We start from the raw sequence: 144,179 nt of genomic DNA, 5'->3' as shown, positions 1-144,179 counted from the left end.
CAGAAATTGGCTGTGGAGAGAATTGGCTAAAAACAGAAATTGGCTGTGGAGAGAATTGGCTAAAAACAGAAATTGGCTGTGGAGAGAATTGGCTAAAAACAGAAATTGGCTGTGGAGAGAATTGGCTAAAAACAGAAATTGGCTGTGGAGAGAATTGGCTATAAACAGAAATTGGCTGTGGAGAGAAATTGGCTGTGGAGAGAATTGGCTAAAAACAGAAATTGGCTGTGGAGAGAATTGGCTAAAAACAGAAATTGGCTGTGGAGAGAAATTGGCAAAAAACAGAAATTGGCTGTGGAGAGAATTGGCTATAAACAGAAATTGGCTGTGGAGAGAATTGGTTAAAAACAGAAATTGGCTGTGGAGAGAATTGGCTAAAAACAGAAATTGGCTGTGGAGAGAAATTGGCTAAAAACAGAAATTGGCTGTGGAGAGAATTGGCTAAAAACAGAAATTGACTGTGGAGAGAATTGGCTATAAACAGAAATTGGCTGTGGAGAGAAATTGGCTGTGGAGAGAATTGGCTAAAAACAGAAATTGGCTGTGGAGAGAATTGGCGATAAACAGAAATTGGCTGTGGAGAGAAATTGGCTAAAAACAGAAATTGGCTGTGGAGAGAATTGGCTATAAACAGAAATTGGCTGTGGAGAGAATTGGCTAAAAACAGAAATTGGCTGTAGAGAGAATTGGCTAAAAACAGAAATTGGCTGTGGAGAGAATTGGCTAAAAACAGAAATTGGCTGTGGAGAGAATTGGCTAAAAACAGAAATTGGCTGTGGAGAGAATTGGCTAAAAACAGAAATTGGCTGTGGAGAGAAATTGGCTATAAACAGAAATTGGCTGTGGAGAGAAATTGGCTGTGGAGAGAATTGGCTATAAACAGAAATTGGCTGTGGAGAGAATTGGCTAAAAACAGAAATTGGCTGTGGAGAGAATTGGCTAAAAACAGAAATTGGCTGTGGAGAGAAATTGGCAAAAAACAGAAATTGGCTGTGGAGAGAATTGGCTATAAACAGAAATTGGCTGTGGAGAGAATTGGTTAAAAACAGAAATTGGCTGTGGAGAGAATTGGCTAAAAACAGAAATTGGCTGTGGAGAGAAATTGGCTAAAAACAGAAATTGGCTGTGGAGAGAATTGGCTAAAAACAGAAATTGGCTGTGGAGAGAAATTGGCTAAAAACAGAAATTGGCTGTGGAGAGAATTGGCTAAAAACAGAAATTGGCTGTGGAGAGAAATTGGCTAAAAACAGAAATTGGCTGTGGAGAGAATTGGCTAAAAACAGAAATTGGCTGTGGAGAGAAATTGGCGAAAAACAGAAATTGGCTGTGGAGAGAAATTGGCTGTGGAGAGAATTGGCTAAAAACAGAAATTGGCTGTGGAGAGAATTGGCTATAAACAGAAATTGGCTGTGGACAGAAATTGGCTATAAACAGAAATTGGCTGTGGAGAGAAATTGGCTGTGGAGAGAATTGGCTAAAAACAGAAATTGGCTGTGGAGAGAATTGGCTATAAACAGAAATTGGCTGTGGAGAGAATTGGCTATAAACAGAAATTGGCTGTGGAGAGAATTGGCTATAAACAGAAATTGGCTGTGGAGAGAATTGGCTATAAACAGAAATTGGCTGTGGAGAGAATTGGCTATAAACAGAAATTGGCTGTGGAGAGAATTGGCTATAAACAGAAATTGGCTGTGGAGAGAATTGGCTAAAAACAGAAATTGGCTGTGGAGAGAATTGGCTAAAAACAGAAATTGGCTGTGGAGAGAATTGGCTAAAAACAGAAATTGGCTGTGGAGAGAAATTGGCTAAAAACAGAAATTGGCTGTGGAGAGAATTGGCTATAAACAGAAATTGGCTATAAACAGAAATTGGCTATAAACAGAAATTGGCTGTGGACAGAAATTGGCTAAAAACAGAAATTGGCTGTGGAGAGAAATTGGCTGTGGAGAGAATTGGCTAAAAACAGAAATTGGCTATAAACAGAAATTGGCTATAAACAGAAATTGGCTATAAACAGAAATTGGCTATAAACAGAAATTGGCTGTGGAGAGAATTGGCTAAAAACAGAAATTGGCTGTGGAGAGAATTGGCTAAAAACAGAAATTGGCTGTGGAGAGAATTGGCTAAAAACAGAAATTGGCTGTGGAGAGAAATTGGCTATAAACAGAAATTGGCTGTGGAGAGAAATTGGCTGTGGAGAGAATTGGCTAAAAACAGAAATTGGCTGTGGAGAGAATTGGCTATAAACATAAATTGGCTGTGGACAGAAATTGGCTATAAACAGAAATTGGCTGTGGAGAGAAATTGGCTGTGGAGAGAATTGGCTAAAAACAGAAATTGGCTGTGGAGAGAATTGGCTATAAACAGAAATTGGCTGTGTAGAGAATTGGCTATAAACAGAAATTGGCTGTGGAGAGAATTGGCTATAAACAGAAATTGACTGTGGAGAGAATTGGCTATAAACAGAAATTGGCTATAAACAGAAATTGGCTGTGGAGAGAATTGGCTATAAACAGAAATTGGCTGTGGAGAGAATTGGCTATAAACAAAAATTGGCTGTGGAGAGAATTGGCTATAAACAGAAATTGGCTGTGGACAGAAATTGGCTATAAACAGAAATTGGCTGTGGAGAGAAATTGGCTGTGGAGAGAATTGGCTAAAAACAGAAATTGGCTGTGGAGAGAATTGGCTATAAACAGAAATTGGCTGTGGAGAGAATTGGCTATAAACAGAAATTGGCTGTGGAGAGAATTGGCTATAAACAGAAATTGGCTATAAACAGAAATTGGCTGTGGAGAGAATTGGCTATAAACAGAAATTGGCTGTGGAGAGAATTGGCTATAAACAGAAATTGGCTGTGGAGAGAATTGGCTAAAAACAGAAATTGGCTGTGGAGAGAATTGGCTAAAAACAGAAATTGGCTGTGGAGAGAATTGGCTAAAAACAGAAATTGGCTGTGGAGAGAAATTGGCTAAAAACAGAAATTGGCTGTGGAGAGAATTGGCTATAAACAGAAATTGGCTGTGGACAGAAATTGGCTATAAACAGAAATTGGCTGTGGACAGAAATTGGCTATAAACAGAAATTGGCTGTGGAGAGAATTGGCTATAAACAGAAATTGGCTGTGGACAGAAATTGGCTATAAACAGAAATTGGCTGTGGAGAGAAATTGGCTAAAAACAGAAATTGGCTGTGGAGAGAATTGGCTATAAACAGAAATTGGCTGTGGAGGGAATTGGCTATAAACAGAAATTGGCTATAAACAGAAATTGGCTATAAACAGAAATTGGCTGTGTACAGAAATTGGCTAAAAACAGAAATTGGCTGTGGAGAGAAATTGGCTGTGGAGAGAATTGGCTAAAACCAGAAATTGGCTATAAACAGAAATTGGCTATAAACAGAAATTGGCTGTGGAGAGAATTGGCTAAAAACAGAAATTGGCTATAAACAGAAATTGGCTATAAACAGAAATTGGCTGTGGAGAGAATTGGCTAAAAACAGAAATTGGCTGTGGAGAGAATTGGCTAAAAACAGAAATTGGCTATAAACAGAAATTGGCTGTGGAGAGAATTGGCTATAAACAGAAATTGGCTGTGGAGAGAATTGGCTATAAACAGAAATTGGCTGTGGAGAGAATTGGCTATAAACAGAAATTGGCTGTGGAGAGAATTGGCTATAAACAGAAATTGGCTGTGGAGAGAATTGGCTATAAACAGAAATTGGCTGTGGAGAGAATTGGCTATAAACAGAAATTGGCTGTGGAGAGAATTGGCTATAAACAGAAATTGGCTGTGGAGAGAATTGGCTAAAAACAGAAATTGGCTATAAACAGAAATTGGCTATAAACAGAAATTGGCTGTGGAGAGAATTGGCTAAAAACAGAAATTGTCTGTGGAGAGAATTGGCTAAAAACAGAAATTGGCTATAAACAGAAATTGGCTGTGGAGAGAAATTGGCTATAAACAGAAATTGGCTGTGGAGAGAATTGGCTATAAACAGAAATTGGCTGTGGAGAGAATTGGCTATAAACAGAAATTGGTTGTGGAGAGAATTGGCTATAAACAGAAATTGGCTGTGGAGAGAATTGGCTAAAAACAGAAATTGGCTGTGGAGAGAATTGGCTAAAAACAGAAATTGGCTGTGGCGAGAATTGGCTATAAACAGAAATTGGCTGTGGAGAGAATTGGCTATAAACAGAAATTGGCTGTGGAGAGAAATTGGCTAAAAACAGAAATTGGCTGTGGAGAGAATTGGCTAAAAACAGAAATTGGCTGTGGCGAGAATTGGCTATAAACAGAAATTGGCTGTGGAGAGAATTGGCTATAAACAGAAATTGGCTGTGGACAGAAATTGGTTGTGGAGAGAATTGGCTATAAACAGAAATTGGCTGTGGAGAGAATTGGCTATAAACAGAAATTGGCTGTGGAGAGAATTGGCTATAAACAGAAATTGGTTGTGGAGAGAATTGGCTAAAAACAGAAATTGGCTGTGGAGAGAAATTGGCTAAAAACAGAAATTGGCTGTGGAGAGAATTGGCTATAAACAGAAATTGGCTGTGGAGAGAATTGGCTATAAACAGAAATTGGTTGTGGAGAGAATTGGCTAAAAACAGAAATTGGCTGTGGAGAGAATTGGCTATAAACAGAAATTGGCTGTGGAGAGAATTGGCTATAAACAGAAATTGGCTGTGGAGAGAATTGGCTAAAAACAGAAATTGGCTGTGGAGAGAAATTGGCTAAAAACAGAAATTGGCTGTGGAGAGAATTGGCTAAAAACAGAAATTGGCTGTGGAGAGAATTGGCTAAAAACAGAAATTGGCTGTGGAGAGAATTGGCTATAAACAGAAATTGGCTGTGGAGAGAATTGGCTAAAAACAGAAATTGGCTGTGGAGAGAATTGGCTATAAACAGAAATTGGTTGTGGAGAGAATTGGCTAAAAACAGAAATTGGTTGTGGAGAGAATTGGCTATAAACAGAAATTGGTTGTGGAGAGAATTGGCTATAAACAGAAATTGGTTGTGGAGAGAATTGGCTATAAACAGAAATTGGTTGTGGAGAGAATTGGCTAAAAACAGAAATTGGCTGTGGAGAGAATTGGCTAAAAACAGAAATTGGCTGTGGAGAGAATTGGCTATAAACAGAAATTGGTTGTGGAGAGAATTGGCTAAAAACAGAAATTGGCTGTGGAGAGAATTGGTTATAAACAGAAATTGGCTATAAACAGAAATTGGCTGCGGAGAGAATTGGCTATAAACAGAAATTGGCTGTGGAGAGAATTGGTTATAAACAGAAATTGGCTATAAACAGAAATTGGCTGCGGAGAGAATTGGCTATAAACAGAAATTGGCTGTGGAGAGAATTGGCTAAAAACAGAAATTGGCTGTGGAGAGAATTGGCTATAAACAGAAATTGGCTGTGGAGAGAATTGGCTAAAAACAGAAATTGGCTATAAACAGAAATTGGCTGTGGAGAGAATTGGCTATAAACAGAAATTGGCTGTGGAGAGAATTGGCTAAAAACAGAAATTGGCTGTGGAGAGAATTGGCTATAAACAGAAATTGGCTGTGGAGAGAATTGGCTATAAACAGAAATTGGCTGTGGAGAGAAATTGGCTATAAACAGAAATTGGCTGTGGAGAGAATTGGCTAAAAACAGAAATTGGCTAAAGACAGAAATTGGCTGTGGAGAGAATTGGCTAAAAACAGAAATTGGCTAAAGACAGAAATTGGCGATGGAACAATGAATGCTCAATGGTGCTTTGGACAGACAAGTCAAAGTTTCAGTTATTTGGATCTAATCGAGGACAATATGTGAAACGACGAAAAGGTATATTGTGTATAAATTTGGTCATTGGAATAAGTTTTTGTGTTTTTAGAAACATGTACATGCATTGAACACAAAGTTTTAGTTACCTACACCACCAAAGGTAGATGGAGGTTATGTTTTCGCCTCTGTTTGTTTGTCTGTGAACAGGATATGTAGAAAGTTGTGGACGGATTCAGACGAAATTTGGTGGACAGGTTGAGTATGTGACAACTACGAAATGATTAAATTTTGGTGAAGATCCACATCCGGTTAAAATAATTTGATTTACCTGATTCTTCACCATTGAGAGATCGGGCAAAAAAAACGACATATTGCACGGTCTCAAAATATTGTTGTGGACGTGGACAAAATATTGTGGACGGATGTGGACGAATTTTGGTGGATGAGTTGGTTTGGTGACGAGAACAAGCCGATTCGATTTTGGTTCAGCTCCGAATCTAGATCTGGTCTATCAGTGGGATACAAAACAAACTGTTCAGCCTGGCGGTGGGATGTGCTTTACCTGCCGTTCTAGGTAACCTAACCCACACAAAGGAAAAGGTGAGGTTCAGCAATTGGTTCATGTCCATCCGTCTTATCAGTTTATGACCGAAGACCAACTTATTTGAATTGAATGTTATATTTTTACTCTGTCTGAAAGTTACATGTAAGTAACATTTAAAATCGCTCCAAACAGGAGACTTACTGTTTTTAAGGACGTTATAAAGGACACAAACAACAGGGACGAAGAACTAATGTAGCATGTTAGACAAGGTGGTACCGGTATAATCGACACTGGGTAAAATGGCGGTAAAACCCGGAATTATTTTTATATGACTTTTACAATCTTTTGAATAAATTAAATTGTTTCCTTGAACATTGTAGAACACAAATTGCTTTTTTATTACTTCCAAGAACCTCCAGTTTTGCAGTACTTGGATAAGTAATATAGGGTGGTGTATAAGTGTGGTGTATAAGATTGCTTCAGTAGCGTTAAACTTCCGGAATTTTTAACGATCTATAAAATTATTATTTTATTTAATTTGAAGAATATATACTTGAACACTGTGTGGAGTATCGTGTTCTATGAACTTTCTAGTTTCCTTATGCATCAGAGTACAAAAATTCAAAATGTCTAATGAGACATTTGCACAACAGTATATATTACGTATATACAACACAATAACATTGAATAATTTGCTTGCTTTCTTGTCCTCGTTGAATGCGCGACAACTTAATAAATTCCAAACTAGGACGTGTCGATCAGATAATAGTTGAATTTAGTTTCCTTACAGATTGTCCGAGAATAGCATCTAGAGCTAGACATTAAAATAAACTGAATTCAAACTTAGCAAGTGCACTGTCACCAAGTTATTGTAAATGCTGCCACCAACTACTCCACCATGGTTGCCAATAGGGACCAGGTAAAGAGCACTTGTAAATTGTAATGGAAGACGGTCTGTAAGTAAGACTGTAATACAGTAACAGTAAGACGACAAAAAAACAGTAAAAAGCAAGGTATTTGCACTTACCATAAAACGCATGTTAGAACCTTTTGGTTCCATGGTGGTTTGTATGCAGCCTGTTGTTGCATCATTTTCTGGGGGCACGGCTGTACTGCTGATGCCAGCCAGCAGGTACTCATTTTGCTAACCTCAGAAGGATGCCAGGCGGAGTCAACCCACCTGGTGTTAATTCAACGGCATAGCAGGGGCTAAAACTCAGGACCCGAAGATCTCAAGCCTGCCCTCTTAACCTAAGGCAACACCAGGCTTATTGTGGTGACCTATGACGTATGAATATGACCTCTGACTATGATTACTACAACCCGTATTTCATTAAAGGTCGGAGGACTGCACAGAGATCGAACATCCGCCAACAGTACAGTGAAGAAAGAATAGAGAAAAATTGAATAATAGTTAAAACATTTAAGTTGTAAAAGTATGGAATTGTGTCAAATAAGTAGCTGAAATATTCGTATCAACATGGAATATTGATAATGAGTTTATGCAAGAAATGCAGCACTTTTGAAATGACGTAATATGCCCCAAATTGTTTGGTGTGGATGCGCAGAAACCCCAAGAAGCTGAAGAGTTGGGGGCAAAATAAAATGTATTCTGTGTCCGGTGTAAGGATTGTTACTTGGAATGGCTCACCAAACTTCTGAGAGAAGCCGAAAATACTTTGAAAAGTACCTCATAGAAAGGATGGTGCCTCTGCACAATAAAAGACCTGGAGAACTTTCTCAGTTCGCTGAACGGGCACCTGCTCGTACTGCAATCTCTCGACCAGGTGGGTTGGTGGAAGGCCCCAGTGGAGGGACGTTTGTTCCACAATCCCCCGATGGACAAGTGAATGGACTGTGTATCTGGATTAGTTTCTTCTGAACATATCTATCTATGGGAAGAACATTTCTAGTATTTGTATGGGGTAAGTGTAGAATTTTTATATTTACTATTAATCATGTTGGGATTGGGGTGGGCAGGAGGGGAGGTCGGTGGAGCTACGGGAGCTGTGATACATATATTGTTTCTTTAGTTAGTTTGGGCCACAAGATAAATTACACGAGATTTTTGCATCTATTGCTAAAAGTTGAAGTGTGTGTGTGTGTGTGTGTGTGTGTGTGTGTGTGTGTGTGTGTGTGTGTGTGTGTGTGTGTGTGTGTGTGTGTGTGTGTGTGTTATCCCACGGCAGACACTGGAATGTACTAACAGGAAATGGTACGAACCCGACACCTCTCAATGAAAGATATTTCTCTTATTCCTTTACCTTCGTGAGTCCGATTTGCATTCAGGAACAGAAGAATTACGGTTAGCCATTCTGAAATTGCTCCGCTTTCGTCTCAATGCTGAAAATTATTTTTAAAAGACGATTTGAATTAGAGATATCACGCGATTAACGGCAGGTTAAAAGCACCCGGCTGGCAGACCCTGATCAGTGGTAACACACACAGAGCGCATGAGCAAAAGGCCTCGTTCGCATTCATACATCAATCCGAAAGTGTTGGCAATTGAATGTTTCTCATTTAAAAGAAATACGGTATATACCGCGGTATACGTGCATTAAAGACAAAAGAGGTGTATCAGGGATGAGAACACGAGAGAAAGGGATTCCTATTCCACACCCGACAGGCCACAGGTTGGCTTTGTTTAACACTTGCTAAGTGGGATGTGATTTATACCTTGACATGTCTCTGGAACTTTCTTTTTCTTTGTTTTCACAGCACCATCATCACATTGTGTTTGTTTACTCAATTTATGGGATTTATCCATTTGTGAGTACAATATCCTCAGGATGATGTGAGGAAGGTTTCGATGGAGAAAAAAATGTGCAATTCAATATCCAAACTTGACTTGAAATCATAAGTGCAATATCGGGTTGTCCACCAGAGGGCGCTGTTCGCTGCAATTCAATTTGTCACTGGAGAGCATTCGTCTTAACTTTTACTGACAATGGCTCCCCGCCCTGAGAACGACCCTTGTGTCCCACTTCCATGAACAAACTTCCACACCTGCAGGCAATATTGACTTAAAGTTTACTTGCAGTACATGATAAAGTATACGTCCGTAAAGTAAACTTGTGGAAGTGTTTTTCAGCAGAATATACAGTGAGTGATAGGACCAGGGGCCATTGCCTGAAGGGAAGAAGTAGAACCTTTCCCCCTCTCCCCCACTCCCAAAGGAAAATCCTGGTTTCACGCCAGGATATGATGTTATTGGCAGGACTTGTAAGTAGCTTGAGTATGGATGTGTGATTGTGTACATCTGTGCTGTGTGATGTCTGTGAGTGGGTCTCGTCAACGGATAGTGTGTGGTTGGTGTTGTATATTCTTCACCCGAAACCACTTTTTTTTTTTCTTTTTTTTTTTACAAAAGATCGAGGCTCATGAGAGAGCTAATATTAATCACAAAAAAAAAACGGACACATAAACCATATAATAATAGGAGCGGTTAGACAAGATGGGGAGAGAGGGGGAAGCACACAAGCACAACATTTAAGAGCAGGGACAATGGGAGATCTGTGGGAGGGAGAGGGCTTGGGGGGAGGAGGCATGGGGAGGGGAGGTGGGAGAAGTATAAATCACATGGATACTGCTAGGACTTCCAGGAAAGAAGTTGGTATTTCAAAAAAGTGGATCTGGGGTGAATTAACAGGGGTAGAAAAGATCAAGGTTTTGGATGGGGGAAGATAAGAGATGGTGGTGAACAGCTGTTTTAAAGACCTGGAGGGTGGAGTGGGATTGAAGAGAGTGTGGGAGTTTGTTCCAGAGGCGGGAGTAAAGAGTAATAAAAGAGTGAAGGTGAGCAGAGAGTCTTTATTTTGGCAATTTCACCATAAAAGGGATGCTGGCAGATCTTGTGCGACCTGTAGGAATATTTGGGGGAGAGAGCACAGAGAGAGAGCTGGAGGAGCAAGGCCGGAGAGGAGTCGGTAGAAGACAGAAAGACCACCAACCTGCCTGCGGTGAGTGAGTGAAAGGCCCTCACAATCAGCTTCATCGCGGGACATTCCAATTTTGCTCCCCTTGGTGTTCGCTCAGGATGCTTGCAAAGTTTCAGGCCGCTGCGTTTCATGGTTTTGCAGTTATGGAGGAGACACACACACTAACTAACTGACCCACACAAATTGCCTTTTATTATTATAAATATGATTAATTATTACTAATATGGGACTTGTTTGCTTGCATGAAGGTTGGGGATGATTTGTCAATAATGAAAGAGTGAAGAGTTGGATGAGTAGATGGATTAAAGGTGAGAGCATAAACTGATCACGGGGTTGAATGGATGGATTGAAAGTGAAGGAGGGGTTGATGAATTCAGGTTAGGTGAATGGAGGGTTGGTGAAGCGGCCGAAGGTGGACTAACAAAAAGATTACTGGAATGTACCGATTGTGGATTGAAAGAAAGATTACTGGAATGGACCGATTGTGGATTGAAAGAAAGATTATTGGAATGGACCAATTGTGGATTGAAAGAAAGATTACTGGAATGGACCGATTGTGGATTGAAAGAAAGATTACTGGAATGGACCGATTGTGGATTGAAAGAAAGATTACTGGAATGGACCGATTGTGGATTGAAAGAACGATTACTGGAATGGACCGATTGTGGATTGAAAGAAAGATTATTGGAATGGACCGATTATGGATTGAAAGAAAGATTACTGGAATGGACCGATTGTGGATTGAAAGAAAGATTACTGGAATGGACCGATTGTGGATTGAAAGAAAGATTACTGGAATGGACCGATTGTGGATTGAAAGAAAGATTACTGGAATGGACCGATTGTGGATTGAAAGAACGATTACTGGAATGGACCGATTGTGGATTGAAAGAAAGATTATTGGAATGGACCGATTATGGATTGAAAGAAAGATTACTGGAATGGACCGATTGTGGATTGAAAGAAAGATTACTGGAATGGACCGATTGTGGATTGAAAGAAAGATTATTGGAATGGACCGATTGTGGATTGAAAGAAAGATTATTGGAATGGACCGATTATGGATTGAAAGAAAGATTACTGGAATGGACCGATTGTGGATTGAAAGAAAGATTACTGGAGTGGACCGATTGTGGATTGAAAGAAAGATTACTGGAATGGACCGATTGTGGATTGAAAGAAAGATTACTGGAATGGACCGATTATGGATTGAAAGAAAGATGATTGGAATGGACCAATTGTGGATTGAAAGAAAGATAACTGGAATGGACCGATTGTGGATTGAAAGAAAGATTACTGGACTGGACCGATTATGGATTGAAAGAAAGATTACTGGAATGGACCGATTGTGGATTGAAAGAAAGATTACTGGAATGGACCAATTGTGGATTGAAAGAAAGATTACTGGAATGGACCGATTGTGGATTGAAAGAAAGATTACTGGAATGGACCGATTGTGGATTGAAAGAAAGATTATTGGAATAGACCAATTGTGGATTGAAAGAAAGATTACTGGAATGGACCGCTTGTGGATTGAAAGAAAGATGATTGGAATGGACCAATTGTGGATTGAAAGAAAGATTACTGAAATGGACCAATTGTGGATTGAAAGAAAGATGATTGGAATGGACCGATTGTGGATTGAAAGAAAGATTACTGGAATGGACCGATTGTGGATTGAAAGAAAGATGATTGGAATGGACCGATTGTGGATTGAAAGAAAGATTAATGGAATGGACCGATTGTGGATTGAAAGAAAGATTATTGGAATGGACCGATTGTGGATTGAAAGAAAGATTAATGGAATGGACCGATTGTGGATTGAAACAAAGATTATTGGAATGGACCGATTGTGGATTGAAAGAAAGATTAATGGAATGGACCGATTGTGGATTGAAAGAAAGATTACTGGAATGGACCGATTGTGGATTGAAAGAAAGATATTGGAATGGACCAATTGTGGATTGAAAGAAAGATTATTGGAATGGACCAATTGTGGATTGAAAGAAAGATTATTGGAATGGACCAATTGTGGATTGAAAGAAAGATTACTGGAGTGGACCGATTGTGGATTGAAAGAAAGATTACTGGAATGGACCGATTATGGATTGAAAGAAAGATTACTGGAATGGACCAATTGTGGATTGAAAGAAAGATTACTGGAATGGACCGATTGTGGATTGAAAGAAAGATTACTGGAATGGACCAATTGTGGATTGAAAGAAAGATGACTGGAATGGACCGATTGTGGATTGAAAGAAAGATTACTGGAATGGACCGATTGTGGATTGAAAGAAAGATTACTGGAATGGACCAATTGTGGATTGAAAGAAAGATTATTGGAATGGACCGATTGTGGATTGAAAGAAAGATTACTGGAATGGACCGATTGTGGATTGAAAGAAAGATTATTGGAATGGACCAATTGTGGATTGAAAGAAAGATTACTGGAATGGACCGCTTGTGGATTGAAAGAAAGATGATTGGAATGGACCGATTGTGGATTGAAAGAAAGATTACTGAAATGGACCAATTGTGGATTGAAAGAAAGATGATTGGAATGGACCGATTGTGGATTGAAAGAAAGATTACTGGAATGGACCGATTGTGGATTGAAAGAAAGATGATTGGAATGGACCGATTGTGGATTGAAAGAAAGATGACTGGAATGGACCGATTGTGGATTGAAAGAAAGATGATTGGAATGGACCGATTGTGGATTGAAAGAAAGATGATTGGAATGGACCGATTGTGGATTGAAAGAAAGATTACTGGAATGGACCGATTGTGGATTGAAAGAAAGATTACTGGAATGGACCGATTGTGGATTGAAAGAAAGATTACTGGAATGGACCGATTATGGATTGAAAGAAATATTACTGGAATGGACCGATTGTGGATTGAAAGAAAGATTACTGGAATGGACCGATTGTGGATTGAAAGAAAGATTAATGGAATGGACCGATTATGGATTGAAAGAAATATTACTGGAATGGACCGATTGTGGATTGAAAGAAAGATTACTGGAATGGACCGATTGTGGATTGAAAGAAAGATTACTGGAATGGACCGATTATGGATTGAAAGAAAGATTACTGGAATGGACCGATTGTGGATTGAAAGAAAGATTACTGGAATGGACCGATTGTGGATTGAAAGAAAGATTACTGGAATGGACCGATTATGGATTGAAAGAAATATTACTGGAATGGACCGATTATGGATTGAAAGAAAGATTACTGAAATGGACCAATTGTGGATTGAAAGAAAGATGATTGGAATGGACCGATTGTGGATTGAAAGAAAGATTAATGGAATGGACCGATTGTGGATTGAAAGAAAGATTATTGGAATGGACCGATTGTGGATTGAAAGAAAGATTAATGGAATGGACCGATTGTGGATTGAAACAAAGATTATTGGAATGGACCGATTGTGGATTGAAAGAAAGATTAATGGAATGGACCGATTGTGGATTGAAAGAAAGATTACTGGAATGGACCGATTGTGGATTGAAAGAAAGATATTGGAATGGACCAATTGTGGATTGAAAGAAAGATTATTGGAATGGACCAATTGTGGATTGAAAGAAAGATTATTGGAATGGACCAATTGTGGATTGAAAGAAAGATTACTGGAGTGGACCGATTGTGGATTGAAAGAAAGATTACTGGAATGGACCGATTATGGATTGAAAGAAAGATTACTGGAATGGACCAATTGTGGATTGAAAGAAAGATTACTGGAATGGACCGATTGTGGATTGAAAGAAAGATTACTGGAATGGACCAATTGTGGATTGAAAGAAAGATGACTGGAATGGACCGATTGTGGATTGAAAGAAAGATTACTGGAATGGACCGATTGTGGATTGAAAGAAAGATTACTGGAATGGACCAATTGTGGATTGAAAGAAAGATTATTGGAATGGACCGATTGTGGATTGAAAGAAAGATTACTGGAATGGACCGATTGTGGATTGAAAGAAAGATTATTGGAATGGACCAATTGTGGATTGAAAGAAAGATTACTGGAATGGACCGCTTGTGGATTGAAAGAAAGATGATTGGAATGGACCGATTGTGGATTGAAAGAAAGATTACTGAAATGGACCAATTGTGGATTGAAAGAAAGATGATTGGAATGGACCGATTGTGGATTGAAAGAAAGATTACTGGAATGGACCGATTGTGGATTGAAAGAAAGATGATTGGAATGGACCGATTGTGGATTGAAAGAAAGATGACTGGAATGGACCGATTGTGGATTGAAAGAAAGATGATTGGAATGGACCGATTGTGGATTGAAAGAAAGATGATTGGAATGGACCGATTGTGGATTGAAAGAAAGATTACTGGAATGGACCGATTGTGGATTGAAAGAAAGATTACTGGAATGGACCGATTGTGGATTGAAAGAAAGATTACTGGAATGGACCGATTATGGATTGAAAGAAATATTACTGGAATGGACCGATTGTGGATTGAAAGAAAGATTACTGGAATGGACCGATTGTGGATTGAAAGAAAGATTAATGGAATGGACCGATTATGGATTGAAAGAAATATTACTGGAATGGACCGATTGTGGATTGAAAGAAAGATTACTGGAATGGACCGATTGTGGATTGAAAGAAAGATTACTGGAATGGACCGATTATGGATTGAAAGAAAGATTACTGGAATGGACCGATTGTGGATTGAAAGAAAGATTACTGGAATGGACCGATTGTGGATTGAAAGAAAGATTACTGGAATGGACCGATTATGGATTGAAAGAAATATTACTGGAATGGACCGATTATGGATTGAAAGAAAGATTACTGAAATGGACCAATTGTGGATTGAAAGAAAGATGATTGGAATGGACCGATTATGGATTGAAAGAAATATTACTGGAATGGACCGATTGTGGATTGAAAGAAAGATTACTGAAATGGACCAATTGTGGATTGAAAGAAAGATGATTGGAATGGACCGATTATGGATTGAAAGAAATATTACTGGAATGGACCGATTGTGGATTGAAAGAAAGATTACTGAAATGGACCAATTGTGGATTGAAAGAAAGATGATTGGAATGGACCGATTGTGGATTGAAAGAAAGATTACTGGAATGGACCGATTATGGATTGAAAGAAATATTACTGGAATGGACCGATTGTGGATTGAAAGAAAGATTACTGAAATGGACCAATTGTGGATTGAAAGAAAGATGATTGGAATGGACCGATTGTGGATTGAAAGAAAGATTACTGGAATGGACCGATTGTGGATTGAAAGAAAGATGATTGGAATGGACCGATTGTGGATTGAAAGAAAGATTACTGGAATGGACCGATTGTGGATTGAAAGAAAGATGATTGGAATGGACCGATTGTGGATTGAAAGAAAGATGATTGGAATGGACCGATTGTGGATTGAAAGAAAGATTACTGGAATGGACCGATTGTGGATTGAAAGAAAGATTACTGGAATGGACCGATTGTGGATTGAAAGAAAGATGATTGGAATGGACCGATTGTGGATTGAAAGAAAGATTATTGGAATGGAACAATTGTGGATTGAAAGAAAGATGACTGGAATGGACCGATTGTGGATTGAAAGAAAGATTACTGGAATGGACCAATTGTGGATTGAAAGAAAGACTATTGGAATGGACCGATTGTGGATTGAAAGAAAGATTACTGGAATGGACCGATTGTGGATTGAAAGAAAGATTACTGGAATGGACCGATTATGGATTGAAAGAAAGATTATTGGAATGGACCGATTGTGGATTGAAAGAAAGATTATTGGAATGGACCGATTGTGGATTGAAAGAAAGATTACTGGAATGGACCGATTGTGGATTGAAAGAAAGATTACTGGAATGGACCGATTATGGATTGAAAGAAATATTACTGGAATGGACCGATTGTGGATTGAAAGAAAGATTACTGGAATGGACCGATTGTGGATTGAAAGAAAGATTACTGGAATGGACCGATTATGGATTGAAAGAAATATTACTGGAATGGACCGATTGTGGATTGAAAGAAAGATTACTGGAATGGACCGATTGTGGATTGAAAGAAAGATTACTGGAATGGACCGATTATGGATTGAAAGAAAGATTACTGGAATGGACCGATTGTGGATTGAAAGAAAGATTACTGGAATGGACCGATTGTGGATTGAAAGAAAGATTACTGGAATGGACCGATTATGGATTGAAAGAAATATTACTGGAATGGACCGATTGTGGATTGAAAGAAAGATTACTGGAATGGACCGATTGTGGATTGAAAGAAAGATTACTGGAATGGACCGATTGTGGATTGAAAGAAAGATTACTGGAATGGACCGATTATGGATTGAAAGAAAGATTATTGGAATGGACCGATTGTGGATTGAAAGAAAGATTACTGGAATGGACCGATTGTGGATTGAAAGAAAGATTACTGGAATGGACCGATTGTGGATTGAAAGAAAGATTACTGGAATGGACCGATTATGGATTGAAAGAAATATTACTGGAATGGACCGATTGTGGATTGAAAGAAAGATTACTGGAATGGACCGATTGTGGATTGAAAGAAAGATTACTGGAATGGACCGATTATGGATTGAAAGAAAGATTACTGGAATGGACCGATTGTGGATTGAAAGAAAGATTACTGGAATGGACCGATTGTGGATTGAAAGAAAGATTACTGGAATGGACCGATTATGGATTGAAAGAAATATTACTGGAATGGACCGATTATGGATTGAAAGAAAGATTACTGAAATGGACCAATTGTGGATTGAAAGAAAGATGATTGGAATGGACCGATTATGGATTGAAAGAAATATTACTGGAATGGACCGATTGTGGATTGAAAGAAAGATTACTGAAATGGACCAATTGTGGATTGAAAGAAAGATGATTGGAATGGACCGATTTATGGATTGAAAGAAATATTACTGGAATGGACCGATTGTGGATTGAAAGAAAGATTACTGAAATGGACCAATTGTGGATTGAAAGAAAGATGGTTGGAATGGACCGATTGTGGATTGAAAGAAAGATTACTGGAATGGACCGATTATGGATTGAAAGAAATATTACTGGAATGGACCGATTGTGGATTGAAAGAAAGATTACTGAAATGGACCAATTGTGGATTGAAAGAAAGATGATTGGAATGGACCGATTGTGGATTGAAAGAAAGATTACTGGAATGGACCGATTGTGGATTGAAAGAAAGATGATTGGAATGGACCGATTGTGGATTGAAAGAAAGATTACTGGAATGGACCGATTGTGGATTGAAAGAAAGATGATTGGAATGGACCGATTGTGGATTGAAAGAAAGATGATTGGAATGGACCGATTGTGGATTGAAAGAAAGATTACTGGAATGGACCGATTGTGGATTGAAAGAAAGATTACTGGAATGGACCGATTGTGGATTGAAAGAAAGATGATTGGAATCGACCGATTGTGGATTGAAAGAAAGATTATTGGAATGGAATAATTGTGGATTGAAAGAAAGATGACTGGAATGGACCGATTGTGGATTGAAAGAAAGATTACTGGAATGGACCAATTGTGGATTGAAAGAAAGACTATTGGAATGGACCAATTGTGGATTGAAAGAAAGATTACTGGAATGGACCGATTGTGGATTGAAAGAAAGATTACTGGAATGGACCGATTATGGATTGAAAGAAAGATTATTGGAATGGACCGATTGTGGATTGAAAGAAAGATTACTGGAATGGACCGATTGTGGATTGAAAGAAAGATTACTGGAATGGACCGATTGTGGATTGAAAGAAAGATTACTGGAATGGACCGATTGTGGATTGAAAGAAAGATTACTGGAATGGACCGATTGTGGATTGAAAGAAAGATGATTGGAATGGACCGATTGTGGATTGAAAGAAAGATTATTGGAATGGAACAATTGTGGATTGAAAGAAAGATGACTGGAATGGACCGATTGTGGATTGAAAGAAAGATTACTGGAATGGACCAATTGTGGATTGAAAGAAAGACTATTGGAATGGACCGATTGTGGATTGAAAGAAAGATTACTGGAATGGACCGATTGTGGATTGAAAGAAAGATTACTGGAATGGACCGATTATGGATTGAAAGAAAGATTATTGGAATGGACCGATTGTGGATTGAAAGAAAGATTATTGGAATGGACCGATTGTGGATTGAAAGAAAGATTACTGGAATGGACCGATTGTGGATTGAAAGAAAGATTACTGGAATGGACCGATTATGGATTGAAAGAAATATTACTGGAATGGACCGATTGTGGATTGAAAGAAAGATTACTGGAATGGACCGATTGTGGATTGAAAGAAAGATTACTGGAATGGACCGATTATGGATTGAAAGAAATATTACTGGAATGGACCGATTGTGGATTGAAAGAAAGATTACTGGAATGGACCGATTGTGGATTGAAAGAAAGATTACTGGAATGGACCGATTATGGATTGAAAGAAAGATTACTGGAATGGACCGATTGTGGATTGAAAGAAAGATTACTGGAATGGACCGATTGTGGATTGAAAGAAAGATTACTGGAATGGACCGATTGTGGATTGAAAGAAAGATTACTGGAATGGACCGATTATGGATTGAAAGAAATATTACTGGAATGGACCGATTGTGGATTGAAAGAAAGATTACTGGAATGGACCGATTGTGGATTGAAAGAAAGATTACTGGAATGGACCGATTATGGATTGAAAGAAATATTACTGGAATGGACCGATTGTGGATTGAAAGAAAGATTACTGGAATGGACCGATTGTGGATTGAAAGAAAGATTACTGGAATGGACCGATTATGGATTGAAAGAAAGATTACTGGAATGGACCGATTGTGGATTGAAAGAAAGATTACTGGAATGGACCGATTGTGGATTGAAAGAAAGATTACTGGAATGGACCGATTATGGATTGAAAGAAATATTACTGGAATGGACCGATTATGGATTGAAAGAAAGATTACTGAAATGGACCAATTGTGGATTGAAAGAAAGATGATTGGAATGGACCGATTATGGATTGAAAGAAATATTACTGGAATGGACCGATTGTGGATTGAAAGAAAGATTACTGAAATGGACCAATTGTGGATTGAAAGAAAGATGATTGGAATGGACCGATTATGGATTGAAAGAAATATTACTGGAATGGACCGATTGTGGATTGAAAGAAAGATTACTGGAATGGACCGATTGTGGATTGAAAGAAAGATTATTGGAATAGACCAATTGTGGATTGAAAGAAAGATTACTGGAATGGACCGCTTGTGGATTGAAAGAAAGATGATTGGAATGGACCAATTGTGGATTGAAAGAAAGATTACTGAAATGGACCAATTGTGGATTGAAAGAAAGATGATTGGAATGGACCGATTGTGGATTGAAAGAAAGATTACTGGAATGGACCGATTGTGGATTGAAAGAAAGATGATTGGAATGGACCGATTGTGGATTGAAAGAAAGATTAATGGAATGGACCGATTGTGGATTGAAAGAAAGATTATTGGAATGGACCGATTGTGGATTGAAAGAAAGATTAATGGAATGGACCGATTGTGGATTGAAACAAAGATTATTGGAATGGACCGATTGTGGATTGAAAGAAAGATTAATGGAATGGACCGATTGTGGATTGAAAGAAAGATTACTGGAATGGACCGATTGTGGATTGAAAGAAAGATATTGGAATGGACCAATTGTGGATTTAAAGAAAGATTATTGGAATGGACCAATTGTGGATTGAAAGAAAGATTATTGGAATGGACCAATTGTGGATTGAAAGAAAGATTACTGGAGTGGACCGATTGTGGATTGAAAGAAAGATTACTGGAATGGACCGATTATGGATTGAAAGAAAGATTACTGGAATGGACCAATTGTGGATTGAAAGAAAGATTACTGGAATGGACCGATTGTGGATTGAAAGAAAGATTACTGGAATGGACCAATTGTGGATTGAAAGAAAGATGACTGGAATGGACCGATTGTGGATTGAAAGAAAGATTACTGGAATGGACCGATTGTGGATTGAAAGAAAGATTACTGGAATGGACCAATTGTGGATTGAAAGAAAGATTATTGGAATGGACCGATTGTGGATTGAAAGAAAGATTACTGGAATGGACCGATTGTGGATTGAAAGAAAGATTATTGGAATGGACCAATTGTGGATTGAAAGAAAGATTACTGGAATGGACCGCTTGTGGATTGAAAGAAAGATGATTGGAATGGACCGATTGTGGATTGAAAGAAAGATTACTGAAATGGACCAATTGTGGATTGAAAGAAAGATGATTGGAATGGACCGATTGTGGATTGAAAGAAAGATTACTGGAATGGACCGATTGTGGATTGAAAGAAAGATGATTGGAATGGACCGATTGTGGATTGAAAGAAAGATGACTGGAATGGACCGATTGTGGATTGAAAGAAAGATGATTGGAATGGACCGATTGTGGATTGAAAGAAAGATGATTGGAATGGACCGATTGTGGATTGAAAGAAAGATTACTGGAATGGACCGATTGTGGATTGAAAGAAAGATTACTGGAATGGACCGATTGTGGATTGAAAGAAAGATGATTGGAATGGACCGATTGTGGATTGAAAGAAAGATTATTGGAATGGAACAATTGTGGATTGAAAGAAAGATGACTGGAATGGACCGATTGTGGATTGAAAGAAAGATTACTGGAATGGACCAATTGTGGATTGAAAGAAAGACTATTGGAATGGACCGATTGTGGATTGAAAGAAAGATTACTGGAATGGACCGATTGTGGATTGAAAGAAAGATTACTGGAATGGACCGATTATGGATTGAAAGAAAGATTATTGGAATGGACCGATTGTGGATTGAAAGAAAGATTACTGGAATGGACCGATTGTGGATTGAAAGAAAGATTACTGGAATGGACCGATTGTGGATTGAAAGAAAGATTACTGGAATGGACCGATTATGGATTGAAAGAAATATTACTGGAATGGACCGATTGTGGATTGAAAGAAAGATTACTGGAATGGACCGATTGTGGATTGAAAGAAAGATTAATGGAATGGACCGATTATGGATTGAAAGAAATATTACTGGAATGGACCGATTGTGGATTGAAAGAAAGATTACTGGAATGGACCGATTGTGGATTGAAAGAAAGATTACTGGAATGGACCGATTATGGATTGAAAGAAAGATTACTGGAATGGACCGATTGTGGATTGAAAGAAAGATTACTGGAATGGACCGATTGTGGATTGAAAGAAAGATTACTGGAATGGACCGATTATGGATTGAAAGAAATATTACTGGAATGGACCGATTATGGATTGAAAGAAAGATTACTGAAATGGACCAATTGTGGATTGAAAGAAAGATGATTGGAATGGACCGATTATGGATTGAAAGAAATATTACTGGAATGGACCGATTGTGGATTGAAAGAAAGATTACTGAAATGGACCAATTGTGGATTGAAAGAAAGATGATTGGAATGGACCGATTATGGATTGAAAGAAATATTACTGGAATGGACCGATTGTGGATTGAAAGAAAGATTACTGAAATGGACCAATTGTGGATTGAAAGAAAGATGATTGGAATGGACCGATTGTGGATTGAAAGAAAGATTACTGGAATGGACCGATTATGGATTGAAAGAAATATTACTGGAATGGACCGATTGTGGATTGAAAGAAAGATTACTGAAATGGACCAATTGTGGATTGAAAGAAAGATGATTGGAATGGACCGATTGTGGATTGAAAGAAAGATTACTGGAATGGACCGATTGTGGATTGAAAGAAAGATGATTGGAATGGACCGATTGTGGATTGAAAGAAAGATTACTGGAATGGACCGATTGTGGATTGAAAGAAAGATGATTGGAATGGACCGATTGTGGATTGAAAGAAAGATGATTGGAATGGACCGATTGTGGATTGAAAGAAAGATTACTGGAATGGACCGATTGTGGATTGAAAGAAAGATTACTGGAATGGACCGATTGTGGATTGAAAGAAAGATGATTGGAATGGACCGATTGTGGATTGAAAGAAAGATTATTGGAATGGAACAATTGTGGATTGAAAGAAAGATGACTGGAATGGACCGATTGTGGATTGAAAGAAAGATTACTGGAATGGACCAATTGTGGATTGAAAGAAAGACTATTGGAATGGACCGATTGTGGATTGAAAGAAAGATTACTGGAATGGACCGATTGTGGATTGAAAGAAAGATTACTGGAATGGACCGATTATGGATTGAAAGAAAGATTATTGGAATGGACCGATTGTGGATTGAAAGAAAGATTATTGGAATGGACCGATTGTGGATTGAAAGAAAGATTACTGGAATGGACCGATTGTGGATTGAAAGAAAGATTACTGGAATGGACCGATTATGGATTGAAAGAAATATTACTGGAATGGACCGATTGTGGATTGAAAGAAAGATTACTGGAATGGACCGATTGTGGATTGAAAGAAATATTACTGGAATGGACCGATTGTGGATTGAAAGAAAGATTACTGGAATGGACCGATTGTGGATTGAAAGAAAGATTACTGGAATGGACCGATTATGGATTGAAAGAAAGATTACTGGAATGGACCGATTGTGGATTGAAAGAAAGATTACTGGAATGGACCGATTGTGGATTGAAAGAAAGATTACTGGAATGGACCGATTATGGATTGAAAGAAATATTACTGGAATGGACCGATTGTGGATTGAAAGAAAGATTACTGGAATGGACCGATTGTGGATTGAAAGAAAGATTACTGGAATGGACCGATTGTGGATTGAAAGAAAGATTACTGGAATGGACCGATTATGGATTGAAAGAAAGATTATTGGAATGGACCGATTGTGGATTGAAAGAAAGATTACTGGAATGGACCGATTGTGGATTGAAAGAAAGATTACTGGAATGGACCGATTGTGGATTGAAAGAAAGATTACTGGAATGGACCGATTATGGATTGAAAGAAATATTACTGGAATGGACCGATTGTGGATTGAAAGAAAGATTACTGGAATGGACCGATTATGGATTGAAAGAAATATTACTGGAATGGACCGATTGTGGATTGAAAGAAAGATTACTGGAATGGACCGATTGTGGATTGAAAGAAAGATTACTGGAATGGACCGATTATGGATTGAAAGAAAGATTACTGGAATGGACCGATTGTGGATTGAAAGAAAGATTACTGGAATGGACCGATTGTGGATTGAAAGAAAGATTACTGGAATGGACCGATTATGGATTGAAAGAAATATTACTGGAATGGACCGATTATGGATTGAAAGAAAGATTACTGAAATGGACCAATTGTGGATTGAAAGAAAGATGATTGGAATGGACCGATTATGGATTGAAAGAAATATTACTGGAATGGACCGATTGTGGATTGAAAGAAAGATTACTGAAATGGACCAATTGTGGATTGAAAGAAAGATGATTGGAATGGACCGATTATGGATTGAAAGAAATATTACTGGAATGGACCGATTGTGGATTGAAAGAAAGATTACTGAAATGGACCAATTGTGGATTGAAAGAAAGATGATTGGAATGGAACGATTGTGGATTGAAAGAAAGATTACTGGAATGGACCGATTATGGATTGAAAGAAATATTACTGGAATGGACCGATTGTGGATTGAAAGAAAGATTACTGAAATGGACCAATTGTGGATTGAAAGAAAGATGATTGGAATGGACCGATTGTGGATTGAAAGAAAGATTACTGGAATGGACCGATTGTGGATTGAAAGAAAGATGATTGGAATGGACCAATTGTGGATTGAAAGAAAGATTACTGGAATGGACCGATTGTGGATTGAAAGAAAGATGATTGGAATGGACCGATTGTGGATTGAAAGAAAGATGATTGGAATGGACCGATTGTGGATTGAAAGAAAGATTACTGGAATGGACCGATTGTGGATTGAAAGAAAGATTACTGGAATGGACCGATTGTGGATTGAAAGAAAGATGATTGGAATCGACCGATTGTGGATTGAAAGAAAGATTATTGGAATGGAATAATTGTGGATTGAAAGAAAGATGACTGGAATGGACCGATTGTGGATTGAAAGAAAGATTACTGGAATGGACCAATTGTGGATTGAAAGAAAGACTATTGGAATGGACCGATTGTGGATTGAAAGGAAGATTACTGGAATGGACCGATTGTGGATTGAAAGAAAGATTACTGGAATGGACCGATTATGGATTGAAAGAAAGATTATTGGAATGGACCGATTGTGGATTGAAAGAAAGATTACTGGAATGGACCGATTGTGGATTGAAAGAAAGATTACTGGAATGGACCGATTGTGGATTGAAAGAAAGATTACTGGAATGGACCGATTGTGGATTGAAAGAAAGATTACTGGAATGGACCGATTGTGGATTGAAAGAAAGATGATTGGAATGGACCGATTGTGGATTGAAAGAAAGATTATTGGAATGGAACAATTGTGGATTGAAAGAAAGATGACTGGAATGGACCGATTGTGGATTGAAAGAAAGATTACTGGAATGGACCAATTGTGGATTGAAAGAAAGACTATTGGAATGGACCGATTGTGGATTGAAAGAAAGATTACTGGAATGGACCGATTGTGGATTGAAAGAAAGATTACTGGAATGGACCGATTATGGATTGAAAGAAAGATTATTGGAATGGACCGATTGTGGATTGAAAGAAAGATTATTGGAATGGACCGATTGTGGATTGAAAGAAAGATTACTGGAATGGACCGATTGTGGATTGAAAGAAAGATTACTGGAATGGACCGATTATGGATTGAAAGAAAGATTACTGGAATGGACCGATTGTGGATTGAAAGAAAGATTACTGGAATGGACCGATTGTGGATTGAAAGAAAGATTACTGGAATGGACCGATTATGGATTGAAAGAAATATTACTGGAATGGACCGATTGTGGATTGAAAGAAAGATTACTGGAATGGACCGATTGTGGATTGAAAGAAAGATTACTGGAATGGACCGATTATGGATTGAAAGAAAGATTACTGGAATGGACCGATTGTGGATTGAAAGAAAGATTACTGGAATGGACCGATTGTGGATTGAAAGAAAGATTACTGGAATGGACCGATTGTGGATTGAAAGAAAGATTACTGGAATGGACCGATTATGGATTGAAAGAAATATTACTGGAATGGACCGATTGTGGATTGAAAGAAAGATTACTGGAATGGACCGATTGTGGATTGAAAGAAAGATTACTGGAATGGACCGATTGTGGATTGAAAGAAAGATTACTGGAATGGACCGATTATGGATTGAAAGAAATATTACTGGAATGGACCGATTGTGGATTGAAAGAAAGATGACTGGAATGGACCGATTGTGGATTGAAAGAAAGATTACTGGAATGGACCGATTATGGATTGAAAGAAAGATTACTGGAATGGACCGATTGTGGATTGAAAGAAAGATTACTGGAATGGACCGATTGTGGATTGAAAGAAAGATTACTGGAATGGACCGATTATGGATTGAAAGAAATATTACTGGAATGGACCGATTATGGATTGAAAGAAAGATTACTGAAATGGACCAATTGTGGATTGAAAGAAAGATGATTGGAATGGACCGATTATGGATTGAAAGAAATATTACTGGAATGGACCGATTGTGGATTGAAAGAAAGATTACTGAAATGGACCAATTGTGGATTGAAAGAAAGATGATTGGAATGGACCGATTGTGGATTGAAAGAAAGATTACTGGAATGGACCGATTATGGATTGAAAGAAATATTACTGGAATGGACCGATTGTGGATTGAAAGAAAGATTACTGAAATGGACCAATTGTGGATTGAAAGAAAGATGATTGGAATGGACCGATTGTGGATTGAAAGAAAGATTACTGGAATGGACCGATTGTGGATTGAAAGAAAGATGATTGGAATGGACCGATTGTGGATTGAAAGAAAGATTACTGGAATGGACCGATTGTGGATTGAAAGAAAGATGATTGGAATGGACCGATTGTGGATTGAAAGAAAGATGATTGGAATGGACCGATTGTGGATTGAAAGAAAGATTACTGGAATGGACCGATTGTGGATTGAAAGAAAGATTACTGGAATGGACCGATTGTGGATTGAAAGAAAGATGATTGGAATCGACCGATTGTGGATTGAAAGAAAGATTATTGGAATGGAATAATTGTGGATTGAAAGAAAGATGACTGGAATGGACCGATTGTGGATTGAAAGAAAGATTACTGGAATGGACCAATTGTGGATTGAAAGAAAGACTATTGGAATGGACCGATTGTGGATTGAAAGAAAGATTACTGGAATGGACCGATTGTAGATTGAAAGAAAGATTATTGGAATGGACCGATTGTGGATTGAAAGAAAGATTACTGGAATGGACCGATTATGGATTGAAAGAAAGATTATTGGAATGGACCGATTGTGGATTGAAAGAAAGATTACTGGAATGGACCGATTGTGGATTGAAAGAAAGATTACTGGAATGGACCGATTGTGGATTGAAAGAAAGATTACTGGAATGGACCGATTATGGATTGAAAGAAATATTACTGGAATGGACCGATTGTGGATTGAAAGAAAGATTACTGGAATGGACCGATTGTGGATTGAAAGAAAGATTACTGGAATGGACCGATTATGGATTGAAAGAAATATTACTGGAATGGACCGATTGTGGATTGAAAGAAAGATTACTGGAATGGACCGATTGTGGATTGAAAGAAAGATTACTGGAATGGACCGATTATGGATTGAAAGAAAGATTACTGGAATGGACCGATTGTGGATTGAAAGAAAGATTACTGGAATGGACCGATTGTGGATTGAAAGAAAGATTACTGGAATGGACCAATTGTGGATTGAAAGAAATATTACTGGAATCGCTGGATATTTTTTTCCTGTCTACATAGTCGAGGCTAGTGTGAGAGATATGATTCATGCACTGAACGGATTAGGACGCAACAGAACAAAGTGAACAGTTGAGAGGGGGGAGGAGGGGGGGGGGGGGAGGACACCGAACGGAGAGTGGAAGGCCAAGATATAAGCAGACCAGGACAATGAATGGGTGTGGGGAGGAATTAGGGGCAGGAGAGGATTTGTAGGGTGGACAAGATGGATACAGAAGGAAACTCAGAAGAATGACCAGTCTCCACCGTAGTTTCCCATCCACTTCTGGGCGAGCACACACACCACCAGGGGGCGTTATTTCAGCTACATCCATACCCGCATGCATGATCGCTGCATTATAATGAGATGTTGTCCACAAAAAATTGAGTAAACACACAAGTTTCCCCTTTAGTCTTTAACTTTGCTGTGTCGAATACATGTGTTGCCTTCCAGCTGTTGCATATTGTTGGAAAAGCCAAACGAGCGACTTGAAAACCCGACCTCAACTGGCGTTGGGAGCCCCCTGTGTTCTCGAGTTCTTGTGATTTATCTTATAACTTGCATCAGTCAAGGACGAGCACCAGCGTATTCGGGTGGTGGAGGGTATATTGACTGTGCAAGCAATAAAATTAGAGCCAAATGATCAAACGGTTCCACGACTAGGTCAGCCGATTGTCAGTGGCACAGTTAATTTCACGCTCATGGACACGGAATCTTTATACCTGTCGCAGTGTCGTGTGTTCATTGTGTGTAAAAGGTAAAATTCTGCATTTGGTATCTTAAGGTTTTGTTCACATTTATTTAATTTGCAGCATGCAATCCCAGTCTCACCCAAATCTAATGCTGAGAGTGACGTCAATACCATCCAATCATCACAGAGATCTGTAACAGCCTGCTTGGCAGTACCTGTCGGAAAAACCATCAAACTGCACATATTGCTTTTGATAGCATTACACCTCCATATAAAAGTCTCTGATGTAGCTCCCTTTGCCATCCCGTCAGATGACAAAAGGAAGAAGATACCTGCTCTTAACAACGTTGGGGCAACTAGGTTGTTGAAAGCAAGTACCAGTCGCAGAACTAATGATATCAGTGGGACGTGGAAACGCCGATTCAATTGGTTCTGTGATTGGTTGGAAAGACTTATTATTACCCCACGCGGACCAGAAGAAAAAAGCAGGGTTAATCAATTGGTTCACTTTGTCCTATGTCCACAAACGTCAGTTTATGATCAAGGTACTTTGCCTCTGAATGTGTCACGATCGCACGTGTACAGACAGGTGTGAGATAACTATTTTCCTCTGTCTGTCTGTCTGTCTGTCTGGCAGTCAAACAAAATTGAAAATTATTCCAAAAATAAAACTTACTGTTTTTAGAGATGTTATAAAGAACACAAACAACAGGCACTGATATCTAATGTTATGTATTAAATAAGGTGGTGTAAAAGACACTGCATCAATGGCGGTACACTTCCAAAATGTTTTTCTACAACCTTTAAAATCTTTATTTTATTTCACTTTAATTATATACTTGAACCCTGTAGAACACAAATCGCCTTTTTGGTACTTTCAAAATCCTTCGATTTGCGTACTTTAAAGTAAGTACTTCGACAAAATGTAACGGCATTTTACGTCATAATGACCAATCAAATTCGCTGCTTGCAGAATTATTCCAGCTGACATGCACAATCTTGGTGGTAGTTAAAAAAACAATGAGTCACACTACTTCACCATATTTAGTAAAGTTATTGAAGTTCTTGCAACTCTCACTGCCTAATGCTTCCAGCAGATTGTTAGAAGCAGACCACGCTTAGGAATAGACATGGACGGCACGTGATTCAGCTTTCTTTTAGACTCAGGACAATCAAGTTCCATACACGTGGTATTGTAAACCACAATCAAGGTGTTCGCCTTCTGTGAATGAAAAAACATCACCTTATTAGTACATAGGATGATCGAGGACTTCAACAACTAGGGAAACTTCCTTGAATTGCTTCAGTGTATGCATGGGGTAGAGGGCAGGATGGGACTGAACAGACTGAGGAAGTTGGTTCCACAGGCAAGAGAAAAGAGAAACAAATGAGTGGAGGAGGGCAGTGGACATGGACTGTGGGAGTTTAACAAGAAGAGGATTACTGGCAGAGTGCATGACTCAGCCTTGCTTCTGCCATTTTTGATTGTCTGGCATGACAGCTCTGGGTGAGGAAACTACATCGCTGGAATGACAGTGTATGGAGTGGAGCCAAGCTGAGCATGTCATCTGTAAGACTAAACATATTTATCATCAAGAGAAGAATGGATGTGAATCGTTGCCATGGGATCTGGTTTGAAGAGGCCAGACAAAAGTAGGTTAGCCCCAGGTTTGTCATTGAGAGTGAGCATCCTGGACTACCTCATCAAGTGAAACAGCCCAACATAAATAGGCCCAACTCACCAGCCGAAGATGCATAACACTATACCATCTATGGACAGTAGTACAGTAACATTTTGGAATCATGGATTCTCCGAACGTAACAATTGCTTCCAAAATTGTCTGGAAAGCCAACACCAGATAATTTGGCAATAATTCAAAAAGACCTGGAAATGGAAATGCTTGACTGGGAAGCCATGTGGACAAGCAACACAGTACCAGAAGCGGACTGACCAGATGACTGAGAGAGCAGTTTGAGCTGCAGTTCTCTCCAGTTCCATGACCTACTCATCACACTTCCTATAACAACATGTTTAGCACAACGAGAAGACCGGAAACGGATCTCCGGTCAACAATGAAGAATTAATGGTTGACTGGTGTTGCCGTCATGAACATTCGTCATGATATTTACCCTAGTGTTAACTTAGATGAAATTGTAGGGATCTTCCGAAACAAGCATCCCCTAGCGTTTGGAGTTTTCCACGTTTTCCTAAGTCTGTTCTTCATCATGACTGCATCAAAGTCAGCACGGAAGTTTTGTGAAGACAACATGTGTTATTTCCTGGTATATGCCTTGCTGGAACATTTACCTTGGTTTTACCTTCAAAACCACTTGAATGCCAGAGCTTCCGGGGGCTTCTCCTCTTGGACCCCCACAAAGGTTTATACTGATACAGCAGACCGCTAAGCCCGAGGCTGTGACAGCTTGTGCTCCCCACTTCTTGGCCTGTTGGTAGAGTACTTCCCAACCCCCAACCTAAATTGAGGGTCTGAATCTATCCCTGTGTAGCCTTTGCTTCGCTGTGTGAAGGCAATGATGTTGTTTTCCCCTTTTCCTACCAAGAGATTAGTCTGACCATCTGAGGACGAATAAAGAGTTTTCATTGTGTTATATGTAGGAAATTATGGTGATGTCTGCAGCCCATTAAGTTTATTTATTTTGTACACAATGAAGGGATGTTTAAAATGTTCTTGGAACGAGATACAATCGTCCAGAAATGCCAAATAGTAAAAAAATTCAAAAGATAAGAATATGCAATTAGTAAGGGCATTTTAAACTTTTAAAATGCAATTTAATATAGCTATAATACAAGTGTAAGGCATCATGGCACGGAACTCCATTTCCAAAGCTCATAAACGTCCAGAGAATTGAAGAGAATCATATAAATCGTGGTGGGTGGTGGTTGTGAAAAGGGAATTTGAAAAGCATTTTTGAGTTTCTCCTCGGTGCCTGGAAGTTAGAACGACCTAATAAGGATTCGAACATTATCACTTTGAGCATCACTCTCAAGCAATATAGCATGCATGTTAAAGGTGAGTGCAATAATCTAACTTGTAACAGCTTCAACTTTAGTAGAAAGTCGTTCACATGACGTGTTTCCCATTTCAGCCCCTTGAATTTTCCTTGGATAAACTGCTCAACCGAAATTGTTAAAATATCTATCTGTTTCTTGTTTCTACAACCTCTAAAGATTTGCTTCATAAAGTTGTTCCAAAGTTTGCTTTATAATGTTTTTCCAAAGTGTAATTTATAAAGTTGTTCCAAAGTTTGCTTAATAATGTTTTTCCAAAGTGGAATTTATAAAGTTGTTCCAAAGTGGAATTTATAAAGTTGTTGCAACATTTGCTTTATAAAGTCTTCCAAATTGGACTTCATAAAGTTGTTCCAAAATTTGCTTTTAAAAGTTGTTGCAAAGTGGACTTTATAATGTTGTTCCAAAGTGGGCTTTATAAATTTGTTCCAAAGTGGACTTTATAAAGTTGTTCCAAAGTGGACTTTATAAAGTCTTCCAAATTGGACTTCATAAAGTTGTTCCAAAATTTGCTTTTAAAAGTTGTTCCAAAGTGGACTTTATAATGTTGTTCCAAAGTGGGCTTTATAAATTTGTTCCAAAGTGGACTTTATAAAGTTGTTCCAAAGTGGACTTTATAAATTTGTTCCAAAGTGGACTTTATAAAGTTGTTCCAAAGTGGACTTTATAAAATTGTGCAAAGTGGACTTTATAAAGTTGTTCAAAGTGGACTTTATAAAGTTGGTCCAAAATTTGCTTTCTTTATAAAATTGTCTAAAGTGGACTTTATAAAGTTGTTCCGAAGTGGACTTTATAAAGTTGTTCCAAAGTGGACTTTATAAATTTGTTCCAAAGTGGACTTTATAAAGTTGTTCCAAAGTGGACTTTATAAAATTGTGCAAAGTGGACTTTATAAAGTTGTTCAAAGTGGACTTTATAAAGTCTTCCAAATTGTACTTCATAAAGTTGTTCCAAAATTTGCTTTTAAAAGTTGTTGCAAAGTGGACTTTATAATGTTGTTCCAAAGTGGGCTTTATAAAATTGTTCCAAAGTGGACTTTATAAAGTTGTTCCAAAGTGGACTTTATAAATTTGTTCCAAAGTGGACTTTATAAAGTTGTTCCAAAGTGGACTTTATAAAATTGTGCAAAGTGGACTTTATAAAGTTGTTCAAAGTGGACTTTATAAAGTTGGTCCAAAATTTGCTTTCTTTATAAAATTGTCTAGAGTGGACTTTATAAAGTTGTTCCGAAGTGGACTTTATAAAGTTGTTCCAAAGTGGACTTTATAAAGTTGTTCCAAAGTGGACTTTTTAAAGTTGTTCCGAAGTGGACTTTATAAAGTTGTTCCAAAGTGGACTTTATAAAGTTGTTCCAAAGTGGACTTTTTAAAGTTGTTCCAAAGTGGACTTTTAAAAGTTGTTCCAAAGTGGACTTTATAAAGTTGTTCCGAAGTGGACTTTATAAATTTGTTCCAAAGTGGACTTTATAAAGTTGTTCCAAAGTGGACTTTATAAAATTGTGCAAAGTGGACTTTATGAAATTGTTCAAAGTGGACTTTATAAAGTTGGTCCAAAATTTGCTTTCTTTATAAAATTGTCTAAAGTGGACTTTATAAAGTTGTTCCGAAGTGGACTTTATAAAGTTGTTCCAAAGTGGACTTTATAAAGTTGTTCCAAAGTGGACTTTTTAAAGTTGTTCCAAAGTGGACTTCATGAAGTTGTTCCAAAGTGGACTTTATCAAGTTGTTCCAAAATTTGCTTCCTTTGTGAAGTTGTCCCAAAGTGAACTTTATAAAATTGTTCCAAAGTGGACTTTTTTAGATTTTCTCGTGAGATTCGACGATGGAATTTCATGAGATTGTGAATTAAATGTTTGTTTCTTCACTATTTAATTTTATGTTGTGTGTGTGTGTATATTGTCAAGTCCATAGCCGATGAATTTCAGCCTTGGACAGATAGCCAAACAGTTAACTCCAAGGCATATTTCGAAACTTGGCGGGATTATCTTTTCGCGCACGTGGGAGAGGCCCCAAGCCTTATCTGATCGGACGGTCACCACGGGGTTTTATTCCCCGACCCACAAAAACGAACAAGACACAAAAGTAAAATGTAATAGGGATTTTATTAAAATTTATTAAAACTAGGGCATTGCCCGTACGTGGGTGCCCGTTCCTTGCCAAAAAAAAAAAAAACGCTACCCGTACGCTCTACCCCGCCCGTACGCCCGTAAACAAAAAAAACAACGCTCTTCGCTTCCGCCCTTCGCTCTGACTGAATTGGGAGAAATAATGCGCATAAGAAATCGAATTACGTACCGTAATGGCGGTCAGCTCGTAACGCGCTCAGCTCCGCTCGTCTCACATCGGCCACGCCTACGCAACAAAGCGTTCTGTGATTGGCTGCCGGAAGTTCGCAAATCGTCGCAGTTACGATGAATCGTTTTAATTTAATCGCAGTTTGAATTCGTTTTAAAACATAGTTTAACGGCAACATAGTTTTCCAACGTGAAATAAATGAATACGCTGTCAAATGTGCCGTCCGAGGTAGAGTCTGATCGCCACGTTCGGCACACGTGATAGCTCGCTGCTCTCTGATTGGTTGAAGCGTTTTTTGGACATAGCTCGGTAAGTACTTGTCCGATTAATTTCAAACCTTGAAAAGGCACATCCTCGGGTCCCCAGCAATATACCTGGCAAGTTAAAAGTATATCGGACCCGTGGTTGTCGAGAAACAGCGGTCACAGACAAACGTACAAACGTACAGAGATTACTGGAATTATAGATAGATGAACGTGAAACAATAATAATGAAGGTGAGGTAAAAACGATTTCCTAATTTGAGACGTCTCCATTCAGACACAAAAACACAGACAAGGGGAAAGATTAAGGAAAATAAAATAATGTTATTTTTGTATCTTCCGACACTCAGCTTGCTCAACGAGATCGTTGAAAGACGTCAGCAGAAGCTGCTCACACGGGAAGTGCTCCTACAATGGCGCCGGCGCTGCACGTCGGAAATGCCTGGTGCAAAGCAAACAGCCAAGACGGCCGCCTTTGAAATTGACCCTCCTCGTCCTGGTGTCGAACAGCACGGCCTTGCGCCCTCCAAAAGCCCAGCATGGGCAGAATCACTACCAACGCAGTTCAGAGCTCCTTGGTGAGACCCACATGACCAGCTCATGAAGGACAACCTTCTTCCCCTTCTTGAAGGACCCCCTTCTTGTTCGAGCAAAAACCTAAGAGAACTCCAACTGAGAGAGACCCAAGAGGCGAACTCTTCTTCTTCTTTCCTCCAAAGCGCACAACTCCACGACACAGCCGAACCAAAAATGGCTAGCATCCTGTTCCAACACACAAGCAAGCAGCAGCTGAGAGCCACCCGAAACAAAAAGCGACCGACTGGGGCGAAAGCCCGAACGAGGGAGAGTGAGGGAGAGGGAGGAGGAACTCATCCTCCCATGCCCCTGACTGCTGTCACTCCCACACCCCATTACATCATCCCATGGCTCCTTCACCACTCATAAAGCTCGGGGCATGGTTGCTCCGTTACAGGTCATCAGGGGCGGAGTCTAATTCAGGAATGTTCAGCTGTGCGGGGTTTACTTGCTGATTGGCAAATGGTCGTTATGTCCGGGTACTGTCAGCAATGTCGGTGCGATGGCCGTTGTTGTAATAGTTGTTGTAGTGGCGGCCATTTTGATGAAATAAAACATAAGAGAAAAATCACAAGGGACATTACACACTCGGGATTATACTTAAGCCCTACCTAAGTAGAATAGCTCCGCCCCTCATATGGAGACACATACACAATCTTATCCTATACAGATTCCCTACTTAGTTATATTGAGGTTCTTCACGTCACACAATCCATGTTGATTTACACAAACCTGCCTTTCCTATGAGATTCATCTCTTACCCCCACAAACATAACAATATATATATATATATATATATCCTTCTCTTAACTTTCCGTGGCCTAACTAGGTATTGCATAGATATATGTATTGTTGTGGTTTTTAGAAGCCTCCACTTTGTAAATATCTGTAATATTCCCTTATAAATAATCCCCTGTAAGTATTCCCATTTTTGGTGTAAAGGTCAAAGGTCGCACCCTAGTTAGGCCACGAGCAACACGTAGCACACCATAGGATCTTCTTTAGTTATTTCATTCGTATGTGTTTCAGGTAAGGATCTGTTCCCAATAGTTTGACTGTACGTTGCATTAATCAAATAACCGAGGCCCCTTTTTCCAATCCTATTCATTTTGCGGCTTTACCCTCTCCAAATTGTATTACGCGCCTCTACCAGCCGCAGCCGCCTCAGCGTTCGCTGCCTTTTGGTTGTTCCTGCCCGCCACCATAAGCCACGTGGCAGAGTGGGAAAAGAAGGGAGGAGCGGCCAGGAACATAGGCGTGGCCCCATCAACGCGTCACGAGGGGAGGCACCAATGAACCCTCGCGACCAATTCGGGCCGAGGCGTGTTCACGAGTAGGCGGAGCGAAGCGGACGCGGCTTGATATGCGAGGCTTGTAATAAAAGCGCTGCCGTGGACTACTTCGGGAGCTGATCAGAGATGGGAGAGATGCACCAGGGAGAGAGAAGGAGTCAAACCTAAGAGAACTGCGTGAGGGAAGCCCTTTGATGAAGAACTGCACAGAGGATCGCTTGGAACGATCGTTTGATACGAACTCCGGTTTGGTTTTGAGAGCGTTCGGCACACTATACGTACGCAGCATTCCAGCCCCTCGCATATGTAAGGTCCGGTCGCGCGCCAACGATACGTGAAGCTGCCTGCCGTTCTTCGCCCACGGACCTTACATTCGCCTGGACGGATCCCATCGCCTGGAACCAACTGCCTGGACCTTCCTCCCCTACCAGCTACCATTCCGTGTGAGTCTGTCTGTTTGTCCTGGGGTCGTGATAAGTTAAGACTGTTTAGATAAGCTTGCCCTATGTCCTTTTATTTCCTTCTTTTGTATATTCTTGCCTTTCGTTTCCTCTTCATTATTGTATAATAAATCCTATGTTCTTTCTTTACCTGATTTCTTCTCATCCGATTGCTTTCGTCCTGTCCCCAATTGAATATCGGTGGCACGATATAGGAACCGCTATAATCGGGTTTAGACTGCCGCTAACAGCTCGAGCTTCGGATTGCTAAACCGCTCGGCAACATTCCATCTTGTCCGTGGCTCGGGCAGAAGTATCGCCCTGCTTCCGACCAGAAGGAGCGCGATATCTTCTAGGACTCGGACGGCCAGCTTAATAGATGAGGGGATTAAACCCCCCTCCGTAAGGGGAGTGCCGTAATCCGAGATCCGCAACAATATATATATATACACATGTATATATACAGTATGCATCACGAAGAAGATAATTAATTGATTATAATCTATTAACACAATTGGCAGGAGGATTTGGGGTTGGCAGTAGGCGACAAGTGGGGTTGATTTAATCACTTAACTATTCTTAACTTAACTGTAATAATGTTGAAGTTGCATTTTAAATACGCAGAATTTCTGTGGGGACATGCTTGTATAATCATCTATTTATTAAAGTAGCCAGATTCCTCCATCTGTTTCTCTCTTTCAGCCCATTGGTTGGGTTCAGTCACTTGACCTGACTCCACCCACAATTGAATCTCAAAAATAAAATAAAATCATATGTCCTCCATTTTGATTGCCACTTATAAGGCCGAGGCCCTGAGGGTTCATGCCTCTGGTGTACATTCGGAGATTGAACAATGCATCTTGTCATGTAATAAATGTGTATGTTTTGAGGAAAGAAAGATACGTTTTTTAAATTACAACTCATGCAGAGGAAATGAGGTATTGCATGTTTTATTTGGGAGCAGTCGAGGCAGCGGTCCATTATACACCACCGAAAGAAAATGTTCGTACTTATGCAAAACACCGGAAAAACTATGGACAGTTTCTTTACGTAATGTTTGTTTCCGTCCCAGTTTTAAAGGGAATAGTGTACAAATACAGGATTTATATACAAACTATTTCACATGTGAATGGACATTAGACATGTAATTCACAAATGTGAAGTAAATAAACACACGGGGCAAATTGGAGGCAACAACAAATTGGGTGGTAGGGATCGAAAGCAGGTTTTATTGTATTTACATATTTACATTTACCAAACGTGGTAAGATTATGGTGACACGATATTATTAGATATGTAATGATCGATGCAAGAATGTCCTTTCACTTTTATGAGTGGAATGAGAGAGGACAGGACAGTGGGTTGGGGTTTGTAGGGGGTAGAGGGGAAGACAGCGAGTTGGGGTTTGGAGGGGGAGAGCAAATATGGGATGGAGTTGGGAGGGAGAGTTTGAGACTTTGACATGGGAGGGACAAGGTTTGAGGACTTTCACTGTGGGGTGGGAAAGAGGTTGAGTTGTGGGGAAAGAATTGAAGCTTTCAGGTTTGGAGGGGGAGGTTGAGAACTTGGAGTTTGTGAGAGGGGGAGGGGGACTTGAAGTCCCATTTTTCATTGTGCGGATGTTCTATGGGTCCCTGTTAATATTTCTCAAAGCAACAGGCGCCGCGGAACTACTTAACTTCCGGTTAGTGCACCCTTCGCGACAACAGTCACGTGATTCGATACGTTGAAAACAAACCACAAAAGGGCACGTGTTCCAGCTTACTTCCGGTAGTCTCGCCCTCACCTATATAAAATAAATAGCCACAAGTGGGCTGATGGTCACCTCATGAGGTTGTAGTTCAGACATCTGCTGATTTGGGGGAATCTCCTGGGAGCCACCTTGATCGCCTGGGAGACCCCCGTATCCGAAATCGAAAAATCTAAGACTGAGTGATCCTGCGGACCATCAGGTAGAAGCTGGGCTGCATCAGGTTTCACAGCAATCGGTTGGTAAATAAGGGACGAGTAGGGAGGGGTCCGAGGTTTCAAGGGGTAACCACCCTGTGAGAGCCCCCATGATCTGGTATCGAATAGGCAAAGCAAGTTTCAGAACAATCAGCTGGATGATAAGGGAGGACATGATAGGGAGGACTTCTTGGGAGGACATGATAGAGATGATAAGGGAGGACATGATAGGGAGGACTTCTTGGGAGGACATGATAGAGATGATAAGGGAGGACATGATAGGGAGGACTTCTTGGGAGGACATGATAGAGATGATAAGGGAGGACATGATAGGGAGGACTTCTTGGGAGGACATGATAGAGATGATAAGGGAGGACATGATAGGGAGGACTTCTTGGGAGGATATGATAGAGATGATAAGGGAGGACATGATAGGGCGGACTTCTTGGGAGGACATGATAGAGATGATAAGGGAGGACATGATAGGGAGGACTTCTTGGGAGGACATGATAGGGCGGACTTCTTGGGAGGACATGATAGAGATGATAAGGGAGGACATGATAGGGAGGACTTCTTGGGAGGACATGATAGAGATGATAAGGGATGACATGATAGGGCGGACTTCTTGGGAGGACATGATAGAGATGATAAGGGAGGACATGATAGGGCGGACTTCTTGGGAGGACATGATAGAGATGATAAGGGAGGACATGATAGGGAGGACTTCTTGGGAGGACATGATAGAGATGATAAGGGAGGACATGATAGGGCGGACTTCTTGGGAGGACATGATAGAGATGATAAGGGAGGACATGATAGGGAGGACTTCTTGGGAGGACATGATAGAGATGATAAGGGAGGACTAGCAAAAATATCAAGAAGTAAACCCGGACAGACGACCGGACGGACACACAGACATCCGGACATCATTGACCATTTTACAAGTTCTTCTCTTCGAGAATCTAGATGAGATAACCTAAATATATAAAAGTACACAGAAGGATTAAACAAACAACAACTACAGCCACCACGGTGCCATCAGCAGCAACATAAACAACTCGGTGTATAAAATGCCCTTTTTTAACCTCCGCACACTGAAGGTGGACGGGGGTTATGTTTTCACCTCTGTCTGTTTGTGAGCAAGATATCTCGAAAAGTTGTCGACTGATTCGGACGAAACTTGGTGGACAGATTGTATGTGTGACAAGGAAAAAATGATTCAGTTTTGGTGAATATTTGAATCCGGATCCGGATACGAGAGGTTTGCTTAATTTTTATGCCTCCGCAGACAAAGTCACAGTTCAATCACTTGTACATCAAAGGTCAAAGGTCAGTCATGAGGTCAAAGGTCAGTGGTCATGTTGGGTGAAAATCCTGTTACCGAGCTAACGTGTGAACAAGTGATGGGATTTTGGACAAACCTGGTGTAGGTATATATTATTATGCAAAGATAAACTGATTAGATTTCGGCGTCAATGGTCAGAGGTCAAAGGTCAGATGTCATGTGAGGTCAAAATTCTGTTACTGCGCTAACTTGTGAACCAGTGATGGGATTTTGACCAAACTTGGTACAAGTAGATATTATGTTGCGAAGACGTACTGATTACATTTTGGTTCAGGTCCGAATCCCGATCCGGCCTATCAGTGGGATACAAAAGGTAAAGTGTTCAGCCTGGAGGAGGTGTATGCTCTCCACTGAGCTCCCTTATAGTTTCTCGTCTTTCATTATATTTTTCATCCTCATTGAGATTCACAGACAGACATGTAATATGTTAGTGAAGTACAACATTTTATTTTTTGATTAAATCCGTCAGGGAAACGACGTCTACATAGTACGTCTTTAAATACCTGTCAATGCTATCTTCACGAGTATCGCCGCCCTCATAATTTATTATTTGTTCCATCAAATGTTCTCGACTTCAAAAGGTTTCGTTTGCATTGGTGCGTAAATTGAACGACTTAAGGAATGAAAGAACGAACGAGTACAATTTGAAGGATTTGTCACCAACTCAGCAAAATCCTTTCCGATTGAATTTTCAAACTTCGTTTTCCTGCAATTCCTAAACCTGCTATGAGGTTCACCTGTATAACGATTCTTTGTCTTGTTGTAAATGATCACCTGCACAGGTAAGGCATCCTGTCCTTCGGTCAGGTACTCCACGCCGTGTTTTGCGGTGACACGTGACGACATGTGTGCCCACGTGTCTCCCAGCGCACCCTGAATTTCCGTGGAACTCCTGGGCTTGATAAACCAACCGCACCCGGTGAGCTCATTCGCACTCGGTCAGGTGTGTACTGGATGTGTGACTTCTTCCCAACTGGGCTTGCAGTTCACGTAGACAACGGTACTTTTTGAAACTCCACGGGCAAGTTGAGGTCGGTAAGTTACTTTTTCACGAATTGAGAAAAGTTTGGTGAAAACTTTGAACTTTCGCGTATGTTTGAGAAGACCCCCAACTCATCCCCCCTCCCCTGTCTCCCTCCCCAAGTTTTCCCCAGATTTGCGAGTTTGTTGGTGTGGTGTGATTTACCTGGTGTAACTTGCTTACAAACAACCCTTCCGCATTTCGCTTCGGTCAGGTGTTAATAGCTTGTTCTTATCTTGGTAAAACAAGCCCCAACGCGTTACTAGTGTTTCAGGGTTCTCGACTGACGCGTTCACTCGTGTAAACAAACTCCTTGGAAATTTCATTGGAAAATAATTGCACAGTAATTTTTACTAAAAAAGAAAAATTACTTATTTTTAATCACTTAGAATAATTGTTTATTATTTAAAAATTCCTTATGTTTAATTATACTAATAACTTATTATTGAAAAAAAATACTTATTACTAAAAAAAGTACTTGTTTTTAATTACCTGTAAGTAATTATTATTTAAAATTGTTTTTGATATTGGTAATAATAGTGGTCTTTACATTTGCCACATTCAACTGTAAACTGTAGCCCTGGTGAAGCACAGGCTGGGCGTTGAGCATGCTGCCCAATTGCTGGGATCCCAAAAAAAGTTTATTTTATTATTATTATTTTTTTGTATACAAAGTCGAGGCTCGTGGAAGAGCTAACACATAAAATACAAAAATATAAACATAAACACACATGAAACATAAAGGGAGCGAGAGACAAGAGGGGGAGAGAGAGGGAAGCACAACAACAGTGGAGAACAGACATTGGGAGATCTGTGGAAGAGAAAGGCCTGTGGTGGGGTACATGGGATAAACAAGATGGACATGACAAGGATTTATCTTTTTTTGTATACAAGGTCGAGGCTTGTGTAAGAGCTAACATTGATCACAAAAAAGACAGACTGACACATAAAACATAAAACATATGATAAAGGGAGTGGGAGAACAAGATGGAGAGCAGGGACATCGGGAGATCTGTGGGAGGGTGGGGGTTTGGGGGGGGTGGGGATGCATGTGAAGGGGGGGGGGGGGAAGGTGGGAGAGGTAAAAAAAAAACACGTGGACACTGCTAGGACTTCCAGGAAAGATGTCGGTATTTCAAAAAAGTGCATCTGGGGTGAATTCATGGGGGTAGAAAAGATCAAGGTTTTGGATGGGGGAAGTTAAGAGATGGTGGTGGACAGCCGTTTTAAAGATCTGGAGGGAGGAGTGGGATTGAAGAGTATGAGGGAGTTTGTTCCAGGATATTCAGGAAAGAGAGCGGAATTTGAAAAAGGTGGGTTTGAGGTGGATTTACGGGGGTAAAAAAAGTGGATTTTGGGTCATTAGGACAAAGGGGGGGGGGGGGGGTGATTTATCATCAAGTGGATGTATCAATTATAAAATGTGGATTTTAAACCTTTGCAACACGGATTATGGCATTTATGATTCAATAGTTCTTTAATGACCTTCATGTGGGGTCAGATGGGTGAATGTTTTTTGACCAAAGTCTTCCATGAACTGGCTGGCCTGAAAGTGGCACGAGCTTTTAATTGGTTCAGATTGCCAGCCATGACTCGCCTCCTCTTCGTGAAAGACTCGGTGAGATCAGATGCTGAGCGTCGAACGACTGCGGTGCTGGCATACGTGGCTTCTGGTGCACCACTCGTTGATGCATCGCCCTGCATGTGACACACCTGGCTGACAGTTTATAGCTGGGTCAAGATTCGAGGCTAGGTTAGACAGCTCGGAGGTGAGTGTGGGTACCTCTAGGCTATCCTGCCAGGTAATGACAGCCTTTAATATGAAAAAAAAATCACACAATCACCTTTAGCTGCAATGCAAACACTGGAAGACTGAACTGCGGCCATTGCATGATATTTGTGCAAATACCAGGGAGAGTTGATAAATGTATCAAGAAAACAGAATGACGAATGTCTTTAAAGAAGTAAAACCTGTCGATGTAACCTTGATGTATCAGGTGTGGTTTGTGCAAAAATGACTTGGCTCCTCATTTCACCTCGGGCGGTGGTGCAACGCCTTTAACCTTGAGCAAATACCCAAAGAAAAACTGCACATTCCGCTGAAGAATTACGTTTGGATTGCACGTTTGCATTTGGTTCTTCTTCTTCGTCACATTTTCGCAAAACTTTAAGCTTTTGTGCAATTAAAGTGTCGTTTGCGGTAGATGAGGTGATGAGCCGATAGTCTGACAAATGCAATTCACAGTCTTGCTTGCTTACCTAAGAAGAGCCTAAGTTTTTATTCTTCATTTGAAATTCACCAAGCTGATCAAATCCTCCATGGATTGGACTGAGGGTAAAACATCTGCCAGGTTCCTCGTGTTCTGGTCACAAAATGCATTTTGAGGAATTTGTAATTATTAATTTGTAATTAAACTAATTGAAGCTTCGTAATGTAATACCTTGAGTAGCTTTGCACACACCGCATATGAGCGTGGAAGAGACGACCCCACTCCTGAGGTCATTCTTCCTGACCCAATCTCACATTGTGTTGCTCCTCCAAGCTGCTGTGAAAATTGTGTGTGTGTGTGTGTGTGTGTTTAAAAACTGTGTGCTTTCCTTCCCCTTCGGCATAGGTGGGGCCACGGGCCACCCATTTCCATGATGTCACAACTGGATGTGTTGGACCTGTGCTTCCTCACCGAGGAAGAGAGGAGAAGGATCAAGCAGGTGTTACAGCGTGACATTGACCTGCAGAAGATCGAGAAGAAGAGGCTCCAGTAAGGGCATGACGCATGAAATGCGGGACGGAGCATTTTACCACTCTTTGAAATTGGCTTTTTTTTGTTTGTTTAACATGTCGATTCGTGGAGTGTGGAGTGTGGAGTGTGGAGTGTGGAGTGTGGAGTGTGGCTTTTTTTTTTCCCCCTTATTTTTGGTTGTATTCTACATCGAGGCACATGGTGGAGCTAGAGCAGAATGGAAGGGAACACAATGGAAAGAGAAACGCCAACAGTAGAGTATAAGTTAGAGTGAGATCAAGAGGAAGGCAGGGGGAGGACATGTTGGGGTGAAAAAACTACACACAAGCTGAAATACAGCAAGAAAATGAAGGGGAACGAGGGAATGCAAAAGAACTAGATCGGCACTTGGCAGAGAGCATACCTCCGCCAGGCTGAATAGTTTACATTTTGTATCCCACTGATTGGTCGCATCTGGATTTGGACCTGAACCAAAATCAAATCAGCATGTTATTGTCACCTAACCAACTCATCCACAACGTTTTGAAATACCCTGCTACGTATCGTTTTTGGCCCAATCACTGAAAAGTGAAGAATCACAATCGAATCAATTCGTCCTTGTCTCAGTCAAACAAACAAATAGACAGACAGACAGGGGTGAAAACACAGCCTTTGTCCACCTTCATTGGTGGAGGTAATAAAACAAACGGAACGAGGTGAGGGAGAGGGAATGAGAAATCGCAATAACCTGGAAAAAGGGAGTGCTTGGGAATTGGGTAATTTGGGGTACAAGAGATCATGAGTATGGATGGGTGTAGCGGTAAACTACCAGAGGTAGTGGTGAACAGCTGTCTTGAAGCACTGAAGGGAAGAATGGGAGGGAGCACTAAGCCTGGATTTTGAAAATTTAACAAGAGAGTTACTGGCAGACCGTGCCCCCCCCCCCCCGCCCCCCTTTGCAGAAACGTGGGGATATAACCAGGAGAGGGGAGAGGGTGCAATACCAAAAAGGAAGATGTGGAATACAGAGGCCACTAACCTGTCTGAAATGCGAAAGTAAAAGGCCTCCACACTCAAATTTGTTGTTGGAGATCCCAATGTTTTTAAGAGCTTTTCTTTCCACTGCAGTGAGAATGATAAGGTGTGGGGCAGGGGCACCAGCCCAAAGGGGTGAGCAGTACTCCATCTTGCTGCAAATGACCAAGGCCTTGTAGGTTGTCAAAAGTTCCGATTGGCCAAGGAAAGACCTTACACCGACAGATGGTCAGTCGGTATCTGGCTTTGACGACCATCTTGGAAATATTGTCTGTCCAAGAAAGATCATGGCTGATGGCGAGGCCCAAAAGTTTGAGTGACGTAACCTTTTCAAGTACTTAGTTTCAAGAAGTAGATAGGAGGGTTTGCCAGCTGGTTCTTTCGAAGAGGCAGGACGAGTGTGTGGGATTTGTCAGGGTTGAAAGACATATTCCAAGTGTTGGACCAGCTTGACAGGGAGGGTAGATGAGAGGATTCCGATAAGAGCTACACACTCCGTTAAATCTGTGGACAGGTCAGAATCCACGCGTCTCCTTGGTTTGGGTCTCCTTCCTCTCCTCCACCAACCTCCAATAATATATCTTCGTTCAACAACAGTACATTAGATTTATAAATAATTTTAACATGCATTATTGTTTCACATTCATGAAGCTTGCCATCCATGTTCATGCTTTCAGGACTTGTGGATCCCTCCGCACCAAAACACGTCCTTTTATTGGTCTATAAACCCTTCATCCGCCTCTGAAGAGCATACTGTGGAATGAGGGAGTAATCTAAACTTGGTGTCCAATTTTGTGGTTTCCTTGTGAGAATGTACTTCTGAAGTGTATCACGTGAAGCCAGTCCAGTAAAGGCAAAATGTTTAATCACCGTTCAATGCTCGAGCTGCAAGCTCGCCGCCATCGCACCCGATCTCTCGCTCGCCCCGCCCCTTCCCGGAAGCCCAACCTTGCTCCCGATCAGGGATGTCTGCCCAAATACTGTAAAGCACAATATGTTAGACTTCGGAAAAGAAAAAAATTGGCCAGGGAAGGACTTAACCGGCAGGGAATTATAGGTTTTCTCTCTGTCTGCCTGTCCGTCCATCCTACCTGTGGTTTCCGCGACATTTTTCCCAAACTGTTTAACATATTTAATTGAAACTTGGTACGTGGCTTGTTACAGAACAAGTACGAGTTTCAGGGCGTTTCGTCAATTTTTCACAGAGGTATGCCCTCTTTGGGCTTAGCAAACATCACATCAATAGGGAACATGTATTGCAAAGCAATTCACGCTCTTGTTGTATTTTATTGGGGCAAGACAATTGCATCACTTTTTGTTTCAGACGTGTGCAGAAGAAGATGCCTGATGTAAAGGTGAAGAAGAAAATGACTGGCGAATGGTTCTCGAGCATAAAAGACCAGCGCTACAGAGGGAAACCTGATGGGACAGAGCTTGTTTGGAAAAGCATGGAATGGGAGAGCGGTAAGAGTGTGGTTTTATTTATTTATTTTCACAGTGATCTTGGGCTCATCGGTGAATAAGAGCATAGCTTAAATGGACATCAGTTATATAATGGACAAATGAACTGGCATAGGGGATTTTTAACCCAATGGATGAAGTTAAAGTGCGTTTGAGAATTTTTTTTGCAGGAAATTTTTACGGCATAGCCCATCGGGCAGAGCCGTCTAGAACAGTGTTTGTCCGTCTGTATGTATGTATGTATACATACATACATACAGATGTATGTATGTATACATGTATGTATGTATGTCCCCTCAAACATATACCAATCAGAGCTGAGAATCTGGTCACATGACAGAGCGATGTGATTACGTCTGATGTCATTACGGCGGTAAGGCAGGTGACTCTCCACGCACCACCATTTTGATTTATATGCCGTTCATGCCGAACATTTCGTCGAACCTGCCATATATCACAATCGCCATGCTCTACCTTTACGCTTTTCATTCAGTGGGAAACACAAACAAACCGATTGTTAAAATGACCATCAAATATCGAAAGCATCGGCGTTACGTCTCTTGCAACAATATGGTACGTATAGGCATTAGGCGTTATGACTCACCGTCCTCTTCTCACAAATTAAACCCATGTTTCTGAATACATTGGTATCGTTTCAGTAGTATCGTTTTCGTAATACTAATAATATTATAGTAATTATAACCATAACACTTTAATCCCAATGTCGTAAATGGAAAGTTGATGGATTGAAGCGGTGTAAAAGCGGAAGTAAGGAATTCACCTCGGTTTTTAATAAATAATATAATTTTTGTAATAATAATGCAACGTTATTATTATAGTAAATCTAATCGTAACACTAATCCCTTTGTAGTGACTGCAAACATACTGGAGGTTAAATATATATCTTACATATATTAAAGTAGAGGCAGTTTTGTGTCCAGCCGTCATGCTTCGTCATTACGTATATGATGTCATTACGGCGTAAACACCCGCTCACTTTGAGAGCGGCAGGAAAGGTCATTCCTCTTTGGGGTACATAGATTACAGTCGATATATGGTCGGGTCTCAAGAACATTGGGTGTGTGTTCATTTACCAAGTTTCTTGTGGAGAGATCGCCTCGTGGTTTAAGCATTCGAGCAAGCACGCCATTCAAAACAGTTAAGGAACGGCTGGCTTGGCAAGCGCTAGCTAGCTGCTTGGTAAATGAGCACACCTCCAACCCTTGTGGGGTATATGGGGTAATACAGTAGATCTTCGCTCAGTTCTGCAAGTAAAACTTACCTCATGGATGTCGGGATTCCTCCAAATTTATTTGTTTAATGTTATAAACAGCATTAGCGACTGTTTAAAAAGCTAAACAGGTGTGTTTGTGGTTTATAATATTTTACAATCCCGACTACGCCGCTGCTAGACTTTTGGTCTTGTTTTTTAGAACATTGGGTGGTACATTGGAGCATGCAATGAGTCTTAGCAGTTATGAATTGCAGGCTTTTCCAAGATTAAGGAATATTGTTGCATGGGTCGTGAACTTTGTATAACAGAAACGTGTGCTCTTGCCATTGAAGGATACAATACTCCCTGTAAGACCTGGAAGCACAGCCTTTAGATGTCTGTCATGCCCTCAGAAGAAGCACTGCACTCGGTCGTTAGGATAACTAAAGAACAGGCTGAATACTTGGCAGATCAGGGGCTGGGTGGTGGTGGTTGTGGTTGTGGGGCATATTTTCATTAATACCTTTTAGATGTTTAAGCCATGGGATATTTAATATCCACACACAAGTATTATATACACAGTTTGTCTGAAACCACCTGATGAAAGAACACAGGTATGGATCCCTGACTAGTACACACGAACCACGAAGCAGTGTATAAAGTAGTTTGTGAAACCTTTTGCCTCAAGCCTCAATCCCAATGTCTTCCGGATCTGGTACAGGCCTGAAACCTGGACAACACAGGAAGGAGCCTCGCGTACCAAAGCAGACGGACTCTTCCCTGGAGAGACGGGTTCCGCTGCAGTCAACCATACCTGCACACCTGCCTGTAAAGAATAAACAGGTTGTTGACGAATTTGGCAGGTAGGTTCAGCTGGATGCTGTTTAGGAAGTGGCATGTACCTTTCCTGAACTCTACACTGCTTTAGATGTGGTATCCTCAGCGCATTTTCGGCTCTTCTCTCCTTTTGGGATTTTCCACTCTTTGAGGGCATTTTTATGTTAATAGATTCTCAACAAGCTTAAGATTTGTCCTAAGAGCTAATGTTCTGGTATTTTGTGGATTGAACATCAGTTGTCTGTTGATGTGGAGTTTAAAGATGTGGCTCAGGAATATATTAATAATTTGCCCATTTGGTATGTAACATTGAAATTATTACCTCTGCCACTGAAGGTGTGTATGGAGGTAGTTTTCTCGTCTTCTCTGTCTGTTTGTAAGCAGGATATCTCAATAAGTTGGGGACAGATTGGGATTAAATTTGGTGGAGAGGTTGGGTATGTAACACAGACTAAATAATTCGATTTTGGTGACGATCTGGATCCGAGAATTTTATTAATTTTTTCAATTCATTCTTCACCATTGAGTGATGGGGCCAACAACGATATATAACATGACACCTCAAAAAGTTGTGGACGAGTTTTGACAAAACCTGGGGGATGAGTTTGGTATGTGATGAGAACATGCCGATTAGATTTTGGTTCAGGTCCGAATCCAGATCAGGCCCATCAGTGGGATACAAAATGTAAACTGTTCAGCCTGGCAGAGGTATGTGCTCGACCGAGTGCCGTTCTAGTTAATTAACTTTTTATTCCCTATCATTATTGTAGGATAGTTATCTTTCCCACATTATTTGTTCCTCTTCTTGAGAATAGCCATCTCCACCGCAAACCTATTTCACCACAAGGACTGTTCCAAAATGCTCAAAATAAGGCCGAGCCCTTTTAAGAGACTTCCTTGAACAGCTGTGAAACAGTTGATATCAAATATCGAGGTTGTGAATGGGGTTGTTAACAACAGTTAATCATTGCCTGAAACTGTCTTTTTCCTTGTCTTCCTGGTTTAGATCAGTTTGCAGTGCATGCCAAATATTTATAATAGAGCAGACTTACTCTAATATCTTCCAAACCTCCTTTCGCCTCCCACCAACTGCCCAAACCGCATTTCCCCATTCTTTAAGTGTTTGCCCATCTTCCTTTCATCTAAATCCATCCTGTGGTATTTTCTCAAATGCCGAGCAAACCTACCAACCTTACCCCCCCCCCCCCCCCCCCCCCGGACATGTGTAGGTTGCCCCAAGGGAAGTTGTGAGAAGGTACAAGAAAGGGGGAATTGGGTTGAAGGAATTCTACCATACTTTGTCATATTTGATTGAACCTGAACCCACAGTTATAAAATACTTATACCACGTTGGGTTCCATGTAAATGCGTCAGTAGTTTCCTTCGCGCGTGTAAATGCTCAAATGAAATTATTACTTTTGTGTGCTCCACAATCAAGGTGGCCATCTCTCTGTATATAATCCAGACTTTTTTCCATTCCTTCATTGTCCAAATTCCCCCATTGTGCATAAAAATTCAATTTTGACTCATTCATTCAGTCCAACTCGAAAATTCATTAAATTGTGCAATTTGTCATTCAATTTGCTTTTCTTCATTGCATCTTTTGGTCATTCCATTTATCCTCTGTGGCGTACAAATGATCTGCCCCTCTGCCTGGGCCTTGCGTCATCATGTTTCTGCTCATTGTTAATGCTACCTACCATGTTGTAGGATCATTTCAATTAGTCCATCAATTAATTGATTGTCATTGTGATTTGACATCGCTATATTGTGTAGGTATTGTATAATGGTGTTAGCAACTGATTTACCCATTGGATGGTAATGGTGGTGTTGATAACTGATTCCGTATTGGATGATGGATACGTTACAAATTCTCTTTTTTTTTTCACCACAGTAGTGTAGACCAGATGGCATTTTAGCTCACGTGTTCTGCGTTTTATATCTGCTGGAGTTTAATTTCTCATCTGAAGTGGCCATTCTGGTGCATGGCAGCAGGGGGGGAGAGGGCTGCATCTTTGATCATGTCATAAAACTAGGTATCCCGTTAATGATCCAGGACTGCTTTCAACTTGAGAGCTGTGATCGGAGATCACCCATTGGTCCTGGCATAGCCAACTCATAATATCAGCTAATTGTTGGCACTTGAAATTTTGCCTTTGAATGAAAACAAATGTATTTCTTTATCCCAAAACTGGGACACCACGGACACCAAGATAATAATAATAATAATAATGCATTTATTTTATATAGCGCTTTTCAGGAAGCCCAAAGACGCTTTGACAGAGTGCAAAACATAATGCATAGCAAAACATAAAGACAATTGCAAAAAAAGAAGAATCAATAGGGAAATATTCAAAGCACAAAGGAGGGAGAAGGAGAGGAGATAGTCAGGGGTTAGATGCTGTGGGTTAAATGTTGAATGCAGTGTTGAACAGGTGGGTCTTGAGTGATGTTTTGAATGTGGTGAGTGAGGAGGAGTCTCTGATGGTGTGAGGTAGCGAGTTCCAGAGGGTGGGAGCAGCGATGGAGAAGGCCCTGTCCCCCCAGGATCTAAATTTGGTCCGGATGGGGGGGGGTCAGGAGGTTGGTACCAGCAGAGCGGAGGTTGCGGGTGGGAGTGTGTCTGGAGAGGAGGTCAGCCAGGTAGGATGGGGCCAGGTTATGGAGGGCTTTGTAGGTCAAGAGGAGGATTTTGTACTGGATTCTCTGGGAGATGGGGAGCCAGTGAAGCTTGTAAAGGACGGGGGTGATGTGGTCACGGGTCCGGGAATGGGTGAGTAGACGGGCAGCGGAGTTCTGAATGTATTGGAGTTTATTGGTGATTGTTGAGGGTGAACCATAAAGGAGGCTATTGCAGTAGTCCAGACGGGAAGTGATGAAGGCGTGGATGAGGGTTTCTGCAGCCACGGAGGAGAGGGATGGATGGAGACGGGTGATGTTTTTCAGGTGAAAGAAGGCCGTCTTTGTGATCTGTTTAGTGTATTTGTCGAAGGAGAGGGTTTGGTCAAAGATGATGCCAAGATTCCGGATGTGAGGGGAGGTGGATACTGGGAAACCGTCGATGTTGAGGGCAAAGTTATGGGTGGACTTGGTGAGCGTTTTTGGGCCAATGATGATTATTTCAGATTTATCACAGTTAAGTTTGAGGAAGTTGATTTGAAGCCAGGATTTTATTTCAGTGATGCAGTTTGTCAGGATAGAGTGGGTGGCGGTGGAGATGGACTTGGTGGAGATGAAAAGCTGGATGTCATCGGCGAAGCAGTGGAATTGGAGACCATGACGGCGGATTAAGTGACCGAGGGGGGACAGGTAAAGGATGAAGAGGAGGGGGCCAAGAACTGAACCTTGGGGGACACCTTGGGGGAGGGGAGCAGTGGGGGATTTGCAGTTATTGATGGAGATGAACTGACGTCTGTCAGAGAGGTATGATTTAATCCAAGAGAGGGCAGTGCCGGTAATGTTAAAGGTGGTTAATGTTAAAGATGAAACACTTAATGCCTCCCTCCAGGAACCATAATAAAGAAGAAATAACAATAAAGGACAGCATTGTGTTACGAACGTGTCCAAATACGTGATATGTGGCCAAATCCCCTGCTTAGTAATTCAAATGTCACAAGCAAAAGATAATCATATTGACATTAAGATGAGGTGTGTGTGTGTATGACACAGGTACATTATATATATTTTAAAAATCATACCTAGGTGCACACCCTTGCAGTTCCCTTAGTATGTATACAAAGTTTCAAGTTTCTAGCTGTCATGCAAAGTCCAGCAAACACACACAAAAAAAAAAAAACACCTTTAGAGGCCATTTTTCCCCGCAAGTGGGGGTTGGCCTTTTTCGGGCACCGTGGTTGTTGTTTTTCGGTACCCTTTTTGAAGCAATGTTTTACGGCCGGATGCCCTTCCTGCCGCCAACCCTGTTTGTCGCCTTTTTACGACACACAGGGAATTACCAGTGAACTGGTACTCAAATTAGCCGACCTCGGAAGGATGACAGGCTGAGTCAACCCCCCTGGCGTTAATTCAGCGATCGACTGGGATTCGAACCCAGGATCCTTGGATCCTAAGCTGGCACCCTAGCCGCTAAGCCAACGCCAGGCTTTAAGCTAAAGTCTAGCAAACACACACACAAACATATATACACTACCGGTCAAAAGTTTTAGAACGCCTCAATTTTTCCAGTTTTTATTGAAATTTATGCAGTTTAATGTCTCACTGTACTCTGAAATTAAGCATAGAACAAATAAACAATTGGAGATAAAAAATAAATCATGGAATGATTTTGTTTAACAAAATGTAATTTAAATTTTTGACTCAGCAAAGTAGCCACCTTTTGCAGATATAACCGCCGAACACACTCGTGGCATTCTTCCTACAATGGAAATGAAATATTTTGGGTAGGGAAGTTCTTCCCAACACTGTTGGGTCATTATCTTGCTGTAGGATGAACCCCTGACCAACTAGGCGTATACCAGAGGGTATTGCCTGGTGCTGCAAAATGCTGTGGTAGCCCTTTTGGTTCAGGGTGCCAGTCACTCCGTGCAAGTCGCTGACTCTGGATCCAGCAAAAGAGCCCCAGACCATCACGCTTCCTCCTCCATGTCTGACAATTGGTGTCACAAACTGAGGAACCATCCTTTCACCTACTCGACGGCGTACAAAAACCCTGCGTGATGAACCAAAGATTTCAAATTTTGATTCATCGGTCCATAAGACCTTCTTCCAGTCTTCAGTAGTCCACTGGCGGTGCTTCATGGCCCAGGCAAACCTCTTTTTCTTATTTTGCCGTCTTAGCAATGGCTTTCTTACTGCCACTCGACCTGTCAAACCTGCAGCTCGAAGTCTTCTCTTCACAGTTGAAACTGAGACTTGCTGACTTCGACCAGTGTTAAGCTGTGCTTGAAGCTGTTGTCCTGTGAGCCGCCTATCACGCAAGCTGTTGACTCTCAGAAACTTGTCTTCTGATTTTTGTTATGGCTTTGGGTCTGCCAGACCTCTTCCTGTCAGAGTTTCCTCCAGTTTCCAATATACTACTTCCTGCAGTGCAATATTGTCCAAATAATGTTTCAGAGGGTGTAATAACAGTCTGTCCAATACTGCTTTTATACAGACAGGGGGTTTGTAATCAAGTAATTAGCAGAGGTTGGGACACCTGTCGGAATTGTTTGCATCAACTTTCAAGGCTTAATTTACTTACATTGATGCAGAACAGCTGTAAGTTGTTAACCCATTACTTGTTCCCTGAAGAAGGCCTTTTTTTACAATATAACTGTGCAATTTACATTATTTTCCCGTTTTTGCGAACCTAAACTTTTTTTTTAACCTCGAGTAGTTTACTGCTTACCTTTGTACCATTTCAGGTTATTCAATGGACATTAAACTACGTAAATTTCAATAAAAACTGGAAAAATTGAGGTGTTCTAAAACTTTTGACCGGTAGTGTACATACATACAAACACATACATAATACAAATATATATATATATATATATATATATTACATATAACATGCATACATACATACATATATAGCAAATACATATATATTACATGCATACAAGTGTACATATATATATATTACATACATACATACATACATACATACATACATAATACAAACATATATATATATATATATATATATATATATATATTACATGCAAACATACATGTATAGTACATACATCCATATACATACATATATAGTACATACATACAAGCATTTAATATATATATATATACATACATACATACATACATACAAAGACAGACAGCCATACATACACAAGTAGAAACGCCAACGAACACACACACCTACAAGCAAATACTGTTGTGAAAATCAATCAAGTCCACAACTTTGTCCCATAGGTAGGTTTAATAACAATCAGATCTCTGGCATCATCCTGTAAAATACAATCATGCAATATATATCAGGATCTTGGCATCATATAGGAAGGATCGATAATATTAGTCAAAGCAAGCAAGCCTAGAATATGAGTGGGTACGTACCATCCGAGTCTACATGTCATAGAATAATGTCGCAGGAGTGGCCCGAAGTTGCGGACGTCCGAGGTCTTATAGACGCCTCTCAGTGGTTTAAGCGAGCATCACACCTGGGTTCAACTTTGATACATTTTCACTACATTCTCCCCGCCGTTAGAACTACACTGCCACTAGGCAGGAATCAAGCGTGCGTCAGCATTAATTGATTAGGGATGTCAATCCATGTCAGTCGGTCTATCCATAGCGGTCAGGGCGGCGAATTATCCTGCCAGCACGGGTCCGGAAACTACCAGGTACGACATCCCCAAGCCCGGAGTCCCCTGCATCGGAGTAGCTGCTGGAGGCAGGTGTCGGAGGGGGCACCTCAGTGCCTTCAGGCAGGGGTGTATCTGGCGAAGGGAGGGACGGCAGATGCTCCATAGGGGGAGCTTCGGGAGAGTCCATAGACTCGTAAATCGGTTCGTCGATATCCCTATAAGGGTCGATGACCCCACAAGGGGCGAGATGGCATACGGAGACAGTGGACTCACGTCCATCTGCCGTCATCACACGAGCATGCTCGGGATTAGCCTGGAGTACCTGCACCTTATCCACTAAGGGATCGTACTTGCTCGTGCGAACCGCACGTTTGAGATAAGCCGGCCCCGGCTCAGCGAGCCAACTGGGTAAAGATCGGATACTACCCGAGCTTCTAGGGTGGTGGAACAGTCTTTCGTGAGGAGTCTGGTTGGTGGCCGCACATAGTAGAGCCCTGATCGAGTTCAGCGCCCCAGGTAGCGACCAAGCCCATTTATCTAGGCCCGGGCCAAGGGTCTTGAGGCTTAGCATGACGGCCCTCCATATGATACCATTGAAGCGTTCGACCTGCCCATTCGCCTGCGGTCTGTACGGAGTGGTGTAACTCGAAGCGACATTATTTTGGAGCAAGAAGCACCTCACTTCCTGGGACAGGAACACCGCACCCCGATCTGTATGCACGTAGGCCGGATACCCAAACATAGAAAACAAATTCTGCAGGCACCGTATGACTGTGGCAGCCGTCATATCTGCGCATGTGTAAGCGAAAGGGAATCGCGAGTACTCATGAACGATAGTGAGCAGATAACGAGAGTTACTCGACACCGGCAGCGGGCCTTTGAAAACCATCGCCAATCTCTCCCACGGTCTAGTAGCCCTGACCAGCGTCCCCTTGGGAGGGTTGTAAAAACGCGGTTTGAGTTCCGCACATACAGCGCAGTCGCGGCAAACCTGGCGGATGTCCTCAACCAAGTACGGCAGATTACCGTGATGCACAAAATGAGCGAAACACGTCACCCCAGGATGACACATAGTGTCGTGCAAAGCGCGCAGACCCTCCAAAGTTATGAGACCCGCACACGTAGCCAGCCTCGATAAGGCGTCGGCGACCAGGTTATCCTTCCCCAGGCGATATTTGATGGTGTAGCAGAAGTCGGCGAGTTCGATACGCCAGCGAGTGATTTTCTCATTCTTTATGCGTTGAGCATGTAAGGTGTCGTACATAAACGCCACGCTTTGTTGGTCCATGATGATTTGGAAGCATCGCCCGAGCAAGTACGAACACCATCGCCAAATCGACTCGACAATCGCGTACGCTTCCTTTTCGACAGACGAATGCCTCCGCTCAGCGGAAGTGAGAGTCCGCGAAAAGAAAGCCACAGGGCGCCCCCCTTGGGAGAGAGTCGCCGCTATTGCATGATCCGAGGCATCACTTTCTAAGACGAAAGATTTGCTCTCATCGATCGTCGCCACAGCGGCACCAGCGATGTCGGACTTAAGGCAGCCAAGGCAGCTGGGGTCATGGGGAACGCGTCGCAGGCCACAAGTGGGTGGAGTTTCGCGGAGAAATTTTGCACCCACTTACAATAATGGGCGAACAGCCCGAGAGCACGCTTCAGCAAAGCTTGATCGCAGGGTGGGGCCATATCGAGCAAGGGCCGCAGACGCTCCTTATCAGGAGCAACAGAGCCGTGGGTCACGGTGTACCCCAGAAGATCTATCGTGCGCATGGAGTAACGACATTTAGCCTCATTCATGGTTAAGCGATACCTCTGCGCGACCTCGAGGAAGCGCTTCAGATTCGCATCATGATGCCCCTGGTCATGCCCGCAAACCGTAAGATTGTCCAGATATACAAAGACATCGGTCAAGTTCTCCTTAGCGATAAGGTCGTCCACAGCCCTCTGAAAACAGGAAACCCCATTCGTCACCCCAAAAGGTAGTCAGGTGAACTGGTATAACCTTTGACCTGATTCAAACGCGGTATAGATGCGGTCTGCCTCGGAGATGGGGATCTGATGATACGCACTGCGTAGATCGAGAGTGCTATAGACTGAGTACTGGGCAACCTGTCATACCAGGGCGTCCATTCCTGGGAGGGGGTAGGCGTCCACCTGTGTAAATCGATTAATCGTCTGCGAATAGTCGATTACCATTCGTTTGCGATGCGCCTCACCTTGCACCACTAAGACCTGTGCCCGCCACGGCGACCGGCTAGGTTCTATGATACCTTCCTTTAAGAGCTGGGCTGTCTCTTCCACAATGAATTGCGCCGCGATTTTACCACTACCGGTGTGCAGTCCGTGGTCATATTGGGGAACAGCGACAGAGGCTCAATTTCCATCCCTGCGAGTGCACAAACAGCCAGCATATCAGTGCCACCAAATTCCATTTCCAAACGTCCGTGTCACTTAAGAAAGTCATGTCCTAACAAGATATCAGCACATAGAGCAGGTAAGACCATGAGATGTACATCTGGAAACATTCGTCCCTTTATCACCAGCTTCAATCGACATTCCCCTTTTGTGTTGAGCCTAAGCCCTTGGGAGGCCATAAAGATCTGACGGCATGTCCCGAGGATCGGCCATCCGTGTTTTTGCACCAGTCGATGATCGATATAACTATCCGTGGACCCTGTATCGATTAGAGCCTGTGCAAAAATTCCCTCGATCATAAGTGGGATGATGGCCTGGGCCAGGCCAGGCGGTCCGGCAGAAGCCGAGCCATCAGAGCGAGACGATCGCGCCTCGCGTGTAGATCCGACGCCAGCTGCAGTTCTCCGTTTGTTTGAGCAGCCTCCGGAGGGCGCTCGTGTCATGCGCGTAGTTTGAAAGCCATCTGCAGTCTTCCGTGCCAAAACAGGTGCTTGTAGTTCGTACGAGCAGCCTGCGGATGGCGCTCGTATCACGCGAGAAGTCTCGAAGCCAACTGCAGTTTGCCGTGCCAAAACAGGGGCTTGTAGTTTGTACGAGCAGCCTTCGGATGGTGCTAGAGTAGCGCGGTGAGTCTCATAGCCATCATGAGACGTTCGGATACCAGCCAAGGACAGTCGCTCCGCGTTCGGGCGTATTTGTGCCATTTGTTTTGGCGGTCCAATGAATCTCACCAAGGTCGAGCGCGCAGCCAGGGGCCCACGAGGAGGTACACCGCTCATCAAAGGCGGGTGAGGCGCCCCGCTCTGTGCTCGGCCCTTTGGCCCGGCGATAAGCACATTCATTGTTGCGCGTGTTCGTTTGCCCCGCACAGCTTTTCGGCACCCTTTTGCAAAATGCCCTTTTGTCGAACACAGATGACATATCGCCTCCCGAGCCGGGCATGCCGACCGGGGATGTTGTCGATTCCCGCAGAAATAGCACGTAGTGTTTCGTCCGGGCTCTGGACCCGCAGCTGCAGCTGCCGCCAAGCCGGAATCAGGGTCCTCTTCGGGAGAAGCCAGGGGTTCCGGCAGGGATGCCGTGTCGGCTTCCGTGTCATCGGCGGTAGCCCTCTCTGATCGGGCTTGACGAGAAATCCCCGCAGTGACACGCATGTGATCGTAAGCGTCAGATTGTTCACGAGCTGTAGTGTAGACGTGAGCCAGCCGTAAAGCTTCCGTGAACGTCAAGTCCTCAACTTCAAGAAGCCTCTGTCTAACGGTAGAAGAGCCGATTCCTGAGACAAAAGAATCGCATACAAGGTCGTCCTGTACTTGCTCGTGTGTCCGTACCTCCTGGGCACTCTCAGCGAGCAGACGTCGCAGCTCTTGTGCGAAGTGGTCTAGCGACTCTGTGGGCTGTTGAGTCCGCTTTGCGAGCAGATGCCGGGAATAGACCACGCTTCGCTTCTTAATGTAAATCCGTTTTAGCTCCGTCACCGCAGCATTGAACGTCATACACTGCTCGATTCCCCTGTAGACAGTATGGTGTACTTTAGTCTGCAGTACCTGTAATTTTGTTTCATCAGTGACATCGGCGTCCTGGGCTTTGAACTGATTGTCCAGGGACTTTAGCCAATGCGTCAGCTCCGAGGCCGAATCTGTTGCTTGTGGGTCGACGGCAGAATTGCGGCACCTGGATCATCTTGTGTCCCGCCATGTCCGCCTCTTGTCCTCGAGTGGACGGTAGACTGATTGTTATTAAGTGTTGTGAAAATCGATCAAGTCCACAACTTTGTCCCATAGGTAGGTTTAATAACAATCAGATCTCTGGCATCATCCTGTAAAATACAATCATGCAATATATATCAGGATCTTGGCATCATATAGGAAGGATCGATAATATTAGTCAAAGCAAGCAAGCCTAGAATATGAGTGGGTACGTACCATCCGAGTCTACATGTCATAGAATAATGTCGCAGGAGTGGCCCGAAGTCGCGGACGTCCGAGGTCTTATAGACGCCTCTCAGTGGTTTCAGCGAGCATCACACCTGGGCTCAACTTTGATACATTTTCACTACAAATACACCTACAAACGCATACACACAAACTATTTTATTAGTAGAGATCAATCTTATCACACATTTGGAAACAGTACATGTAAATATTTGATAGGTTACCATGGGTGTTCAAAACTCTCTCAAAATGAGACTAGTCCAAGAAATGCCAACTTTACAGGGGCAGGGACTCCCTTCTCCTCCTCCGCCCTTCTTCACCAGTTTACTTTACTAGGGCATTGCCCGTACGTGGGTGCCCGTTCCTTGCCAAAAAAAAAAAAAACGCTACCCGTACGCTCTACCCCGCCCGTACGCCCGTAAACAAAAAAAACAACGCTCTTCGCTTCCGCCCTTCGCTCTGACTGAATTGGGAGAAATAATGCGCATATGAAATCGAGAAATTATTATTTTCTCCGGAAGAAATCGAATTACGAACCGTAACGTAATGGCGGTCAGCTCGTAACGCGCTCAGCTCCGCTCGTTCTCACATCGGCCACGCCTACGCAACAAAGCGTTCTGTGATTGGCTGCCGGACCGGAAGTTCGCAAATCGTCGCAGTTACGATGAATCGTTTTAATTTAATCGCAGTTTGAATTCGTTTTAAAACATAGTTTAACGGCAACATAGTTTTCCAACGTGAAATAAATGAATACGCTCTCAAATGTGCCGTCCGAGGTAGAGTCTGATCGCCACGTTCGGCACACGTGATAGCTCGCTGCTCTCTGATTGGTTGAAGCGTTTTTTGGACATAGCTCGGTAAGTACTTGTCCGATTAATTTAAAACCTTGAAAAGGCACATCCTCGGGTCCCCAGCAATATACCTGGCAAGTTTAAAGTATATCGGACCCGTGGTTGTCGAGAAACAGCGGTCACAGACAAACACACAGACAAACACACAGACACACAGACACACAGACACACAGACACACAGACACACAGAGATTACTGGAATTATAGATAGATGAGTAAGAATTCATACACTGTTCATAAATTGTTCCCTTTACCCAGCTATAAACTTTCACACCGGTGGTTTGCAATAGAGTGATGCATCGATGTGTGCCCCGTCCATTGAAAGGAGTTAACCCAGAGAACCTGTCTGCTAGCAACAGTTGTCGGTGGACTATAAAGATCCGTCTATCTTTCACAAAGAGTAAACGAGTTATCTCCGGGCACCATGACCAAATTACAAATTCCTCTCCAAATGCCTTCAGTCCGTCAGGCTTGGAAAGCTGGTTTGGGAATGCACAATGGGCCAAATACGTTCTCGGGCCGTCCCCACAAGAATAGGGGAATAATTGGCATAGTAGTAGTAGTAGTAGTAGTTGTTGTTGTTGTTTTTCTTTTTGTTGTTGTTGTTGTGTTTTTCTTTTGTTGTTGTTGTTGTGTTTTTCTTTTTGTTGTTGTGTTTTTTTCTTGTTGCTGTTGTTGTTGTGTTTTTTTCTTTTTGTTGTCGTTGTTGTTGTGTTTTTTTTCTTTTTGTTGTTGTGTTTTTTCCTTTTTGTTGTTGTTGTGTTTTTTTTCTTTTTGTTGTTGTTTTTTTTCTTTTTGGTAATGTCCTAGGTACAGCAATAGACAATAGTCTGAGTTATTTTGCTCTCTGAAGCAGGTTCTCCTCAAGGATTTGCCTGTATTTGGTTCCATTCATTGTTCCCTCTATCCTTACAAGTCTCCCAGTCATGAGGACCACTGAAAAGCATCCTCATAGCATGATGCTACCACTACCATGCTTCACAGTAGGGATGGTGTTAGATGGGTGATCAGCGTTATTCGGTTACCGCCAGATGTAGCACTTTGTATTCAGGCCAAATAGTTCATTTTTTGTCTCTTCAGACCACAGAATATTTTTCTTCATGTTCTCAGAGTCCTTCACGTGCATTTTTGCAAACTCCAGGCATGCTGTAATGTGTCTTTTTCTCTGGAATGGCTTCCGTCTGGCCACTCTCCCATAAAGCCTAGATTTGTGAAGTGCTGCAGAAACTGTTGACATTCTGGCAGGTTCTCCCATCCCAGACAAGGAACTCTGTAATTCTGTCAGTGGTCATTGGGTTCTTGGTCACCTCCCTGACCAAGGTCCTTCTTGTCTGGTTGCTCAGTTGGGTTGGACTGCCAGCTCTAGGAAGGGTCTGGGTAGTTCCATATTCTTTCCATTTCCTAATGATGGAGCTCACTGTGCTCTTGGGAACTTTCAACACTCTATAAATTATTTTACACCTTTCCTCAGATCTATGCCTCCTCACAATTATATCTCGGAGTTCTACGGACAGTTCCTTGGACTTCATGATGGAGTTTCTGCTCTGACATGCACTGTCAACTGTGGGACCTTATTAATATAGAAAGGTGTGTTTCTTTCTAAATGATGTCCAATGAATTGAATTGGCTGCAGGTGGACCCCGTAAAGTTGTAGAGACATCTTGAAGATGGTCAAAGGAAATTGAATGCACCTGAGCTCAATGTGAAGTGTCATAGCAAAGGGGTTGAATACTTGCTGCCTCAAGATATTTCAGCTTTTTATTTTTAAATATTTTGTAAAAATTTATTTCGAAAGAAATTCCACTTTGTCATTATGGGGTATTATTTTTAGATCAGTGTGTGTACCCCGGTTTAGAATAGATACACCGTATCCCTGCGTGTCGTAAGAAGCGACTAAAATGGTTGGCATCAGGAAGGGCATCCGGCCATAAAACATTGCCTCAAAAAGGGAACCATGACAATAACAGTTACATATGGGCAGGGTACAGCCCGAAGTACCCCGTGAGGGTCCTCACCTCTTCTCGTCAAAAATCAAGGTGGGGAACCCGATTGAAGCAAGGGTGGAAATCACCCCATTTATGACAACGAAACGTCTGATGCCCCCACGTGGAGATCGGTTTCTGAGGTTTGGGACATGGAATTTCGGGACAATGACAGGGAGATCAGGAGAAGTGGTGGAAGTATTGGTCAGAAGAAGAGTGGCCATATGTTGTGTGCAGGAGACTAGATGGAAGGGAAGTGGTGTGAGAATAGTGAAGGGTAGGCACGGACAGAAATACAAGTTTGTGTGGCAAGGGTGCCCGGAAGGCGTGCATGGTGTTGGTGTCCTGTTTTCTGAGGAGTTTATAGACAGTGTGGTGAGTGTGACTGGAGAGTGAAAGGTTGATGATGGTGAAAATGATGATTGGAAAGCTCTTGGTGAACGTCATCTCGGGATATGCTCCGCAGGCTGGTCGGAGCGACGAAGAGAAGGACAATTTCTGGTGTGCAATCGAGAAGCTGATGGAAAATGTGAAAGATTAGGAACTTCTTGTGGTAGGAGACCTAAATGGGCATGTGGGAAGGAGTATGGATGGTTTTGAGGGAGTTCATGGGGGTTACGGATATGGTGTGAGGAATGGAGAAGGTGAAAGGATTTTGGAGATTGCTGATGGAGCTGGTTTGTTGATTTGTAATACCTACTCAGTTCCAGAAAGAGGATAATAGTGGTGGGATAATGAAGTTGGAAAGAGGATTGACGAGAAGAGGAAGAAGTTCAAGGAGTGGCAGAAGGCCAAGGATACGGGGGAAGAAAAGGCAGAGCATGAAAGTTATAAGGCAGCCAAGAAGGTTGCAAAGAAAGAGGTAGCAAAGGCGCAGGAGGCATGTAGGAAAATGTTCGGAGAACGCTTGGATTCGGAAGATGGTCAGAGAGCGGTATTCAGGATTGCAAAGCGGATAGCGAAAGAGAGGTGTGATGTGATGGGGGTGAGTTGCTTGAAGGATGAAGTGGGACAAATCGTTGTGGACCCAGATGGAATTAAAGGAAAATGGAAGAGATATATGGAAATGCTGTTGAATGCAGAGAATGAATGGGATGGCAACATTAGAGAGTAACACAGTTTTAGGACCGGCAGAGAAGATAACTGAGCAGGAAGTTGAGGAAGCGATTTTAAAAAATAATGAATGAAGACAAATGAGAGGATGAGAGGAAGACAAATGATGAATTGCGAAAGATGATGGGAATAGAGCCTGTGATGGATGCTGTGAAGAGAAACAGGTTGAGATGGTTTGGTCATGTGTTGAGGATGGATGAAAGTGACTGGTTGAGAAGAGTGATGTAAATGAATGAGAAGGAAGTAGAGGACGGGGAAGACCGAGAAAGACTTGGCTAAAGGTGGTGGAAGAAGAAATGCGGGCAAGGGGGTTAAACAAGGGGAGATGCAGAAAATAGGGAAAAATGGAGAAGATTGTCATGGGGGCCGCAAGGCTAACTCTCGCTCTAGCAGGGAAAATGGCCTTAAAATGCCTGTTGTTGTTGTTGTTGTTGTTGTATGTGTCGATCAATGACAGTTTTCCTTTAGTTTAATCCATTTGTAAATTCGGGCTCTAACACAACAAAATGTGTAAAGTAAAGGGGTGTGAACACTTTGTGAAGGCACTGTAGTAACGAGCCAAAGGGGACATACAAAGACTGTACACATTCAAGCAGCGAGACAGGTAGGGCAGCATTTTACAACTTCTCGAGCAATGACATTCTCAGGCCTCTTGTGATTATTAACTCAAGACTGTATTTGAAGTCTCAGCCATTTCTTTTTGAAAATCCAACGAGACATTGTTTGTTTGTTTTTTCTGTGTTTGTTATTTTATTCTCCATCTCCTTTTAAAGGATAGGACAGCGACTGGATAGGATATTGTTTTTGAGCTGCGCTCTCCTGACAAGTGTGAAATAGGCATGCGACGGTTTGATTTTGAACCTGAATTGTTACACCACATGTTCCCATTTCCCAAGGCACAATAAAATGATATAATGTCAAAGGAAGGGAGGGGTCCTGCCACGTTGCCTTATTTGATCCTTGTTGAAGAATTTTGTGGAATGACTCTTCAAACCGGTTTTCTGACTGCCTTTGATTTAGAGCTCTAAGCTTTAAGGCTTCACCAGGTTCTGCCACGTTGTTCCTCTGTTTGATGTCTGGGTTAAGTCCTCTAAATATCTGGCACAAATGGATTCTACATTTATGGCAAGCTGGTGGCAAACTTGAAAAGTGGGAAGAGGAGGATTGTAAAGCAAAGAAGACTTGTGAACAGTTTCCCTGTCGCGATTGATTAAATCCACGATGCAAATAATTAGTTGCCTTTGCATAGATACCTGGATACTTATCATCAGCTTATTTTGAAATGGTATTACTCCTGTATGCATCCACACCCTTGTGTACACTTCATGGGTACTTAATCTGGGTTATCTTTATTAATTCTTTTCTTTTTAGACTATAAACAGGTTTTCATCCCACAGGCAAGAGATTACCCCATAATTGTTGTCACTAGCAACGGGACCCGCCCTATGGGCGGGGCTTCAATTGGGAGGCCCAAATGAAAAGGCAAAATATCAGAAATTGAAGGCTTTTTTATTTTAAACGATTCATATAAACATCCGTTGAATCATATCACACGCAAATCATCAAAATCTAAACAGTATCTTTAGAATTTCAATAAAAGCCACATCACTGTTCATATCGGTAAATATTATTCCATCGTGTTTCCAATCGTGATCGATACACTATGAATATGATCGTGATGATCGCGATCGTCAATCGTGATCGATAATCGTGTTCACAATCGCTATGTCGTATGTACTCCCGATACGTGTATCAAATTCCCGATACGTGTAACTGTACTACATCAACAGTTAAAACGATTTTGAGCCGATAGCTGTTACGGCCTTGGCAAGATCGATGGAGACAGCGATCTGTTAGCGTATTCACCGCCCAAATAGCTATGTGGAATTCTCTCATGTAGAGATTAAAGGTTACGGCTGTTACGGCCTTGGCAAGATCGATGGAGACGGCGTTTATTATACTTTTAATGAAGGACACTGTCTCAAGCCCCAGTCCCCATCACGGATGCGGCTCAGCGGTTTACCCGAGCCTGACGGCGAAGGGCAAGGTACACGCTGGCCCGTCCAGTGTAGTGCGCGTGCGGCCCCGGACATCGAAGGGCATTAAACGTTCATTAAAGGATTACGAAACGAAAAATATTACGAAATTACATTCACACAGTCACGTCAAACACTACCGTGAACACTTACATCGTCACAATGAGAACATTGTCACAATGAATGTTATGCGAACATGAATGTTATGCGGGAGTCCAAACCTGAGAATACTGGAGACCAAAGCTGAAATTGGAAAAACTAAATAGCCTATTTTACTCCTGGAGATCCCAGGATTACCCACACAAAATATCGTTTCGATCGGTTGAGCCGTTTTTGCGGTACCTTCGAACAGACGGACAGACATTTGGTGAATTATAGTAAGATTTGTCATAACCCCATGTCATTGTTGGAAGCATTGCTGTCATGCAGGCTTTAAAGTTGGAAATTAAATTATTGTGGTTGTTGTTGGGACTACTTCTCAACTATGAGGTTCCATGTGATCAGCAGAATAAGAATTGCAGTCTTGTGCCATCAGAAGTGAATAACAATGGGGAGCACGGAAACATTCGGAGTAAGCTATGCCATCAGCAAAATTGTGCCCGTCAAAGGTCACTGTCTATCGCAATAGTCTGCCCTTGCATAGCATCTTGGCCAATAATGGACAATTGATTCCCAGTCTATAAGCACCTTGGTAAACCCTCGAACATGAGATTACGTGTTTACGAGCTCCATGGATATTGTATATATCTCTCTCTCTCTCCATCTCTCCGTCTCTCTCTCTCCGTGTCTCTCTCTCCGTGTCTCTCTCTCCGTGTCTCTCTCTCCATGTCTGTCTGTCTCTCTCTCTCTCTCTCTAGAATGTTTTATGATAATTGTGACGTCATAGGTCACGTGGTATGGATCTTGGATTAAATGCAAATAACGAAAAATATATTTATCGGAAATTGCTGAATGGAAAAATTTGAAACTTGACGCATTGTCAAGTACTCCCAATGGGGAACAAAAGAATGATAATGATGACATCATTGGTGAAGTGGTATACCAGTCATACATGCTTTAATCAAATGCCTTATCTTAAAAATATGAAATTGCACGCACATGATCTATAACCCATTCGTATTAAATTATGAAATTTATGACATCATCGGTCACATGGTTTGGCAGCCATAGTGAATTTAACCTAAAACATTTTTTAAAAAACATCTTCTCCCAAACCATTGAAGCGATCAACTCAAAACTTTATGTGTGTCATTGACTAGGTATGGCAATTAAAGGTTGATCACGAAAATGTCTTCAGTCACATGATGTGGCAGCCATATTGGATTGAAGGAAAATATTAAATAATTGTATATCTTAGAAACCGCTTACCCTATCAAAGTGAAACTTTACAAATGTCATCAAACACAATTGCTGCATATATTTTGAAAATTATGATGTTGTAGATCACGTGGTTTGGCAGCCATCTTGGATATAAAAATGAACCTTATCTGATCAACACAAAACTTCACAAACGTGATCCCCTACCTATACATGTGCAGAGTGTACATTTTCGATGTCATATGCCACATGGTTTTGCAGCAATATTAGCTTGAAAGCCGATATTTAAAAAAAAACCCTTCTCCGAAACCGCTTCATCGATCGATGTGAAACCTGCCATGTCTGGTAATAATGTGATACATGAGAACAGCTGAGCGGATTTAAATCAAACTTGTTTCTTTTTAGGACAGTTAACGAGGGCATATACCTGTTGTCATGGGCAGGGCCTACGAGGAGGCATATTGTTTTTTTTATCGTTTCAGAGGTGATGTCACACCACTACATTAGTATATATGGAAACATTGTGAACAAAGCTTCAGATAATGTTGTTGGTATTTTTTCACAAAACTCTGCATCTGTCTCCATTAACCTTCTCGTACAAGTTATGGTGGTTGCCCTTCGTACCCTGAAGAAGGTCGTTCACATGAAACATGCAAACCACCTGATCAATTTGTTTATAGTGCTGAAGCAGGCACAGACAGCAACCACATTATTAAATATCAGGCAGTTTAACTTGGTGTCAAAGAACCTCAAAGAAAACTGGACCACTTGATTTGCTACCCATGATCCATGCAGGAATTTGAAATTTGCTCAGGATACTGACAATAACTCTCCCACTCTTCATGAAGGACACCGGGTGATCTTTAACATCCACTAATACAAGAAGGTGAGACATCCCACTTAACCCCCATCTGATGGACGGCATGCACGCATTGATGCTTCATCCTGCCTGCGGAGCACCGAGGGATGACAGTTTATAGCTGGGTCGGGATTCAAACCCAGGCTATACAGCTTGGAGTGTGTGTAACCCTAGGCCATCCTACCAGTCCCCTATTTGTTTTAAAAACATGGCATTGATATCAGTCATCGGTGGTGATATTCTGACATGCCCTGAGAACAGACCTGGTAAAGCTGCTTATTTTTGGCACATTCTTTGCATCATATTTTCCCTGCGGTTAAAAAAGCTTTACAGGTGTCGTGCTAATAATTTTCATTTGTACAGTTTCTGTGCCATTATTGTCACCCGTCGCACAGAGGAGCGAAAGGGGGACTATGGCTTTCCCCTCCGTCCGTGCGTGCATGCATGCAGGCGTGCGTGCGTGCGTAAGCGAAGGACCGCATTCGAATTTGGTGTGTGGGTGCAACCCACGTCCAAATCAAAGATGGCCGCCGCCATGTATGTCTGATGCCATGTATGTCTGAACCTTGTAACTTGCATATCTTGAAAAATAAGCGAAGTACCAACTTCTAATCTGGTGTGTGGGTGTATCTCGGCAGAAGGACGAACGCTATTTAAAATTGGGTCGCCACGTCAAAATCCAAGATGGCCGCCACCATATATATGTCTGAAACTTGTGAGCGAAATATCTCGAAAAATAAGTGAGGTACCAACGTCTAATCTGGTGTGTGGGTGTACCTAGGCACAAGGAAGAACGCTGTTTAAAATCGGGTCGCCACGTCAAAAGCCAAGATGGCCGCCGCCATGTATGTCTGAACCTTGTGAGATGAATATCTTGAAAAATAAGCGAAGTACCAACTTCTAATTTGGTGCGTAGGTGTATCTCGGCATAAGGAAGAAGGCTATTTAAAATTGGGTCGCCACCATATATATGTCTGAACCTTGTGAGCGAAATATCTTGGAAAATAAGCGAAGTACCAACTTGTAATCTGGTGTGTGGGTGTATCTAGGCATAGGAAGAACGCTATTGAAAATTGGGTCGCCATGTCAAAATCCAAGATGGCCGCCGCCATGTATGTCTGAACCTTGTGAGATGAATATCTTGAAAAATAAGCGAAGTACCAACTTCTAATTTGGTGTGTGGGTGTATCTCGGCATAAGGACGAACGCTATTGAAAATTGGGTCGCCACGTCAAAATCCAAGATGGCCACCACCATATATATGTCTGAACCTTGTGAGCGAAATATCTCGAAAAATAAGCGAAGTACCAACTTCTAATCTGGTGTGTGGGTGTATCTCGGCATAAGGAAGACCGCTATTGTAAATTGGGTCGCCATGTCAAAATCCAAGATGGCCGCTACCATATATATGTCTGAACCTTGTGAGCGACATATCTTGAAAAATAAGCGAAGTACCTTCTGGTGTGTGGGTGTATCTAGGCATAAGGAAGAACGCTATTGAAAATTGGGTCGCCACGTCAAAATCCAAGATGGCCGCCTCCATGTATGTCTGAACCTTGTGAGCGAAATATCATATCATAGCATGATTTCTGCGTGTTCCACGTTGTCAACTCACATCACTTCCCCGACGGGGGACCTAGGCGTAACGCTTGTTTTTTTTGTTTTTACTACACTAGAAACTTTTGAGTTTTACACTTTTTACCTCCACCACTTAAGGTGGGCAGAGGTAATGTTTTCACCCCTGTCTGTCTGTCTGCTTGTTTTGTCTGTGAACAGGACAGGTTATCTTAAAAAGTTGTGGACGGGACAAAACTTGGTCGGGAGGGTGTGTGAGAAGGACGAATCATTTGGATTTTGGTGAAGATTTGAATACAATAATTATTTAATTAAAATGTGATTATTCACCATTGAGAGATAGGGCCAAAAACGATATATAGCAGGTTATCTCAAAAGGAAGTGGACGTCTTATGACAAAACTCGATGGATTAGTTGGTTATGTGACCAGAACAAGCAGATTTGATTTTGGCTGAGGTTCGGATCCAGATCCGGCCTATCATTAGATACAAAACGCAAACCGTTCAGCCTAGTGGAGGTATGCTCTCTACCCAATGTTGTTCTAGTTTGCCAGTGCATTGTCCAATCCTGTTATTATTGATGAAGATTCTTCGATTTCACTTGATATAATTTTTTTATTTCCTTGCAGTAACTATAAGACTCGTGCATTAACTTGCACATGCATGTATCATGTGCAAAACAAGGATATTGAAAATACCAATGCTTTTACATGATGTGGTGCCCTATTCCTGAAGACTGACATCCCAAAGGAATTGGCATTTGGTTCAAATTCATTTGAAGGCAGTGGCATTAAATATTTGACTTTTAAGATTTTAATTCAGGAAGTCGATCTAGTCTCAGTAGACATACCTCGTCACAAATGCATTGTCTGTGAAGACCCAGCTGAATAATTATATATCGACCTCTTTGTGGTTGGGATAATCTACCTGTCCAAACAACCTGTTAGTCCCATCACATGTGATGTTAGTCCCATCATTTTGGTTGAGTCATATTCCCTTCCCTTGTTACAGGAGGTTGTTTTGAATGACGAGGCCCTACCCTTCCACTGTCCTATCATCTTTAAAACATTTAAAAGATTTGGACCATGGATTCACACCAAAGAGGATAGACCAACCAAAAGGACTGGTTATGACTACCTAATCCATATCTTATATATGAATACGCTTGTTCGTCCGTGTGTGTGTTTCTGTAACAATCTTTCCCACCGATTGGTTGGGCAGCTGGCCTGACTCCACCCACCCTCAATTTCATGCTGCCATTTTTCATGGTTGCCATGGCTGCCACTGAAAATTCCCATGGCTGCCATTTTGGTGCTCACTACTATGCGAATCCAAAGACACTTGGAGCTGTCATATTCACAATCGCTATCCACACCTATATACATTTCTCCTTCATTGTAAAAATACCAAAGTGACAGTTAAAAAGATTTTGAGCTGATAAGTGTCACGGACCTCATGAAGATCGACCTCATTGATGAAGACAGTGGTCTGCTAACGTATGCACCGCCCAAATAACTATTTGGCGTTCTCTTAAGCGGAGATTAAACCCATGGCATTAGAAACTTATCCAAGGACATTATTTACTATTTTAGATTTTCAATTAAAAAAGTATTCGATTTTTGCAAAATGCTATCGTAAAAAAACATTTAAACCGCATGCGCAAGTTACCTCCGGCTTTTAACAGAGGCGGAGTAAAAGAGACGCATTTATACTCCACTGCACATGTGCAGTATTCCTCCGCACCCACTTGAACAAGATCAGCAGCCATGGTGTAAAATGGTACGAACACAATTAGCATTGTATATTTCTTTATAGACCAAACTGTGAAGATTAGCTGATGAACCTCTTGTCGTGCATAATGAGTGCAAAGAGACCCATGAATGCTTCGCCAAGCACACCTCATATCAAGAAGCAGCGACAGTGTAATTTTATCGGTCCATTTAGACGTTATTGAAAGACATTTGCGTGATTAAAGAATGGAAATTGGACATATACATTGAATCACTGCATCTACTGCACATATCTCGCAGGATTGTGAGTTGGACAGGTGACCATTACCTGCTCATGGTCACTTATCCTTCCCGCATATCTCATGGGATTGTGAGTTGGACAGGTGACCATAACCTGCTCATGGTCACTTATCCTTTCCGCATATCTCATGGGATTGTGAGTTGGACAGGTGACCATAACCTGCTCATGGTCACTTATCCTTTCCGCATATCTCATGGGATTGTGATTTGGACAGGCGACTGATGGGTGGGAAGGGGGTTTGAAGGTTTGAAGGGGGAATAGAGGGTACGGGGAAGGACCTTGGCATTCTCTCAAGCAGGGCTTAAACCCATGTCTTTATAAAAGGTATTTGTCCATGCTCATTATTTACTTTAATTAATGATGTGCATTGTATATACTAGGGCATGCCCGTACTATATCTATATCTAAAATTATATCCCCCCCCCCTCTATTTACATGAAATGGTTTGGTCCAAAGCGAACGGCTTGCGAGTGGTGACAATCCCCCCCCTCTATTTACATGCAATGGTTTGGTCCAAAGCGAACGGCTTCCGGAGTTTGGTAAAGAAATCGCCATCGCGTGCACAAACGCGCAGGAAAGCGAATGAATCGCAAATTCGTTTTTATTAGTTGTAAAACATAGTTTAACGCCAACATAGTTTGCAAACGTGAAATAAATGAATACGCTCTCAAATGTGCCATCCGAGGCAGAGTGTGCCCGCCACGTTCGGCACACGCGATCGTTCGCTGCTCTCTGATTGGTTGAATCGTTTTTTGGACATAGCTCGGTAAGTAATTGTCCGATTAATATGAAACCTTGAAAAGGCACATCCTCGGGTCCCCAGCAATATACCTGGCAAGTTAAAAGTATATCGGACCCGTGGTTGTCGAGAAACAGCGGTCACAGACAAACGTACAGACAGACAGACAGACAGAGATTACTGGAATTATAGATAGACTAGGGCATGCCCGTACTATATATATGCCCGTACTATATATCTATCTAAAATTATATCCCCCCCCCTCTATTTACATGAAATGGTTTGGTCCATTCGCAACGCCAAAGCGAACGGCGAACGGCTTGCGAGTACAGTGACAATCCCCCCCCTCTATTTACATGAAATGGTTTCGTCCATTCGCAACGACCACAGAACCCCCCCCTCTATTTACATGGAATGGTTTGGTCCATTCGCAACGCCGGCACACGCGATCGTTCGCTGCTCTCTGATTGGTTGAATCGTTTTTTGGACATAGCTCGGTAAGTAATTGTCCGATTAATATGAAACCTTGAAAAGGCACATCCTCGGGTCCCCAGCAATATACCTGGCAAGTTAAAAGTATATCGGACCCGTGGTTGTCGAGAAACAGCGGTCACAGACAAACAAACAAACGTACAGACGTACAGACAGACAGACAGAGATTACTGGAATTATAGATAGATATCAGGAAGAAGATAATTGGTTTTATGGTGTTTATTGTCACATTTCTTTTCTGAATATATTGCGGGATTGTGAGTTGGACAGGTGACTGTGATAGGCCATGACCTGCTCATGGAAAATATCTTGAATAGGGGGAGTTGCAATTGTAATTATGCACATTATATAACCACAATGTATTATATATGCACATAAACAGTAGTTATGTTTTTCTTCGTATATGTAACCCAAGTTATTTTTGGAAGATCGAGGCAGGAGTCAGTTACCTATACACCGCCGGAATAAAAGGATGCATCAGAAGGATGTGTTGCATGCTCGGAACAAGATCACAACTGGGGCAGTTACTCTGCTTTTGTATTCGTAATCATAAATAATATGACCCCCTAGCCACTCCATTAGTGAGCGGTTGCTTCTAGTTTTTATCATGGTCGACATAGCCAAGTCCAAGCCATGAACCACTTCCACCTGATTGGCTCAGAGCGTGTGCATACAAACAATGGCTGCAGGTGTGTTTACCTTGCGAGCGCTGTTATGGATTTTCTTCATTAGTCTCACCCCAAAGGGGATGCAAGGCTATGTAAATGCCCGTGTGTGTGTGTGTGTGTGTGTGTGTGTGTGTGTGTGTGTGTGTGTGTGTGTGTGTGTGTGTGTGTGCGCGCGCGCGCGTGTCCGCGTTCATATATTTTCGTTTTAAAAACATTTTTCTCCGATCTCCGTTTTTTTCCAATGGAACTGCTTGTCCGATGGATGCAAGAATTGAGAATATTTGAATATATTAAGAATATTTTATTGCTAACTCTGATGTCAGTGGTCACATGGTATGGTAGCCATATTGGATTATAGGGGAAAAAAATGGACATCATTTTTTCTGCTCCGCCTTCTCAGGTGTGAAAGACAGAGTCCAGGAGCAGTTGGGTACCACTGGGAAGGATGGCTATGAGAGTGAGGGGCTGGGGATACAAGATTTGGAAGCCAACACAGAATTGAGGCATTCATCCTTCTCAGCAGTCGGCTGTGGTGCAATTTGAAAAGAGGGAAGGGGTGGAAGGGGAGACAGACTTAACTCCAGAGACAGACTTAACAAGGTGCCACCAGGTTTTAGAGTAGGTAGACAAGTTAGAAAGCTCATTTTTGAGGTTGGACAGATGTTGTTTTCTGGCTCAATTGAGAGTGGACACACTTTTTTGGGACTTTTTGGAATGCACTGAGATTGCCTTTGGTCAGATTAGCCTTCTATGAAGAGAAGGTAAGTTGTTTCAGAGCAACTGCTTCACTGTAGGATTCAGTGTACCATGGGCAGGAAGAAGAGTAGGATAATTGAAGAAGAGATGGGATGAATCTGCACATGAAAGAGAACAAGTTTGTTTGGAAGAATTCCCAGGCTGAGTTAAAACATCAGGTGAAGTACATATGGAAGACCAGTCCTGAAAAGATAGCTGCTTGCAGTTCCTACCAATCTGCTTGAATGAACTGCCCTGACTCATGATCAAACTGCCCTCCTGCCCTGCTCTCAGAAAATAGCCAAATAAATGTTGACTTTCGCAAGCACATGATCAGATGAACCAATTGGATCAGAGGAAGAGCATGAGCCATTCGCGGGATATTTAGTCATCACCAAGTCCAGAAGAGAGGATTTGCCATTGGGAGAAATCTGTGTCGGAAAGTTTACAGATGGTGCCGGTCCTATGGAGTCAAAGAAGACCTTTGCTGAATTGACATGGCTGGTGAGAGAGGTACCAGCACCCAGCCAAGTTACATGATAGCAATTTAAAGTGCCACATATGAGGAAGAGAGAGTTGGGATAAGTGGAGAATAGTTTGTCTGTTGTTTGAGAGAGACACTTCCTGCAAGGTCGTGTGTGTGCATGCGCGTATCTCCTCCTCGAGCGTTAGACTCCCCAAGCAATGGGATATTATACCTCTCCTGACCCCATTAACTTTTAACAATTACATCAATTTGTCCTTGAGCTTTTGTTTTTTTGCCCTCGCCAGAGGAGAGGGTATTGCATTTGAGTCCGTCTGTCTGTTTGTCTTTTTGTGTGCACAGAATAAATACGATTTTCTCTGCAACTGTTGGCCCGATTGACAGGAAATTTTCACCATAGCTGCGCCACCTCCTGTATAACCTGTTTATGATAATTATGATGTCATAGGTCACGTGGTATGGGCGCCATATTGGAAAAACCGAAAAACCTTACACTTCTATATCTCTGAAAGCGCTGCATTGACATGTCTCATTGTAAATAACTCTCCATGGGGAATAACATATGTTAACGATGTCATAGGTTCCTGTTATGACGTCATAATTCGACAAGTACAAAACTTCATCCGCTCAAGATCAAATTTCTTGAGCATCATCTATGGATAAATTGCTCGAGGAAAAAAATGATTTCATCGGTCACGTGATTCGACCGCCATATTTGTTTTAACACAAAAGCATTAAAAACCACTAAAAACATGTCTTAGCGAGAGTGTGAAATCTCTGATTGCTCTTTCTTGTTAAATAGTATAATTGTGTAGACATTGAGGACGTTTTTGTTCTTTATATGATTTGTTCTTTACATTTTAAATATATTTTAAATAGTCAAGTATTCTTGAGCTGGTGTTTGATGATGCAAGTAACTAAATGAAACTCTCTTCTCATGAGCAAATTACCTTGTACCACAAACTCCCTTTGCATGTGGCAGGGAAATGTATGTTTCATGGGACTTTTGAGCCTCTCGCTTCTCGTCCAAATTTACTTTTGGGTGTGTTTCCAGATGTGCTGCTTTGCTGGTATTCTCTTCTTAAGGTTCACACAACAACTTGGACTTTTCCAGTCTTCATCTTGATTTCTCTCACATATTGAATCAAAGAGAAATAACATGTTCCCAGATATGAAACTTTAGAAACCTGGCCATTCTGTTTTTTGACAGACAAAGGCGTGATGAGCCAGTTCTCTCGGTGAATGATCCCACAGCAAATTTGCAGGTACGTTGGGAATAATGACATGAAGGCCTCATTGGTGTTTAAAAAAAAAAAAATTTAATGGGAGATAATTATACAATGGTACTTCCTTTACATCGTTTAAAATAATGTTTTGTGTGCTCTGTCCTTTTGCCAAGATAAATGGCGTTGATACTCAAAGCAGATAATTTGAGGCAAAATCTTCTTGTTAATAGTCTCCAAGTGGTTGTTCAAGCAGTCATGTTGGTATTTACTGTTTTTACAAGTTTTCATTCTTGCTGATGTGCCATTCCAGTCAGAAGAACCTTCTCGGGCACGAAGGAATCCTTTTGGTGAAGCTGATCTGGCAGCAGAACTCTCGTCAGGAACAGGCCGAAGTGATGAAGAAAGCAGTGAGAAAGGTGAGCATCGACGTAGAAATGTCTGTTTATTACAAGGGCGAGGGGGTGGGGGTTAAACCCAGGCATGGTACATCAAATGTATCAAATGGTGGATGTCCTTCGAGTGTTTTATAAACCTGATGTTTCTCTTTTTGCAGAAAATGAATGGCATCATGCAGATCCCACGAAAGAAAGGGACCCTGCAGGAATGACTCGGCCATTAACTGATTCAAAGAAGCAATTGACAGCTGACCAGAGTGAGCCTTATGCACACTCTTCAAGACAGCCAGGTGAGGTAGCAACAATGAAAAATACACTTGCCCTAATGGCACAACAAACCACAGAAGATGATACCAGGCAACTTAACAGGACCTTAGGGTTAACCGACTTTCAAGTACCAGATGAAAAGATTAAGGAAGAGAATAAGACAGCAGAGCTGTCAAAACCAAAGATTTCCTCTCCAACATCTGGCTGGGGTACTGGCACGAAGTTAGGTAGTGAAGAAATACTACAGCCTAAGCAAATGGAGGTGCAGAGGTCGTCACTGTCTGTGAATTCCCAATCTGCTTCTATAGCTGTCGATCCATTTTCTGCCCCAGAAAAGCCTCGGAGGCTCAACCGGGAAACGGACAGAGGCGGAGTGACACAAGCCGGAACAGTAAATCCTATCGCTGCACCACCTGCTTCAAGGCAAGCCAAGCCTTGGGATGAAAATTTCTTTCAGGCACCAGGAATGAAAGGTTCACCGGATTCTGCCTCACCCACAGCAAATGGACTGCCATCAGTTGAATATCCAGAAGGTAATAAAGCGAACAGATATGAGGATCATAAACCTATAAGTGGCTTGAAGCCCACACTGAGCATGGATGAACCTGAATTCTGGACTACACCTCGTCCAACTGATCAAAAGACAGAACAATCTCAACAGGTTCTAAGAAAGCCGCTTGATGAAGATTTTGATTATCTAGGTTCCAGCAAAAAAGACGAACCGTTAGTGGACATTTCTACAGAAATGCGATCTAACGATGCCCCCACATGGAGTGCTATGCCCGGAATAAAAAGAGTAGATGGAACTGAACAAGTGCAGAAACAGACAAGGTCTGACCTTGAATACAAATTCTCACCTGAAAAGTCAGTGAATGTACATTCGGCAAGTGTCAACCCTCAGCCAACTGAACAACAGGATCTTAGCTTCGGAGGCTCAACCGGGAACTCCCTTTCACCATCAATGTTGATTGATTTCTCAGATGAACATAACGACAAACCAAAAGCAAACATCTTTGGTACAATGTCATTAAAGGAAGAGGAAAATGCAAGACACATGAAGACTGGATCCTTTAATGAAGACCTAGCTGGCATAGATGTGGCTTGGCCGATGCAACCAAACGGAGATGAAATTGTGGATCACACAAAAATGGATAAATGGCCTCAAAGGGAAAAAGACAGCACATCGAGCAAAGTACCCTCCATGATGAGTTCGACCGACTTTGAGCAACAGAAGAAACCATATTGGGATTCTCAGCCAAGCATTCTGAAAGACCAAGAACATCACTTGCCTTACAGTGGAATAAAAGGGCCTCAACAAACGGAGATCAGTAAGACCATCAAATGGGACAGCAAGCGTTCCCACAGTCAAGATGATATTTTAAATGTTTCCAACAAATTTGATAACCAACAAGTCAGAAAAGGCAGTCTCGATGTCCCACAGAAAATTGATACCGATCCAGTGATGAGTCAAAATACAGCACCAGCTTGGACATCAGTTAAAGACAAAGTTTCAGCAATTGAACGAATAATTGGTCATGTTGATGAAACATATGAAAGCATGGAACAATCAAACCAATTGAGTGATTTACCTCAGAGGCGATATCAAGAACCAATTCAATCTAAACCTCAAACCACACTTTCAAAGAGTAAAACCACAAGCTTTCAGCCAACTCTGGTGGTGGAAGAACTGATTTCAGCAATAAAAGTGGAAAAGAAGAAGGAGAATGATACCGAGGACATGCTGCGAAACTTGTACAAAATGGCTGCAGTAGGGAAGGTTTCACCTGATGGTCAACATTTGTTTTCAGCAATGGGACTATCATCACAGCCACAGAAAATGACTGATACAATTGGTGATCAGGTAGACCCAAAGTTGCCAAAAATACAAGAGATTCTAGAACGTATTGCAGATCAAACTCCAATTCCAGTTCCTATACCTGAGCTACCAAAATATTTGTTTTCATCCAAGTCTGAACAAAAGAATGTGATTGACAGATCTGTCAATGAAGATCAAAAAAGAGTAAACCAAGTAAACTATTCAGCAAGATTTGATGAACCCAACCTTCAGAAGGAGGTTAGGCCACAAAAATATGTTCCTCAGAGACGATGTCAAGAACCAATTCGATCTAAACCTCAAACCACAATTTCGAAGGATAAAACACCAAGCAATCAGGCAACTCCGGTGGTGGAAGAGCTCATTTCAGCAATCAAAGTGGAAAAGAAGAAGAATGACGCCGAGGACATGCTGCGAAACTTGTACAAAATGGCTGCATCAGGGAAGGTGTCACCTGCCACTCAACACTTGTTTTCGGCAATGGGGCAACCTTCACAACCAGTGAAGAAAACTGGGGGAAAGAAGTTGGTGGAAGAGCAAAAGAAGCTGCATTTTACTTCGGTGAATGTGGAAGATTGTGAGGTTGAAGAACCTATTGAGGAGAAAGAGATTAGACCAGATCCATCGGCGGGTGATTTTGATTCATTGTATCTTCGTGCAATGCAGATGGAAGAAAATAATATAGTTTCTGGAAAGGACGAGAAAGATGGATTTGAAAATCGATTTTCAAGAAAGCCCAAAGAAACTGCAGCACTGAATGATGTTCCTCAGAGACGATATCAAGAACCAATTCGATCTAAACCTCAAACCACACTTTCAAAGAGTAAAACCACAAGCTTTCAGCCAACTCTGGTGGTGGAAGAACTGATTTCAGCAATAAAAGTGGAAAAGAAGAAGGAGAATGATACCGAGGACATGCTGCGAAACTTGTACAAAATGGCTGCAGTAGGGAAGGTTTCACCTGATGGTCAACATTTGTTTTCAGCAATGGGACTATCATCACAGCCACAGAAAAGGACTGATACAATTGGTGATCAGGTAGACCCAAAGTTGCCAAAAATACAAGAGATTCTAGAACGTATTGCAGATCAAACTCCAATTCCAGTTCCTATACCTGAGCTACCAAAATATTTGTTTTCATCCAAGTCTGAACAAAAGAATGTGATTGACAGATCTGTCAATGAAGATCAAAAAAGAGTAAACCAAGTAAACCATTCAGCAAGATTTGATGAACCCAACCTTCAGAAGGAGGTTAGGCCACAAAAATATGTTCCTCAGAGACGATATCAAGAACCAATTCGATCTAAACCTCAAACCACAATTTCGAAGGATAAAACTCCAAGCAATCAGGCAACTCCGGTGGTGGAAGAGCTCATTTCAGCAATCAAAGTGGAAAAGAAGAAGAATGATGCCGAGGACATGCTGCGAAACTTGTACAAAATGGCTGCATCAGGGAATGTGTCACCTGCCGCTCAACACTTGTTTTCGGCAATGGGGCAACCTTCACAACCAGTGAAGAAAACTGGGGGAAAAAAGTTGGTGGAAGAGCAAAAGAAGCTGCATTTTACTTCGGTGAATGTGGAAGATTGTGAGGTTGAAGAACCTATTGAGGAGAAAGAGATTAGACCAGATCCATCGGCCAGTGATTCCGATTCATTGTATCTTCGTGCAATGCAGATGAAAGAAAATAATATCGTTTCTGGAAAGGACGAGAAAGATGGATTTGAAAATCGATTTTCAAGAAAACCCAAAGAAACTGCACCACTGAATGATGTTCCTCAGAGACGATATCAAGAACCAATTCGATCTAAACCTCAAACCACACTTTCAAAGAGTAAAACCACAAGCTTTCAGCCAACTCTGGTGGTGGAAGAACTGATTTCAGCAATAAAAGTGGAAAAGAAGAAGGAGAATGATACCGAGGACATGCTGCGAAACTTGTACAAAATGGCTGCAGTAGGGAAGGTTTCACCTGATGGTCAACATTTGTTTTCAGCAATGGGACTATCATCACAGCCACAGAAAATGACTGATACAATTGGTGATCAGGTAGACCCAAAGTTGCCAAAAATACAAGAGATTCTAGAACGTATTGCAGATCAAACTCCAATTCCAGTTCCTATACCTGAGCTACCAAAATATTTGTTTTCATCCAAGTCTGAACAAAAGAATGTGATTGACAGATCTGTCAATGAAGATCAAAAAAGAGTAAACCAAGTAAACCATTCAGCAAGATTTGATGAACCCAACCTTCAGAAGGAGGTTAGGCCACAAAAATATGTTCCTCAGAGACGATATCAAGAACCAATTCAATCTAAACCTCAAACCACAATTTCGAAGGATGAAACTCCAAGCTTTCAGCCAACTCCAGTGGTGGAAGAACTGATTTCAGCAATCAAAGTGGAAAAGAAGAAGGAGAATGATACCGAGGACATGCTGCGAAACCTGTACAAAATGGCTGCAGTAGGGAAGGTTTCACCTGCCGCTCAACACTTGTTTTCGGCAATGGGGCAACCTTCGGAAACGGTGAATACCTCAAACCTAGCAGGTGATAAGGATCCAGAGTTAGGAAATGATCACTCTGAAATTCGATTCTCAAGAACATTTCACAAAAAAAGGGATCATGCAGCTGCAGACAAATCTGGTTCTCCAAGAAAACAAAGAAGAGAGGTGATTGCAGATCCTACAACTTCTTCAAAAGATGGTGAGAAGATCAAATATTGTGTGAAGGAAATTACTATTTGAAATTTAGACCTTTGATAACATTCAAAGTGGAAGTAACCAAAGACGCAAATTACTGATGCATTTATAAGGAAGCAGGAAATTTACCATCAACATAGTAATCATAATAGAGGACCAGTGGTCTTGTCGCTCACCTAGCTTGTTGCCAAGAAGTGAAATAATGGATAGATGAGTATAAAAATAAGAGCTGGAAAAGAGCATATTGTGTTTTTGATAGCCTTCTTTTAATCAAACGTCCCCCTAGGTAGTCGATCATGTATTTTAAGTTTCGCATTGATTGTTTAGGCAGTTTCAAAGAAGATTAATTTAAAGGTTTTACTTTGATCCAATATTGCTGTCAGACCATGTGACCAATGATATCATTGTTATCAGATTATATTTCCTACTTGTAGTTGATCACATGTGAAAAGTTTCGCATCGATTAGTTAAGCGGTTTCAGAAGAACATTTTAAAATGTTTCCTTATGATCCAATATAGCTGCCATACCATGTGACAGAGGACGTCATTGTTAACTAACTCTATTTCCCTAAGGTAGTTGATCACAAATTTAAAGTTTTGCATTGATTTGTGAAATGGTTTGAGAGAGGATTGTTAAAGGTTTTCCTGTAATCCAAAATGGTGGCCAAACTAGAATGAAATTCAAGTGCGTTTGGTCCCTTTAAACCTTATGATGACTGATAGTTGGAGGGGAAGGATGTCATGAACAAACCTGAGTTCTAACATGCCAAAGATAATTTTAGCCAAGTTTGGTTATAATTCCATCAATAGTTTCGGAGAAGTTGCAAGTCTTTATGGACTGACTGACTGACTGACGGACGGACAACGTGCCATTCCATAAGCTCACCTGAACTATGTTCCATGTGAGCTAATAATAATAATAATAATAGATATCTACTTGAGAATGATTACAGGGTAGTTTAAAGACACTATTGTACTTAAAAGAATTGCAGATTTTTCAAATTCTAACTTAAATGTTCACGATTATATTTATCAACTTTTTAGAGCAGGCATTGTACTTCCTATGAGCACTGATGTCTTCGAGTATGACAGAAGTTCTGAAACTGTGGCAGACACATCCTGCAAACTTTCTAAACACTTGCTGTGAAGATATTTCAAAATTGTGATTGTTTTTAAAGGGCCATTGATGTGGAAAATGATCTCTCCCTCCCATTTTGCTGCATGTGAAAGACCATTTCTCAAGGTTGTATTGACTTTTTGGGGGGGCATTCTTCTTTGCACCAAGTAGAGTCATGCCATTCTATAAAGTCTGATAATTACCTAAATTTGTTGGAGAACTTTGCACTCATGTAATTAGCAGACCTGCAAACTAGAGGCCATTTACCAACAGGACAGAGCTCCTCCACACTGGAGTCGGATAGCACGTGATTTCTTCGATGAACACTTCAATGATCAATTGATTGGGCAGGATGGTCCGATTCTGTGGCCACCACGTTCGCCGGACATAACCCCTCTGTATTTGCTTTATATGCGGTTACATGAAGGATGTGACGTTTCACATGCAGCAAACCACATCGTTGTATTTCATTTATTTATTTTTTATTATTATTACAGTTTGAATTTTGAATGGTAATTTGTGGACACCATGTGTATAGGTATGCTATATACAAATAATAAAAACTTTCTTTTTTTTTAATGCAAAAGGATGTAGTTACTCCAACACGTATGTAAACAACATAGGGATGATGAAAATAAATGATCATGTGAAACCATCCCCACATCTTTTTGAATAAGGGTTGTTCCAAAAAGTGTGTGTGTGTGTGTGTGTGTGTGTGTGTGTGTGTGTGTGTGTGTGTGTGTGTGTGTGTGTGTGTGTGTGTGTGTGTGTGTCTTTTTATATTGAACGCACTCACACAGTTAGTGTTTTCTAGGGACCACCATTATTTAAAGAAAGATGTCGGGATGCTTTCACATGATCATTTCTTGTAACCATCCCTACCTTGTTTACAAACTTTTTGGAGGAACATCCATACATCCTTTTGTATTTTTTTAAAATGTTTTTTCCTTTTTTTAGAAATGTGTTTACATGCTGGAGAATTTCATTGTTATTGCACTCGTTAACGACACCCATATAGGTATGATTGGCCCTTTGGCAACTATGTCTCATAGCCCTGCCCCATCAGGCTGATTGAGAGTCATAGTTCATCCCACCCCTCTGTTCCCTTCCTATTCCTTTGAGAAGGAATGCAGTTTTGCATACTTTTTGTGGAATCCTTTGAAACTATTAAAAGTACGATCAGTTTACACCTTCCCACTATAAAATGCTGAAGATTCGTGTTTAAACCAAGTTCATAGCTTAAACTAGTTTTGAGTTGGTCTCAGAAAGTAAGTAGAAGAAGAAGAAGAAGAAGAGGAATGACAAACGGGCCCTTTTGCATCTCTCTAGTATTGCATCTCATCATTTTTCTAGTTCAGCGATGATGTCACGAAGTTTAACGAGTGTTATTGGATGGGAAATTCTCCGCAGATGACTGGTAGGTAATTTATAGGTTTCAAAGTTTTATCTCGGTAGAATTCATTTCATTTTTCCACTTTCATTCCACCCCTCCTCAAACGTTCTCACACGGATCTCTGATTTAAATATATCAAGAAACCCAGTCAGTAATAAATGTTTGAACCACCTTTAGAGGCAATTTTTCCCCGCAGAGCAAGGGTTGGCCTTTCTTGGGCACCGTGGTCCCCTTTTTGAAGCAAGCCTGGTGTTGGCTTAGTGGTTAGGGTGCCGGGTTGGGATCCTAGGATCCTGGGTTCGAATCCCGGTCGATCGCTGAATTAACGCCAGAGGGGGTGAATCAGCCTGTCATCCTTGAAGGAGAGGATGTAGGGATGATGTAGGGAATCACATTGCTTCAAAAAGGGGACCACGGTGCCCGAAAAAGGCCAACCCCTGCTCTGCGGGGAAAAATGGCCTCTAAAGGTGGTGGTGGTGGTGTGTGAGTGGTCCCCTTTTTGAAGAAATTATTTATGGCCGGATGCCCTTCCTGCCACCACCCCAGTTAGTAGCCTCTTGCGACATGCAGGGAATTACCAGTGAACTGGCACTCAATTTGCTGACCTCGGAAGGATGACAGATTTTGTTCAAATTACCGTTGAATGTTCAAATTACCATTTTGTATGGTCCACCAAACAGTGATGACTCCATTTACATCTCGCTGTCTGACAACATGGACCAACTCCTATCCACTCATCCCAACTCTCTCTTCCTCATATGTGGCGGCTTCAACTGTCATCATGCCAGCTGGCTGGGTGTGGGTACCTCTCGAACCAGCCACTGCACATCAGCAAATGACTTAGGACTGCGACTCATTGGGACTGACACAATCTGTCTATTTCCCGACCTGGAGCTCAGGCAACGGAGCATCATCTCTTCTAGATTTGGTTATGACTAACTTCCCTGCAAAATATCTGCTGTTCTTCTGCTCCAATCGGTTTATCTGATAATTTCCTTGTTAAAGTGGATATATCTCTGGCCGTTCTCAAAGAGCCTCCTCAGCGCCAATGTGTTTGGTATTTCACTCAGGCCAACTGGCAGAGCCTTCAAGCAGCCATCAATCATCTGGACTGGTCTTCCATCTCGACTGCCTCTGACATCAACTCATTCTGGGTATTCTTCCAAAGAAAATTGCTCTCATGCACAGATTTATCCCATATCGTCTTCAGTTGTCATACCATTCCTCCCGTCCATGGTACACAGAATCTTGTGGTGAGGCAGTTCCCCTGAAACAATCTGCCTTTGCCTCATGGAAGGCGAATCCAACTGAAGGTAATCTCCATTCCTTTCACAGAGATCAGAACAAGTGTGTGTCTACCCTCAGGAGAGCCAGGAAACAATATCTTCCGAATATCAAGACTGAACTCTCAAACCTGTCACCCTCCTCCAAATCCTGGTGGTGTCTGGTCAAATCTGTTTCTGGTGTTTGTTCCCCTTCAATCCCCTCCCTTACCTCAAACGGCTGCACAGCCGACTCTGCACGTGAAAAAGCCGAATGCCTCAACTCCGTGTTTTCCTAAAAATCTTGTGTCCCAAACCCATCTCTATCTCTCTCTGTACCTACCTTACCCAGTCATACCCAGCTGCTCCTGGACTCTGTGTCCTCTCCTGACAAGGCGGAGAAGTTTCTGTCAAACCTCAACTCTGATTCTGCAACTGGACCAGATGGCATCAGCCCACGGGTCCTAAAATCCTGCTCTGCCGCTCTATCTCACCCTCTCTCTGTTTTTTTTTTCATCCTTTCTTTTGCTCAAGGTCATCTGCCTTTTTTTTTTTTTTTTTTTTTTTTGGGATACTGAATCGAGGCTCGTGAAAGAGCTAACATTTACTTCACAAACAAATCAACCAGACAAACAAAATATATTAAAAGAGGGAGCGGAAAACAAGATGGGGAGAGAAGGGGAAGCACACAAACACAACATTTGAGAGAAGGGAGATGTGTGGAAGGGAGAGGGCTTGGGGGGAGTAGGCATGGGAAGGGGGTGGGGGGTGGGAGAGAGAAGTATAAAACACAAGGACACCAAGGACTTCCAGGACAGAAGTTGGTATTTCAAAAAAGTGGAACTGGGGTGAAATTAGCGGGGGTAGAAAAGATCAAGGTTTTGGATGGGGGAAGATAAGAGATGGTGGTGAACAGCTGTTTTAAAGACCTGGAGGGTGGAGTGGGATTGAAGAGAGTGAGGGAGTTTGTTCCAGAGGCAGGAGAAAAGAGGAATGAAGGAGTGAAGGTGAGCAGAGAGTCTTGATTTTGGCAGTTTGACCATAAGAGGGTTGCAGGCAGATCTTGTGCGACCTGTATGAATATTTGCAGGACAGAGCCCAGAGAGAGCTGGGGGGGCAAGGCCAGAGAGGAGTCGGTAGAAGACGGAAAGACCACCAACCTGCCTGCGGTGAGTGAGTGAGAGGCCCTTGGAGTTAGCTTCATCGCGGGAGATTCCAATGATTCTGAATGCTTTGGTTTCAACAGCGTGAAGACGAGCTAGGTGTGAGGCAGGAGCACCAGCCCAGAGGGGAGAGCAGTATTCCATTGAGCTGCGGATGAAAGCCTTGTATGTGGTGAGGAGCTCAGGTGTGCCAAGGAAGGACTTCGCACGACGGAGGATGCCCAGTCAGCGACTGGCTTTGGAGGCCAGATTTGAAATGTGGTTTTCCCAGGAAAGATCATGGCAGATAGTGAGACCCAAAAGCTTGAGTGACAGAACTTCTTGGAGAGGATTATTCGGAAAGTGGATGGGAGGGTTGTCCAGTCGGTCTTTTCAGAGAGACATCGTAAGAGTGTGATATTTGTCAGGATTGAAAGACATGTTCCACTTGTTTTCCCAGTCTGTGATTTTGTCCAGGTCTGCAGAGAGTGAGGAGGCTGCAGACTGCCGATCTGAGGGATGAGGAATGGAGCGACAGAGAGTAGAGTCGTCAGCAAAGAGATAGAGAGGATTTTCAAGAGAGTCAGAGAGATCATTGATGAAGACCAGAAAAAGCACAGGGCCCAGAACACTGCCTTGTTGAACTCCAGCCTGAACAGGAAGAGGAGATGAGAGAAATCCATTCAGGGCCAAACGTTGACCTCGACTAGAGAGGAAGTCCGCCAGCCATGCGTGGAGATTTCCATGGATACCAAAAGAGGAGATTTTGGTGAGCAGAGCGGGGTGCCAGACCGTATCGAAGGCACGTGATATGTCAAGGGAGACTGCTTTAATTTCCTGTTTGGCATTGAGGACCTCCATCCATTGTTGAGAAAGCAGAAGCAGCATGTCCAGAGTAGAGTGTCCAGGTCTGAAACCAAATTGATGATCAGAGATCAAGCCATTGGAGAAGAGGAACGATTTCATATCTGAAGCAATGATGGATTCCATGACTTTGCTGATAATTGGGAGAAGGCTGATTGGTCTTTTTGGGGGTCTTTTGGGTCTGTAATGGTATTGGGGTATTTTCAGTCTTTAGGTATCTGGGGTCTTTATGGTTCTTTGAAGAATTTTGGGTCTTCAGGGTCTTTTCTTTTTTTAGTGATATTTTGGGTCTTTAAGGGTATTGGGGTATTTGGGGTCTTTTTGGTATTTGCAGTATTTTTGGTCTTTAATGGTCTTCAGTGTATTTTGGGTCTTCTGGGTCATTGGGGTATTTTAGGTCCTCTGGGTCGTGGAATCAGGTCATTCAGGGTCTTTGGGATATTTTGGGTCCTTGGGGTCTTTTGGGTCCTCTGGGTTGTGTGGATCCTCGGGGTATTTTAGGTCTTTTAACCGGTGGACACACAGTCGTGTTCAAAGATTACTCATTAAACCCCACTCAAATCCCTCCTAAAGTGCTACTCAAAGCCTTTAAAAGCTGCCCTTATGAAGGGGGACAGGCGTCACACAAATACACAAACACGTAAACACACATTGTGTTTTATATGGTAGATATAAATAAGAAAGTTAATTTATTTGTTTGTTTATCCATTCGAACCTGGCAGGAACCAGTGCAACTAAACTTTGCATGGCCTCCTCTTTCATCCAGAGGAAAGTCGAGGGCTATGTTTAGATTTAAAAAAATAAATTAAAATCAGATAATTGGCCTTCAGGCCTCAACTGGGTCTTGTGCTTATACACTGCGTGCAATTTTTTTTCCTGGGAGCGATTGAGTAATATGTTTTGTGAAAATCGGATGTTGAGTTTGTACATAGTGATTTGTTGTGAACAACACAAAGTTAACTAGAACGGGCACTCGGTAGAGCGCATACCTTCGCCGCAGCTATGGTAAAAATACGATTTTGACCTTTTCGTGACCTTGACCTTGACCTTTGACCCGATTGCTCCCAAAATCTAATCAAATGTGTCCCGTATAATAACCAATCATCCCACCAAATTTCATGCAATTCGGTTGAATACTTTTTGAGTTATGCGAATAACATACACACACACACACACACAGACATACAAATAAATACACAGCGATCAAAACATAACCTTCCGCTTTTGCGAAGGTAATTATTATAGTATTTACAGATGCACCTGTTATTAAAAATATTGCTTTACACAAGTTTATTGTAACACCTACGTGCTCAGGCCTCGAGTGAGTATGTTTTTTTTTTACCTGCTTGGGTTTTTTTTTTCCGAGAGCGATCGAGTAATATGTTTTGTGATTGCCATGCAAAAAATATTTAAATACATATTTCATTGAATTTCCCAGGGCAATGCCGGGTACTTCAGCTCATGCCTAATAGATGCTTCCTGCTTATCCTTAAACCACTCCTTCCCACCATGGTTTCTTTCTGCCTCTCGCTAATACTTCACATCTCATTGGAATGTACATACTCTGTACTTTGAACATTTGCTCCTTGAAGGTTTCCCATTTCTCCGATGCTTATTGCCGCCCTCCTGTTCGTTTGTCCCAATGTGGAGCACCGAACTCCCTCTCTCCTCTTACCCTCAACGTTTGCCTTCCGTAAATCTAATGGCCTTACTCTAGTATCCTGAACTCTTAACTTGGATCTTAACAGAATCGTTTCCCACCCTATGTTACGTATGATGACTTGTCCCAAAATCTTTATTTAAAATAGGTCTAAAACTGCACTCCCCCTTGTTGGTTTATCCACAAACTGGGTTTAAAGAGCAACAATGGACGAGATCTCAAAAATCTTCATCTTCACTTGCCTTTCCCTGTTCACGGACCCATCGTTCCTACTCTTCCATTACAAAATCACAATCATTTTGGTTTTTTTTGTTTGTTTTTGCATCACATCATCATCATCATCATCATCATCAAAATCCAATTTTGCATCACATCACAATCACACCCTAGAAAAGTATCCCACATGTACCTTACTATTCTTACAATCTCTGATCTCTATCCACACAATGCTCTACATAGATTCCTTCCTTCCTCAATATCACACCTTTCTCCCGAAGTATTACTGACTTTTACCCAGATTGTTACACCCCATCCTTTTTATCTTACCTATCCCACAGATACACCTTTTAGCCTTCAAATCCTGTCTTCCAATTTCTGTCCGCTTTTTAATATGACCCGCTATGTCCTTTTGCTTCAAGTTCTTCCATCTTGTTATTTACACTCCTGGCATTGGTTTCTAATTTTGACGTTTCAAGTCCACCCTTGCCGATAATGTTATCAGTTGCATTTCCTCTTTTTAGCCACCAAGCATCATGAGCGTTCCGAGCCTCATGAGCCATCAGTTCAGATGGGAATGCTAAACAGAATTTTTACAGGTTTACTTAACACAACTCTTTTATGGTCACAATAGGTAGTCCTGCATAAAATTTCCTGGAATGTAAGAAGTGGTTTGACAGGATGGGGTTAAGTTTAAAGCTGGCAATGTGCCGAAGCCACGTGTGCTGGAACACAGGTTGTCATTTTGATGAGGTTCTTGCATTGACGAGGAGAGGAAATGTAAGTTGAAATTTGCTTTGCAGCTGAGGAAGATGTGCGCATCAGGGCATCGTCGTCGTTTGAGAATCAGGATGAGCTGCCACCTTACCCGACATCCAGAGATCCTGTTCCCAGGGACTGGGACCAACAGGTTAATGCTCCTCCGATTGCTGGTGGGCAAAACCAAAACAGAACGGTGTCACCATCATTTGACATTGATGCTCCCAATGATCATTATTCTCAACCACCGCCCCCTCCTGTGAGGTCAGTGCTTATGATTGGAGCAAATATGTTATTATTTATTATCTCCAGGAGAAGAATGTTGGAAATGTATTTGTTTATTAAATATATATATATATACACACACACACACACACACACACACACACACACACACACACACACACACACACACACACACACACACACACACACGAGGTATACTTACACGTTGTGTAACCAATAACAAACCGTGCTTCGTACGTGGGTACATAATAAATAGAAGCTTTATGATTACTAGGGCATGCCCGTACTATATCTATATCTAAAATTATATCCCCCCCCCTCTATTTACATGAAATGGTTTGGTCCAAAGCGAACGGCTTGCGAGTGGTGACAATCCCCCCCCTCTATTTACATGCAATGGTTTGGTCCAAAGCGAACGGCTTCCGGAGTTTGGTAAAGAAATCGCCATCGCGTGCACAAACGCGCAGGAAAGCGAATGAATCGCAAATTCGTTTTTATTAGTTGTAAAACATAGTTTAACGCCAACATAGTTTGCAAACGTGAAATAAATGAATACGCTCTCAAATGTGCCATCCGAGGCAGAGTGTGCCCGCCACGTTCGGCACACGCGATCGTTCGCTGCTCTCTGATTGGTTGAATCGTTTTTTGGACAGAGCTCGGTAAGTAATTGTCCGATTAATATGAAACCTTGAAAAGGCACATCCTCGGGTCCCCAGCAATATACCTGGCAAGTTAAAAGTATATCGGACCCGTGGTTGTCGAGAAACAGCGGTCACAGACAAACGTACAGACAGACAGACAGAGATTACTGGAATTATAGATAGATACTAGCGGGGTCACCCGTGGGAATCCCACGGGCATGGATGTGTGTGACATTTCGACATATTGAGTTATATGCTGCACATTCATTTTTACAAAATGGTTACTGGCAAGTCATCAGATCCAGAAATGGTGTGAATTTAGTTATTTCACATAATATGTGACCCCTCACTCCTCTCCACCTGACACTCTCCTGTCTCCACCTGACACTCTCCTGTCTCCACCTGACACTCTCCTCTCTCCACCTAGCACTCCTCTCCTCTCCAAACCCTCACATCCCTCTCCTTTCCAATCCCTCACCTCTCCAATCCCTCACACTCCTCTCCTCTGCAATCCTTCACACGCCTCTCCAATCGCGCCTCACACTCCTCTCCAATCGCGCCTCACACTCCTCTCCAATCGCGCCTCACACTCCTCTCCAATCGTGCCTCACACTCCTCTCCAATCGTGCCTCACACTCCCCTCCAATCACTCCTCTCCAATCGTGCCTCACACTCCTCTCCAATCACGCCTCACACTCCTCTCCAATCGTCCCTCACACTCCTCTCCAATCGCGCCTCACACTCCTCTCCAATCGCGCCTCACTCGCCTCTCCAATCGGCTTTCCCCGTCTCGTTTCTCTCCTTTTTCTCCCGTCTCGTTCTTTTTCTTGCTCCAAATCGGCCCGTCGGAATCGGAAATCGGCCCGTCTCGCCCGTCGGCCCGTCGGAATCGGAAATCGGCCCGTCTTGCTTTTGTGCTTGTGCGTAAATAAATTGTGTTCATGACACCATTTCTGGTGTTGGGCTAGCGGCTAGGGTGCCGGCTTAGGATCCTGGGTTCGAATCTCGGTCGATCGCCGAATTAATGCCAGGGGGGTTGACTCAGCCTGTCATCCTTCCGAGGTCGGCTAATTGAGTACCAGTTCACTGGTAATTCCCTGTTTGTCGTTGAAGGCGGCAAAAAGGGTTGGCGTCAGGAAGGGCATCCGGCCGTAAAACATTGCTTCAAAAAGGGGACAAAAAAACAACAACTACCACGGTCCCCGAAAAGGCCAACCCCCGCTTTGCGGGGAAAAATGGCCTCTAAACGGTGGTTTTTACACCATTTCTGGATCTGATGACTTGCCAGTAACCATTTTGTAAAAATGAATGTGCAGCATCTAACTCAATATGTCGAAATGTCACACACATCCATGCCCGTGGGATTCCCACGGGTGACCCCGCAAGTTTGCATTGACGTTCGTCGATGGACTCGTTCGCCCGTCTCATTCGTTTTCTTGCTGCATCCTGTTCAAGTCTGCGTTCTTCATCGATCGTCTCATTCATTTTGGAAATAGAAGTTTCCACGCAGCGCATGAATTGTCACGATCCTCAAGAGGAATTTGTCTCGTAATCATCAAATGATAAATGGCAAGTAAATTATATTGTGCAAAATTAAAGATTTCAAATAAACCTATTTAAAATGTATTCGCACATAACTAATTTTAAAAAACGAAGAAATATCTCTCGGTAATTTCCTGAAACATATTTTACTTCCGGCTAATAATGTTGAATTAAATAAAAACGAAGAAATATATGTCGGCATCATTGTTGACGTTTTTGTGACGACTGTCATCAAACGAAAAAGTAATATATCTTAACGGAAAAGCAAAAGCGAATTTTTAATATATATCGACACGTTGCCGTCGGTGTCATGTTGGGCGGTGTATGATACACCATGACGCGATTTTTAAAAATATATCTCTGCATTTTCCCGCGTGTGTGGAATGTTCTCAATTATTGCTGACACCGAGTCCAAAACCATCGATAAAAATGAAATCATATGGTGAGTTAGATTGGAGATAAAGGCGTGAGAGAGACTCAATGGCCTTGAAGTTGAAGTTACAGGCGTTTGAGAATTCATTTCGTTCTATAAACGGCAACTTTCATTGGATTTCCTTCCCGTTTTTTTTCAACCGAGTCGAAAACTATGTTAGCGACTGTGAAAAATGAAATGATATATCGAATTTTTAATATGTATCGACACGTTGCCGTCGGTGTCATGTTAGGCGGTGTATGATACACCATGACGCGATTTTAAAAAATATATCTGCATTTTCCCGCGTGTGTGGAATGTTCTCAATTATTGCTGACACCGACTCTAAAACCATCGATAAAAATGAAATCATATGGTGAGTTAGATTGGAGATAAAGGCGTGAGAGAGACTCAATGGCCTTGAAGTTACAGGCATTTGAGAATTCATTTCGTTCTATAAACGGCAACTTTCATCGGATTTTCTTCTCGTTTTTTTTCAACCGAGTCTAAAACTATGTTAGCGACTGTGAAAAATGAAATGATATATCGAATTTAAAATAGATATCGACACATTGCCGTCGGTGTCATGTTGGGCGGTGTATGATACACCATGACGCGATTTTAAAAAATATATCTCTGCATTTTCCCGCGTGTGTGGAATGTTTGTGGAAAATTAAAGATTTCAAATAAACCTATTTAAAGTGTATGCGCACATAACTAATAAAAAAAACGAAGAAATATCTCTCGGTAATTTTCTGAAACATATTTTACTTCCGGCTAATATGTTGAATGAAATAAAAACGAAGAAATATATGTCGGCATCATTGTTGACGTTTTTGTGACGACTATCATCAAACGAAATAGTAATATATCATAACGGAAAAGCAAAAGCGAATTTTTAATATATATCGACACATTGCCGGCGGTGTCATGTTGGGCGGTGTATGATACACCATGACGCGATTTTAAAAAATATATCTCTGCATTTTCCCGCGTGTGTGGATTGTTCTCAATTATTGCTGACACCGAGTCTAAAAGTAAAACCATCGATAAAAATGAAATCATATGGTGAGTTAGATTGGAGATAAAGGCGTGAGAGAGACTCAATGGCCTTGAAGTTACAGGCCTTTGAGAATTCATTTCGTTCTATAAACGGCAACTTTCATCGGATTTTCTTCCCGTTTTTTTTCAACCGAGTCTAAAACTATGTTAGCGACTGTGAAAAATGAAATGATTTATCGAATTTGATTTGAAATAAAACTGGGGGAGAGCAAGACACCACGGGCCTACAAAACAGGACTCAAAGCTATGCGAGTTAATAAAATGGTGGATATTTGTTTATAGCCACTCCCAGAATGGGTGGAGCTATGGGTGGAGCTACTCTGCAAACCGAGTAAGCCACACCCCGGACAGACACCCAACAGATAGACAGACAGACAGACAGAATCATCTACGGCTATTATAATATAGATAGGCAAGCATCACCGATCTGCTGCTCGATATCAATTTAGGTTTTTTTTTTTGTTTTTTTTTTACTTTACAGATGCGTTTACCGTTTTTACATAAATTTTCACTGAGATTTTTATTTCACAGTTTACAGTTATAGAAATTGCAATTTTCAAATGCTAAATATAGATTGAGGTTAAAAAAAAATTTTTAACATGTGTTTCCGGTTGTTTACGTAAAATTTTATTTACGGACGCTTTCCGATGGTTCTGGGATTTTTCCCGGTGTAATGGCTTCCATGTCCATTGGCACTCCAAATCTCAGCTTTCTACGACACTGAAGGTGCCGAACATGAATATGTCAGTCAGTGGTTATCTTGAGCTAATATGCAGGGGCATGAAAAAAATATATCTATAGCTAATATGCAGGGGCATGAAAGAAATATATCTTGAGCTCGAGATAGAGCATCTGCAATGACATTATCTCGACCCGAAATATGTACAATTTTGAAGGGGTATGGTTGTACTAAAAGCCCCCATCGGTTCCCTATCAGGTGCTTGTAGAGCAACGCTGTCTAATTCACAAGAGTCAATATCTTGATGCTTTATATGACCTACCAACTGGCCGGCCGAGGTCGGCCTCACGCTCATAGTACCTTTTAAGCATATTAACGTGGCACACCCGGCGGGGTTTCCATCTGCCATGGGTCCGCACTACGTAGTTCACCTCACTCAGCATTTTTTCGACCAAGTAGGGACCGCTAAACTTTGCCAATAGTGGATCCCCAGGCAGAGGTAGTGAAACTAGCACTTTGTCTCCAGGCCTAAAATTACGAGCTGTCGTATTCAGGTCAAAACGGGCCTTCATTACTCACTGAGATACTTTCAAATGTTCCTTGGCGACATTGCAGGCGGTGGTAAGTGTTTCCCGGAAAGTACCTACATAGTCCCGAAGGTTAGTGTTCTCCGTCTCTTCGAGGAATCTCTCTTTCACTACTGGGGAAACACAAACCCTATTGCCAGCCAAATCATTTCCCAATAGGAAACTAATACCCTCTATGGGGAGAATGGGGACTATTCCTACCATCACGGGTCCTGTGACCAAATCAGAATTCAAGTTCACCCTATGTAAGGGGACTGGGACATAACAACCTGCAATGCCCTGGATTAAGGCACTCGCTTTCCCCGAACTACTCAAAGTCAATGGTAAAACGTTAGACAACATCAACGACTGGGCGGCCCCAGTATCCCTCAGAATAACTACGGACTTGACTTTCCCGTCCCGAGACACTTGGCCCTTTGACACAAAGGGTTTATAACGGTCCTGTACGGGGCTCGTAAGGTCCGCAGTATCCTCAGCCTTAACTATAAGGGCACGATCCCTGTGGCTGTCCACTTTGGTTCGAACCAATGCAATAGGTCTAACGGAGTCTCCCTGCTTCTCCTCCCTTTGCAATTTCCAACAATTCGACTTCAGATGTCCCCTCTGTTTACAGTAATAACACGTGGGGGCCGGTCCCCGGCGAGATGCCTGACTCGACCACTCAAACTGTCTACCCAGAGACGGCCGCACCAATGGACCCCTATGGTCTGTCCACTTCCCCTCTGACCGGTCCTCACTAACCCCCTTCTTGTTATCCCAGGTAGTACCATCATGAGGAAAACCAAGGCCTCTCTTTTGGGTAAGTTCATAATCATCTGCACCAACAGCAGCTTTTTTCAACTCACCAACCTTATGATCAGTAAGGTGTGTCCTAATGTCCAAGGGGATACTGTTCCTAAAATCTTCCATCAAGATAACCTCCCTTAGATTACAATAGGTCCTATCCACTTGCAGAGAACGATACCACCGATCAAAACTCATTTCCTTCTCCCTCGCAAATTCAACAAATGTCTGCCCAGCCTGTCTTTTTAAGGTTCGGAACTTCTGCCGGTATGCTTCCGGAACTTGCTCATAGGCTGACAAACACAGCCTTTTTAACAGCCTCATAATTCTCTGACTGATCCTCCGAGAGAGCTGAATACACTTCCTGGGCTCTCCCTATGAACCCACTTTGTAGTAGCAGGGTCCAGTATTGTACGGGCCACTGAAGACGTTTTGCTACCTTTTCAAAAGACAGAAAAAACTTTTCCACCTCCTCCTCGTTAAACTTGGGAACAAGCCTAATGTTCAGAGCCACATCAAAGGAACGGGGGAGATCATTTTGACCCCCACCTAAATCGATGGAAACCGGTTGGGCCTGTCCCACCTGAATTTCTAATTTTCTTAACTCAAACTCTCGTTGCCGTTCTTCTTTTTCTCTTTCAAACTCTTTGCTTTTCTTTCTTTTCTCTTTGCTGTTCTTCCTTTTCTCTTTCAAACTCTCTTTGCTTTTCTTCCTTTTCTCTTTCAAACTCTCTTTGCCGTTCTTTATCTTCTAACTTTAGTCTGAGCTGTCTTTCTTCTGATTGTAACCGGGCTAATTCCAAGACTTCACTCCTCCATTTTACCCATGGTTCTAAACTCATGTGACTGACAATAGCCGAAACAATCTCCGCCTTTTTCATACGAGATGTCCCACTAACCTCAAGATGATCAGCTACAGCTCGTAACTCTACCTTAAGTAACAGTTCTACATCTTGCACCGATAGCCCCTTCTTCTCCACAAATTCCTTCACTTCAAAATCCATCTCCTCAGCCATGGTGTATGACTGCAGTAAATATAGAAGTATCAGCACCGTAAACAAAAGTCAAATTATCTGCCAATGAGAAAACTTACGACTGCGAAAAAAAACAAATCCAAGACAGGTATCATGTAATCCAGCTCCCGGACAAGCCCCCAATTTGTTACTGCCTGAAGCACACCAAGCCAAGCCTTCAATCACACTGTATTTATTTATGGATTATCACACAAAAATCTCTTCCCACACATAAAACCAAGAAGGGAGAAAAGAGGGAAAAACTCGAATAGGCCAGTCCAAGAGTAGGCATGGCCAAGAGTAGGCAGGTCCAAGAGTAGGCAGGTCCGAGAGTAGGCAGGTCCGAGAGTAGGCAGGTCCGAGAGTAGGCAGGTCCGAGAGTAGGCAGGTCCGAGAGTAGGCAGGTCCGAGAGTAGGCAGGTCCGAGAGTAGGCAGGTCCGAGAGTAGGCAGGTCCGAGAGTAGGCAGGTCCGAGAGTAGGCAGGTCCGAGAGTAGGCAGGTCCGAGAGTAGGCAGGTCCGAGAGTAGGCAGGTCCGAGAGTAGGCAGGTCCAAGAGTAGGCCGGTCCAAGAGTAGGCCGGTCCAAGAGTAGGCCGGTCCAAGAGTAGGCCCCGGGGCAGGCCCAGCAGTAGGCCCAACAGTAGGCCCCAGGGCAGGCCCAACGGTAGGCCCCAGGGCAGGCCCAGTGGTAGGCCCCAAGGCAGGCCCAACAGTAGGCCCCACGGCAGGCCCAACAGTAGGCCCCAGGGCAGGCCCCAAGGCAGGCCCAACAGTAGGCCCCAGGGCAGGCCCAAGGGTAGGCCCCAGGGCAGGCCCAGTGGTAGGCCCCAAGGCAGGCCCAACAGTAGGCCCCACGGCAGGCCCAATAGTAGGCCCCAGGGCAGGCCCCAAGGCAGGCCCAACAGTAGGCCCCAAGGCAGGCCCAACAGTAGGCCCCAGGGCAGGCCCAGTAGTAGGCCCAACAGTCGGCCCCAGGGCAGGCCCAGTGGTAGGCCCCAGGGCAGGCCCAACACGAGAGGGTAGGAGTAGGCAAGTCCACGAGTCGGCCCCAAGGCAGGCCCAACAGTATTAGGCAGCAAGAGTTCGATCAACGTCACCCTTCAGGTAGAGAGATTGCAGCTGGACACTCTACATCCCCCGAAATAGCACTCTGCCATAAGCCCTCCTCCAAAATGGCCACTCCCTCCTCTGAATCACCTTCCTGGCCACTCCCCTGCTCGGGTGCCCCACAGCCAATCATAGGCTTTATACACATGGACCAAACCACTTGGTCTAACTCACAGGGGGGTGTGGGGGAAGGAAGAAGAAAAAGGTCACAAACCGTAACACTTCCCATCAGTGTTTCCAATTTTGCAGTTTTGGAAATGTCTAAATGTTTACACCCAGCAAAACGATGTATCCGGATTTAATAAATATCAATACTCCAATGACAACACTGCCCAAGGCAGTGTTCTGGGCCCTGTGCTTTTTCTGGTCTTCATCAATGATCTCTCTGACTCTCTTGAAAATTCTCTCTAACTCTTTGCTGATGACTCTACTCACTGTTGCTCCATTCCTCATCCCTCAGATCGGCAGTCTGCAGCCTCCTCGCTCTCTGCAGACCTGGACAAAATCACAGACTGGGCAAACAAGTGGAACATGTCTTTTAATCCTGACAAATCTCACACTCTTACGATGTCTCTCCGAAAAGACCGACTGAACAACCCTCCCATCCACTTTCTGAATAATCCTCTCCAAGAAGTTCTGTCACTCAAGCTTTTGGGTCTCACTATCTGCTATGATCTTTCCTGAGAAAACCACATTTCAAATCTGGCCTCCAAAGCCAGTCGCCGACTGGGCATCCTCCGTCGTGCGAAGTCCTTCCTGGGCACACCTGAGCTCCTCACCACATACAAGGCTTTCATCCGCAGCTCAATGGAATACTGCTCTCCCCTCTGGGCTGGTGCTCCTGCCTCACACCTAGCTCGTCTTCACGCTGTTGAAACCAAAGCGTTCAGAATCATTGGAATCTCCCGCGATGAAGCTAACTCCAAGGGCCTTTCACTCACTCACCGCAGGCAGGTTGGTGGTCTTTCCGTCTTCTACCGACTCCTCTCTGGCCTTGCCCCCCCAGCTCTCTCTGGGCTCTGTCCCCCAAATATTCCTACAGGTCGCACAAGATCTGCCTGCAACCCTCTTATGGTTAAACTGCCAAAATCAAGATTCTCTGCTCACCTTCACTCCTTCATTCCTCTTTTCTCCCGCCTTTGGTACAAACTCCCTCACTCTCTTCAATCCCACTCCACCCTCCAGGTCTTTAAAACAGCTGTTCACCACCATCTCTTATCTTCCCCCATCCAAAACCTTGATCTTTTCTATTATACTTCTCCCACCCCCCCTTTCCCACGCCTCCTCCCCCCAAGCCCTCTCCCTCCCACACATCTCCCTGCTCTCAAATGTTAAGTTTGTGTGCTTCCCCTTCTCTCCCCATCTTGTCTTCCGCTCCCTCTTTTGATATATTTGGTTTGTCTGGTTGATTTGTTTGTGAAATAAATGTTAGCTCTTTCACGAGCCTCGATTCAGTATACAAAAACAAAAAAAACAACCTCTTCAGTCGGGACCACGTTCTCTTTTTGCCTTGGCCATCTCGACGTCAATATTTTTGTTTTGTAAGGAAGCCAGGTTTGTTGCCAGTTTGGGTTAATTTCAATTTTTAAAATCCTTAAAATTAATCCTTACATTTGAAAATTGAAAACAGCCCTGTGGGTATGAGTATGTCGAAGGTGAGCAAAACGACACTAAATAGTATGCGCGTAAGCATAAAATGTAGAAATGTAAAGGTTATCCGCAGCTAATGTTTGTACGAGTATGCCGAAGCAGTTTCCTCGGCAAGGTTATGTCGGGAGGCTTGTCGTTGCCTCTTGAGTAGAAGGCAGGGCATCGCAATAAACTTTCTTTTTGAATGGCATAAAGCAATCTTTAACGTGTACAGAAAAGCGTTAGTCAATAGGACAGTCAGCTGAACAACCTCTCCAAAAGTTAAATTTACTTTACAACACCGCATCTTGCATGCAGAGCATCAGGATGAAAGTTTTTTATTTGATCCTCTTCTGCTAGGAATCTAACCCAAAGGGTTTGGGGGTGGGGGTTTCTGTTTGGGCGTGTGCTATTTCCGAGCACTCCTTTTTGAGTAAGGTTTGGAGCAGTTTTTTTTTTTTTTTTTTTAGATGAGTACTAATGATGCAGCAAGATTTGTACTTTTCTTTCAATTTCATGAATCATTAATTTTCTGTGACAAAGGCCCTTGCCCTTGCTGTAATATATTCCTCATTATCACTGTGCTTAACCCCCCTCCCACCCTTCCCCCAACCCCTTCTCCCCTCCTCTCCAAACGTGATGAAAGAGTCTGAGAAACCTTTGTTTTTGCATTCAAAATGTTTGAATAGAGCTAATTTCCAAATAATAATCATTCATATTGCTTCATATTTCTAACAATTTGCTTTCGCAGAACAAGAATGACGAAGGCTTCAAATTTGCCTGATGATGAAGTCATGACGAAGACTTCATCATTACAGCAAAGATCCGCACCCAGAAATGCTTACGGTGAGAACTACGATGGCCTTGGAGCAAATTATTTTTGTGTTTCATTTTTTTCCCAAAATGACTTTGTATTGAGGGTTAGCTCTTTCATTCTTCTTTACACCACAGAGAATCAGGAATCTGCAGCATCAAAGATATTAGCCAGATCGAAGAATAAAATGTCCAGAAGCCTGGATGACATTCTCGAGTCAAATTCGGAGGATCCGGTTGCCAACGCAGGAAAACAAGGTAAAGATATGCCGTAATTGACCAAATGCTTGGAGTTTTTGGTTGTATATATCGTATAATTTGTGGTTAGATACAATGTTGTGGGAGCGGTGTGTTGGTAACAGCCTATTGAAACGTTTGTGTGTGGGTAGGGGTGATGGGCGGTTCAGTTATTCGATTTGAGGCATAGAGCCTCGTTTGGGTACACGAATAAAGGACTTTTCTGCTTGTATTAAGGACATGTGGATAGGGATAGGTCATCCTGTTTGTGTGCCTCTCTGAAACGTGGTCATAATTCTTAGTGGCTAAAGAAGGTTAAGGATGTCCTGTCACTTGTTGAACCGACGGGAGTGAGACAAGAGTGAACATGTGTCAGGCATTGCACCCATGTAGCAAGCAATTGTACCAATTTTCAAAACACGGTGAGATTTCCTTCACCAGATTCTGATGTAATGTTTGAAGCATCTGTTCTGAGTCTGGTCGGTTGTCAGTTCAACCTTTACACGGCATGAGTTATATCAGAATACAGAATAGAATTATCGTTTTAAGGCCATTTTCCCCCGCTTAAGCGAGGGTTAGCCTTGCGGGCCCCATGACAATCATGGTTCCCTGTTTGAGGCAATGTTTTTATGGCCGGATGCCCTTCCTGACGTCAACCCTTAGTCGCCTCTTACAATGCGCAGGGATACGGTGTACCTATTCTAAATCGGGGTAAACACCGGGATCATTCATCCCAGCAAAGATGGCAGGCTGAATCAACCCCCCTGGCGTTAATTCAGCAATCGACCGGGATTCAAACTCAGGATCCTAGGATCCCAAGCCTGCGCCCTAACCACTAAGCCAACACCAGGCTAAAGGTATATCAAATACATTAAAATGGAGTATGCGGCTTCCTTGCTTCAAGCATTTAAAGGATGGAGTACAAACAAACCCCATAAGCTTGCATCTGAGGAGGAGGAAATTCCTTCAATTGCCCCGCTCAATGCATAGAGAAAAGTGACGTCGTAAAGATGTCGTCGCTGGTACCCAGAATGCTCTGGGTCGGAAACTTGAACAGCCAGATAAATAAAGTGGAGACTCTCTATCATACGAGATTTATTTGGACACACATGTCATTTAAACAAGTGTTCCAACAGATATTTGAAGCAAGTAATGGCAGTTTAAACCACCATCATCGTCGAGCGATCTGTCTTTGCCATTACTATGAATACTCAAATTGAAATTATTATAAGCCCGAGCTTGTTTTTCCCAAAACCATTAATACTATCATTCGTGTGCATGTACAGTATATACAACAACATTCTTGAGAAAAATGTTAGGGGCATAGAAAAGGCCCCTTTATATAAGGGTATGTGCCATGTGGCAAAGTATACGAAAGAAGGGACATTCCATAGCTGGTAGAAAATGCCACACGATAGAAAAGAAGGGACATTCCATAGTTTGTGGAAAATGCCAGATGATCAAAAATTCCTTCAATTGCATTTTTGTTTTTTAAATCGGATGCGTTCTGGATTACCCTTGTGTTCTTAGGAGGAACCAAGTAATGCTCTAGGAAAGTTCATATAAAGGGGCACCAATTTATTCATACAGCTGCATGAAGAAGTAAATGTATTTTATTTACCAGATGTAGGGCGCCCCCTTTATATGAACGTTTCTCGAGCATTACTTGGTTCCTCCTAAGAACACAAGGGTAGTCCAGCATGCACCCAAGATTTTTTGAATGCCCCATATTTTCTATCGTCTGAAATTTTCTACAAGCTATGGAATGTCCCTTCTTTCCAATACTTTGCTACATGGCACATATCATATAAAGGGGCCTTTTATAAGCCCCTGGCATTTTTCTCAAGAATTACTACCAGAGTTGAATTTTTTCCACATCCAACTTTTTGGGGATTGCCCCTATGAGCCAAGCAAAATAGGACAGTGGGTCATGAAGCTCACCTGGATCAGGAGCAACAGTTACTCAAACCCCCCACGGACCTCGACATTTTTAATGCTGTGAACAAACTTTGGTACATCATGGACAATGAAGGTTGTTTCATCAACATCATGTGTGTAGTTTCGAACACCCCCCGCCCACCCCCCGTACACCCCATCATTGAGTGCAGATTTTGATGCGGTCAATGCACGTTCATATTGGCTGGTGTATATTCCAAGTTTCAGCTAGTTTCAATGTTTCAATGTATCGCCTTTTGAGATATGAGCGCCAGCAGATTTTGGGCGGACGGACAGACTGACAGACAACAACGTGAATTTGAGGGTTTTCTTAATAAAACTCAAGAATGCGGAAATGGACATTGCTGAAATTTGGAACACATTACCTCGAAATATAAAGCATTTACTTCTGAAATTTGCAGCCAAGTTTGTCCAGTAGAAGCCTAGAAACGAATTTTCAGTCCCTATTTTAAAGTTGCATACAGAAAAATCATCCCATACAAAGGGAGGGGCGCTTTGCGCCTCCCTTGAGAGAGGTGTGTGTGTGTGTGTGTGTGTGTGTGTGTGTGTGTGTGTGTGTGTGTGTGTGTGTGTGTACATGATGTATATACAGATACATGTGTGTGAAGTTTATTGCCTGGGTAGTTTTAATGTGGGATGGTGTGTTGTTTGTTCTGTTTGACTGGTTGAACATTAAGCATTTAAAGAGTGCAATTAAACCCTCAAAGTGCTGTGTTGGTTAATAAATGAGTACTGGTGGGAAGGACACATTTGTTGTTTTCCAAGGAAAGCCATCTGATGATCCTCAAGACGTCAACAATTGGGTTGCCAGCACTGTTGAAAGGCGTGGTAAGTTGACTCTTTTGACATATGACCGAATGGTGGATGAGCAGGTATTTGTTTCTCTAAATTGCTTGACTTTTAATATTTAGCTCATCCCTTGTACATCAGGAGACGGGGTATTATAATCGTGTGTGTGTGTGTGTGTGTGTGTGTCTGTGTCTGTGTGTCTGTCTGTCTGTCTGTCTGTGCCGTAACGTTTTTACCATTTTTTTTTTTTTTTGTATACAAGATCGAGGCTCGTGAAAGCTGACATTAATCACACAAAAAGTCAAACCGACACATAAAACACAAAATAAGGGGAGCGGTAGACAAGATGGGGAGAGAGGGAGAAGGACACAAAACAACATCTGAGAGCAGGGACATCGAGAGAACTGTGGGAGGGAGAGGGCTTGGGGGGAGGTGGGAGAGGTAGAAAACATATGAACACTGCAAGGACTTCTACGAGAGAAGTTCGAATTTCAAAAAAGTGTATCTGAGGTGAATTAGCGGGGGTAGAAAAGATCAAGGTTTTGGATGGGGGAAGATAAGAGATGGTGGTGAACAGCTGTTTTAAAGACCTGGAGGGAGGAGTGGGATTGAAGGGAGTGGGGGAGTTTGCTCCAGAGCCGGGAGAAAAAGGGAATTAAAGAGTGAAGGTGAGCAGAGAGCCTAGATTTTGGCAGTTTAACCATAAGAGGGTTGCTGGCAGATCTTGTGCGACCTGTAGGAATATTTGGGGGACAGAGCACAGAGTGAGCTGGGGGAGCAAGGCCGGAGATGAGTCGGTAGAAGGCAGAAAGACCACCAACCTGCCTGCGGTGAGTGAGTGAAAGGCCCTCAGAGATAGCTTGTTGGCAGGAGATTCCAATGATTCTGAAAGCTTTGGTTTCAACAGCGTGAAGCCGAGCTAGGTGTGAGGCAGGAGCACCGGCCCAGAGGGGGGAACAGTATTCCATTGAGCTGTGGATGAAAGCCTTGTATGTGGTGAGGAGCTCAGGTGTGCCAATGATTTCAGCTATTGTCATCAAATTTTCACCAAAGCTTTATTATGATAATTTGGAGAAAGCAAATTAATAATTTGGTCAAAAGGTCAAAAGTCAGCGTCACAAAAAATCATCAATTTTCATTCAATTGACCTGAAATCTAAATTTACCATTTGATTTTTGTCACATTTTCAACAAACTTTATTATGAGAATATGGAGAAGGCAATTCAATAATTTGGTCAAAAGGTGAAAAGCTCAGCATCACACAAAATCCTCAATTTTCATCTGATTGACCTGAAATTTTAAGAATTTGAATATTAGGTCACTGAATTGATTATTCTATCAAAAGCTAGAAGCTGATTGTTTTTTCTTTAGATCAAAGGTCAAAGGTCAAGGTTGCATAAAATTGTCAATTTTTATCCAATTGACCTGAAATTTTAAGAATTTGCATATTGGGTCACATCAATGGTTCACAAATCAAAAGTTAGAAGCTGATTATTTTTTTTAGATCTGAAGCTCAAAGGTCAAGGCTGCATAAAATCAACAATTTTCACTTTATATATATTTTTTAACTGCTTTTGTTATTTTGACCATACGGTGACATCTGAATGCAAAGGAAAACGTTTGTTTACTTATGAATACAAATGAAAATATTTGCCTTCGTTTACAAACTTCGTTTTCAAACGTTTACACAAAAACAAAGTTTACAAACAATGACAAAAAAAGATATCTAAATATAAACTGACGCAGGCAGGCGTTGCATTTTCAGATGCTTTCTAGTTTATATTTTAATGCTGTCCATCCCACCCCTCATCCTCATGCTATTATGGATGAATACTGTATGATGCTCAATGATGAGTAGTTTTGTATGTGTGAATGAGTTAATGGAGACAACCACCCCGACAAGGCTCTGCATTGTTAAATTGTTTTCATTCTGTACCCTCGAGACTCTTTTGCTTTACATCCTTTTAAAACCGGTTTATTTTGTTCTCACAAGTGTCTTCATTGTATTTCCAATGTTTCATTACAAACGAGTTATTTCGAAGGAAAGTACAAGTTCCTCTGGAGTTCTTTCAGAAGTCCATGATTTTTGTTCCAAATATTTAAAACATTTGCACATGTAATATGAGTAAGTAAAAGTTTGAATGTACTCATACATTGCAAAGAATTGGTGAGCAGAAACTATGTCTGCATGTGCCCTTGTGCGCAGAAGTGGGACCCGCTGTACGCGTACCGGAGAAGGGAACGAACTTGCCACAGGCTGCAAAACTGAGTCGTTCTGTACCAGTCCTCAATCCTTCTGATGAGGTGAAAGACAGGGTTAATGCCTAGGGTGGGTGTGGAATGTGATAAACTGAAACTGCTATGATTCACAAGTTTGCAATATGGGTGCACGCGTTAATCGAGTTGTTTTTCTCAATGTTCTAGATGTGTATTTTTTCAGAATTAATCTTAATAAATCCTGTAAATGTAAACAAACAGGCTCGACAGCATGGTTGCTCACTTACCATCCTCTCTGATGGGCATTTATAAGCTCTATAGTGCATCACTTGCTGCTAGAACGGCACCAGATTTGATTGGATTAGAGCGTTTTGAAGCAACTAGTGTTTAGACTTAGTGCCTTCAGAAAATATTTACACCCCTTGACTTTTTCACATTGTGTTGTGTTACAGCCTGAATTTAAGTGGAATTTTTCTTTTCGAAATAATTATAAATTAAATACAGAAATATCTAATTTACAAAAGTATTCAACCCCCTGCGTCAATACTTTGTAGAAGCACCTTTGACAGTGATTACAGCTTTGAGTCTTCTTGAGTATGTCTGTATCAACTTTGCATGTCTGGATTTGGGGAGTTTCTCCCAATCTTCCTTGAAGATTTGCTCAAGCTCTGTCGAGTTGGATGGGGAGCGTCGGAGAACTGCAATCTTCAAGTCTTTCCACAGATTTCAATGGGATTCAAGTCAGGGCTATGGCTGGGCCACTCAAGGACTTTCACATTCTTGTTCTGTAGCCATTCCAATGTTGCTTTGGCTGTATAATATTCACCACAGTCGAAGGTCTTTTTCACTCTGAAACAAGATCTCCTCAAGGATTTACCTGTATTTGGCTCCACTCATTGTTCCGTCTATCCTTAAAAGTCTCCCAATCCTTGATGCTGAAAAGGATCTCCATAGCATGATACTGACACCACATGCTTCATGGTAGGAATGGTGTTAAATGGGTTATGAGCTGTGCTCAGTTTCTGCCAGATGTAGCGCTTTGCATTTTGGGTATTCAGGCTAAAGAGTTCAATTTCCATCTCATCAGACAACAGAATATTTTGCCTCATGCTCTGAGTCTTTCAAGTGCCTTTTTGCAAACTCCAGGCGTGCTGTCATGTGCCTTTTTCTCAGGAGTACCTTCCATCTGGCCACTCTCCCATAAAGCCTGGATTTGTGAAGTGCTGCAGAGACTGTTGGCCTTCCAGTAGATTCTCACATCTCAGCCAATGAACTCTGTAGTTCTGTCAGTGGTCAATGGGTTCTTGGTCACCTCCCTGACCAAGGTCCTTCTTGCCCAGTTGCTCAGTTTGGTGGGGCAACCGGCTCTAGGAAACATCTGGGTAATTCCATATTCTTTTCATTTCCTAATGATGGAGCTCGCTGTGCTCTTGGGAACTTTCAACACTCTAGAAATTGTTGCGGTCATTTATTTAACGGGTCTTTAATGGCCCTTTCCCAGATATATGCCTCCTCACGATTTCATCTCAGAGTTCTACCTTCAGTTCCTTGGACTTCATGGTAGAGTTTCTGCTCTGAACAATGGAACCTTATATCGAAAGCTGTGATTCTTTCTAAATCATGTCCAATCAATTGAATTGGCCTCAGCTGGACTCCAATCAAGTTATAGAGACATCTCAAGGATGGTCAAAGGAAATTGGATGCACCTGAGCTCAATTTGGAGTGTCTTAGCAACGGGGTTGAATACTTATTGATTGAAGACATTTCCGCTTTTCATATTTAATTATTTTGTGAAAATACCAAAAATAAATACACTTTGATATTATGGGGTCTTATTTGTAGATTGGTGACCAAAAAAATCTCAATTTAATCCATTTTAAATTCAGGCAGCAACACAAGAAAATGTGAAAAAATCAAAGGGGGAGAATACTTTCTGAAGGGCACTGGAAGAGCAACCAAAGATAAGACAACTCAGACAAGAGCACCAAGAGTAGCTGATGCCTCCTGTCTCAAATTAAGTTGTGAATTCCATTGGATCTTTAAAAAAAAAAGCAATCGATTGTTGGAGTTGATTAATAGGATTTATTTGATGCTGGCAGGATAGCTTGAAGATTTGCACAATCATCTCAGCCGTCTAGCCTGGGTTCGAATCTCAACCCAGCTATAAACTGCCTTCCTGGTGTTTCCCATGCATGGTGAGTCATCAACGTGTGGACCATCTATCTCATGGACGTTAAACGGGAGGACCCGCCTGCCAGCACTGGTAGTTGGTGCATGTTGAACATTCCACGGTGTTCTTCACGAATAGTTGGCGAGTTATCTCCGACACCCAAAACAAATTACAAATTCCTGCCACTGGGATGGCAGGCCTGGCCAGTCAGTTCATGAAAGACTTGTGCTGGAACCCAATACTCTCGGCTAACATCACAAGCAGGTCAGAAATTATTGAGGCCATTAAAAAGAAGAAGTAGAACAGGATTTAATTGATTTTAAACCTTTCCCATTCTCTCATTGGTGCAAGCTGCCTGCAGTTAACCAAGATTGGATTGTGGAATTCATTTAAAATTACATTAATTGCAAAAACGTGAGCAGTTTGGACACTATTGATCAGGGTCCATCAGCAGTTTTAAATTCTGTTCACCTTTTGTTCATTGATAATTTTGCAATTGCCGAACTCATTAAAATTCTCGCATTACTAATATCCCGGTAGTGCATTGATGTCTAGATGTCATGGCTAATGTGTCTAGATGCGTTCCCTTCACCGTTGACCTGCTATTGCTGCACTTGCTTTCAGGAAGCATTGATATCCTTGTTACAAAAAAAAATAAAAAAAATAAAAAAATTGATGTTTCCAAAATAGTGTGCATTTATTGGTTATTTTCACTTTTCTTATCTACTATATTAAAATAGGTTAAGTTAACCAAATAACACTCTATTCATAAGTGGATTGTGATAAATATATGGTCCTCTAAAGATTAAAACCTTAATCCAATACTGCGTTGCTCTTCAATTTGATGTCAGGAAGCAGAGTCGCCTGACTCGTGGTCTGAGGGCAGTCAGATGAGTGAGCAGACTCCTAAAAGGCTTGGTGGACACGCATTCTCTACGTCATCTGCTGGCTCCGTATGTAATGCACAGAACATGCCGCAAACGGCTACCAAAGCGAGCATCGTCTTTTTAAAATAACGGGTGACCACAAAAAGACCAGTACCCATACAATCGAATAAACTTTCTTTCTTTTTTACTTAAAATGACATTTTTTGATACGCATTTGCTTGACATGATACATGATCACAAAATAAAGTTTCAGATGGATATCTTTAATGTCATTGATTTGATTGTGGTTAGAGCACATGCTCCAGATGTCAGCTTCTGCACAGACAGGCACACTTGGTTTTGACGGGAAAAATTGTTTATTACTCTGACACATTCGGCTGCAGTGATTGAACGGATTTTGTAAGTTATTGCTGTTTTGAGATCAAATTTGTGTTGTGCCTTTCCTCGGTAAACATCGTCATTTAGCATCTAACCTTGGACTCGGTTTGAGTCTTCTTGAAGGATTTCGTTCTCAGGTACATTTCGACTGAAAATGATTTTTCCTTAGCTGTCCACAGCATGTTGAAACAAGGCCCCTGGGCTCACCTGGTATAGAACCATGGAACCACTGGTAGGCATGGATGACCCAAAAAATATGTAAATTATCTGGTGGTTAGAACAAACTTGTGAAAGCACCATGCAGAAATGATTCCTACCAAGTTACATCTAAATCGGGTGAATACTTTTAGAGAATTTGAAAGTAGCGATCCCAGAATTGTAATGACATGTGACCTTTAAATTGATCCACGTAACATGCGAATTTTAAATGGGATTTGCAAGGCATCAGGAGGCCTTGGTTCTCAGAAGTTCTACAAAGTTTGGTGGAAATGGGACTTTTGGTTTTAGCATCACAGGCGTCAGATCTACGGGGAAGGGGGGAGGGGTCAAAGTGGACCCAGGTTTGACTTCCCCCGCCCTCCCTCCCCTCCCCCCCCCCCCATCCTCCCCCCCAAAAAATAGGTATTTGCTCTTTTCTCCCAAACTACACACACGATTTTAATGAACCTTGACCACAACCTTCATTGCCCGTGAAGTACCAAAGTTCGCTCACAGCATTAGAAAAGTTAAGGTTTAAGGGGGTCTTAAGAGGGTGGAAAGGCAGTTGAACCCCCAAAATAGGTGTTTTTTTGTTTGTTGAAAGTCTTATGATTACGTTATTATGATTCTACATGCTGTACTGTCTCCTACAAACCAATATATTTGGTTTAAAACAGCATGATACTGTTTAATATACCATTCGTTTTTGGGGTTTTTTGTATACAGAATCGAAGCTCGTGTAAGAGCTAACACATTGAACATGAAAACATGCACAGACACATAAAACATGCAATGAAGGGAGCAGGAGACAAGAGGGAGAGAGAGGGAAGCACACAAGCACAACAACAGAAGAGAACAAGGACGTCTCAATCAATCTGATTGAGAAAGCAATGGAGCTCTGGAGTACCAAAATGATACTGCAGCACTCAGAAGGAAATATTTAAATACCAGGAGTGAAGGTATGTCGAGGGACCTTCCAGGGAGACAGCCTCTCACCCATCCTGTTCCCCCTGGCTCTGGCCACTGAGCAACCTCATAAACGAGCAATGACACTAATATACCCTAACGTCCAATAAGAGTGTCCAAAGATGCAGGAAAAGTGACATCTGCTGTACACGGATGATATTAAGCCCTTTGCACCAAACGATAAAAAAAACTGTCAGGTCAACTGAAACTAGATGGTATTCATGGAATACTTACCCAATGCAGTCTTGCAAATTTGTAATTCCACATAGCCACACTTCTGAGGTAAATGTCTATAAATTATTCTTTGAAAGGTCTGATACAGAGTGCATTCATAAGCCTTTACAAAGTAGTTTTTATTTTTGTTTGAGTGTTTTCATAACTTCCAAAGCTGATAAAGATGCAAGAATAGAATAGATAGCTGAAGTATAAATCGGAAGATCATTAAAATAGGAAATAGTACTTATTTTTCATCGCTTGGTTTCACCAGCCGAGCAAGGCTGAAACGATTACAGTGATTCTAATTTCCCACGTTTTTCGATGTACGCCCAATATGTGCTATATCAAATGGTCACGTAACATGTAGTAAAGTTTCAATTTCCTACGTGGAACGATTTTCCATGTATGCTCTTAACAAAATGCAGACACATACTGTACATACCGATTGCCTAACCCTCCTTTTCGCTTCGCGAGCACAAGGCAATTAGTGAAACGGTACTCCGCCAATATTCCAATGGAATTTGACTTGGACAAGTATGCCAAGTGAACATTCATACAGGGTAAACCAACAAAAGTGGACAACATAAAAATCTACCTAGATACAGGAACTACAATACGAAGCATCATGAAAGTATCTAGAAGTATAAGAGGACCACCAAATATGTCACAAACAAATGCACAAAACAATTGCCAAGGAATACCGGTCGGTGTAGAACGAGTCTAACCCTGAAAATAGAACTCACCCTAAAAAATAAAATGAAAGCCATCAACCAACTCGCCCTACCAGTATTCCAGTACAACTGCAGAATAATAAGCTAGGTATTAAAACAAGGAAACTAGTCATGATCCACAAAATGTTACACAAAAATCAATGCATCCCAAGAATGTACCTGCCGAGACAAGAAGGAGGCAAAGCCTGATGGAGCTCAACTAAGTGCACAGAATCAAAGGGAGGCGCAAAGCACCCCTCCCTTTATATAAGGGATCGTTTCTCTGTATGCAGCTTTAACATGGGGACTGAAAAATACTTTTTTTCGTTTCTGGTATATTATATATGTATATATAAAATACGTTTCTCGGGTTCTACTGGTATATTGTATATATATGGATATGCATATATACACACTTTATACCACTTTAAAATATTTTAAAATAAAAAATTCTAACGTGCTGGCTCAATGGCCTAATGGATAAAGCATCAGACTACCAAGCTGGGGATTGTGGGTTTGAATCTCGTCTGGGTTGAATATTTTTCCACTTACTTTTTCAAGTCTTTTATATCGTCTTGAATAAAGTCTTGTACGATGAAGAAATGCAATTTTGTTTGTATTTAAAATGTATCTTGTGAAAAATGCCAGGGTCATAGAAAAGGCCCTTTTATATGGGATGTGGCAAACTATAGAAAAGAAGGGACATTCTTGGGTAAAATTCCTGGGGCATAGAAAAGGCCCTTTAAATAAGGGTATGTGCCATGTGGCAAAGTATAGAAAAGAAGGGACATTCCATAGCTTTTAGAAAATGTCGAACAATAGAAAAAAAGGGACATTCAAAAAATCTCTTGTGCATGCTGTGCTACCCTTGTGTTTTTAGGAGGAACCAAGTAATGGTCTAGAAAAGTTCATATAAAGGGGTGCCCTACATCTGGCAAATAAAATACATTTACTTCTTCATGCAGCTGTATGAATCAAATTGGCACCCCTTCGTTTCACCATCACTATAGGATTGGCTTAATACATGAAAACTTCAACAGACTACCAAATCCATTCTGTGAGCAAACACAAAGACAGCAAGACAGAAGAGGCATCACTAACCCAACAAGCAAAATATTTCAAAGACATGTCTATTGAAGTCATGCATGAAATTGAAACAGCAACAAATACAGCCCCAACGATTGCAAAAAAGACAAAATAATGTTTTTATAACGAAATATCAACAGACTCCCACTGACAACTGGGAGACTAATAAAAGAGCAGGGGTGGGAAAAAGGGTTAGACAGATTGGGCAGAGACAAAGAAGGCTCATTGGAATGGCTAAGAAGAGGTCAGCTCAACCTGGGATTCAGAACAAATCATAAAATATGGCCAAGACCAGGCACCAATGGCTTTAAGTAGATGGCAGGAGTGAGTCAATTGGACAAGTGTAAGTTCTCGCAAGGTAGAAGTAGAAAGCATGAGCCACCTCCTATCGGTATGTAAAAAAACAACTCATGTCAGAACAGCTGTGTACACAAAGGCACAACAAAGTAAGCTACTGGCATGTCTGGAGAAATTTCAATATCCCAGTCCCAGAAAAACTCATGGAAACATGAACCAAAAGCGATAATTGAGAATAAGGAAGTAAGGCTCATGTGCAATCTAATGATCTCATCGAGCGTCAACATAGAAAACAAAGCACAGCGACCAGTTATAGTACTTGTGTACAAAAAAATAAAAGACAGCGTTGCTTATTGAGGTCTCTGTACCCAGCGATTTTGGCCTAAACAATGCAGAAATTAAGAATATAACAATATAGCAAGACCTCAAGAATGAAGTGAAAATATATTGGTAACTGAAGAGCGCTGAAATTGTACCAATAATAGTTGGAGGCTTCGAGCAACGGGAATGATTAAAAAAGAACCTCACGGAGATAGTAAAAACCATCCCTGGGAATATTATTACAAAGGAACTGCCATTGGAAGCTGTCCAGGGCTCGGTGACGATCCTGAAGGATGCCTTTGGCATAAAACTTTGAGAACAAGAAAACTTCACAGCTTGGCATGAATAGTGAGCCTTTACTGAAACGGAGGTGGATACTTCCGAGACCTCTATTCCACCTTCTGAAACCCCATGTGGAGATAACAATCAATAGTTGGCCGCTTAAGGATTTTGTTGAATTATCTCTATTTTTCTATTCTGAAATCCCATTGGCACATTTGTACATGCCATAATTGTACATGATGCAGTTTTCTTAGTTGTATTTTCATGAGCTTGTACATGCATCATTCCTAACAGACGTTCCTCTTTTTTTCATTTTTTATTTTTTTTGCCATCTCATCAATAACAACCTACAAACAATTCCATTTGGGGAATTAACAAAGCCATTCTTGATTTCATGTCCCGAGAATGTTTGTGCTGCTCACAATTGAAGCACTTCTTGTGGTCGACTGCCGAAATGCCTAAATGCATTCTCCTGATTTGAAAAACAACTCAATTTTATAATATTGAGGCTCGTGTAGGAGCTAGAACAGATCAGGACATATAACAGAACAGAACTAAATAACAACAGAAATATAATAACAGAACTAAAGAAACTGCAGAAACAGAGGGGAGGTGGACACCAACAGCAGTGCTGAAGGACAAATAGAGGAGCATTTGGAGAAATAAGGGGATGAATGAGGGCTCGGTGAGGAAACATTGGGTGGACAAGATGGAGACAGAAGGAAACTCTCAGGAAGGAAAATCTGGCAACTTGAAAAGAAGTGGGCTTGGGGAGGGTTAACAGGGGTAGAAAAGATAATGGTTATGGATGGGATGGGGGAAGATCTGAGATGGTGAGCTGTCTTGAATATCTGGAGGGTAGAATGAGATTGAAGAGAATGTGGAAGTTGGTTACACAAGTGGGAAAAGGGAGCAACAAATGAATGGAGGTAAGGAGACATTTAGGATTTTGGGAGTTTCACCATCAGGGGGTTGCTGGTTGACCTCATGCGCCCTGCAGAAACCTGAAGGGGAGGAGGGACAAAGCATGGAAAGAGCATAGGGTGCAAGACCACAAAGGGGGCGGTAGAAGACAGAGTCCACTGACCTGTCTGCGATGGGAAAGTGATAGGTACATAGACTCAGCTGCAGCAGAGGAGATTTCAATAAAGTTGAAGGCCTTGGTATTTCAGGGGGCAGAGCAGTATTCCATGAAGCAGCGGATGAAGGCCTTGGAAGTGGATAAGAGTTCAGGTGTGCCAAGGAAGGACGTTGCATGACACAGGATCCCCAGTAAACGACTGGCTTTGGAGGCCAACCTGGAAGTATGGGGCCCATAGGTTTGAGTGACTGAACTCCTTCAAGAGAAATGTTGAAAAGTAGATAGGAGGGTTTACGAGTCCTTTTTCTGGGAAGTGCAAATGAAGTTTTTGGGGGATCAGTTGGTTTCACCTTGTACTTGTGTATTGATTTGCTCCTAGGTAAGTAAATTTAGACTACAGAGATTGCATTAAATTGCTTAGTGGCTATAGTGTCGGCTCCGAGTCTGGGATGTTGATTCAGAGCATGTCCGAGTCAAAAACATTTAACAATGGTACGTGCTGCTTACTTCCTTGGCACTCAGCATTTAGAGGATAGAGCATGGATAAACCCCATGGGTTGGCATCCCTTGAGGAGCTAGATGTGTCCCTAAAACGTCGCCGACACCGGTTGTGCTCTGGGAAATGACTTCCGTCAAAGGCCCATATTCGTCTGTCAGGTACAGCGACCTGCCGTCTCTATGCTTGAGACAGCTAGCTCTTCCACGAGTCTCATCCTTTCTGTTGGAAAAGATGCTTTAGGGAAATAATTATAATAAACGAACTATTTTTCACACATACTTGAAATGGAAATGATTTGAAATGTTGAATACAGCATGAAATCACAAATGATAAAAAGCAAAGTCCTTCATTAGGCGTAGACAGACTTCTTTTCTTTCGTCCTTGTCCATTCCAAAAATGGAAGCCAACCTGGTCCTGATTCATGGAGAAGGTGTTAAATTGCCAACCAAATTTTACGATGTCCGTTTTTAATTGCAGAGTATGTGGAATGTTTGTCGGTATTATGTAAAAATAAAAAATAAAACCTTTTTTGTTGTCGATAGATTGCAATTTTTGTTTGGAATATCTGTGGCTTCTTTGGAGCCATTTCTTAAACGTTTAGCTTCGAATTGTGCAAAAAGAATGTTCATAATTCCACTTTTGGCCTTGGTTTTTTTTTTTAATACCAGAATTTTAAACAAAATCCTTCAAATTATCTTCCTATTTCAGTGTTATCCTTCTCTTACAATCCCTCAAAGTAAACACAGCTCAAACCTTGAGTCTCCATTGATGGATTATTATTGTACACGAACTACAAAAGCTTCGCATTTCGATTTTTCCTTATAATCACTTATTACTATATCTAATGATTTTCTTTTTTGTATTTCTTCCACTCGCATTCTGTGACTTCATTAAATACGAATGGTGAATGAATGGGGGCTTAGGTGGACATATCTACCTTGACCCCCTGGCTTTTTGCCTTGATGCTGACAATGCTGAGCATGTATTGAGCCTCCTGTTGTTAAGGTTTCTTTTTGACGGCGTTGATTTGTTTCCGTTGTACTGCAGATCACCAGCAGTATGATGAGCCTGTACAGCGAAGCGGGAGACTATGGCAATGTGCCCATCACAGGCGAAGTGGAATTTGCTCTGCGGTACAATGACAGAAGCAATGAGCTCCTGGTTCACATCAGCCGATGCAGGGACCTGGCAGCTGCCAACGAGAAGAAGAAACGTTCAGACGCGTACGGTGGGGCAGGTGGCGAAGGGCTTGTTCCATTTGCATTTTTGAGTGTACAATGAGCAATCCATCATTGCTATTTGCATTCTTCTGCGTGAATGTATTATACACGCATTCGTTGTGGTGCCAGTAGGGGGCGCTGCATGGTAAAGCATCTATCTTTTGGAGAAGGATTTGTTTTGCAGTTTCATACACTTAACCCCAACGGCTCGGATTAGGGTTGATGGGTAGAATCATTGGTGGGTAGAATATATAGATTGGTATTTTTGGGGGTTACACTCGGTATTTGAGCAAGTACATTGGCTAATGGTGTGACTAGGTACATGACCTTTTCGATCATTGATGTTATTAATGCTTTGCTTAACTTGTACCCATCTCCCACCTGTACCTCATGCACTCCAGATATGTAAAGACCTACCTCCTGCCTGACCGATCAAGGCATAGCAAACGCAAGACTGTGATCAAAAAGAAAACTCTGAGTCCAAAATATGATGAAGTCTTAAAGGTAGATGTAGTAGATACCAATTACTTTTGAGTGACGATGTCTTTGATAATTTCGGGGACAATCTATTTTTTATGTGCAGTCACGTGAAGTACACCCCATGTAAAGTTTTAAAAATCTTTTTAACATATGTGGACATATCAATATTTGATCTTCATTTAAACAGTATCTATAGATAAAGGTGATCTAATTGAACAAAAAACAATGAATAATTGACTTTCCAATAATTTATTCAACAAAAAAATGTTGCACAGCATGCACAGTTGCATGCACAGCTCGTTTCAAATCCCCCCACAACATCTCGATGGGATTTAGATCCGGGCTTAGACTTGGTCATTCCAGAACCCTCCATTTCTTTCTTTTCAGCCATTTCTTGGTGGATTTACTGGTATGTTCAGGGTCATTGTCATGTTGCAAGCTCCACCTTCGGTTGAGCTTCAACTTTCCGACAGATGGCCTCACATTATCCTCAAGCACCCTCTGGTACAATGAAGAATTCATAGTGGATTCGAAGATGGTGAGCTGCCCAGGCCCTGATGCAGCAAAGCTGCCCCAAACCATAATATTTCCACCACCATGCTTTACAGGTATCAGGTTCTTGTGGTCAAATGCCATCTTTGGTTTTCGCCAAACATGTCTTCTGGTACTGTGGCCAAATAGCTCTACCTTTGACTCATCTGTCCAGAGCACATTGTTCCAGAAGTGCGGGTCTTTGCCTAGGTGTTCATTGGTAAACTTTAGGCTTGCCCTGATGTTCTTTCTGGACAGCAAAGGTTTCCTCCTGGCACACCTCCCATGTAGATCAAATTTGTGCAGCCTCTTTCTAATGGTAGACTCTTGCACTTTGGCATCAACAGTAGCAAGAGCTACCTGTAGGTCCCGTGATGACATTCTGGGGTTCTTCGAGACTTCTTTCAGCATCTTGCAGTCTGCTCTCAGGCTGAACTTGCTGGGGCGGCCTGGCCTGAACAAGTTGGCAGTTGTTTGGAATCTTCTCCACTTGTAGATGATCTTCCGGACAGTCGAATGATTGATTTCAAATTGTTTGGAGATCTTTGTAAATGCCTTCCCAGACTCATAGGCATCTATAACCTTCTTTCTGAAGGCCTCAGAAAGCTCTTTGGATCGAGGCATGGTGACGCCGCACACTTCAACAACAAAGAGCAAACCAAACTAAATGTCTGAGGTTTAAATAAGATCGGTTCCTCCAAGATCCTCTCTAACAATGTTCTAATCATTTGCACCTGAGCTGGTGCACCTGATTCTAATTTTAGGTATTTGAAGTAGTGATAAATGTAGGGGTGTACTTACTTTTTCCACATGCAAAATTTGCATTTATGTTTATTTAAATTATACAATGGACCACAAAATGTAAATGTTTCATGATATTTGTTATATTATATCACCTTTATCTATCAATATTGTTGAAATGAAGATCAAATAGCTGTATGTTGAAATATGTTGAAAAAGTCAAAACTTTACATGGGGTGTACTTACTTTTTCATGTGACTGTATTTTTGAAATTGGTAAGGAGGAGGAAGGAAATTATCTTCTCACTCTGGGGTTGGGAGGAAGTAAAGCAGTCAAAGAGAGTAAATAATCTTGTGTGAAACTCTTTGCAAACTTTCAAATTTGTTTGTGTTCAGAGATGGAAATAGTGATGGAAGTCCATTGCGATGCATATTGAACTGTTTACCTGCAAGGAAATGTGACCAACCAGTTGTGGCCCCACAGGTGGGCCGGGATACATATCTCAATGCAGACTTGTTTTTCTTTGCAGTCGTGTTTTTGGAAACACTCACTATTAGGTAATGCCAGTATGAACGGCCTTCCCTATAGTTACCTAATAGTACACAAACTCCTAATGTTTTATTGCACTTACAGTACAAGATCGAAAAGTCTGATTTGGCGAATCGCATTCTCAATCTCTCCGTGTGGCACAACGACATGTTTGGGAGGAACGTCTTCCTGGGAGAGGTGAATCTCATTCTGAACAGCTGGGACTGGATCAACCAGACCCTGAACTGGTACTCGCTGCAACCCAAGGTGTGCTCCTGCTCCAGCTCAGAAACTGCACTGCCATGTGATGGAACATTTTTTTTTTTTCACACATTAATTTGATGCTGTCATGGAATAGCAACGACATGAAATGGACTAGAACACAACAGAACAAGAAGGTAGAGAAAAGGGGAAAACACAAACAGCAGAGTTGAAGGACAATGGAAGGAAGAATTGGTGATGACAAAAAAGGGGACACAGCAGGTGAACAAGCTTCAATACAAGCACAAGAAGAGGAGGAAGGGGAATTTTTCTTCTTCTTTTTGTATACTGAATCGAGGCTCGTGAAAGAGCTAACATTTATTTCACAAACAAATCAACCAGACAAACAAAATATATAAAAAGAGGGAGCGGAAGACAAGATGGGGAGAGAAGGGGAAGCACACAAACACAAACATAAATGCACACAAACAAACATAAATCAGAGATGAAAGAGAAATGGAACAAGAGTGTTGGGGGAGAGGGACATAACTACCTGGAAAGGAAGAGGTGGATTAATGAGGGGAGAAACTATGAGTATAGGTGAGATGGGAGGGGTGACCTGAGGTGATAGCAAACTGTCATCTTGAAGCACTGGAGATACGAATGGGATTGAACAGAAAGTTGGTTCCACAGCCAAGAGAAAAGAAGAACAAATAAGTGGAGGTGAGCAGTGAGCCTGGATTTTGTGAGTTTCTGCACCCTGCTGAAACCTCTTTGGGGCCATGGGGGAAGGGGGGTGGGCAAAGCATAGCATGTAAAGAGCAGAGTGTGTACAAGTCAAGAAAAGAGGTGGTAGATGACAGAGGCCACCGACCTGTCTGCAATGCGATAGGAAGAGACCCAGAGATTTTGAGGCTCTTGGATTCCATGGCATCAATAAGTGCAAGATGTGGGGCAGAGGCGCCAGCCCGAAGGGGAGAGCAGTATTTCATCAATCTGCAGATAAAGGTCTTTAATGATTTTCTTCTTTTAATTTTTGTCAATCAGAATGCGTATCATATCATTATCAGCCATATCCCACAAATTAAGACTATTTGTATATATATATGTGTATATATATATATATATATATACACATATATATATATATATATATATATATATATAGATATAGATAGATACACACACACACACACACACACACACACACACACACACACACACACACACACACACACACACACAAGATCGAGGCTCGTGTAAGAGCTAACATTAATCACAAAAAACAAACGGACACATAAAGCATATAATCAAGGGAGCGGGTGACAAGATGGTGAGGAAGAGGGAAGCACACAAGCACAGCAACGGTAGATAAAAGGGACGTCAGATCTGTAGGAGGGAGAGGGTGCAGGGGAGGGTGCAGGGGAAGGGGTGGGGGGGTGGGGGGGGGGTGGGATAGGTATAAAACAAATGGACACTGCTAGGACTTCCAGGAAAGAAGTCGGTATTTCAAAAATATGTATCTGGGGGAATTAATGGGGGTAGGAAAGAACAAGGTATTGGATCAGGGAAGATAAGAGCTGGTGGTGAACAGCTGTTTTAAAGACCTGGAGGGAGGAATGGCATTGAAGAGAGTGAGGGAGTTTGTTCCAGATGCGGGAGAAAAGAGGAATGAAATGGTGAAGGTGAGCAGAGAGCCTAGATTTTGGCAGTTTCACCAGAAGAGGGTTGCTGGCAGATATTATGCGACCTAAAGGAATATTTGGGGGACAGAGCACAGACAGAGCTGGGGGAGCTAGGCCGGAGAGTAGTCTGCAGAAGACAAAGTCCACCAACCTGCATGCGATGAGCAAGTGAAACGCCCTCAGAATCAGCTTCATCGTGGGAGATTCCAATGATTCTGAAAGCTTTGGTTTCTCCAGCGTGAAGCCGAGCTAGATGTGAGGCAGGAGCACCAGCCCAGAGGGGAGAGCATTACTCCGTCAAGCTGCGGACGAAAGCTTTGTATGTGGTGAGGAGCTCAGGTGTGCCGAGGAAGGACTTCGCACGACGGAGGATGCCCAGTCAGCAAATTAGTCAGGTTCACTATGTCAATAAATTATATTTCGTTCAAAATCATGGTAGATAAGCAAACCTATACATTTTTGGAAAGGTTATAGCATAAGGAAACTAAAAATCAATGTTTACATTTGGAGAGATACCTGTATGGCGGCCATTTTGGATTTTCAAAATGGTCACTGTAAAATACATATATATTTTGTTCTATTTCTGCCTCTAATTACCCTAAAAACTTTTTAAAATATACTAAACCTATATTTTCAGGGACAAGGAATCCAATGCAAGTATCAAATTAGTGCTATGGGGAATGGTAAGACACGAATCAAAGGTTTTGAATTGCAAAATACTGTCTTTATATTCGCGATAAGTTGCAAAATCAAATACATGTTATCATTTTGTACAGGCAGTTAATAACATCAAAATGTGTCACAATAATTCATATCACCAAACATACACAGGCAGTCAGCAAAATCATATATACACATGCAGTCAGTATAACTTCACATCCACACAGGCAGTCAATGACAAAATATACACAGGCAGTCAATGGCATCAAACATACACGATTACAGAATATGCCATTTAGAGTTCGTCATCACTGTCCTGTGTGTCGTATCCGACAATATAGTCCGCATCGTTTTCACAGTCCGTTCCACACAAGCAAAGGTCGGTCAAATTGATTGGCAAATCGAATTGGTCGAATGGTCGATCGAATCGAATTCGATGAATCGAATCGAATCGAATCGATCGAATTGGTCGAATGGTCGATCGAAGCGATTGGTCGAATGGTCGAATTGGTCGAATGGAATTGGTCGATTGGTCGAATTGGTCGAATCGAATTGGTCGGAATTGGCAAATGTAAACATTGATTTTCAGATTTTCCATGTAATAACGTTTCCAAAAATGCATAGGTTTGCTAATCTACCATGATTTTGAACGAAAAAACATAGTGAACCTGACTAAATGGCTTTGGAGGCCAGCTTGGAAATGTGGTTTTCCATTGTAAAAGTGGAAAGATCATGGCAGATAGTGAGACCCAAAAGCTTGAGTGACAGAACTTCTTGGAGAGGATTGTAGAGAAAGTAGATGGGAGGGTTATCCAGATGGTCTTTTTGGAGAGACATCGTGAGAGTGTGAGATTTGTCAGGATTGAAAGACATGTTCCATTTGTTTGCCCAGTTTGTGATATTGTCCAGGTCTGCAGAGAGTGAGGAGGCTGCAGACTGCCGATCTGAGGGATGAGGAATGGAGCGGCAGAGAGTGGAGTCATCAGCAAAGAGATAGAGAGGATTTTCAAGAGAGTCAGAGAGATCATTGATGAAGACCAGAAAAAGCACAGGGCCCAGAACACTGCCTTGGGGAACTCCAGCCTGAACAGGAAGGGGAGATGAGAGAATTCCATTCAGGGCCACATGTTGACTGCGACCGGTGAGGAAGTCTGCAAGCATGGAGGTTTCCATGGATACCATAGGAGGCGAGTTTGGTAAGCAGAGCGGGGTGCCAGACCGTATCGAAGGCACGAGATAGGTCAAGGGAGACAGCTCTGATTCCCTGTTTGGCATTGAGGACCTCCATCCATTGTTGAATTTGATTTTGAGAGCAGTAACGCGGCAAGAAAAGTTGGTCTTGGAAAAAGAAAAGGTGGATGTTGCTTGTCCTTATTTAATTTTTTTGATGTTCTAAATTTGAAGAGTCTTTGAATACCAACCTGGATTTTGAAGTTGGAGGCACCGTTAAGTGTGGAAAAATTATATATCTGTTTATTATTATTATTATTATTATTATTATTATTAATAATATAGCCTGCTTTGGGAATGTCATTGCAGATGCTTTAAATTCCACTGGCCTGTACTTGTGCAGACATTAAGCAAATGCATTGCAGATTAATAAACATTCGATGGGTTGCAAAATTAATTGCTAATTAACTTAGAAACTAACAACACTAACTTGGTCATAGTGCCTTTAAAGTCCCTTACTTATTGTCCCTTTTTCATTTTTAGGATTTCACAATAATGGAGCCCATTGTCAGCAGAGGCCAGATTACATTGGGGTTGAAATATGTTCCTGCAAAGTCATTGGGTAAGACCAGCCGTATAAATGACCTTTACAAAGAGTTTATTAATTATGAAGTTTCTTTCTTAAATGCGCATTAATTGTTGGAACATTTCATTGTGTGGCTTCCCTGGTGGGACGATGGTTGTGCTGAGCTGCTGTCTACCAACTTAATATGTGGCATCCATAGCTTTGTGAAGTCACTCGCTGATGTTTAAGACTCTGTGTCATTCTTAGATGGAAAGAAACCAACATCTGGTGAGGTCCACATTTGGATCCAGAATGCCTACAACCTGGTACCAGTACGGTCGCAGGGTGTAGACTCTTTTGTAAAGTGGTGAGTCCATTTCTGTCCCTCGCACTCCCACACCTCCTCCATTTCTCACGACACAACACGTCACAGCACGCGCGGCCGACAATACAATACACTACACAACACAAGTGCGCACTCTGAGTTGAGGTGCAAGGGGGGTGTCGAGGGTGGAGGGGTGGGGAGGTGTCGTGCAATTTCACCCAGGTCGAGGTGGAGCGACTTCATTGGAGCTAAGGGGGAGCACGTGTGACTGCACCTCCTCAGTCGAAGGGGGAGGAGGATGGGGGAGTGTTGCGTGAATGCCGTGCTAGGGTGTCCCCGGCCAGAGTGGAGGCACGCCCACTCCATGCACACACACACACCCACCACACGCACTCACATCAGCACCACACAGACATGAATTCCCTCTCCCCCACCTCTGCCCACACACACACACACACACACACACACACACACACACACACACACACACACACACACACACACACACACACACACACACACACACACACACACATCTTTCCTTATTGTGATTGGCTGTTAATATGTGAAGTTTTTTTGTTTTTTTTACTGTGAACAGCCACAACTCGCTTTATAAATGTACATCTGCCTTGCTCAGTACCTTTGAATCTGGACCTAACTGCCTCCACTGTCTTCTTCTTCCCTTGACTACCACTGCTAACTTCTCGGTTCCTACTTCATCAAACCAGCTACATACTGCCTGACACGAGCCGCCAGAGCCGACAAAAAACTCGAGTCATACGAAAGGACTGTAACCCAGAGTACAACCACACCATGGTGTATGATGGATTCCACGCTGAAGACCTACATGAGGCATGCATAGAGCTCACAATCTGGGATTATGAACGCTTTTCCACCAATCAGTTCTTGGGAGGTGTTCGCTTGAGTTTTGGCAAAGGTGAGTTGTTGATGGCTATCATTGTTCCTGATAACAATTCAGTGACCAGAAATTCACATAACCTCTCTTGTATTTTAATTTCCAGGAGTGAGCTATGGAAAGGCAGTGGAATGGATGGACTCACAGGGAGAGGAAATCCGTCTCTACAAACAACTTCTAGAAAAACCTAATGAGTGGAATCAGGGAATATTACCTTTGCGGCCCCAAATGGCTACCGCGCAGAACCTCCATAAGTAAGCATTCTGTGTTGGGGAGTTTTTGTAAGTAAACTTTGCCTTTTTTTCCAATGAGCTACCAAACAACCCTTTCGCTGTAATGTAGCAATCCTTAATCCTTTATCAACTTCCGTTGGCAGCCATTCCTCTTTGTCCTATAATCTCTCTTTACCCGTTTTGTTTTTGGGGAATGGGAGGGGATGGTTCCAATCATTTTCTTTGCACTTGGTCACATTTTGACAGATCACATAACAGATCAATTTCTTCTCCTCTTTGGCCAAGTTTAATTGTAGGTTGAACTCTTTTGTACATTTTATGGGTTTGCTTTGTGAATAATATATTGGAATATGTTTACACATCCCAATTTGCTTCATGGAACTTTCACAATGAACTGTTGTCCTTTTTCAGCTGGCTGAGGTTTCTGTGTTAAAAGTTAATTGCGTAATAAAGTTTGAAAATGAACACCAAGCCTCAACTTGTGGTTGTTGAAAAGGGGTGTGGAAGCAAGATAGGGAGAGTGTGAAGAGGGGAGGGGTGTTGGTGGGGGGAGACAGCGGACAGCAGCTTTTTACAATTATAACAAGAAAAAGAGCAATCAGAGATTTTAAACCCCCGCCAGGATGTATTTTCAGTGGTTTTTAAGTTTGTGTTAAAACAAATATGGCGGCCGAACCACGTGACCAATAACGTCATCATTATTTTTTTTTCTAAACTAATTTATTCCTAGATTATGCTTAAGAAATTTCATCTTGATCGGATGAAGTTTTGTACTTGTCGAATTATGACGTCATAATGGAGGCACCTATGACATCATCATTAACATATTTTATTCCCCATGGAGAGTTCTTTACAATGAGCCATGTCTCAATTTTTTTCTATTCAGCACTTTCTGAGATATAGAGGTGCAAAGTTTTTCGATTTTTCCAAGATGGCGGCTGAACCACGTGACCTATGACATCATAATTATCATTAAAAAATTCTACAGGCGGAGTTGCACCTATGGTGAAACTTTCCTGTCAATCGGACCAACGGTTGCAGAGAAAATCATATTTATTCTGTGCGGACAAACAGACAAACAAACAAACAAACGGACTCAAATGCAATACCCTCTCCTCTGGCGGCCATAAAAAAACTCACGTTCGTTAACAAAAACAGCAATAACAACCATACATTAACCAACCATAACCGGAATAATTACCTAAAGAAGCTGAACATTCCCAAACGGCAACTAAACTCCGCCTCCAAAGGATCGTAACCAGTAGGCCACACCCCGAGCTTCATCATTGGTCGAGCCCGACCATGGGGTGATTCAGTGGAACTCGGTTCTGGCGCTTGGGGAAGGATGCAGTTTTTGCACTGTGCGCGCTTCTGAGAGGAAAAACTGAGCGGTTTGGATAACTTTTAAAAGGAAGAAGAAGAGCGTGTCGTACTCTCGGTCGCTTCTGTCTCGCGCTCGGGTGCTTCTGGCTGAGCAGGACGGGCACGATATCTGGCTCGTGTGGCTTATGAGGAAAGCTTTTGGAGCTGTTGTTGGAACTTTTGGCAAAGTCGGTAGAGGGGGTGTTTGACTGGTGCTCTCCGGGGAAGCTGAAAGCCACGTTGCGCTTGATGGTGGAAGCGAGGAAGGGCTGTTTGGCTGCTTGCTCACGCCTGGTCATTTTCGGCGCCATTGTCGGAGCGGTTCCCATGTGGGTGGCTGCGTGGGCTGCCACGACCAACGGGCTCCCCGGCACATTTTGGACCAGAGCTGAGTACCGGCCGAGTCAATAAAACATTATATTTTATCTTTCCCCTTATCTCTTTTCGCGTCTGAGTGGAGACGTCTCACCATAGGAAATATTAGATTCACCTCTGCATTTATTTTATTCTTTGATTTACTTGATTAAATTCAATATTGTGGCATTATTAATTTGTTGTGTCATGTTTGTTCGTTGTGGGTTTGGGGAATCGACCCGTGTGCTTTCGTCTAGGTAAGCACCTCCCTCGCTACCTTCTGTCCTGCGCGCGAAAAAGTACCGCCAATAATTCGGCCGTTTGCTTTGGAATTATGGGCTGTCCGGGTATCAGTCCAAGGCTGATCTGGCTATCAGTCACCCACGGGGTGTGTTCATCGGTTGATGGACGTGACAATAACTAGAATAATAATCTTAACAATAGCAATAGGCTTCCAGACCACTTGACCCTGGAAGCCTAATAAACAGAACGGAATCTCTACTTCATTCAGGGTGTGGGTTTGGTTGATCCTTCAGAAAACTTCCATTAAGTGCAGCAATCCTCAGTGTGGACTCTCTTTTAAAGTTCTCTGCAAGGTCATTCAAGCCAAAGGCCTGTCCCAATAAAAATAAAATAAAATAAAACCACCTTTAGAAGCCATTTTTCCCCAGAAAGCAGGGGTTGGCCTTTTTCGGGGACCGTGGTTGTTGTTGTTTTTTGGTCCCCTTTTTGAAGCAATGTTTTACGGCCGGATGCCCTTCCTGCTGCCAACCCTTTTTGTCGCCTTTTACGACAAGCAGGGAATTACCAGTGAACTGGTACTCAATTAGCCGACCTCAGAAGGATGACAGGCTGAGTCAACCCCCCTGGCGTTAATTCAGCGATCGCCTGGGATTCGAACCCAGGATCCTAGGATCCTAAGCCGGCACCCTAGCCGCTAGCCCAACACCAGACTGTCCCAATGCTTTGGAAAAATCTAAATCAAGGAAAAGACCCCTCACAGATTTATAAAAAATAAACTCCAACATTGCACACAGTTGCCTTCCTTACTGTGGCATCAAATTTATGAATCAGGTTTGGGCCATCTCGGCCTCTCCTTCATAATTGAATTTTCCAAAACATAATGGCCCTTTGAATCACACATTCCAGTAACTCAAGCTCAATATTAAAAAAATTAGAATTATACATAGGAGAAAATGCCCCTCAAGAGTTTGTAAAGAGACGAGAAAAATAATATGCTATTCAATTATTATTAGCTAAGGTCATGCTGAAAACTTATAAAACAATAGCATTAGCACAAGATGAGGAAGAAGAGTTTAAGAATGATATTTGTCAAAAATGTTAAGAAGGAACAAAAAGTTGGAGACCATTATCATCTTACAGATAAATATAGAGGAGCTGCTCATCAAAGTTGAAAAAAAATACTTTAAAAATTCGAGTATCCAGATCCAGATCTTCACCAAAATGTAATCAATTCGTCCTTATCACACACCCAGCCTAGTCTGTCCACTAAATTTCATCCAAATCTGTCCATAACTCTTTGACATAGTCTATGCTCACAGACAGACAAGCAAACAAGGAAAAACTTAGTGCATAGCAGGATACCTGCGAAATCCAAATAAATAATAGTTGCAATGGAAACAGCAATTTGGAAAATTCTACCTATCAAGTGTATGACAGGATTAAATGTTGTGCATAACAAATGTGGTTGATACTTTTTCTAATGGGTTAAGGGGTCTAAGTGGTCTAAAGGATGTAAAGGTCTTCAGGGATCTAAAGGATCTAAACTGTCAGGGCTCCAAAGGTCTATATGTCTAAAAGGTATGTTCCAAAGGTCCGTAATTAATAGTAGTCAAGATCCAATGACAAGAAATTAATAGACGTACTCACGCCTCAACTCATGTTCAAACAGCACATAATTAATAGAAATACTCACAGGGATAGACCAAGACTTCGCCACAATGAGGGGTCACCAATCACCCACGTTTTTTAGTTTTATATACAGTATTGTCGTGTCCCTGGGGTTAAGACCCCAAGAGGAGGAATGGCCAAAACGAGCTTTAACTCCAAGGCCAACTTAACTCCAAGGTCTTTAACCCAACTTAGCGGACAACTTAGCCAACAACATCTGATCGGAACACACGCAGGGGCTAATCCGAACCCACAAACACAAAGACGGGATAGCAAAATCCACAATACAAGGAAAGTAAAATTCGACAAATAATGATTTAATGGAAATAAATGCAAATAACAATTAAAGGTGAGGTAAAAACTAAAATTCCTAATTGAGACTTCTCCACTCAGACTTGTATACAAACACGGCGAAAACGAAGGTAAAAGAAAATAAATGATGCTGTGGTAATCAGCCGGCACTCAGCTTTGCGTCCCCAAATGGCTGGTAAGGCTTGCTGGTCGCTCGTCGCCTCCAAACCACCACGCGGGAAACGCACAAAATGACATGGAGTGCACTCTTCGACGTCTAGAAGAAACACGATGCGAACCCAGTCCACCGCCAACGTCGATCCTCTGTCTTGTTGTTCCGACTGTTCCGAACCGCTGTTTCTCACCAGCCCTTTCCCAAGGGCGTACACGAACCAAAGACCACATGCCTGCGACCAAGCCGGAACAAGGAGGAAATGCGACTACCTCCAACCAGCGCCAGGACAGAGATAGAGACAAAATGGCGAGAACGTGTTCTTTTTTCCTGCTGTCCCGAATGTTCCACGATGACGTCACACTCTGTCCAATCACCGAGCACTGCTCAATCACGAAGGTTGGGGCGTGGCCTCCCCATTACAATTCGTCGGGGGGGCGGAGTCTAATCTCTCTTCGGGAATGTTTGGATTACGAAGGCCGTGAGACGGGGCTTGACTGGCAGATCGGCAAATGTGCCGGGTTTGTTGGGCCTGACGGCGCTGTGAGCAACTGAGTCCATTTGTTATAGTTGTTGTAATGGCGGCCCTTTTTGATGCAATAACAATGAAGGGAAAAATCACAAGGCAATTACACACTGGGGTTTATCCTTAAGGCCTAACTAATTAGCATAGCTCCACCCCTCGTATGGAGACACATATATGATCTTACCCGGATTCGGCCAAACTTAATTTACATCGAGGTGGGTTATTTTTCTTCGCAACATACGGAGCATTCTCAACCTACAAAATTCTCTCTCGGTCAAGGCATTTCATCCGTACTCCAAAAACATAACACAGCCCCACCCCGGAACCGTAGCTCTTGCAAGTTTCAATGTAGGCGTTACCGTTCCAGCCTTAACACTTGCCGACTCACACTTAATTAGCCTATGAAATACACTACTCACAATAAGTTAGGGATATTGTGGGAGTGAGTTAATTTTTTAAATAGGGGTTTGGGTTAGGGTATTGAAATCAACAATGCTGTGTTTTTTCACACTCATTCATAACCATAGAATTTGGACCAACAACTTTTTTCAACATAATTAATACACAAAATCAACCACACCGAAGAACCTGCCAATATCCCTAACTTATTGTGAGTAGTGTAAATTAGGAGGGGCTGTAGGAAGTGGGCCGTAGCTAACTTACCTGTTCTCCTTACTGCTCTACACCCCCTTAAGCAACCATTCAAATATTTGCACCGTTGATTCCTCGCTTCTAACGATTTATTGACGATTTATTAATGGTTAAAAATTGACGATTTATGAGACCTTAACCTACTGACCTCAAAAACAATAGGCTTCCACCTTGTCACTACCTCTACCAGGTGAAGTTTCGTGAAGATTGGAGACTTGGAGTAACTTGTAGGCGGTTGACATCATCATACTAAAATACATAATTTGGCGTCTGTCTTTCTGTCTGTCTGTCTGATGATTTTTGACCGCGATACATTCTGTCGTTACTTATCCAATCTCAACCAAACTTAACAGGAGGACTAAGGGTTACACAATGAAGGTTGTAGCGAATTAATTTGCCCCCCCCCCCCCCAAGGGGGTTTTCCCCGCCAAGCGAGTTTTCCCCGCCAATGAGGTTGCGTGTTGAGGTGTATATCCATGTTGCAATAGCTTTATCATGACGTTTTTCCAAGGACGCTTCTAATAACAACGCTAATGATAATAGCATAATATTAATGTTATTACAAAACAATATTAATACTAATAATGTCCCATCTCCCCAAGGGGTGTTTTCTCCTTGAACAAACGCCATATTATTGTATATAAACATCTTGTCGTGCCGTTTTTGTGGGAGCACTCCTACCAGAAGTACAAATATTATAAACCACAAACACGTATGATTATCTTTTGAAACAGTTGCTACGACTGTTTAACACTAAACTGAAAGGGAGAAAAGCCAGGGTGTGTTTTGCTACGGAGCAGCTAGCTAGCGCTTGCCAAGCCAGCCGTTCCTTATCAACGGTTTTGAGTGGAGTGCTTGCTCGAATACTTAAACAACTTGGTGAGCTCTCCACAAGAAACTTGGTAACGGAACACATCTACGTCCCCACCTAAAGTTATTGCGACCTGACCGTAGATCTACTGTAATCTATATATCGCAGAGAAGAACGACTCTTCCTGTCACCCACATAGAGAATGGATGTACTAGTACAAACAAACAAACAAACAAGAAAGATGTCATGCAGAGCACAATACTTGCGAACTCCCTAAAACAAATTTCACCTCAAAAATAATTAGTGATTAAATTAAACGACCAAATATGAAAACCCTTTTCAAATTTCAAGTCAATCAGATGAAAATTGACAATTTCTGAAATATGGCATTTGTTGACCTCAAAAATAATTGGTGGTTGAACTCAGTGACATGATTTTCAAACCGTGTACAAATTTCAAATAAATCGGATGAAAATTGACGATTTTAGAAATTAGGCCCATGTTGACCTTATGACAGTTTATACATTACTCACAATAAGTTAGGGATATTGGCAGGTTCTTTGGTGTGGTTGATTTTGTGTATTAATTATGTTGAAAAAAGTTGTTGGTCCTAATTCTATGGTTATTAATGAGTGTGAAAAAACACAGCATTCTTGATTTAAATACCATAACCCTAACCCCTATTTAAAAAATCAACTCACTCCCACAATATCCCTAACGTATTGTGAGTAGTGTACTTCAAAAAGAATAGGTAGTTGAATTCAGTAACCTGATATAAAAATCCTGTTCAAATTTCAAGTCAATCGGATGAAAATTTACGATATTATAAATTGCACCTAAGTTGTTGACCTTTAGCCTATGTCGACCTTTTGGCCTACATTGACCTCAAAAATAATTGGTTAAATTCATTGAGCTGATATGCAAATGCTCTTCAAATTTCAAATCATTTGGATGAAAATTGATGAGATAGTTAGAAATGTCACCCAAATTGTTGACCTTTCGACCCGTATACCTCAAAAATAATTAGTGGTTGAATTCAGTGACCTGATATGCAAATCCTCTTCAAATTTCAAGTCAATCAGATGAAAATTGAGGATTTTAGAAATTTGACAAAGTTGGTGACCTTTGGCCTATATTGACCTTTTAACCTTGTGACTTCAATATCATGAGGCTTCTTGCTTATGGCCAATTCTGCCGTTTGGTTAAGTTTTGTGAGGATCGGTTTTAAAATGTGACCTGTAGGCAATTGACATACAAACAGACAAAACACAAGAAAGACGTCGTGCAAAGCATGATACCTGCAAAATCCACGCACACACCCCACAAAAACGTTGTCATGGATAGATCAAAATTGTCCATTTCATTAAGATTAAGCTCAGGTCAATCGGATGAAAATTTATTATTTTTCATGATGAAAATGATTGATTTTAGAAGTTTGACCTTGAGTTAACCTTTTGACCTCAAAAAAAGTTAGTCTCCCAATTCAGTGACCCAATATGCAAATCCTGTTCAACTTTCAAGTCAATCAGATGAAAAATTGTGATTTAAAAAAATTGATCTCAAAATGACCTGATCTTTGACCTCAAAATCAATAAGCTTCCCAGTTGTGACTACCTCCACAACTTAGTAAAGTTTCATGACTATCAGTTTAGAATTGTGACGTGTAGGCGATTGACAGAATAAGTCACCCGAGCAACATACTTGCGAATATATGATTTTGCAAATATCAAACAGAATCACAGACCAGACCAAGTAATATACTTGCGAATCATCTATTTCGGAAGTAATAAACAAGAAAGACGTCGAACAGAGCACGATACTTGTGAAATCCCGAAAACAATTAATTTGACCTCAAAAATAATTGGTCATTCAATTCAATAAGCAAATATGCAAATTCTCTTCAAATATCAAATCAATCGGATGAAAAACGACGATTTTAGAAATGCAGCCTATGTTGACCTTTTGGCCTACGTTTATCTCGAGAATAATTTGTGGTTGAATTCCGTGACCTGATATGCAAATACTGTTCAAATTTCAAATCAATGGGATGAAAATTGAGGATTTTAGAAATGTGACAAAGTTGTTCACCTTTGTTCTATGTTGACCTTTTGACCTCAAAGTCAATAGGCTTCTTCCTTTTGATGAACTACTGTTTGGTGAAGTTTAGTGATGATCGGTTTAAAATTGTGACTTGTAGGCGGTTGACAAACAGACACAAAGACAAACAGACACAAAGACAAACAGACACAGAATAACACACACGACCAACCAATACACTTGAAAAATATTTGATTTTCGCAAGTTCCAAACAAACAGAATAACAGACCAGACAAACCAATATACTTGCAAATCTTCAATTTCACATGTAACAAACAGGGGTGACCTCCATTCACCTTTGGTGGCAAAGGTAATTATTAATACGAGCTGCCATTTTGTACACATGATGCATCTTGGGGAAAAGTCTGCTTCAAACGAACGTAACATCAGGAGAAAGAGCCAATACAACTGTCCCGACGCAAATGGGCACGATAGTCCTTCAGGTCCGATAGTCCTTCAGGTCCGATAGTCCTTCAGGTCCGATAGTCCTTCAGGTCGCGTCTGCCCCAAACGCATCGAAATCACTGGGACTCAGCACGGAGTACCTCCAAATGATTCTTATGAAGTCGTTTCAGTGAACAACACCACTGGCTTATTCAATGGAATACTGCTCTCCCCTCTGGGCTGGTGCTCCTGCCTTACACCTAGCTCGGCTTCACGCTGTTGAAACCAAAGCTTTCAGAATCATTGGAATCTCCCGCGATGAAGCTATCTCCAAGGGCCTCTTACTCACTCACCGCAGGCAGGTTGGTGGTCTTTCCGTCTTCTACCGACTCCTCTCCGGCCTTGCTCCCCCAGCTTTGTCTGTGCTCTGTCCCCCAAGTATTCCTCCAGGTCTGCCAAGGTCGCACAAGATCTTCTGGTGAAACTGCCAAAATCAAGACTCTCTGCTCACCTTCACTCTTTCTTTCCCCTTTTCTCCTGTCTCTGGAACAAACTCCCTCACTCTCTTCAATCCCACTCCTCCCTCCAGGTCTTTAAAACAGCTGTTCACCTCCCCCATCTAAAACCTTGATCTTTTCTACCCCCGTTAATTCACCCCAGAACCACTTTTTGAAATACCGACTTCTTTACTGGATGTCCTAGCAGTGCCCATGTGTTTTATACCTCTCCCACCCCCCCCCCCCCCCACCACCGTCGCATGCCTCCTCCCCCCAAGCCCTCTCCCTCCCACAGATCTCCCGATGTCTCTGCTCTCAAATGTTGTACTTGTGTGATTCCCCCTCTCCCCATCTTGTCTCCCACTCCCTTTATTATATGTTTTATGTTTCCGTTATTTTTTTGTGATTAATGTTAGCTCTTACACGAGCCTCGATCTTGTGTACAGAAAAAAAAATACTATTAATCAATTCCAACGACCTATAAATATGAACTTTAAAAACAGCTCATCTCATCATGGAGTATTATGCAATTAAAATAGAGACCACAGACAAATTAGAAGAACAGCACTAATGGACACAACTGTGACCATATATTGTTCAATGTAGTTATTCATGTCACCCATTCGAGAGAGAGGGAGGGAGAGAGAAACATAGACAGACTCCATTACTTTTAATCCTTGCAAAATGAAAAAATAAGGAATGTAAATAATTTGCAATCAAGACGTTTCCACCACCTTCCCCCCACATCAATTAAGTGGCCACTGCAAAAGAAAATTCAATGACCTCGTAGATTGTCGAAAATTAACCTTGCAAGTGGGGAAAAGGTTTCACTTGACATAGATCAATTAATTACACGTGATGAATTACAAGCAGCAAATGAGTTTTGTCCCCATTATCTCACACCCAAGGTGACTACAATCGAGGTCATCCGCCTCAAATTCCTGACCTTTGTACAATTCATGGATGGGGTAACATCACTGGCTTGTTCCAAAGTTCGTTTGCACTGCCTAGTGTAGCCCATGCTAAGGTGGGACCCTAAATCCGTCGGGGGGTTATCTTGGCTCGACTTCCAGCTTCGCCTCAGACTTATCAGTCATCTCACTGACACTTGATGCTGCTGACGGGTCTATATGTAGGTGAAGATTTTTCTCACATCTGCTTGGCTGATATCAGTGTATCTAATTGGCTGTAGTTGGGAAGATCCATATTCAAAACTCAAGGCACTACATACAGCAAGTGGTATAGCTGCTCAATAAGCCTTGCCTATTGAGTGGCTTATTATGAAGAGCACATTTCATAGAATTCCTTTCTAGTTTTCCAAGTCTCAGACAGAGTGGAGGAATAACACCTGGACTGGCAGGGGAACGAAACAGGTGGACAAAAAGTCATCTACAATTATTTTATTTTTTTTGCATACAAGATCGAGGCTCGTGAAAGAGCTAACATTAATCACACAAAAAGTCAAACCTACACATCAAACACAAAATAAGGGGAGCGGTAGACAAGATGGGGAGAGAGGGAGAAGGACACAAACGCAACATTTCAGAGCAGGGACATCGAGAGAACTGTGGGAGGGAGAGGGCTTGGGGGGAGGAAGCATGGGACGGGGGGGGGGGGGGTGGGAGAGGTATAAAACATATGAACACTGCAAGGACTTCCAGGAAAGAAGTTGGAATTTCCAAAAAGTGGTTCTGGGGTGAATTAACGGGGGTAGAAAAGATCAAGGTTTTGGATGGGGGAAGATAAGAGATGGTGGTGAACAGCTGTTTTAAAGACCTGGAGGGAGGATTGGGATTGAAGGGAGTGGAGGAGTTTGTTCCAGAGGTGGGAAAAAAGGGGAATGAAAGTGTGATGGTGAGCAGAGAGTCTTGATTTCGGCAGTTTAACCATCAGAGGGTTGCTGGCAGATCTAGTGCGACCTGAAGGAATATTTGGGGGACAGAGCACAGAGAGAGCTGGGGGAGTAAGGCCAGAGAGGAGTCGGTAGAAGACAGAAAGACCACCAACCTGCCTGCGGTGAGTTAATGAAAGGCCCTCGGAGATAGCTTCATCGCGGGAGATTCCAATGATTCTGAACGCTTTGGTTTCGACAGCGTGAAGCCGAGCTCGGTGTGAGGCAGGAGCACCGGCCCAGAGGGGAGGGCAGTATTCCATTGAGCTGCGGATGATAGCCTTGTATGTGGTGAAGAGCTCAGGTGTGCCAAGGAAGGACTTTGCACGACGGAGGATGCCCAGTCGGCGACTGGCTTTGGAGGCCAGCTTGGAAATGTTGTTTTCCCAAGAAAGATCATGGCAGATAGTGAGACCCAAAAGCTTGAGCGACAGAACTTCTTGGAGAGGATTGTTGAAAAAGTAGATGGGAGGGTTGTCCAGTCGGTCTTTTCGGAGAGACATACAATTACGATAAGGTATAAGAACCTGGGAGTGGGAATGGGAGAAGCCAATGGTTGGCGATTGGCTTTTGAAGGGCTGAAGACTGAACAAGGTAGAATGTTTTACCAAAGTTATGTCGTTCTGTTGTGTCGGGGAAGTGACGGACCTTTTTGGACGTCCGTCTTCGGTGTTCCATTTCTGAAAGAACTTGTGCCAGCTTGGGTTCAGAGGATGGGTGGAAGAGAGGTGGTGGAGAACAGATACAGTGAAGTACTGAACGTCATCCAACCTACCTGTAATAAGCAAAGGCGTAACGGGATTATAGATTATACAACTCAGTGGGGGCATGGCACTCACTATGGGAAACCGCTCACCCCGGGCACATTGGTGTCAATTTTGGAAACTCTTTTGGGGGTGTAACAATATGCGTGTGTGTGTGTGTGTGTGTGTGTGTACGTGTGTGTGTACGTGTGTATACGTGTGTGTGCACGTGTGTGTGTCCGGGCCGTAACTTTTTCACCATTTGAGTTTTGTAATCAAATTTTTTCCAAAACTTTATTATGATAGCATGAAGAAGGCAAATTTATAATTTGGTCAAAAGGTCAAAGGTCAGTGTCACATACAATCATCGATTTTCTTCCAGTTGACCTGAAAATTAAAGAATTTGCATATTGAGTCCCTGAATTGGTTAACCAATCAAAAGCTACAAGCAGAATGCTTTTAGATCAAAAGGTCAAAGGTCAAGGTTGTGTAAAATCACCAATTTACACCAGATTGACCTGAAATTTAAAGAATTTGCATATTAGGTCACTGAATTCGTTCACCAATCAAAACCTGGAACCTTTTTTTTTTTTTTTAGCTCTAAACCTCAAGGCTGCCTAAAATCATCAATTTTCATGTTTTTTTTTTAACCATTTTCGTTTTTTTGAGCATTCAGAAAAAGAAGAAGACGTCGGGATACAAACAGACGCGGACGGCTTTGCATTTTCAGATGCTTTCCAGTTCCAACTGGATCAGGCTGGGCCAAACGTTTCATGAAAGTCCTGGGCCAACCTTTCCCCCATCTGATCCCACAAGAAGGTGAAAAAAAATGTTTGATTTCGTAAATCTATATATATAAAACACAGTTTGTGTGTGTGTAATGTTACCGATAGACTCCTAAACGGAGAGGCTCACGTACTTGATATTTGGCACAGACATGGCCATTGAGCCTGGGAAGGACATGGCCGACCTAAAAATATTTGACGAGATCCATATTTTTTATTCATATTTACCTCAGCGCATTTCAGCGAGGAATATTATACACAGAATCTGAACGGTGGCAGAGCAGCGCGCTGATTCGCTCAGAGCGATCACGTGATGTTCCATTCCCACCGCCAGACCATCTATATATATAAAACACAGTTTGTGTGTGTGTGTAATGTTGTAATGTGTGTAATGTACGGGTCTCCCTTCCCCCGCCCGGCAACGCCGGTACTGGAGGGCATCACAGGATCGGTGAGTCTCCAAATTCCGCTTCGTGCTGTTGCGAAGATGCAGGACGATGTCGCGATTGTTGTGCTGCTCTCCGACCATGAGAACTGCAACGTCATTGTTGACTGGCCCTCCCCTTCCCCCTCCCCCTCCCTTCCCCCTCCCTTCCCCCTCCACCCTACCCCCTCCCCTTTTCCCATCCCCCTCCCTTTTCCCCCTCCCCCTCCCTTTTCCCCCTCCCCCTCCCTTTTCCCCCTCCCCCTCCCTTTCCCCCCCTCCCCCTCCCTTTTCCCACTCCCCCTTTCCCCTGCCCCTCCCCCTTCCCTCTTCCCCCTCCCCCCTCCTCTCTCCATATTTTAAGCCTTTGAGGTATGTGGACCGTCTATGTCTATACGGTCCAAGTTCCATACTCTTAATGCTTTCTGTCCCCCTTACTTTTGTATCGCAAATAGCTTGGTGTCCATTTTGGATTATGAGCTCAAATCTTCCTTCCCCATCTCGACCTCTCATTCCATGGTTTCCCAAAGGCTGCCGCAAAGCTCCAATTTGTTTTGGAGATTGAAACCAGCCTTTTACTTTGATTTCACAGAAATAGCAAAGCAATTAATGTATTATTTATTTGTTTAATTTCCAGTTAAATATAATTATTTCCAAAAAAAAACATTTTCCAAGAAAACCCAGAAAAATGGATATTCCATTGTTTCATCATGCACATGGCTTACAAGCGAGATACTAACCACCACCACACCACAAGATGGGTATGGGAAGAGAGGTCACCACGTCCACCGGTAACCTGTGTACAGGTCGGTAGTTGAAGAACCACTCGGCTGCTGGAGAACCTGCAATAGTCAGTGACTAGCTGCGCACTGGAGAACAGTGAGTAGCCGAGCTGAGATTTACTGAAGGTCCACAATGTCCACAAAACAACTCCACTGTGCCCACTCCCCTGGAAATTTTAACAAGGTAAGACACCTCAGACAAGGTTAAGATTGACACCTCAGAGGCGAGTGTGCGTACCTCCAGGGACCGGTAAATAATGGTTAAGATTGTGGGTTGGCCTATTTGTGTTCCCATCTCAACCCCGGGATCATAATGCAAGGAACCCAGGTGCAAATCCCACCGATTGGTCTATGTCCTTTCAAGTCATGTAAAGTACACTCGATTGATTGGTGTGCGGGTGAGCTTGACGGTGAGATTGGCGAGAGAGCGCAAAGAGAGCGGATAGGTTGAGGGAACAAGGTAGGAGGAAAAGAGGTAGACCACAGTAGAGATTGGAGGATTGTGTGAAGAGGGACATAGGTAAGGTGGGGGTGGTGGGAGAGTGGAGAGAGTTGGCTGAGGACAGAGGGGAGTGGAAGAGTATCGTGGTGAAGACAGGGCAGAAGCTGTGTGCCATCGGACGTCACCTCTTATAATGCGAAGAGGAGGAAAATAAGACACTCAAGTATCGCAATGTCTGTCCTTCACCTGATTATATGTACAAGCTCTTCAATGAGCCCCAGATCACTGTTAAAAAGTCAGAAAAAGCACACACAGGACACGACTGCAATGGTCTTATTATATAAATTGTCAGCATGAAAAGGTCGCAGTATTTCAACCGACGCGACAATACTGCAGACATTAATCATAACGACAAGGCCTTCGTTGTCGTAAAAACAAGGGTAACGTGACGCTGACATCACACATGTGCAGGGCGACTTTATGTGAGACGAGGCTTTGGAATTATCACTTTTAACATCAAAATATTTCCTAAATAACACCCTCAGACTCATCTCCAATAGCATTTTCCCATTTCCTTTTCCCCAGCTTTGGATGTCCCATAAAGACAGATTGTGGATTTATAGGCAAGGGCAGCGGTCATGCTTATCCGGACAAGGAGAAACTATTTAGAGATTTGTGACGTCGTTTTTCAACCTCCTGTCTCTGGGAGCACCTCCTGGGTGATTAATACCATAGTACACCGATCAATCACTCGTATCAAGGTTCGACATCGCTGGATGTCCCTGGAGTTGCTGCCTCCTAATGTGGAGGGCTCGTGGCGGGTTATTTTCATTCGAACCATGTTATGCCCGTTCGGTTAATCCAGACGTCCATCTTGAAGGCCCCTCTACTAGCATTTAAGGACAAGTCAACGCGAGGACATCTTGAGACGTGACGCCACTCAAATCTACTTACTGGTGCTGCTGGGCCTTGAAATAAACTGAACCTCAAAGGACTGCGCAAGATTGGTTTTGTGAAATAGGTTTTTACACAAATGCAATGAAAAGCATAAATACAAACAGCAGTGGTCAAAATGAAATCATTCCATGAAGGAGAAAAGATGCAGCATGGAGATTTAACCCTTTAAGTGTGTAGTTTTTCCCTACACTGAAACTAAAATACAGAAATTAACTCGAACGGAATTCAATAAAGAGCATACCTCTGCCAGGTTGAACAGTTTACGTTTTATATCCCACCGATAGGCCGGATCTGGATTCGGACCTCAATCAAAGTCGAATCGGCTTGTTCTTGTCACTTAACAAACTCATCCACCAAGTTTCACCCAAATGCATGCACAACTTTTTGAAATATCATGCTATATATCGTTTTTGGTCCAATCACTCAATGGTGAAAAATCACTTTACAAATATTATTTTTTAAATAATTTCACCATCCAGATTTGAATCTTCAGCAAAATCGAATCAATTCCTTCTTGTCACACACCCAACCTAGCCACCAAATTTTGTCCAAATTCATCCATAACTTTTTGAGATGTCATGATATGTATTGTTTTTGGCCCGATCACTCAATGGTGAAGAATCACTTGAAAATTCTCATATCCAGAAATTGATCTTCAACAAAATCTCATCAATTCGTCCTTGTCCGAATCCAACCACAACGTTTTGAGATATCATGCTCACAGGTAGAAAGGGGTGAAAGCATATAATAACCTCCGTCCACCTTATGTGGTGGAGGTAACAATATTTAGGAAAGTATACGCAACAAATTCAGTACAAGATGGATTACAGTTCCCCTCCATACTTACTATCTGAAGATTTTATGACAAGGTGGATGTTTATATAGGTTCTAGCCTTCTTGTACCAGACAAGGAAACAAGTCAAGCAAATAAATATTGTTACGTTTGTGTGGGGGTAGGCAATGAAATACCTTAGTCCAGGTAGGATTGTGTAGACTACCATGCTCCGGATGTTGTGTAGCCACTTTCTGTAACTAAGTCGGGCCGGATGTTCGAAGTAAGTGTGACGTGTGGCCATACGGAGGGTGGCTCTTGTGCTATGTAGGTGGGGTTTAAGGGTAAATCCCCTGTATGTAGTCAGTGCCTCTGTGATTTTTCCATTGTTCCTTATGACACTACACACACTACCAGCCAAGCGATCGGCATGTAATTATAAACATTAAATAAAGCCACTGGATTCAGACATTGAACACTGCCAATGACGCCACCAGCCAAGTCATCGCAGGGCCGTGGGGCCCCGCCCCGAAAGGTGATGATTGGTCAAGGCAAGATGAACTCTTTGATTGGAGCGCGCCCGGACGTCATCAGATGACGTTTGAGACCGGGAACAAAAAGGCGAAGGGGCTGCCATTTTGTCTCTCTTGCACTGGGTTCTCGTTGCGTGCGGTCGTAGTTCGTGCTCGCTCTTGGCGGTGGCATTCGCGCGCTCGCTCTGTTCCTGGCTGCATGGAGGAGCGGACACATCCTTTCCCTGATTGGTTGGTGCTGGCTTTGTGGCAGCTGTGTGCGCCGAAGAGACCTCGGTGCTTTGTGGAGCGTGAGACGAGGACTGAGTGAGGGCCTGCTTGCTTCGCGCTCGGCGGCTGGCGGTGAACGGACTTCACACCAAGGCGTGTGTTTTCCCGCGCATGGACTCGCGGACCCATTCGAGGGCCGACAGGGTTTGAGGGCTGCTCAAAGCTGTGTGCACAAAACACATTTATTTTTCATTTATTTATCTCCTTGTGCTGTTTTGCGAGTCTGTATGGGGGCGCCCCAATTAAGAATTAGATTTTATCGTGAATTTCTTGTTGCCTGCATTTCTTTTATTAAACCCTTTATTTATTGCCTTTTAATACCGTGCCTGTCTTGTTTAATCGGTAGTGGTTTGAGGACCCTCCAGTGGAATCCGTGCAGGTAACAGCTTCGCTAACCCCCGCTCCCTCGCGTGCAAAGAAGAACCGCCATTGTTTGAGTGAATGCCTCAGAGTTAAAGCCCGTCACCTTGGGTGATCTTAATCTCTGCGGCATTGAAGGTTCCCAAGAGCACAGTGGCCTCCATAATTCTTAAATGGAAGAAGTTTGGAACAACCAGAACTCTTCCTAGAGCTGGCCGCCCGGCCAAACTGAGCAATCGGGGAAGAAGGGCCTTGGTAAGAGAGGTAACCAAGAACCCGATGGTCACTCTGGCTGAGCTCTAGAGATCCTGTGTGGAGATGGGAGAAACTTCCAGAAGGACAACCATCACTGCAACACCCCACCGATCTGGGCTTTATGGCAGAGTGGACAGACGGAAGCCAAACAGTTCAATCTTGGTTTCATCAGACCACAGAATCTTGTTTCTCACAGTCTGAGAGTCATTTAGGTGCTTTTTTGCAAACTCCACGCGGGCGTTCATGTGTCTTTCACTGAGGAGAGGCTTCCGTCTGCCCCTTTCTGGTTGTTCCAAACTTCTTCCATTTAAGAATTATGGAGGCCACTGTGCTCTTGGGAACCTTCAATGCCGCAGAGATTTGTTTGTAGGCTTCCCCAGATCTGTGCCTTGACACAATCCTGTATCTGAGCTCTGCAGGCAGTTCCTTCGACCTCATGGCTTGGTTTTTGCTCTGATATGCAGTCAGCTGTGAGACCTTATATAGACAGGTGTGTGCCTTTCCAAATCATGTCCAATCAATTGAATTTACCACAGGTGGACTCCAATCAAGGTGTAGAAACATTTCAAAGATGATCAAGAGAAATGGGAGGCACCTGAGCTAAATTTCAAGTGTCATAGCAAAAGGTATGAATACTTATGTCAATGTGATATTTCAGTTTTAAAAAAAAAATTAATTTGCAAAACTTTCTAAATCTAAAAGTCTAAAAAATTTAAAATCTAAATAAATAATAATAAATATATATATATATTTAAAAAAATAAAAATAAAAAAAATAAATGAATAAATAAAATTATTTAAAATAATCGAAATTAAAAAAAATAATTAATTTTTTTTCTAAAATCCTGTTTTCTCTGTCATTATGGGGTATTGAGTGTAGATTGATGAGGGAAAAAATAAATTTAAACGATTTCAGCATAAGGCTGCAACATAACAAAATGTGAGAAAAGTGAAGGGGTCTGAATACTTTCTGAATGCACTGTATGGTTGCAGACGGATGGACGGACTGACGAGACCCAATCCGTAAGCCCCTTTTTTGGGCCAAGTCCAACGGGGGCTAATAACATTACTCAAATGTCTCCAACCTTTATCAGCGGAACTTTTCATGACATCACCGATCACCATCGTGGGTATGAATATCATGCTCATCAAATTCAACGGAAACTCAAGCTGGCGAAACCGACCTGCCGAGCATCACACTATTAATTTGGAAGACGCCATTTATATTTTTGCCACCTCCATTCCTAACCCGTTTAGAGTCCCGCGAGGGCACGGACAACTTTCTAGTCCAGATAAGCATACATCTACTGATCTACGTATTACGTTAACAAAAATGGTGGAACGTTTGGACACTGCAATCCGTTCCACAATTCCACCTTTCTCGTAACAGACTCCAACCGGTACCAAATTACAAGCTTAAATTCCCACCACTTAAAAGGAAGAAACAGAAACTCCATTTTCTACGAGCCTTATGGCAGTAATTTAATACGACATGCACCTAAGTTCCTCCACCACAAAATGTTCCCCCATGCCCTCCTTCCCCCCATTTAAAGCGGTGACGGTACAACGATCACAGAGCTGTTTGTTTGTAAATGTCATTCGTCATTTGCACACACAATTTGCTCAGCACATGCCTTGCGTGGATGAATGGTCATGCTGCATAATTCATCAACAAACTTCATCACCGGCTTCACCTTAACACGACGGGCCCAACACATGCTGCGCACCTGGGGCGTGTTCAGTTACAAAGCAGCTAGCTAGCGCTTGCCAAGCCAGCCGTTCCTCATCAACGGTTTCGAATGGAGTGCTTGCTTGAGTGCTTAAGCCACTTAAGTTAAAGCATATAGGCCTAGAAACATCAGGAACTTGTGGGTGTCATTAAGTGGTACTGTCAGCTAATGTACAGTGCCTTCAGAAAGTATTCACACCCCTTGACTTTTATAAAATTTTGTTGTATTACAGCCTGAATTTAAAATGAATAAAATTGAGATTTTTTTGGCACTGATATACACATTATACCCCATAATCGCAAAGTGGAATTTTTTCTTTGAATTTTTTACAAACTAATTAAAAATCAAAAGCTGAAATGTCTTGAGTCAATAAGTATCCAACCCCATTGCTATGGCTCTCCAAATTGAGCTTAGGTGCATCCAATTTCCTTTGATCATCATTGAGATGTCTCTACAACTTGATTAGAGTCCACCTGCAGCCAATTCAATTGATTTACCATGATTTAGAAAGAAACACACCTTTCTATATGAGATCCCACAGTTGACAGAGCATGTCGGAGAAGAAAGCCCCATGAAGTCCCAGGAACTGTCTGTATCAGATATATAATTGTGAGGAGGCATAGATCTGCAGAAAGGTAGAAAACAACAGAGTGTTAAAAGTTCCCAGGAGTACAGTGAGCTCCATCATTAGGAAATGGAAAGAATATGGAACTACCCAGACTCTTCCTAGGCCTGGCCGTCAGACCAAACTGAGCAACTGGGCAAGAAGGACCTTGGTCAGGGAGGTGACCAAGAACCCAATGACCACTGACAGAATTACAGAGTTCCTTGGCTGAGGTGGAGAACATGACTGGAAGGACAACCATCTCTGCAGCACTTTACAAATGTAGGCTTTATGGGAGAGTGGCCAGATGGAAGCTACCCCTGAGAAAAGGCACATAACAGCACACCTGGAGTTTGCACAAAGGCACATGAAAGACTGAGAGCATGAGGCAAAATATTCTGTGATCTGATTAGACGGAAATTGAACTCTTTAGCCTGAATTCAAAGCGCTACATCTGGCGGAAACCGAGCACAGCTCATCACCCATCTAAAACCATCCCTAATGTGAAGCACGGTGATGGCAGCATCATGATATGGGGATGCTTTTCAGCAGTAGGGACTGGGAGACATGTAAGGATAGAGGGAACAATTAATGGAACAAAATACAGGCAAATCCTTGAGGAGAATCTGCTTCAAAGTGCAAAAGACCTTAGACTGCAGCAAAGATGTACATTCCAACAGGACAATGACCCCAAGCATACAGCCAAAGCAACACTGGAATGGTTTCAGAACAAGAATGTAAAAATCCTTGAGTGGCCCAGCCAAAGCCCAGACTTTAATCCCATTGAGAGTCTGTGGAAAGGCTTGAAGGATTGCTGTTCACCGACACTCCCTATCGAAGTTGACCGGGGTTGAGCAAATCTGCAAGGAAGAATGGGAGAAACTCCCCAAATTCAGATGTGCAAAGCTGATACAGACATACCCAAGAAGCCTTAAAGCTGTAATCGTTGCCAAACGTGTTTCTACTAAGTGTTGACTCAAGGGGCTGAATACTTATGTAAATTAGATATTTCTGTGTTTCATTTTCAATGAATTTGTAACGGTTTCCAAAAGCATATATATATATATTTGATTTGTATAGCACATGTATAGCACAACGAGGGAAGAAAATATCATGGTTTTAGATTGGGGGCGATCTGAGATGGCAGTGAACAGTTGTCTTGAAGACCGAGTGGGAAGAATGGGATTGAAGAGAGTGGGGGAGTTGATTCCACTGGTTGGGGGGGGGGGGGGTGGGAGAGGAATAAATGAGTGGAGGTGAGCAGTGATCCTGGATTTAGGTAGTTTTACCAGAAGATGGTTCATGGTGGACCGTGAGTCAGAAACCTGGTATTGGAGGTATAAAGTTTCCCAAAATGAGTCCAACCAACTGCCCCCCATTATTTACTCAATAGAACCCATATAAGACATGAGCAGGTGAAACCTACGAAGTCTCACACATATACTACATAGCTCGGGGGATGTGGCCTCGATTTCTGCAGCTTTGATATACAGTGGTTGATCAAATGTGATGGAACACATACACCAATCCCAAACTTATCACTCAACTTCTGAGCAAACATAAAGTGTAGAGTAGATCATGGTGAGATTGTTAGCATCCTGATTAATGAATGGCAAAATCTCAATCGTACTATTTTCATGGTCCTCACCCCTTACAGCAACTTGCATAAACCCACTCCATGATGGCCACTGTGAAACCTGAACATCACGAGTAACTCTGGTTAGCCAGAGGCTATTTATGGACTTGGCTAATTTGAGAGACATGACTCGGTTTGCTCATTTGTGTCAATTTCTGTTGTTCAAATCTTTATTGTAGGCGTTCCATTTGATCCCTGGCACCCAAAAACACAGGTATCGACACCAAAAACACCTTTTACTACTTCTATGACTACGAGTAACTGAGTAATGATTACTTATTTATTTATTCTCCTTGCTGCGGCGGTCATCTTGAATTCTGAGGGTTCCACAATTGTGATTCTCCAGGACTTTTAGTACGTCATTTTTATATAGTACTAGCCGAATGCACCCGGCGTTGCCCGGGTTCTTTTTGAATGAATTTACTACCATAATTCAGCTTTTACTCACGGCCGTAGAAGATTGACTACTATAATTCAGCTCTGGTTTTAATTGCGAAATGGGCCCAGCCCGGCCGAGCCGGCCTCGACCGGCCTCGCCACCAAGCCTATAACCTTCCCGGGTCCCGTCCCGACATTTTTGGTTCTTTTTGAATGAATTTACTACTATAATTCAGCTTTTACTCGCGGCCGCAGAAGATTGACGATGATAATTCAGCTCGGCTTTTAATTGCGAAATGGGCCCAGCCCGGCCGAGGCGACCTCGACCGGCCTCGCCACCAAGCCTATAACCTTCCCGGGGCCCGTCCCGACATTTTCGGTTCTTTTTTAATGAATTTACTACTATAATTCAGCTTTTACTCGCGGCAGTAGAAGATTGACTACTATAATTCAGCTCAGGTTTTAATTGCGAAATGGGCCCAGCCCGGCCGAAGCGGCCTCGACCGGCCTCGCCACCAAGCCTATAACCTTCCCGGGGCCCGTCCCGACATTTTTGGTTCTTTTTGAATGAATTTACTACTATAATTCAGCTTTTACTCACGGCCGCAGAAGATTGACGACGATAATTTAGCTCGGCTTTTAATTGCGAAATGGGCCCAGCCCGGCCGAGGCAGCCTCGACCGGCCTCCCCACCAAGCCTATAACCTTCCCGGGGACCGTCCCGACATTTTTGGGTCTTTTTGAATGAATTTACTACTATAATTCAGCTTTTACCCACGGCCGCAGAAGATTGAC

At 42.1% G+C, this 144,179-nt stretch overlaps 1 protein-coding gene across 10 annotated transcripts; it reads left to right on the top strand.

Annotated features, from left to right (window-relative positions):
* The first annotated feature begins 39,958 nt into the window (after positions 1 to 39,958).
* LOC137439841 (synaptotagmin-like protein 2) lies at positions 39,959 to 122,232 on the top strand. Of its 10 annotated transcripts, none has more exons than XM_068135990.2 (20): positions 39,959 to 40,128; positions 42,730 to 42,873; positions 45,194 to 45,333; positions 47,265 to 47,406; positions 74,084 to 74,138; positions 74,410 to 74,515; positions 74,653 to 79,299; positions 87,753 to 87,972; positions 98,161 to 98,255; positions 98,361 to 98,480; positions 101,181 to 101,243; positions 103,411 to 103,508; positions 106,443 to 106,544; positions 113,560 to 113,735; positions 114,134 to 114,236; positions 116,118 to 116,279; positions 120,272 to 120,350; positions 120,561 to 120,660; positions 121,347 to 121,555; positions 121,641 to 122,232. In XM_068135990.2, exons 2-20 carry the CDS (start codon positions 42,755 to 42,757, stop codon positions 121,790 to 121,792), a joined length of 6,888 nt encoding a protein of 2,295 aa, XP_067992091.2. In that variant the 5' UTR covers positions 39,959 to 40,128; positions 42,730 to 42,754; the 3' UTR covers positions 121,793 to 122,232. The 10 variants fall into 10 exon arrangements, with proteins under 10 accessions (XP_067992091.2, XP_067992093.2, XP_067992096.2 ...); XM_068135995.2 differs by having other exon boundaries at positions 39,962 to 40,128; positions 74,653 to 74,784; XM_068135991.2 differs by having other exon boundaries at positions 40,018 to 40,124.
* Positions 122,233 to 144,179: the final 21,947 nt, after the last annotated feature.

This window comes from Myxine glutinosa, chromosome 14 (assembly GCF_964187855.1).
Source record: "Myxine glutinosa chromosome 14, kmMyxGlut1.1, whole genome shotgun sequence".
NCBI lineage: Eukaryota > Metazoa > Chordata > Myxini > Myxiniformes > Myxinidae > Myxine > Myxine glutinosa.
Note: the sequence above shows the minus strand (reverse complement) of the source record. Positions and strands in the feature narration are given on the sequence as shown.

What these genes read in the sequence shown, in the direction of transcription:
- LOC137439841 (XM_068135990.2), top strand. Translation starts at nt 42,755, where the DNA reads ATGATGTCACAACTGGATGTGTTGGACCTGTGCTTCCTCACCGAGGAA. An exon ending in GGTACTCGCTGCAACCCAAG is followed by an intron (nt 116,280 to 120,271) that starts GTGTGCTCCTGC and finishes TTTCATTTTTAG; the next exon opens with GATTTCACAATAATGGAGCC. An exon ending in TGTTCCTGCAAAGTCATTGG is followed by an intron (nt 120,351 to 120,560) that starts GTAAGACCAGCC and finishes TGTCATTCTTAG; the next exon opens with ATGGAAAGAAACCAACATCT.